Below are 144,179 nucleotides of genomic sequence, written 5' to 3'. Positions count from 1 at the left end.
ACAGCTGTTCTGGTTTATGGCGACCTCTGTCCCCTTCCCAGGGCGTAATCCCGCCCTAGCGGGCGCTTGCTGATCTCCCTTGGTCTGTCTGAGGGACACATGGTTGAGGTACGGGGCGGGTGGTGGGTAGTGGGCACGGGTTTCGGTAGTCTGGCTTGTTCTTTCTTGGGGTGGGTGGGTTTGCTATTGTTTGGGGGGTCCCCTTCCCTTTATTCACCATTCCCTGAATACTTGTTGCTGTTCCCCTAGATTCTGGGTTTCTACGCAGTTCTTCACAGGTGGCTATTTTGATCCTGCCAATCTGGCGCGTCCTGCTCCCCTGGGGTCTGATATTGTTGGTGCGGTGGGGTGTGCATCCTGCTTATGAGTTGCGGTCATCCAATAGTAGATGCTACGATCGATTGCTTCTGTACACCTGTTCAACACCTGCAGTTTCGCCGCCAGGCCCTTAGGCTGTTGGTCTTTATGGCTGTGTAACTTACCCGCACCCGGGGATTGGAGAATGGTTTTTTTCTTTGTTGCCGCCGGCCCCCGGGTTGTAGGCGATGTCGGCTGTGTATGTAACTTGGAAGTGCAATAAAGTATAAATTTAATAATAAAAAAAAAACGAGCACAATCAGGGAACAGAGGCAAGAACAACAAGCACAATTAGGGGGGCAGAGGCAAGAAAAACTAGCACAATCCGGGAACAGAGGCAAGAAAAACTAGCACAATCAGGGAACAAAGGCAAGTAAAACGAGCACAATCAGGGGTGCAGAGGCAAGAAGAACGAGCACAATCAGGGAACAGAGGAAAGAAAAACAAGCACTATCAGGGGGACAGAGGCAAGAAAAAACTAGCACAATCAGAAAACAGGCAAGAAAAACAAGCACAATCAGGGAACAGAGGCAAGAACAACAAGCACAATCATGGGGCAGAGGCAAGAAAAACGAGCACAATCAGGGAACAGAGGCAAGAAAAACGAGCACAATCAGGGAACAGAGGCAAGATAAACGAGCACAATCAGGGAGGCAGAGGCAAGAAAAGGGAGCACAATCAGGGAACAGAGGCAATAAAAGGGAGCACAATCAGGGAACAGAGGCAAGAAAAACGAGCACAATCAGGGAACAGAGGCAAGAAAAACTAGCACAATCAGGGGGCTGAGGCAGGAAAAACGAGCACAATCAGGGAACAGAGGCAAGATAAACGAGCACAATCAGGGAGGCAGAGGCAAGAAAAATGAGCACAATCAGGGAACAGAGGCAAGAAAAACGAGCACAATCAGGGGGCAGAGGCAAGAAAAACGAGCACAATCAGGGAACAGAGGCAAGAAAAATGAGCACAATCAGGGAGGCAGAGGCAAGAAAAACGAGCACAATCAGGGGAGCAGAGGCAAGAAAAACGAGCACAATCAGGGAACAGAGGCAAGAAAATCAAGCAGAATCAGAGAGCAGAGGCAAGAAAAAAATTAGCACAATCGGGGGCAGAGGCAGGAAAAACAATCAGGGAACAGAGGTAAGAAAAACGAGCACAATCAGTGGGGCAGAAGTAAGAAAAACAAGCACAATCAGGGGGCAGAGGCAAGAAAAACGAGCACAATCAGGGAACAGAGGCAAGAAAAACGAGCACAATCAGGGACCAGAGGCAAGAAAATCAAGCAGAATCAGAGAGCAGAGGCAAGAAAAAAATTAGCACAATCGGGGGCAGAGGTAGGAAAAACAATCAGGGAACAGATGCAAGAAAAAACAAGCACAATCAGGGAACAGAGGTAAGAAAAACGAGCACAATCAGTGGGGCAGAAGTAAGAAAAACAAGCACAATCAGGGGGCAGAGGCAAAAAAACGAGGACAATCAGGGAACAGAGGCAAGAAAAGGGAGCACAATCGGGGAACAGAGGCAAGAAAAATGAGCACAACTAGGGGGCAGAGGCACGAAAAAAGATCACAATCAGGGAGCAGAGGCATGAAAAAACTAGCACAATCAGGGAACAGAGGCAAGAAAAACAAGCACAATCATGGGGGCAGAGGCAAGAAAAACTAGCACAGTCAGGGAACAGAGGCAAGAAAAATGAGCACAATCAGGGGTGCAGAGGCAAGAAGAACGAGCACAATCAGGGAACAGAGGAAAGAAAAACAAGCACTATCAGGGGGACAGAGGCAAGAAAAAACTAGCACATTCAGAAAACAGGCAAGAAAAACAAGCACAATCAGGGAACAGAGGCAAGAACAACAAGCACAATTAGGGGGGCAGAGGCAAGAAAAACTAGCACAATCAGGGAACAGAGGCAAGAAAAACGAGCACAATCAGGAAACAGAGGCAAGAAAAACGAGCACAATCAGGGGGCTGAGGCAGGAAAAACGAGCACAATCAGGGAACAGAGGCAAGAAAAACGAGCACAATCAGGGAACAGAGGCAAGATAAACGAGCACAATCAGGGAGGCAGAGGCAAGAAAAACGAGCACAATCAGGGGCCTGAGGCAGGAAAAACGAGCACAATCAGGGAACAGAGGCAAGATAAACGAGCACAATCAGGGAGGCAGAGGCAAGAAAAACGAGCACAATCAGGGGCCTGAGGCAGGAAAAACGAGCACAATCAGGGAGGCAGAGGCAAGAAAAACGAGCACAATCAGGGAACAGAGGCAAGATAAACGAGCACAATCAGGGAGGCAGAGGCAAGAAAAACGAGCACAATCAGGGAGGCAGAGGCAAGAAAAACGAGCACAATCAGGGAACAGAGGCAAGAAAAATGAGCACAATCAGGGAACAGAGGCAAGATAAACGAGCACAATCAGGGAGGCAGAGGCAAGAAAAACGAGCACAATCAGGGGGCTGAGGCAGGAAAAACGAGCACAATCAGGGAGGCAGAGGCAAGAAAAACGAGCACAATCAGGGAACAGAGGCAAGATAAACGAGCACAATCAGGGAGGCAGAGGCAAGAAAAACGAGCACAATCAGGGGGCTGAGGTAGGAAAAACGAGCACAATCAGGGAGGCAGAGGCAAGAAAAATGAGCACAATCAGGGGGCAGAGGCAAGAAAAACGAGCACAATCAGGGAACAGAGGCAAGATAAACGAGCACAATCAGGGAGGCAGAGGCAAGAAAAACGAGCACAATCAGGGAGGCAGAGGCAAGAAAAACGAGCACAATCAGGGGGCAGAAGGCACGGTCAGGACACACAGGCGGAGCTGTGTCGTGGGGGAGCGACCTACCAGCAAGGCAGAAGCAAGGCAGAAGCACAACGGTTCATTGGCTTGATGGGGTTTTGGAGGAAGCAAAACCCTCATCTAGGATTAATACTGAAGCCATTATATCTCAACAAATTCACCTCCGACCCCAGGACGCTCCCGACTCAGGCCCCCACACAGGAATCTTGTAATGCGCTAAGTACTTTTTTTATTCAGAAAATTGTTTTGATTAAGGACACTATCCCGGTCACCCCCCCTGGCGCTGGATCTGTCTTTCCCCCTCACAATGCCCTTTCTTTCACATAGTTCCCTCCTTTAGATCCCGTATCCTTGGCTACACTGGCCATCCGCATTAAGTCTGGATCTCCAGACGACTGTTGTCCCCCTTCCATACTTCGGGACATCTGCCATTCTTTACCCGACTGCATCCTTCCCTTGCTAAACTCCTCTCTCTCCTCCGGTCAGTGCCCAGCTCCTTCAAGGAGGCCGTTTTGGTGCCTCTATTGAAGAAGCCTGGAGCTGATCCCGCCGTCCCGGCGAACTATCGTCCCATCTCCCTCTTTGCCTTCTTCTCTAAAATCTTGGAAGCCCACGTCACCGCCTGTCTCTCACAGTTCATCGAGAGCTCCAACTTTCTCGATGCCAACCAGGCCGGCTTTAGACCCGGCCACTCTACGGAGACTGTGATCCTGACCGTGTTGGATGCCTTGAGAGACGGCGCTGACAAGGGTACCCCCCAGGCCTTGGTATTATTAGATCTGTCAGCCGCTTTCGACACGGTGGACTACAACATCCTCCTCCACCGTGTCGAGCAGGCTGGCATCCAGGGCCTGGCGCTGGCATGGGTCAAATCCTTCCTGACTGGGAGGTCTCAGACCCTCAGCCTGGGCACTTTCAGGGCTCCTAGGGAGCGCTCACTCTGCGGGGTCCCCCAGGGCTCCTCCTTATCCCCTCTTCTCTTTAACCTCTATCTTCGACCTCTTCTTTCTTCTCTGAGGCAGTGGGACGTCACCGTCTTCAACTACGCAGACGACCTGCAACTCATCCTTCCTCTAACTCCCCTTCTGCTATCCCCAATTTCCAGGCAGCTATGTCCCACATCCTCCAGTGGATGTGTCAAAACCAACTTAAACTGAACCCCGGAAAGACGGAGCTCCTTCTCCCTGGCAGGAGCTCTACCCACTGGGGTCCGCACTTCTGGCCGGCAGAACTTGGCCCCCCTCCCACCCCCGTGGCCACGGTGAAAAGTCTCGGGGTCACTATCAACTCCGGCCTATCTCTTGGGCCCCAGGTGGGGACGGTGGTCTCCTCCTGCATGTACCAGTTGCGTAGGATCAGGAAGGTGGCATATCTCCTTACTCCTGAAGCCCTTCTGCAAGTCATCATGGCCCTCGTCCTCTCCCGCTTGGATTTTTCGAACTCTATCTACCACGGTCTGCCTAAAACATCTCTCTCCAGACTGCAATTTGTTCAAAACCAAGCGGCGAGATTGGCCTTCGGGATCCCGAAATGGCAATCTGCCAAACCCCTCCTCTCCAAACTGCACTGGCTCCCTGTCATTTCGAGGGCAGCCTTTAAGATCGTCTGCCTCACCTTTAAATCTCTATCTGGCTCCTGTCCCGTCTTTCTGAAATCCCTCATCAGGCCCTACTGTCCATCACGCAATCTGAGATCTTCTCACCTTCACCTTCTGGTCGTCCCCCCTATCAAACTCTGCAGATCTGGAGGCCGGAGATTTGCATACCTGGCACCTAAACTCTGGAACTCCTTTCCTCTCTCTGTTAAAACCTCTAATCCTCTTATTCTTTTCCGTAAATCCTTAAAAACATGGCTCTTCCCTCAATCCAGCTAAGTTCCTCTGTCCCCTCTGCATCCGACCAGTGCCAGGAAACCCACGGTGACAGTGCACTTTACAAGCACCCTTTAACATAACATAACATAACATATCAAGTGATTAGGAAGAAACATGTTTTTCAATGGGGCCTGAACAACAAGAGGCCTTTGAAGGGGCAAATTATGCATTACAGATTTATTGTTCACTGGGTCCAATCACAGAAGGAGACCCATTTGAACTAGAGGTGATAATACAGGATGATGCAGTGATGTGGAGCCTATGGCAAAGACAGGGAAGAAAGAAAGTGCCACAAGGATTCTGGTCAAAGAAATTAACACCATCAATGAGCGAGTATACCCCATTAGAGAAAGAATTAGCAGGAGCATACTGGGCGCTGGTGGAAACAGAGCACATACCTGGTGACCGGCCAGCTACCCTAAGAACGCGAGCCCTCTGCTAGGCTGGATCAAGGAAGGAGGGGTTGGGGCCAAAGTAGGCAGAGCACAGGAGTCTACAATTGTAAAGTGGAAATGGTATCTGCAGCAGAGAGCAAACCTGGGCCAGCAGGAGGGTCATGCTGGGATCAGTGGACTTACAGGCAATAGCCCCCCCCCTATCAGAAGTTATTGAAATGGAATCTTCGCCGTTCAAAACAGCCCCACCCTTTGAACAGCTTACTGAAGAAGACATCAAAATGCATGGTTTACAGATGGAACTGCTCGATATCATCAAGGCAAAAGACAACGGCAGGCAGTTGCATTCCAGCCTGCCACAGAAACGCTGTTGTTGCGGGGAGGAGATAATGGATCAAGCCAGCTTGCGGAACTGCCGGGGGTAGCAGCAGTAACTGAACAAGCCCCCATTGGAGAGAAAACATTTGTGTACACTGACAGTTGGGCCACTTATCAAGGACTAATAAGTTGGGCTCCAACTTGGCACAAAGACGGATGGAAGATTAAGGGCACTCCTATCTGGGGTGGTGAGCAGCTTTGGGAAGAGATGTGGAATAAAGGGCAGAAGTGTCAGATATATGTGGGCCACGTGGATGCTCATTGTTCATCAGACACCTCCCTTGCATCTCTATTACAAATACTGCAGATCAAATGGCCAAAACACGAACTGTGGTCATCAATGAAGAAGCAGAAGTGGCCTTGGCAAACTGAGTGCCTGTAGCGATCACCCACCTGAGAACAATTAAACAGGCTATTCACCTCAACAGATATAAGCCAGCTCCCGGGCTTAGATTAAGAAAAGGCCCGAGGGACTACAGTTCCAAGCAGGCAGTGGGGCGAGGTCGAGGGAGGCAGAGGGCAGGCCATTTATAAGTACCTCCTCCGCCTGAGACAGGTGCTTGACAATTGTTTTGGATTGTGAGTCAAGATGGCGGATGGTGATCCCCGCGGGATTCCAGCGTGAAGCCTTTTCAGCGTCATTCCAGAATCAGCTAAGGACTGTTTTTCATCCCATTTGCAATGCTTGCTCTTTGGATTTCCCCGAAGAGAGTTATTGGCGGTACAGGTAACTACGGGAAGAAGCCAGTGCGCTTCCTTCCTGTGTCGTTCATTCCTTGTTTTCTGTATACCAGAGCCGTTTTTCTCGCAAAGGAAACGCCGGAGCATTTTCCTTGCTACCGCGGCTCATGTTTCATTCATTTCTACCTTACCCTGCTCATACAGAGGACACACCGGAGCGTGTTTTTCGCAGCTCCTCAACATTTGGCTGTACTTGTTTGTTTGTGCTTTTGCCTGCCCCTGACTTCCTAATTATTAAAGAGTTCTGTAACTGGAACTCCTACACGGTCAAGTATGTTGCTTCCGCAAGTTAAATGTGCACTCTAAGACGATAACAGAAGAAACAACCTCACCATTATCTGTGACAAATATTTCGAATCGTTTGGCGGTTCCGTGACGGGAGAGAGGGCTGATCCTCGGTTGTTAGCAAGATCAGATAGCCCTAAGGTGGGACTAAATCATTATCCACAGCAGGTCCTCCACTTTCCACCAGCGGCCTCTCCACTGGTATTGGTTTTGGCAAACGTACCAATCTTGAGGGAGAACCAGCCTGAATCGACAGTTCAATTAATGGATAAATGTGTACATTGGCTTTCGTGGCACCTAACTGACTTGGGGGTGGGGGCGGTGGTGGTCCGTTATCCAATCAAATTATTATGTCAAGGAGAGTGGGATGGTTGGGCACGTCCACTAAGTCTATTTCGGGTGAGTGTGTGGTGATAAATGTTAGCAATGCGTATGTGGTTAGAACACTTTTAAGCCAGCTACATAAAATGCCCCCAAAGGGCACTCAGGTTATGCCCTGCCATTGGAGCATTTCTATAATCATAGAGGCCTTCTTGGAAATGAATAGAGGGGCCAGGTAAGGAGAGGCCCCTTATGGAAGTATAGAGAGGGAACCACTGGTACTCCAGGGTTGAGCTTTGATAACAGACATGCCGCCCTAACACACCTGGAAGCATGTGACTGACTACCCCCAGGCAGCCCTGACCCTGACAAGGGAGTGGATATCCCAGGTCAAAAAGGAAGATCATCCTGAAGTCATTCTGTAGTCATTGGATAACTTCAGCCGGGCTATTCCTGCAATTATCTGGGGAAATCATCCCAAGCCATCCTGAAGTATGCCTACAGGGATACATATTTAAATGAGATGACTCTATAGAGTCATCACAACAACTACTCCAGGATGGTTTCCTGATTACCTCAATTAACCCCCTTCAGCGCGGCGCAAATTTTCGCGCTGTGCTGAAGGTTCTAATGAGCCTATCGGCTCATGACGGAACGGTTCCGTCATGAGCACAGCTCAACCGACGCTCATGACTGAACCGTTGCGTCATGAGCATGGAAGGGGTTAAAAACGTGTGATGATTTTGTACTACTTAACAAATACTACGTGACAATTTCAGTTTGAATTACTCCAGGATGCCTTCAAGAACACGTCACGGTTATTGTGGATTACTCAAGTGTGATTTTATGACAACTTCAGAATGAGTGTGTATTAATTTTAGATAACGTGGACTACTTCGGGATGAATGGAATTTACAATGAATATACATAAGGGGAGTGGCGGAAGCCCCCTATGATCCATTCCATAATCAATTCATAACAACTAAGAGGACCCAGTGGAATCATTTAGAAGTAACCCCCATTCGTAACAACCACGAGGATCCACTGAGCGGGCGCGCTTGGTTACTACAAATGAGGATTACTTCTGAATGATTCTATGAAATGCTCTGCGTACTTGTGGATCATTCCTCAATGTTTAACCCCTTGTATGCTGGTGACGAACCCCAGCCGTCACGCTCCACGGTGCTCGTGTGCTGATGACGGCTGGGGTTCGTCACGGCCCCGCCCTGTTCGTTTGTTTACCGCACAGCGGCGGAAACGGGCCAGCAGCGAAGGGGTTAAATAGTGGGGTATTGTTGGGTAATTTCTTGTCGACCGTGACGCAAGCACATTCTCCAAATGCCATTTTTCTCAACCAGTATTGCTCAGGTACAATTTAAAAACACAAATGGGAAATTAATATATGGGAGAAACACGGCGTCCCTGTAAAAAATAAAATGGTTCGGATTTAAAACATTTTCCTTCTTTACACAAGGTTGCGAAGATATAAAATGAATTTGTGAAGAAAGTAAGTATGTCAGTTTGCATTGAGTAGCAGCCTTGCAACTTTTGACATTTCCCCATTGTGTTTTGTCTTCATTTGAGGTAAAGTGCATTACCCTAAGTTTTGATAGGTTGACCTGTAGCAATACACAGAACAAAGAACTGGTTTACATAAAATGTATCTGAAATTACTTGCATCTGTAAGCTTTTATTTACCCAAAGCACGTCCTTGGCCTCAAAGAGGAATTGGACCCTGTACAAGATAACATTGAAAAGTAGGCAAAAAGAATTGTATAAATTCAACAAAACAAGCAACTCTGTTGTGTTCCCAGATTTCGAGTAGTTTGTCCTCTTTTGCAATTGCAGATAATTATGGAAAGAGCCCCCTTATTGTTTGGTTGTTGAGAGGTAGGCAGCTTGCACGGAGATTCCATAGCATTCTAAAAAGATAACAAAAACAAAGATAAGTACCCTTGCTTCAACAAAGGTACGTTGGGTTTTCTTTTAGAGCGGCTGCCTTCGTAAATCACTGGATCCCCCTTCAGCATTAAGGCTGCCTTAGGAGATGTTTTCAACTTAGCTTATGGTGCTTGTGTCAAAGGTGCACATGTGAAATCAGGCCGCTTATCAGATTGAAGGTGAAGAAAGAAAATTTCCCTTTCTGGACTGTAAGAGTGAAGGGGCAAGTTTGATTCAGATGAGCAATTCAAAAGTTTCAGACTGTTGTTAGAAAAAAGACGAGGGAATCTGAGGTTTCAATCTCTGACTGCAAACATTGACCCCATAGTTTGACAGCAGTGTCTCTGAACACTGCCCATCTAACATATAGGATAATTATAGATGTTGGGGACGCTTTCTTTGTACCTGCTGGGTCACTGCCTGACCGAATCTCCGCTGCTTGTTCCTGACTTGCAACTCCTAGGCGGACCCGCTGCGCGGGTCCCGCGTCACTGCTTGTCTCTGCCAGGGACCAACTGAAGACTGCAGGGACCGCCGTGGGGTAATGAAAGCACTTGCAGGGCTGCGAGCGGTGTACTGAGGGACTCCATTTACCAGGAGTCCCTGCTACCTGAGCCTTAACACCTGGACCGCTCTCCCTGAGTGCTCCGTCCCCACCTGCGGTATAAATCTCTGAGCGCCACAAGCTTTCCTGGGACGTTTTCTTTGTATCTGCTGGGTCACTGCCTGACCGAATCTCCGCTGCTTGTTCCTGACTTGCAACTCCTAGCCGGACCCCCTGCGCGGGTCCCGCGTCGCTGCATGTCTCTGCCAGGGACCAATTGAAGACTGCAGGGACCGCCGTGGGGTAATGAAAGCACTTGCAGGGCTGCGAGCGGTGTACTGAGGGACTCCATTTCCCAGGAGTCCCTGCTACCTGAGCCTTAGTACCTGGCCCGCTCTCCCTGAGTGCTCCGCCCCCACCTGCGGTATAAATCTCTGAGCGCCACAAGCTTTCCTGGGACGCTTTCTTTGTACCTGCTGGGTCACTGCCTGACCGAATCTCCGCTGCTTGTTCCTGACTTGCAACTCCTAGCCGGACCCGCTGCGCGGGTCCCACGTCGCTGCTTGTCTCTGCCAGGGACCAATTGAAGACTGCAGGGACCGCCGTGGGGTAATGAAAGCACTTGCAGGGCTGCGAGCGGTGTACTGAGGGACTCCATTTCCCAGGAGTCCCTGCTACCTGAGCCTCAACACCTGGCCCGCTCCTAAGCCCGGGCAAAGGGCGGGCCCTCTGTGGCCCTCCGAGGCCGGGCCGGGCTTTTCCCCTTTGTTGTTTGTCCGCACATGTTAGTTCTGTAAGGACTGCCTCACCCTGGTGCCATTTTGTAATTCTGTGTATTTACTTATTCTACTGTTTTTTTACCACTTCAGTGTTTGCTATCGGGTCTCTACCACCCCTTATTGTCTGTACCTCTTTGTCTTATCCCGCTCCGTATCGCAGGATGTCCTCACCCATCCCTAAATCATCTGTAGAGGGTGGTGCTAAACGGGGGACGCTGGATAGTTTTGTAATCAGGGCGGCCTCTACGGTCGATAGGGACCTAGCCCTAGCTGAGTGATGCGCTAACAGGTGCCGCTCGATTGAGCACATTAAGAGCAAAAGGTCTTCGTTGGGCCCTATTCTTCCAGGTATGCCTCTGTTAATCGACAGCGCAGAAGTCCCAAAGAGTCCTGAGCCACCGCTTGAGTCTAGTATCCCCCTACTACTTCAGGACAGGGCTACCCCCCCAGAATCTTGGGTTTCTTCTAATCCTGTCATAAATCTTTCCGCCTCGATGAACAGCATCTTAGACGAGGTGGAACTTATGACAGACACTCTGCTAGAAACGATTGAGCCACCTTCCAAGCCCAATTTACAGGCTGCAGCTGCGGTAGTACACCGTTGTTACGGTCCTCCGCCCAAGAAAAGGAGAAGGAAGGGGCATGGTACAAGTAGAAATAAAGTCATGTCCTCCCCTAGTACTAAGAAGACTGACCATCTACCTTTAGGTTTAACCCCTCTGCCTGCTACTTCCTCCCATTCTACAGATGAGCAGGGTCCAGATTTATTGGAGTGTATCAAAAAAATGATTAGATCATTTACATTGCCTTTGGTGGAGAGACTTAAGAAGATAACTGCTCAGCTGGGAGATCTAGAGAAGGCCCTTATGGCGTTTCATATGAGCAACAAGGGCCCAGATGGAGCACCCCCCGTCCCTACTTCCACTTCTACTGTTTCCCTGGTCCCTGCACCTCGGATCCAGGATAAATCAACCAAACAACCTAAAAGTGCCATGTTACAGGCTACTGCTGTCCTAAGGCATGACACGAATAGGCAGGTTAAGGACGCCACGGGATGTGTGACGCCCATTGGCCCATTACTTAAACCTACTGCTGCAGATGACACTGTCAGACCCCATATTCCCAAAAACCGAAGAGTCAATTTGCCCCCTGAAGCAGCCCCTTTTGTGGTAATCCTTACCGGTGTCCCAGTTTTGGAGCCGGGTAAGAGGGAAGACCAAGTTCAGCTTAAAAACAAGGTCATTCATTGGCTAAAACAGAATCGGCCTCTACCTCTTTACCTTAACGGAGAAATACTAATGGTACGGCGACTTGCCTGGCTGGAGCCTACCCCAAAAAGAATTTTGGGGGATATTGTCATAATTAGTTTTAAAGATAAAAGGGCGGTTAGCCACATCCTAAATTGGTCCTCCCCCAAAAGCAGTAGCTTGATTACACCACGAGAACTGCCTTACTTCTATCCCAGAAGCATGTTAAGTCCTTTGGCTCATTCTGGGCAGCGGGCATTCAATGCGGAAAGCTTGCTTAGGCCTCCAATGCACCCGCAGACCAACTGTATGAGGAGACAACGTAATCACCGCGCGGGTCAACACCATGTTTTCAGATCTCCTTTTGCACCGCAGCTAGCTAATTTTGTACATCCAGTTTATCCGGCACATGCTGATGCTTGGACCCAGTATTTTAACGACCCTCGTGCTCCACCTGATCCCTGGTCATCTAACCGGTTCCAAATCCCCCTCCATAATCATTACGAAAGCTTACGAGACCTAGAGGGTGTGGACTGACTGAGTTGCAATTTCTTTGCATCAGTCCGTCCGAGAGATTGTATACCCCCAGTACTCAATGACAGTAGTCCAGCTTCCGACCCTAGGCTGCGCCATGTTGCTGGCTCAGTTATCGTTCCTGGGACGCACCTTGACTCTGGTCCCGTTTCTATCTGTAGCCCAGACCCTGTCATTTCCGAAGTTCCTGAAGACAGCACCGCAGTAATTCTGTGCAGCTTAGGCCCTGGTCTTACTGAAGTCCCTGAAGCTAGTCCTGCTAGGCAGATTTGTGATCTCCCTGGTGGATTCAGTAATAAGGTACCAGCTGCTAAACATAGCTCACAAGGGAAGATTGAGTTTCTATTCTGGAACATTTCAGGGATTAGGGATAGGGCTTCGGATCTTTCTTGGGTAGAGTTTGTTAGTCCCTTTGGATTCCTGTGCCTCCAAGAAACCTGGACTACTGAGCCTGTTCACCTAAATGGGTACAGACCCTTTCATGCTGCAGCTCTACACTCCAAACGTGGGAGGAACATTGGGGGTCTTTGTATATTTATTTCGAACTTGCTGGACATCGAGAACATTAAGGTAGTTAAATTGGTAACCTGCCACCAAATTCTACTTATTCGGATGGGCTCCAAGGTTGACATCATCTTGATCAATATTTATAACAATTTGCACAAACGTCTAGTCCCAGATCTGGTCTTTTCCCTGATTAAAGACGTACAAGGGATTGTAACCTCGAAATGGAGGGATTGTATTATTGTTTGTGGGGGGGATTTCAATCATAATCTGTGTGAACAAGAGCGGGGGGTTGTGGTTTTACTGGGGCAGGTGCAGAAGTTACAACCCCACACTTTTCCCAATTGGATGGGGTTGAATCCATGAATGATTTGCTGGCATCTTTTAATTTAGATTTTATTAACAGGTTGTGTTCCCCTTGTGTAGAATTCAGTGCAACTTTTGTAGGTAGAGGGCTCAGCACCACTATAGATTTTATTGTTGCTTCTGAAAGTCACGCCACATGGTATGCAGATTACTCCACTCACCCTGTTGGATTTAGTGATCATCTTCCCCTTTCCTTTACTTTAAATTTACCACAGGTCAAGCATAGCTCATTGATTGAACGATTGTCATGGTTAAAAGTCTGTGAAATGCCTAGACAAAATGGCTATGTTATTAAATGGAGCCAGATCGATCCGGAGGTCATGCATGCTAAGATAGTCAGCGGATCCCTTGCCCCAATCGAAAGGTGCCTATATGTAGAAACCTCTCATGAGGACACCTTGGCAGCCTTCGAGGCTATCACACGGACCATCCGAGATAGTCTGTCTCGACCTGGTAGAGGGCATACTTCTAGGTCGACGATCAATTCCTGGTTTGACGCTCCCTGTTCTAGGGCGCACTCCCACCTCATGGCTGCACTACATAAAAAGAATAGGGACCCGGCAGAGGTGGCTATTTGTAGGAAAGTTTATCGCCTATCCCGTAAGAACTGTAAGAATAACATCAAAAAGGAGGCTTGGAACGATCTATTTATTGCTGCACAATCCAAGGACAGTGCCCAATTCTGGCGTGCAGTGAACGCACCTTTTTTTAACACACCAAATAACGCTAGGGTAGAGGTTGCTATTAGTGAAAATTACTGGATCGACTTCTTTTCAGAAGTCTATAACCCGGAGGGGACTCTAAAGTTAGCTGATATGGAGGACATAGATAAGGAGGAATACCGGACCTTTCAACAAGTTAACCTGGGCATCTCAATTGGCGAAATGTCCGTTGCCATTAAGCAGAGTAGGGGAGGCAAAGCTACAGGAATAGACGGGGTTCCTATTGATATATTTAAATACTCAGTCGACCTATGGTCCCCCATACTGAAGAGAGTCCTGGACGCAAGTTGTGAGCTGGGGTTTCCCAGGACCTGGTCTGATTCTATCATCATTCTCATTTTCAAGAAGGGTGATAGGGAGAGTCCCTCTTGTTATCGCCCTATCTCCCTTCTTGACTCCTTCATGAAGATCGCGGGAAGGGCTGTCCTGAATCGGTTATTATCTTGGGTGGAAGAAGCAGGAGTTCTATCCCCGGTTCAGTACGGCTTTCGAGAAGGGATGGGCACTGTGGAACAGGTCCTGAATTTTACACTCCTTCAAGTGAAATATGTTCAGGCCAAGGCGGGAAAACTCTATGCAGCATTTGTTGACTTGAGTGCCGCATTCGACTGCGTTAAGCTTGACTGTGGAAGGTGCTGGAAGATCTTAAGGTAGAAGAGGCCATTATTTCTTTTTTAAGGCAAATTTATGCGGGGGCAAGGGCAAGGGTGAGATTCGGAACTAGTGGAGAATGCACGAAGCCCTTCCATGTGAAGCGTGAAGTGAGGCAAGGGTACGTCATTGCTGTGTGAATAATAACTGCGTCAGCCCCGTGCCTGAGGTGCATCATCAGAGCTGTGTGAATAATAACTGCGTCAGCCCCGTGCCTGAGGTGCATCATCAGAGCTGTGTGAATAATAACTGCGTCAGCCCCGTGCCTGAGGTGCATCATCAGAGCTGTGTGAATAATAACTGCGTCAGCCCCGTGCCTGAGGTGCATCATCAGAGCTGTGTGAATAATAACTGCGTCAGCCCCGTGCCTGAGGTGCATCATCAGAGCTGTGTGAATAATAACTGCGTCAGCCCCGTGCCTGAGGTGCATCATCAGAGCTGTATGAATATTAACCGCTGTGAGCCCCGTGCCTGAGGTGCATCATCAAAGCTGTGTGAATAATAACTGCGTCAGCCCCATGCCTGAGGTGCATCATCAGAGCTGTGTGAATAATAACTGCGTCAGCCCCGTGCCTGAGATGCATCTTCAGAGCTGTGTGAATAATAACTGCGTCAGCCCCGTGCTTATGGTGCATCATCAGAGCTGTGTGAATAATAACAGCCGTGAGCCCGTGCCTGAGGTGCATCATCAGAGCTGTGTGAATAATAACTGCGTCAGCCCGTGCCGCTTCATCAGAGCTGTGTCAATAACAGCTGTGAGCCCGTGCCTGAGGTGCATCATCAGAGCTGTGTGAATAATAATAGCTGTAAGCCCGTGCCTGAGGTGCCTCCTCACAGCTGTGTGAATAATAACAGCCGTGAGCCTGTGCCTGAGGTGCATCATCACAGCTGTGTGAATAATAACTGCGTCAGCCCAGTGCCTGAGGTGCATCATCAGAGCTGTGTGAATAATAACTGCGTCAGCCCCGTGCCTGAGGTGCATTGTTAGACCTGTCAGCCCTAGGGTGGTCTTTCCCTGTGATTTTTTGCCCTTGCCTCATTTTTCCCACCTTCTTTTTATTGGCCCATAGGTCTTCGGGCACCTTTTTCATAGCTAATCTGTGTAAGGGTGCAGGTGTTCTCTACTTCAAACATGGCTGCCACTGGCCCCTGCTACTGCAGCGTGGTCTTTTAGTGTAGCACCCTAGCTGCCAGGAGCCGGCTGGATCCCCATACAATGTTGCAATACCAGCCACCCAGCCCCTGTCCATAGGTAGAGTGGGGAAGCTCCTGGAACCTTCCAGAAGAAAGGCGGAGTTAGGTTTTCCCGTCTTATAGAGTGGTCACCTAACCTGGGCATATATAAGCAAGGGAGGGAACTTTTTCTAGTCAGTTGGGGCATCACTGACCTTTTTTACCCACGCAGGAGTTTTAGGTGGGAGGGCCTAGTGAGGAACCTATACTACTAGGAGTGACATGATTTAGGTGCTGCCTCTTAAGCTGGGTGAGGTGTCCTAAGCTAGCCCCCTGATCTGACCCACTGGTAGGGAACCCCAGGGTCCGTCTGCAGTGACTGAGGAAAAACTCTTCAAGCCTTCAGCTCAACCCCCCCCCTCTCAGCAACTTCAAGAAACAAACACCCAAGGGCGCAGAACCATCCAAGCGCCAAGAAGATTGCTTGCCTTTGACCAGAGACTGCTGGGGGATCGACCAGGTACTGGACTGTGCTGCCCTGCGCACTCCCTGCCTTCATCTGGGCCCATCTGGCCCTACCTGTCTCCCCCCCCTGACTGAACTGCCTGCAGTCCCTGCTGAACTGTGTTCATAGCCTACGTTCCCTCTAGGGCGCGCGCGCGCGCGCGCACATGCCCTGATATCCCCGCGCACTGCCTCGCGTGGAGCGCGCACATAGGACGTCGCGGGAGAGAGTCGCGCCGCTCGCTTCTTTATAGCGCCGCTCGCTTCTTTATAGCGCGACTCTCTCCCGCGACGTCCTGTGTGCGCGCTGAGGATTGCAGGTAAGGAGGCGGGGTGGGACTTGTAGCCTTAAGATTACTATACTAACAAAAATATAAACAGACATATCAGTGCTGTTCTCTAACCTGTCAACCCACACATTCCCCAATCTCCCCGTACAGGGACGGCTTCAGCCGGTGTGTACTTTGGAGTTTGGCCAGCTGTGCTCGCCGACCTTGGTTTCACAGAGCAGAGCAGCAGTGCGGATAACTTTTATTTATGCGACCGATGCTTCACAATGCGCTGCAGATTTATTCAACATAGCATTTAGCATTTTTAAACACTCGCCTTTTCAATTAATTTCTCAGCTGAGTGCTTTTCAATTTAGGCTATTTTTCCAGACGCGCGCAATCTTTTAATTGAGGGCGAGGTTCCCCACAATCACAGTAAAGGTGCTGGTAATCATTTTATTAATGTAAAGTGGCAGTCCGATTATTTTTATACTAGACCCTCTATAAAGTCGGAAGTGGAGGGAACGGCCAGCTCGCGTACTTGATGTGGAGTGAGACCCGCACTGTGACATGTTCAGTGCAGTGTTTACGAGCAAAAGCCAGAGTCATCATACGCAATAGTTATCAGCACTATGAAAGCATATCCACCGTTTCTATGTTCCAAAAGTACACCCTTGGTGTCTTCTTCATGGAAATATTTCAGAAGAGACTAATTGCATTGTGCTGGCTCGTGATGCATCCATTCCATTTAAACAAAAGCAGTAGCAGCAATACAGGCGCTGAGGATTACAGGTAAGGAGGGGGGGGGCTGGTGGGGTTGTGGCAATGTGTGAGCGCGGGGCAGACTGTGGCTTTTGTTTTAGTATTGTTGTTAATCGGAGCCCCTTCACAGCCTCTGATTAACATCCATACTTAAAAGGCCACAGTCTGCCCTGCGCTTTACTAACAAAAGCGTAGACAGTTTCCAAACACAGCGCGTACTTTAGCACACGCTGTGTTTGGAAAGTGGCTACTCTTTTGTTAGTAAAGCGCAGGGCAGACTGTGGCCTTTTAAGTATGGATGTTAATCAGAGGCTGTGAAGGGGCTCCGATTAACAACAATACTAAAACAAAAGCCACAGCAGCTGGGGAAACGAGCAGAACATCAGGCAAGTGGGCGGAAAGGCACAAAAAAACGAGTGGGACAGAGAGCATAAAGGCACAACAAAAACGAGTGGGACAGAGACAGAGGGCATAAATGCACAAACATTAGTTGGACAGAGAGAGGGCATAAAGGCTCAAAAAACAAGTGGGACAGAGGGCATAAAGGCTCAAAAAACGAGTGGGACAGAGGGCATAAAGGCACAAACAACGAGTGGGACAGAGGGCAGACGGGCACAAAAAAAGAGTTGAACAGAAGGCAAAAGGGGCACAAAAACGAGTGGCACAGAGGGCAGACGGGCACAAAAAACTAATGGCACAGAGGCAACATACAGAAATATAGGGGCAGCTAAGAACAAAAGGCAGAATGGGCAGAGAGGCACAGGGGCAGCGAGGGGAACTGAAGGGAAAACTCGGCAGAGACACGGGCAGCGAGGAGTACAGAAGGAAAGACCGGGCAGAGAGAGCACGGGGACAGCGAGCGGAACAGAGGGAAGAAAAAGGGGCACGGTCCACGTACAGGCAGCGGGGAAGACGGACAACAGCAGTCAGAGACACAATGAAAATACAGGCAATACAATAAATTTGCAAACTGCCCTTAAGACCCTTATTGTTGCACTGTACGTGTGAAAATGCACCATCTTTTCACTTTTTAAAGTATACGTTTTGAGTGCCATTTGGCGCCGCAAACACGCGCGGTTTAGTTCCTGGCGCACATAGCCATGATTGCAGCGCACAGAGACCCTCCACTGCCGCACACAGAGGAAAAAAATTAGAGGGAACATTGTTCATAGCGCTATATTCTGTTCCCCTGTCCAGCGCTGCAGGTGAGACTGCCTTCCCTGCTGCCAGCATTGACTGCTGACTGACTTGCCAAGCGCTGTGTCAAAGTTCACTGAAATCGACCCCTCGCCCTGCCGGTGTCCAGCGCTGTGAAGCCCCCTGAGCGCTTCCCTGCATTGGCGCCAAGCGCTGAACCTTGTTGCCTTGAGGCGCCTGAGGAGACCTTGTCACCGCAGCTTCGGCGCCACCCATGCGACGCCTCTGAGGCGCTACCGGCCGTCCTGTGGCCGACTGCCCCTGCGCTGCTTCCAGCGCAGACATTGACCCACCCTCGGCGGCCCCCGGTGCCAGGAGAGGGCCGCTGCATCAAGTCTGTCAGGCCGCACTGGGCCTGAGGCCTGCCTGGGCCCCTGTCACGTGAGCGGGAGCGCCGCCGCATTATCGGCCGCGCCCCCGCCCAAGCCGTGCAGCCAATGGCTGCCCTGAACCAGCCCTTCTCGCAAGGCCGGCACCCGGAGCGGGCCGCGACTCATCGCGGAGGGGGTCCGGAGCTGAAGACACCCTTCCGCCTGGCCCCGCAGTGTGTTTCCTCGCCCCTCGAGCCGGTGCGCTGTGGCAGCGTCTTGCACCGCGCCAGGCCGCGGGAAGTCACTCAACCGGCGGAAGCTTCTCCCGCCGACTCTAGCCGACGCATGGTTCCTGGAGGGCTGAAGGAAGCAGTTAACCCCCCCCCGGGGAGGAGGGCGGAAGGCCGGGTAAGGCCCGAGGTCGCCCCTCCCCTGGGGGAGAACCGAGAGTGGGCCCCGTAGGCCCCTAATGTGCCTCGAGTGACTGGGAGGCCTGGAGTGGGTGTCGAGGTGTGTCGGGCCCGGAGAAGTAGGCTATTCAGAAATTAACTGTTTTCGGCCCACTGGATGATAAGAGCGTCTAGGCCATTGACTAGTGACTGTCGTGGGCTGCCTGTACTGCTCATGCCTGTTTATATGTCATCAAGCCTGCTGAGAAGAGGGCTAGCTACTTCCCTGTACTGAATTTCTGGCTGGGGAGCGTTTCTACAGTTCCTGATGGGGTCAAACTGTGATACTTTTTGATTCATTCTAATGGTATTCTGATGATCTGATTCTGGGTCGCAAAACGATCAGTATTCACAAGGAGAAATGCTTGTAGTTGTTCCTACAGGTTCATCTAGGATCTATGAAATTACCTGTTTGCCTGCTGAGTAGCATACCGCGACAGGCTGTGTTCTTTGAAGTTATCTGTTGCACTGAAAGTACTGGATGAAATGTTTTTATCCCTTTCTATGAAGAGCAATTTGAAAGGCGTCCATGAGAGGTTTAATGTGGTACTTTACTGCAATGCTATGGTCGCTTCTTGTAGGATCCTCCAGGTTTTGCCTGCACAAGAGTATGATGCGACAGGCTGTGTTATTTAATGTTTCACTGCTCAGATGAGCTGGTTATTACTTTAATGACAAGTCTTACTGAAACTGCCTAATGAAATGCTTAAATAAATACTAATGATTTGCTAAATGCATTACTTGCTTGATCCAAAGTCTATATAAAAGATCTTGATTCTTTCAAATACAACTACTGGTGTGGTCTCCATTATTGCGCCCACTTCGTGTCTCAGTGGATGAGTATGTTAAGTAGCTGCTTTACACGCAAGCCTCTGGCTGCCTTCCTGCTCGAGCCATGCTACCCCTCGGAGAGCTGGCGGTCCCAGTTCTTACACATGTTTTTTAAGCTTTGGGATGATTAAGTGTTTTGCCCAGAAGCACAGGTTGTTGAGCCACCCCAGGACTGCATCCTGGTAAGGGCCGGCTTTAGTACTGGTGGCGCCCAGTGCGAAAATGTTTGTTGGCACCCCCCTCAATGACCACCTCACCATGGATTCCCTCACTATCACCATTTTACAATGCCCCTAAGTCTCCATAACCAGTCACGTAGATTCATTTAGTTTTATAGTGCCACTCATACCAGTTAAGGTGTCAGCACTTTACATCACACATAAGGTGGCCGGAAACAATCATAAGTGTGTAAATCACTGTAAAGGAAATGTTGCATAGGACACAGGCCTACAAGGTGTAGGAGTCACATGTCATCCATACCGGTAGGCAGTAAAGTTTAAGAGGCCTTGGTCTGAAAAAGCACAAATTCAGAATTTCGAATGTAACACCATTGTTAGGGGTTTTCTTTAATATTAATAATTATTTTCTAGCCGAATTAATCATTTTTGAAATATTAGGATAAGGAAAGTCTGGGCAAAAACACGTAGTTGTATTATGTTTTTCCGCAGGTTGCGTGCAGCTCTTTGAGGACAGTGAATAGCTCACTACTCTATATTAGGATTTTAACTTTTAAACTGTAAGTAACATAATGATCTCTCTGCCAAAGGGATAACCCATTGACCTATTTATAGTGTGTGCACTTTGTGATCTGAATGGGACATGTTCTTTGCAGCAGGCATGTTAACCTTCTGTGCTATGATGTGTCAAAACTTCCCGGCCTGTCTCCAGGAAGAATATTAATCACCGGAGATATCTGACATTTTATTTTTATTGATGCTTGAAAATTGATGGGACTAGGAACGTGGCATCTGGTGTCTTTAAAACAATAAACATGGCACCCCCACCCCAAGCCAGCGCCGGGTGCGGTGGCACCGATCGCACCGCTCTAGAGCCAGCCCTGATCCTGGTTACCCTGCAGTTCTAACGCCGGAAGCTTTGGCCGTAACGCCACATCCATCTTTCCACAATCACAATGAAAATACCGTCCCTGCAGCAGACAAAAAATAAACTTGTGTAATAAATGAAACCAGCCTAAAGCAAGAAAACTTTCATTTTAGCATTCGTTTTTATTTTGCCAGTGCATTTTACAACACATCAGCTTTTTAACATCAGAGCTCTTTAAAGAACCCGCTTCAAGTACACTGAGCTACAAGAATTACATTTTCGGGACGAACAATACTTTATACCAGTGCATTTCAGAAAGCCGAGCTGGCCTTTGCTTTAAAACAAACCAATTAACAGCTTTTCTTTATTACGGACATTTCACTTACTGATACGAATATCCAAACTGTGAGAGAAAAATACCCCGCTACCTGCTACCATCACTAGTCACTCCTAGATTTAAAATCTGGATCTGGAGGTAAAACCTTTGAAGTGTGTGCCACCCGTCGCTGGAACAAACTTCCGCTTCACCTCCGCATGACTCAGTCGGAACTCGAATTCCGCAGATCCCTTAAAACCTTTCTTTTCTGCTAGGAGGTTCTCGCTTTGGACAACTGCTGTCTGCTCAATTGCGCCGGGACACCCGGTTGGGGTAGCTGCGTGCTTTATAAAATACACAAATACATTTTTAAAAATCCAATCACTGGCTGCTGAAGAATTCGATCCCTGTGGCCAGGAAAGTTTTGAAAGCGATAAAACAAACATGCATGGGGGGAATCGCCATAGTCTGCTTCTTCAAAGGCCACAACGAGTTCCATCGTCTCTTGGAAAAGGCACAGTAAAGTGATGTTGTTTCTGGCCACACCGGATCTACGTGTAGCTTAAAATATGTTAAGATTCTATAGTTTACTACAGAGCGTACTCTGCGCGTAATTTAAGTTCCTTTCATAAACCCCAGAATTACAATTGTGCAGAAGTCTGTTATAAGCAGGAGGAAATCCCTGTTTAACCCCTTTCATACTAGTGACGGAACCATTCCGTCACGAGCCATGGTGGCGCTGTGCTTGTGACGGAATGGTTCCGTCACGGCCCGGCCGCCGCACCTGTGCTGCAGTGATTTCGCGCCTGCGCGGCGCGTTCTATTGCATTGCAAATGCTTGTTTTTCTCGCTCCTTACTGGCCTTCAACACCTTCTCCGGGATAGCAAGCACTAAGTAAATATATTTACAATTAGAAGCGCGCATTTCACAGCTCGTCACATGGCTTCCAGTGATTCAATCACTGAAAGCCAGTACTGGCTCCCAATCCTTCTTTAAAACTGTAAATTGTCCTTTGCATTTTCAGATTAACTCAGCATATTTTTCCATCACTTTCAGGCAAGGGTACTGGAAGGAAACCTTGTTTAGCTGTCTGATCAGCTCCGGTTTCACAGCACAAGTGAACACTTCTTGAATGGCATTACAGCTTTAAGTACTTTCATTTCATAAACTGTCCGGGTCGGTTTATTTTTTTTTAAAAGAGTTCAAGAAGTGAGGCCCGGGAATGCGCGACCCCCTTATCAGGGCTCCACGGCCCCCCTGGGGGCCGCGCCCCACAGATTGAAGACCTCTGTGGCATATATCAACTGATCGTGACAGCTGTACCTGTTGTAAATTAGCATAAATGGGTTAGCGTTAGCAGAAGCCATTTCGCATTTAGAAGTTATCTTACCCGTTTTTTAGAAGCCATTTTAGTTTCTGGAGGCCATCTTGACTACCATGTGCTGCCATGTGCTCACTATCTATATTGTCCTACCTTCCTTTTAGCTGCGCCTGAAGTTTAACATATTAAAACGCTGTCACGTAAAACGTTTTACAAGCATTATTCATTGCGTTCGGTGACACATTGTAACATTGCTCTTGGGCTCGTACTGCAGTACTAGTATGCCGTTTAACTACGCTTTCTCATCATTTCTAAGCCGCTCATTTGCTTGCATGCATTATTGCCGATTGTGATGGATTTATGAAACGCAGCTCACTATACATTAAACTTGCAGAACGTTTTAAGCGGTAGCAGTGTGTAGCATGATTGCACTTTGAAACGAAAATTAACACAACTAAACGTTCAGTGAGTGGCAATGTTAAGTATTGTGAAAAACAAAGTATAATGGAAGTTAAAGCAAGTTTTATGTTGTTCAATTAATTTACAGATTTCCCTGATGAAGATGCTATAATGCATCGAAATGCATTGGATATAATTAATTTGGGAACCAAACATATGATGTTGAAAGAAACATTAGATATGTGAACTTCTTTTGATTAATGTGAATAACGATGAAGGAATAAATTCACATATTCATAATTACTACGAAGCCTTGTTTGTATTAAATATAGCTGGAGATACAGCAATCGTCCTGTGCCCGGGGTGAGAGGACTATGCCCTAATAGTCCTGCGACCATTGAATTACATAGGAATGTGTTCACTACGTTCTGAAACTGTTAGCTCCTCCCACTTGGTTCCACATGTCCTTATTAGGTATTCCTTGTGTGCTCACAAGAACACAAGACTGCCCCCTTTTGTGTATGCTTACTGTGTAAGTCTGAAATGTATATAAGGCATCAGCCTTCTGACTTCCTCAGACTGCCTCATTCATTTGCCATGGCCTTTGGACGACGCAGCCTCACTTCATGTAATAAACTGTCCTTTGATATTTCAGAGTTCTGTGCCAGCCTCTTATTGCTTTTAAAGGACTCCAAGGTTTTTGAATTCCACAATTGGCGACGCACGAAGGGACTCATCAGAGAGGTGACAATCTGGAGGAGTGATCAACTTGCCAGGAGGCAGAAAACTGCTGAGCAGCATGGGACTGGGTTCTGCAAGAAGGTAGCTGTGCACGGCGCGCCTCTGGTGATTCCTTGTGTCTGCAGCTCGTGTGTGTTTTCTGCCTCTCCTGATCTTTGGTCCCCCCAGGGATGTCACCCTCCTGACTGAGAACACTTTTGGCGTGAGTATTAAAATGTAACATAAAAAGATAGACTGTTAGATAAGACCTGGCAGTTAGAACTTGGACAGCTTATGTTTGGTAAAAGTAATTTTGCGGCGCCTGTTCTAAGTTTTAAATGCCTTTGTAACGCTTACTGTGGCATATTTTGAATTTGAGATAGACTTGTCTACTTTGAACTACGTTTGATCTTCGAAGAATATGATATGAATATGATTTGATGTGATTTGATTTGATATGTATGTGTTGCAACTCATATAGGCAGGTAATGCGAGGATATTTCCTCCTCCTTTGATAGTAGTGTATACTCTGCACTATTTTTTGGCATGCCTGTTGTCCTTGGTTAAGCTCACATGTTAAAATGTGTTGCTTTTTGTGAACGGTACCATAATGTGATGTGAAGTAAATGAGCCGGCTTCCCTTAGAAGGGATACCTAAATAGGTTTAGGTGTGAAAACATATTTCTTCCTTGGTGATATTGTATCATCAGGGAACTAAAATATGGCCATAATACATGTGAGGATCCTTTTGTTCTGCGCACTTTTATAAATGGGGGAATGCAGAGCGATTTTTGGTGCTCTGCCAGTCAGAAAACTTGTGAATTGAAACATCATTGCCAAACATTCCTTGTAAATATGACGTACAACTAGCATTTACAAATTGGTTTGGTTTACGATTTGTTTGTGGCTTGTTTTTTGTTTCAGTCCTATGTATTGGTCTGTGGGTTCAATGTGTGTTTAAATGTGGGGTTTCTGTTCTTGTTAGTGTAATTTCTGCTTGTGAATAGCGTTGGCGCGAATTTATGAAAAAACATGCTTTAAGCGCTGTATTGTGTGTCCTGCATGTTTGAAAATGTTTCTGTTTCTGTGTGAAATGAGCTCAATGTGTGATTGTGGATTTCTTGATGTTTTTCAGTCTGTTAAGAAAAATGTTGGATTAATTGATATTAGGTGAAAATTAAATAAGAATGCAGTAATTTGCCATGTTACCTGCAAAAATCGCTATATGTTGCTTTTTAAATTATAGACTAAACAAAGGCACATATGTGCAAACTGTTGAAATGCTTAAATTAGATAAAGTTAAAATTTACATTCACTAGGAACATGAAAAGGCCTCAAAAATTAAATTGTGTGTTCTGTAGGGAAAAACGAATTTGTAGCCCTCCTTTGCTTACATGCTTTTTCATACATGTAAAATGTTAAAGTTTCAGCTAACAGTGAATTTTTGCTACGTTTAAATGTATTTCGTGTCACACACTTTTCTAAAAAAAATGTCTGTTTCCTGAAAGCTCCAGGGTCACCTTCGTGCCGGCCATTTCCTGCCTTCCTGCCTTGAGAACGGCAGATGGTGTTTTTTTTTACAGGCCATAAAACATTGGAATGTTGATTCAGCCAGAGATTAGAAGGTAGTTTAACACGGGCTGAATTTAGCGACTCAGAATAAGTGTTTTAAAGGGTTACAAAAGTAAGTTGCATTATTTTGTATTACAGGAAGGCATTTCAATTGGGGTTTTTGATCATTTCCTAAAACGAGTAAAACAAGTAAAAAGAAGTAGGGGTATATTTCTGGGTTTGTGGCTCAAATGTTCTCTTTTAAATTCTGGCGCGAAAATATGTCTTGTTCTAACTTAGGCTTTTTGCGCATAGGCTCATACATGATTACATCTACACTGTTAGGCAAAAGATGCAGTTTGGTTTTTAAATGCGGTTTTAGTAATTCAGAATGGGTTTGAAAAAAATAAACAATAAATAAATTATTAAACATGAAAAAATTATTTGAAAAAAAATATGTGTTTTTCAAAATCGTTTTTAGATATTTAGAAAGCTTAATACTCATACTATGACCTCCTAAAATTAAAACTTGATTAAATTAATGTGTGACTGACTAATTAGGATATTTGCATGTTAGGGTTTTACTTGACGCAGGCGTAAAGGCTCATTTTTCTAAGGCATTACATGCCTATGCCTCATGTTTGCTCCTTGCAACATGTAAAGCACATTCTAAGGATGATTAATATGTAATGCAAGTGTAGGATTTTCAATTTTAAGTGCCCCAAACTCAAAAGTCGAAAATAGGTTAAACTGGACCTTTTAAAAAGCATTCTAGTCATTTACCATAGCCTTGCAGTGTTTCTGGCTTTCAGAGAATGCATGTTTGTATCTATTACAAAACGTGTGGGTTGTTATTATTTGAGGTTGTTCTTCATAGCTCAGTGAGCTACTGTGCCCGGTGTAGAGGTTTATGTTTAATATCAGGATTGATAATTAAAATTTCGGCAGGGCCTACTCTGTCTTTTATCTTTGTGGAGCTGATAACTGAGTGTAATTGTATAGGCTAGTAGCAAACATTTAAGATAATGCTGGTATGCTATGTTGTTATGTTCTGCAAATTGTTCACAGTAAATGTTTTACTAAATGCATTTTATTCCTGAAAGAAGTCATTTATATAACATGTGTTTTTCAACAGGGTTGATCTTGTAGCTTAGAATGAGTGGGGAATGGTTTCTGGTCTTGTAAGTTGAAGGGAGGAAATAGGATATAGGGCCCACACGGTAGGCCTGGCAGAATTTGACCTTAAGGTCAGTGAGAAGGGGGTTTAGGAGTAAGTAAGTGAACAGATGGAGCAAGGACTGCTTGGTGAAAAAGCTTCTCTGATTAGCAGAATTTCAAGCTTGCACATTAGATGGGTTACATGAAGGTTTTTGTTTTTGAGTAGTGCATTCTTGACCAGCCCTAAAGAAAGAAAAAAAAGCAGGCCCTCAGGGGCTTTGTAGAGGGGGGGACCATGTGGGGCTCGCAGGCTCCCAGGGCTGTGAAGGGGCGCAGGCTCCCAGGGCCATGAGGGGCCGCAGGCTCTCAGGGCCTTGAGGGCAGGGGGTCTGAAGGGGCCACATGGAAAGGCTGGTGCAAGGAATGCAGTGTGTCTGTGAAAAAGTTTTACAGTCACTATGAAAGCGGGTTAGCATGTTTTACAATGAGGATGGTTGGTTAACAGTTGAGATTTACTCTGTTATGCGCTATGTTAAGTAGTATGTTGCAAAGAGATGGGTTTTATTATGACTTCTTTGAAATGAAATGTTTGTGTGTTTTTTTCATGATTTTGCATTTTTCCCTTATGAATGGTTCTTGCTCATCCTATGGGTCACAAACGGCACTGTAAGTTGTATTTGCCAGTTTTGATAACCAGCAACTGGTGATAACCTGGCAAAAAGCGGGGTGTGAGTAAAATGAAAGCGTAATTTAATTTTGATGTAATTTTTGATTTTGACAAATTAAGCTGGCCTGGATTCTGGGTTTTGGGTTGCATGAATGCATGCGTTTCTGCTTGATTACAAGTACCATTGTGCTTTGTTTATGCTTTTTGTGCTTACTATATATGCATGTATATTTGATGATAGTGTAATGACATGTTTTGTTTTATTAGCTGCTTTTTGATATTATTACAAATTTGCCTGTGTTGTGAAGAGACATGTATGACGGTATGTGTCGCTCTACACCACGTGGTTAATATCTGCGTTTATACTAAATTTCACAGATATGATATTTGCATACTGTGATCACAAAAATACATTCGCCTCACGAGTGGATGTTAAAATTTGACCATAATAGTATTGAAGTAAAATAAAAGAGATATACAGGAAGCCACAATACAGATACTGCCCTTCTCCCTTAAGGAACAGGCAGGCCTAGATTTATATACATATCCTTGATTGGACCTAAGGATGCAATTATAGATTTGTGGCTCTTGTTAAAAGGTGACCTAACTTTTTCATTTTTTCTACATTTTTCATTTTTTCCCTTGAAGGAGGCGCTTCTCCCCAGATGTTGCATTGTGTCCAGACTGCAGAGATGTAATAGGAACAACAACATTATGCATAATTCCCCTTAGTATGACCTGACCAGACTGTTTCTTTCTCTTTAGACTTTTTCTTTAGGCCTATATTTTTGATGCTTTCCAGTCTGACTGTCAGCTTAGTGATAGACTGGTTAACTGATTTTTTTCAATATAATAAGGAAAGTTTCTCATCTCAACAGGAGACACTGTATGTTCATTCTTGAATGTGAAAAAAATGTAATGCCCATTCTAATTAGGTTCTCAGTTCTTTTAGCTGCTGTTTTAATGTTTGATGGACCACATGTGTTCTAATAATGGAAACATTAGGAGTTTGTACTCTTGTTTTTTCTCTGTTTTCGCATTTTTGATAAATTAGCCATTGTATGAATGCCCCTGATCATCTGTTATGTAAATTCGTTTTTGAAATGTTTTAGGTGAGGGATTTAGGAACACTCAGATTTTCTCATTTAGGAAAATGTTTACCCATTAGATGATGCCCCTATATGTAAGGACTTCCACTCAGATAAAATGTTTATGTAATTGCCTACCCCTAGATGATAGAAGACATGCTCTCATATGGAAACACAATTGAAGAGGCTAGAGTCATTGTTTTGCCTTCTATGAGAATGATAGTGTATTTTAGATTATGATAGTCTCATGGTGTATGACCCCTCTCTTGAACATTGTAGGGTAACTGATTGCAATCCCCTTGTTAAATATTGAATTGTTTTTTGTACAACAATTGAAGGAAACTAACGATTGTGTCATATCTTCTACATTGATAGGTTCTGCAGGATTCTCCAGAGTCAAAGGGAGAGTGACACCTGCAGAACGAATGACAAAGATGAATTCGAATTCCTATCCTTGACAGCCATAGATAAAAGCAGGAAGTTTTGGTCTATAGTCCCAGCACCCAGTAAGGAATCTGCACGCCATCAATGGTATACCCTAGTTCTTTGTTCACACTACTGCCCAGCGTTCCACGACAGAAGAAAAGGAGTCCCTTTGGTTTTGCAACAGAATTTGAATTGGAAAAAAAAGAGCGCAAAAAGGTACCTGTTATGTACTGGCAACCTCTGACAGTATACAGCCCCTTGAGCCCTTGGCCTAAGTTTTGGCCTGAAGCCCTTGAGTCCTTTGGTCTGTGTCTTGGCCTGAGCCTTGGTCTAAGTTGGCCACACCGTTCCCTTTTTCACCTTTGCTCCAACGAAAAAGAAATGAAATGGAGAATTCGAGATTGGCGAGAGGCACTATCTTATGGTGCCCATGAACGAGCAGCTTGAGCGTCCTCTGACACCGAACAAGGAGTGTTGGAGTTTGAAAGTGCTGCTGATTTGCTAAAGGAGTTTCCTTGACAATGCTTGGATCTGCACGAGATGCTTTGTGCCCTTGATCACGAAGAGCACGTCATTTGTAGTGTCTGCCGTAGTGTCTGCCGCAGATGAGAGACACTGGTGCACTGCCCTTATGACATGGAGACTTTTGACTGAACTATGAGTGTTTGCCAAAAGGGGCACTCCAACGGATGCTGAGATACATTTCTATGGAAGGCCTGAAATGATGAGGCCCTTGCAGCGATGGATGAAGAGATTCGATGAGCAATAATAGTCCGCCAGAGGGACTTGGAATTGGACTCTGGGCATAAGTTGTGGTTATAAAAGTGATTCCTTAAGGGTTAAAAATACTGGGTGTTGTGGAATTAATTTTTATTGTCTTGCCTGCAATATTCTAGAGTAGTGTTCTGTGAGTTCTGTGCCAGCCTCTTATTGCTTTTAAAGGACTCCAAGGTTTTTGAATTCCACATACCCACCGCTTGATTGTGTCCCTCCTCCGCGTCCGGGCTCAGCCTCTTCAGCTGCTGTTACACAGCAGTAAAGCTTCCCTTAGAACTCAAAGGGCTTCAGCCCCCCCGCCCCCAGTCGTGTGTGGCAGTCCGGGGATAAAACCTCTTCCTGAGCACACACGCAGCCCCACCCGAGCACTTCACAGGTCTTTAAAAGACCATTTGCATGTTAATGAGGCCTTGCTGTTGTTTCACCCCTTCTTAGAGCCCCTGCAGCTCCACTCTGCATGTTGCTTAAAGATCAGCAGCGCTGCCACCGCAATTTACCACAACTCATAACGGCGCACCGGGGTGCCGCGGCGCACAGTTTGGGAACCATGGCTTTAGGCAGTAATAAAGTCTTGTTATTAAAACAATCCCAACCACTGTGTTACATTTTAAATTTTGGCTTTTTAATATTTTCCAGACCAAGTACTCTCAACATATGATGCCTACCAGTATAGATGGTGTGTGATGTACACCTTGTACCATCATATAGATGAATCTGTCATTTTTACAGTAAATGCATATCTCGTACATAAAATAGTTGGGATAAATCAAAAACCTGCTTACAAATTATCTGTTTTCCTAAGCACTTGTGAACTGCTAATCTGAGTGCCCTTGTTTCCTTCAATTGCATTGGCATCTAGGTTTTAGGCTCCAGATAGCCCGTAACCTAGATGAGACTTCAACAAAAAGGGCTGATGGCCCCTTAAGTGAGCCCTTTGTGTTGTGTTTACTCTGATGTGCGTAATTAATATTAGATGTTGAACATTTTAAGATTTACTTTTTTGTTCTTTCAATTATAATGAATAAGAATGATTTATAAGTAAGAAAAAGCATTAGAAATACTAATCTGCGACTTATTTAACACATGTTATCTTATGTATGTCAGTTGCTGATCATTGGATATTACTTGAAGTCATTGTGCAATAATCAGCAAATACTCCAGAAAACAACCAACCTGTCACACTTTAAAACAGGGGTACTCATAGTAAGGCGCGTGGGCCGCTGGCAGCCCGGCAAGCCTTCCCTGGCGGCCCGCGGACCTTGCAGACATCGTACCTGAGTTTTTTTTTTAAAGAGTGTCTGCAACCAGAGCGCGACGCAGAGTTTCTGCTGCTCTGTGGGGGCCGGGAAATTCCCGCCATTGTCAGAGTGGGGCTGCAGGGGCGCTGAGAGGTGGACAAAGCCTCATTAACATGCCAATGGTCTTTTAAAGACCTGTGAAGTGCTCGGGTGTGGCTGTGTGTGTGCGCCTGCGCCTGGAAGTTGTCACAGCCCGGGCACACACAGGCAGGGTGAGGTGACAGAGGGAGGGAGGGAGAGAAAGGGAGGCAGACAGAGGGAAGGAGAGCGAGAGGGAGGGAAAGGGAGGAAGAAGGATTTACACTCTTGTGGGATTCATTGACTCTGAATAATGTGCGTTTTATGTAAAGCGCTCTGTGACCCTACATTAGAATGGGCATCGCAATAATAAAAATTCATTGCGAGAGGGTGGCTATAAAGAAATGAGGGGAGGCACTGAAGGGGAATAGTGACGGCATCCTTAGAGAAGGCGGGAAGGGGGGCAACAAAGGCTCTCGCACTGGGAGGCCACTAACGCTAAAGCAGACTCTGCCCAATGCTATTTCAGCATTTTCAGTTATGTGGTGCCACCGTCCCACCTGGGACAGAGTAAGGCCCGTGACCAATGTTTGACCTCTCTGTGTCCCTGGGGGAATCTGCGGTGTGATGGATGGCTGTCTGTGGGGACAGCTCGACCTTTGGGGTTGGAGTAATTACAATTCCTCTTCAATTCTTGGAGAGAGCTGTTCGCAGAGATGATGCTCTGAACCTTACTCCTCAAAAATTAGAGCACTTATTGAAACATCTGTTGGAGCGAGAGAGTACTGTTGTTGCCCTTGGGTATTTTTGCTTTATACTCAACCACCAGTTTGTTAACTAGTGCTTGCCTAATCTGATGCTTAAGGATGTTTTAGTATTTAAGTTCAGCTTACAAACAAAGTAACCTTTTTGACTAGCGTTAAGCCACGTCTATAACCCACAAAATTGAGGTTTAGGTTCGCAAATAGATTTTCTCTCATACACATTGAAGTACCTCAGCCTGCCAGCCGTAACGCAACCCCACTCACCATTGGCTGGAGTTGTGCACCCTCTGTGCACTGGTTGATGTGGCCCCACTGCAGTACCCTACAAAGAAGTGAGTGTATTCCTGCAAAAGGTCAGTGGTTCTACTTGGGGCTCTTTTTGTGACAGGGCCCACTTTCCGATGCCATCAGGCAGCATTTTCATGAGCACATTTAATGTTGAATAAGCCGCATTTCAGAACCTGCACTTTATTTATGCTGAGCAGATTTCAGGGGGGGTGGAATGTATGAGCACGCTCATTTTGCCCACCATTGGTATAACATTAAAAGGGCGTTGATAATATAGGAGACCCTGGAATCCCTTTATTAAAGCGTGCCTCTGATTTCCGTACTGTAGGCGACTTGTGACGTCTCTAGTCACCTGTGAAAAAGAACTGGCATAGCTGATCAACTGTAATGCCTTCTTACAGCTGAGCTCTGACATCATCACGCCTGCTGCCAGAGCCAGCGGCAAAAGATGCAATTTAAACATGCAAAAACGAAACCTCGCATTTTCTGAATGTACAATGATCAGCAGAATGGAGACATTTATGGCAACATATATATATTTTTTGCATGCATGCAATAGGAAATTATAGAAAAATATATAATCTCTGTTTCTGTCCATGCATATTTCTTCTGCATTCTGCGCTAGAACATTTTTTAAAAATCTGACATGTATTAAACTTATTCCAATATCTTTTTGCAAAAAAGTCTAACTGCCCTTTGGTGTGTTTAATTTTGTAGTACAGGTCCGACTTTATTCATCAGGTCAGCAAACATACTATCGATTTCATATGAAAGTGCAACAACCCAAAGACTTTAAGCAGTGTGTGGGATGGGTGATGGAGTGACCATGTATTATAAGAAATAAAGTACCCTGTGATTTGCATTAAAAGGATATTGCAAGGCACCCAGAGTACCAAGACCATATGAAGGAACTTGGCCTTTGGCTTTGTTCCTCTATAGCAGGGGTACTCATAGTACAGCCTGCAGGCCGCTGGTGGCCCGGCAAGCCTTCCTTGGCTGCCCGCGGACCTTGCAGACATTGTACCAAAGTTTTTTGTTTTTTTTGTTTTAAAGAGTGTCTGCAACCAGAGCGCGATTTAGAGACTCTGCTGCTCTGTGGGGGTCGGGCGATTCCCGCCATAGTCAGAGTGGGGCTGCAGGGGCGCTGAGAGGTGAACAAGGCCTCATTAACATGCCAATGGTCTTTTAAAGACCTGTGAAGTGCTCGGGTGCAGCTGTGTGTGTGTGCTCCTGCGCCTGGAAGCTGTCACAGCCTGAGCACGCACAGGCAGGGTGAGGTGACAGAGGGAGGGAGACAGAGGGTGGGAGGGAAAGGGAGGGTGAGGGAGGGAAAGGGATGGTGAGGGAGGGAGAGCGAAGGAAGGAGAGAAAGGGAGGCAGACAGAGGGAGGGAGAGAGACAGAGGGAGGGAGAGGGAGGGAGACAGAGGGAGAGAAAGGGAGGGAGAGGGAGGGAGGGAAAGGGAGGCAGAAGGAGGGAGGGAGACAAAGGGAGGGAAAGCGAGGGAGGGAGAGGGAGGGAGAGCGAGAAGGGGAGAGGGAAAGGCAGGGAGAGGGAGGGAGAGCAAGAGTGGGAGGGAAATAGAGGGAGAGCGTGGGAGGGAAAGGGAGGGAGGGAGAGCAAGGGAGGGAGGGAAAGCGAGGGAGGGAGGGAGAGCGAGAAGGAGAGAGGGAAAGGCAGGGAGAGGGAGGGAGAGCAAGGGTGGGAGGGAAAGGGAGACCGAGGGAGGGAAAGTGAGGGAGACAGAGGGAGACAGAGGGACGAGGGGGAGACAGAGAAAGAGGGAGGGAGTGGGAGGTAAAGGGAGGGAGAGGGGGGGAGGAAGAGAGAGGGAGACAGAGAGAGGGAGACCTCAGAGTGAGGGAGAGGGAAGGAGAGAGAGGGAGACCTCAGAGAGAGGGAGACCTTCGAGTGAGGGGGAGGGAAGGAGAGAGAGGGAGACCTCAGCGTGAGGGAGACTTTAAAGTGAGGGCGACAGAGGGAGACCTCAAAGTGAGGGAGAGGGAAGGAGAGAGAGGGAGACAGAGTGAGGGAGAGGGAAATAGAGTGAGGGAGAGGGAAACAGAGTGAGGGAGAGGGAAACAGAGTGAGGGATGGAGACAGAGAGAGAGAGAGTGAGACAGTCAGAGTGAGTGAGACAGAGGAAGAGAGGGAGTGTGACAGTCAGAGTGAGTGAGACAGAGGGAGAGATGGAGAGAGGGAGTGAGAGGAAGTGAGAGAGTCAGAGTGAGTGAGACAGAGGGAGACAGAGAGACAGAGGGAGCGAAGGAGAGAGAGGGAGTTAGAAGGAGAGAGAGGGAGGGAGAGGGAGAAAGAGAGGGAGGGAGGGAGACAGAGAGAGAGAGATATGTGTGTATGCCGGGCCAGGTGGCTCAGTGGACGAAAGCGTCCGCTGCAGGGACCTGTGATCAACCTCATGGTTGCTGTTTTTTTTGTTGCTCTAGCCTTGCCCCTTCCCCACTGACCCCGCCCCCACCGGTGCGGCCCTTGGACACAAACCACACTGTAAATTTGGCCCGAGAGAAAGTTTGTGAGTACCCATGCTTTAAAACAAAACAAACAAAAATGGCAAACATGCACTTAAAATAAACAGTAAATCATCCTCAAACATTTACCAACACTCTTCTTTCTGAATGCAAAGGATCCTTGTGAAGTAATCATCTACCAGTTTTGAAATCATCAAGAAAAAAGTAATCTTGTGAAGTCATCAGACACTCATTTTCAAGTCATCCTGAAATCATTGGGCACAAGTTTCTAAGCTTTGCTGATGACTTCAGGAGCTTGATGTCTGATGATGTGAAAATGTCTTCTAATGTCGTTGGATGATCATCCAAGTACTCTGGGATAGCTTCTAAGGTCATCCTGTTTGACATGGGAATTATCGGCCAGCCTAGCCTACAAGGAGTTTTGAAACCTCCAATACTTGGAATGAGGCACGCAGATACTCGATTAGTTTAGCGTCCTGGAATGTGGCTGGCACTGCATTCAAGGTAGGAAACAAACATTGGCATCAACTCTGGCAGACACAGGATATTACACGTCTTCAGGAAACTTGGGCCAAGGAGCCTGCCTTTGACACTGGCTATCGCTGCTTTCAGACAGCGGCGGCGCCATCAGTGTCAGGCAGAGCAAAGGAGGGACTCTCAACCCCAATCCCTAATACCCTTTTAATGTATTTATTTTAAAAGTGTTATATAGCGCTAGCTTGGTTTGCTTCTGTTCTAAAGTAGCAGGAGATCATCACACACTTAATAAGAGGAGTAGTACTAGGCTGCTATGAAGGTTTTGTTTTTAATACATGAGCTGAGCACTTATTGTTGAGTGGAAAGGGGCAGAGCCCCGACGCCCTTGGAGACAAACCGACACTGAGTGCTGTGGCGCGAGGCGCCTCGTGCTGCACTGCGGGAGGCAGTGTCTGTCCCCAACGCATGCGCAGTTGTTAACCCAAGGCCCTTCTCAACTCGTGCTCCGGGAGGCTGTGTCTGTCCTCAGCGCATGCGCAGTTGGTAACCAGGGTCCTTCTTAACGCGTGCTCTGGGAGGTACTATCTGCTCCCAGCGCATGCGCAGTTGTTAACCCATCGAGCCCCGCTTTTAGTTCAATACTGAGGCTTTCTTGTGTGTGATGGTCCAGCTTGTCCCCCTCTCGGTTGGACTCTGTAGGCCGCGCTCTCCCTGCCGATGCTCAGTGACACAATCTAACAGTTTCATCTGGTTTGTCATAGGCAGACATCCTGCGCATGCGCACTTGTGACACCCCGTGTGTCCTGCGCATGCGCAGCTGCAGACCACCATCGCGGCTCTCGTCGCGTTTGTTGTCCCGGCGGCGCCTTCAGAGCGCTTTGTTGTCGTGGGGGGCCTCAACAGAGTTGAGGTAAGAAACGGCCTCGAGGCAGAGGCCGAAGAGCAGTATAGTATGGTAACTGCGAGGGGCGGGGCCTATGCGTGGGGGCGGGGCCTTTGGATGTGAGGGCGGGGCCTGTGGGTGGGGGCGGGGCCTGTGAATGAGGGGTCTGTGGGTGGGTGTCAGTGAATGTGAGGGCGTGGCCTGTGGGTGGGGGCGGGGTCTGTGTGGGTGGGTGGGGGATCTATGGGTGGGGGTCAGTGAATGTGAGGGCGGGGCCTGTTGGTGGGGGCGGGGTCAAAACAGCAAACCCGCCCAGCCTGGAGGCGTTGCCTTCTACAGGGAGCGGCGTCTGTCTGTCTCTGAGTTTGATTTCCTGCGTGCACCGCCGCCTGTGCCTGTGCGGCCAGAGTTTGGAGCTCGCCCCCTCCATACCTCCGCACCGCCACCTCTCTCCGCATCTTCCGAAAGGACCTTAAAACTCTTCCAAAGACGCGGCGACCAATAACTCCGACTATTTCGTGTTCCTCACTGGAGACTAGTTTGTTCTTGCGCTTCAACTGTGGAATGTGTTTTTTTGGAACCCGAATCGCGCCAACTTTAGTTTGCAGGGTGTCATTTTTAGCGGATTTATACTATGTGAATATGTTACCATAATATCTAATCATATATACTTCTCTCAGCACTCTGTTATCTCTGGGTAAAGTATGCGCTATAAAAAAATGCCTAAATAAATCCAGTGCACTGCGACCAGGCTCTTGGAGGCTCGTCGTGGCCTTGGGGCTCCCAGTCACACGTCCTCAAATCTGTAGACTAAAGACTATTGCAGCTTGCAACTCAGAACTGTTCAATTCCTCAGGCTCCGGCGGGCTGCTTTTGGAGGCTTCAGGCAAACTCTGAATGCCTCCATAGTCTCCGAATCGCAAGTTGCACATTCTTACCTTTCTCCTGGGCCACTGCAACCACCGACTTTACCCATTGCTGACCGCATCTATAAATTGTGTTTTTGACACAAGTTTCGCCTACGCAGCGCGCAAGAGGGACCTCTTGGAATCGCTCAGGACTTTTGTTTAAAACCGTGCATGTTTTGCACTGTTCTCTAGTGGCACTCATGCACGTTTGGCGATTCCCTTACAGTAGCAAGCAGCAGTGCCATCTGTTTTCAATGATCTTGCTCACGCTTTCGAAACAGATGGCGCCACTGCTCGCTCCCTCAAGGGAAACACTGTGCGTGTCTGGTCCCTGTTTGAAACCTTATCTGTGTGCTTTGTCCCACATGGCGGTCCTATTTATCTCTTTTGCTTTTGGCTTTAGTTGTGCGTGTTCTTAATTGATAACCGCAGCACATTCGGCTGCTGGCAGTTCGCTTGGCAGGATGGTCAAATCTGCTTGTCTTGCCTCGTTGCTTGAATGGTTTGCATATGGTTGGGTCGTTTTTACATGTTCATGTGCTTGAGCTAAACTAGTTTTCTGCTGATTAAAAAAAACAAAGAAAAAACGGTTCTTCCGGGTGGCAGGTAACTCATATTCTGGTATTCCGGAGAGGGTCTGGATCTTTGCGATATCATGACATCACCACAGCCTGATATTCCTGGTAAATTATTTTATCTCCTATCTAGGTTCCATTCCACACTTCCCTCTCTAGCTTGATGTGGTTCTGGTGCCTTTAGTTCCCTCCCCCCTTTCTTGTTTCCCAGTTATAGCCTTCAAAGAAAGGGAACCCGTGTTAAAAGAGCACCTCTTAACCCTAGAAAAACAAATAACCTCAAATGTATTGGTAGTGGTGTTCCCTGAAAGGGAGTAACCGCAGCTTCACTGTGTAGTACAAAGAAAATTGTCCTGGAACTGCAATTTAATGTGATAAATATAATCTAATCAGAGTGCTACGAAGACCACTGTCATTCACTACCTGGGGTGACTGATGCCAATCTAAAGGATTGTCATACACGAACATACAAACAAAGGGGTCAAGTGAGCACAATCCTATATGCAGTGTAAAACAAGTGACTTATTAATCACAATAGTTGCATATCATAAAAATGACAAAAGTACATATCATAACATCAATAAATCTTCTTGGACAGGATATTGAAGCAAAAGTCATTATCTGTTTGTTACTTCATTTATTCAAGAAGCATCATGGAAAACAGCCAAAACATCAACAGAAACAGCCAACATGTGTTTCGTCGGTACAAAAGTCCTTACCACGACTTTCTCAAAGCTAAATGGATGAATAAAACACAGTGACGAGCAAGGCCTGGATTGATAGTCAAAACTAGACGTGTCTTGTCTCAAACCTGTACTAAATGCAGTTAGTGATGAGCGCCTGACTGTATTGAAGATAATAATGACAATGTGCGGTGAAATATCTTAAAAGAAGTCGGTTGAAATCCATCCGATGGAAAAGAGCTGGGTTGTCATTGTAGAATGGTTTGAGACAAGACACGTCTAATTTTGACTATCAATCCAGGCCTCCCTCGTCACTGTGTTTTATTCAGGTCTACTGGGGGTGTAGAATGAGATTCTTTTATGTGTGTAAAGTGCTCCCATACCATACAGGGCTTTGAAGGCCAGAACCAGAGCTTTGAAGAGTATTCTGCAGGGGATTGGCAGCCAGTACAGTGCCTTCAGATGATGAGAGATCCGTCTCTTAAGCCCAAGGCTAAGGACTGCCCTTGCTGCCGAGTTCTGCACAACTTGCAATCTGTTGAGCAGAAACTCCGGGAGACCCAAATAAAGGTTGTTGGCATAATCAAGCCTAGAAGTAATAAGAGCCAGTACAACTGTCTTCCGATTAAAAATAGGTAACAGGAACAGAAACCTGCGAAGCATCTTCAGGAGACCAAAACAGGTGCCTACGACTGACTGTACTTGTGACTTCATGGATAAGTTCTCATCCAACTTTATCGCTAAGTTCTTTACCGTCTTAACTGGTGTTTGAGGAGGGGACATATCAGGGGGCCACCATTGTTTCCAGGCGTCCAGGGGAGGGTGCTGAAGAAGATGATCTCAGACTTCTCTGAATTGCATTTGAGATGGTTCAATTGGAACAAGCGAAAACGTCTCTCAGGCATTTATTAATTTTCTCCCTATTGAATGCCTCATCCTTTTTGCACGTGAACAGCAGCTGGGTGTCGGCGTATGATATAATTACAGCCTCACCTGCTTCCAACAGTGGCCAGAGGGGCCATATATAGATTAAAGAGCACAGGGCTCAAAATGGATCCCTGAGGCACTCCCACATTAAGAGGGGGTAGACCCGCTGAGAAAGGGAGTAACCACACCTCTTGCTGTCTGGCCTCCAAAAAGGAGGACACCCACTTCAACACCGTGCCCCCATACCCGCACTCCTGCAATCTCCGAAGTAGGTAATCAAGCCGCTGAAAGATCAAGTAAGACCAGTACCGCCTTGCCACCTTTATCAAGTGTCTCCTTAACAGAGTCCGAAATCTCCAGCAGTGCTGTCTCCGTACTAAGATTGGCTAGAGTGGAAGAGGTTAAGTTTCCGTAAAATTGTAGATTAATGAGTGGACATGTTTCTCAATGGTTTTGGCAAAAAAGGGCAACAGAGAAATAGGTCTGCAATTGGTGAGCATGGTAAGATCAGCCGTTAGTTTTTTTAATAAAAGAATGATTTTAGCACACTTCCAGACGGCTGAGACCTTACCACACAAAAGTGACGTATTCATCACCCTGTTGACTGTAGGATTCAGAATCTCAGCCATCTCTGCTAAAACTTTAGCCGGACAAGGATCGACCGGTGATCCTGATTCCAGGCCCTTCATGATTGTCAAGGAAGCCTCGAGGGACAGAGGGGGAAAGGAGAGAAGGGAAGCCTTGTCCATGTCATACTGAGGGGTAATCCGAAGGGAAGCCGTAGGATCGGTCACCTCATGGGCGTCAAAAGAGGATTGAATGGTTATTATCTTGGAGTAGAAAAAGTTAGCTAATGTATTAGTCCAATCCAAGGAAGGGGGGAAACCCTCATCATGGCCTTTGGGGAGGAAAAACATTAAACTATTTTAAAGATTTCTTTAGCCTTGTTTCCTTCGGACTCGATCTTGGATGCAAAAAAGCTCTTTTTGGCTGACTGTATCTCTTTATGATAAAGTCTGATGGCCTCTTTATAGCTCTTTTTATCCTTCGAGGAGGCAGTCGAAGCAGCTACAAATGGAGGCTGCAAAGATTGAGAGAGAGAGAATTGACTAACTCACCTATGGCTTAACTGGAAGATCCTATTATAATTTGATAGTGTAGAGGTAAGGGCCGAGGAGCACATTGGGTGTCAGTGAGTACTGGAAAGTGGATAGGATCACTCATCAGTGAGGCAGTAAAGCCCGAGTCTCAGAAAATGCAGACAACTGCCAATGATCACATGTTGTGAGTTTGAGTTTGACAGTGCCCTGTCCATAGTTGCGTGAGGTGTTCATGGGGACATAAAGCCCTCACTTGTAAGGCAGGCAACAAACTGAGTACTTAATAACACCATGTATTTCTTGCTAATTTTCCTCCTATTATGTTGCCACTTCATTTGATGTTTTAGAGAAAGTATTGCGTGATCAGTAAAGAAAGCTGGCAGTTTGACAGCCCCTTTTGAAAGAAACACACACACAATATGTTTATATTTCTCTGTAAAGTAAGTCATATTATTAAAAATGTAATAGGGCCATTTCTACAGCTAATATTCCATATATGTATATATATATATATATATATATTTCACTAAAGGTTTCCCTGGTTTCCCCGATGTGGCCTCTGACCTTTTCTTTGTGGAGAGGAATTTTGTTCATGGACACTTTATACGCTTGCCAGCGGCGTGAAAGAGGCCCCGCTCTTCCAAACGGCAGGAGTTTGTTGGCACTAGCTGTTTCAGCTTCCTGTTGCGTTGCAGAGGAATCGGATTTTCTCCTGCCCACCTCCGCTATGGACGATGCTATGGATGTTGCCAGAAATTGACCTTGACTTCATGAGGAGCCAGGTGCACTGTCATTGTGACCCGCGTCTTGCTGAATCCATCTGTCGGGGGTTGGAGCGTAAAGGGGACCCAAGGGAACCTGTGGACAGTATTTTGTTTTAATCATCAGCCCTGAAGCAATGCGCCTTTTCCCTGCAGCCTTCCCCTTACAACCTGTCACTAGGAATATTGTTTTCTGGGACATGTAGTTGTTGTGTTACCGCAGTGGCAGTGCGGTCACGTGACTTGGGGGCGGTATTCTCCCTCCTACGAGGGCCATGCAGGACACATAAAAGGCGAGGTCTGAGGTTAATCCAACTAGACAGCGGCGTCAGAAGAAGGCTTAAAGGCGAAATGCGTCATGCCATTGCTGTATCCGAATAAAGGTTTCCCTGGTTTAACCGATGTGGCCGTGTTCATGTGTGTATATATATATATATACATATATCTCCATTCCACCAGAGCGTAAAGAAGCCTGCTATAAATTATGTATTGCTGTTTTTGTCTCTCTTTTTAGGGCTCGTCCTTTCCTATTCCGCAGGAATAGGAAAAGAGCCCTAATGCATCCAAACCATTTCTAAAGGCCAAGGGCTCTCCCCAGAGGATTATGGGAAGTGCACGCCTCGTGCACGAGCCTGCCTGAGCCTTCTGCCTATCAGCCTGCTAGTTCTCCTCCCCTAATTATTCACTTCACTCACTCTGGCTCTTCAAAGGCTCTGCTCCCCGCACCCCGCCTGCACTTCACGGCCGCTTGCCTTCTGTCCCTTAATCTCCCCATGACTCCCCCCTCACCTCTCCCACTCCACTGCTTCAGGCCCCCACCATTTGTTGTACGATCACTCCTGCTCTTTACGTTAGTGCTTGTCTTTCATTCTTTCACCAATTCCGCTCGCCCTCTTTTGCTCAGATCCCCATTCACAGCTTTATTTTCAATCTGTTGGTTCCTTTATTTTACGTCCCTTATTGTGTCCTTTTCGTCTGTTTCTATCCTCATCCGTCACAAGCTAAGAGCTAATGTTTTCTTTCGTTTACTCCCAAAACATTGCAACTTTATAGCCACCATTCTAATGACGAGTCCCTCCTCCAAAGTACTCTCTGTGCATATCATTTTGGTGATGCAAACAGAGTGCCCCCGACGTAAGTGCTGGATTCCATGCCACCCAAGATGCATAGCTCTGGTCCTAGGCTTTAAAAAATAACCTAAAGCATCCTGGTTGCTATGGTCTTGATTACCAAAAAAAAAAATCTAGCTCAATCGTCTGAATACCATACCGTGTTTTGAAAACATTGTCTCCATTGTCAATTTATTTACATGAAACTTTTCCCATCTTCCTCCAATCCCCTGTAATCTCTGCCCCTATGGAACTCGTCCTATAAATCCCATTCAAATAACAGCCTACGAACCTCAGCACCCCTGAGTATCTTGACAATAACCATCCCTCGAATGTCGGTCCCAATCCCATGACGAACCTACACTGTATTTCTGCACTTTCACCGGACAGTTGTTTCCGGAATGGAAGGAGAAGACGCTAGTTGTATCTCTTGCACAAACGCATGAAACAAGTTGGCACTAGTCGGTCGCTTTGTGAATTTTGGGAATGTTTGCTCAAAGCCGAAAGGGTCGGCCACACAGGCCTCCCTGCTGGCGGGAGCTTGCCGCGAGACGGGCGCACCTCTGCGGCGCTCTGTCTGGTTCCTCCGCTCTCCTTTGAGTGTTAAAAGGTGGCAGTGACACCTTACTGTGTATCCTGGTAAACCTGTAAAAAACAAAAGCCCTTTGTGTTTGCTGATATTTACATGCTCTGTTTTATTTTTTGTGGCTCGCCCTCCCTTCTACCCTTTGCTTTTGCATAATTGCTTTTGCCTGGAGGCCCAGCTTCGGTATGCGGCCTTTGTGTTGACACACACTGACGCAGGGGAGCTGCTGATGGCCCGACAGGAGGAGTTTTGCAATTTGACTTTAAACAAACAGCCAGCAAGGTGGGTTACACGGGTAATGAGTGTTGCGTCTTTTTCCTGTTTGGCATCAAAATGTTTGGAAAGCAGGACCTCTGGACACTTTCGTTTCGCAGAACTGGACCCCCATGAGCGAAATAATTGATACCCTGCAAATGATGGAAACATTATTTGTGTTGAGTGGGGTGGCATTTTGTTGGCTTCCGTATTGCACACCACGTTGCTACCACTGGTGGTCCTGAAGCATTGTGCAGGAATGGTGCACAAGGTTTCTACAGTACAGGTTTAAAGTGCGTCCTTTGTGGGAAGCCTTGGATGTAGCTCCTGATCTGAGGGGGCTCACCAACCATTGTGGCTGCAGCTGACTGGGCTTAATTTGTGCTGGTGGCTGGCACTCCTTTCTGGGGATCGGAATGTGTCATGATCAGACTTTGACAGGGAGTAGGAGAGGGAAACGTAGACAATGATGACAAAAGGAGGCAGCGGGGATGAGAAAAATCAGAAAGAGCTGCCTCTCTGATCTTTGTTCTATGTTTTTAACTCCCTGTGCTTCTTTCTCGTGTTTTATTATATGCCACATGGTATTGCATCGATGTGCCTGTAACTTTCCACCGCACTCTGTCCTGTTACCTATACTCTTGCTTTTACTTCGCCCTCCCTTCGCCCGGAAACCCGACCCTCCTTCCTGTCTTCCACAACATTGTGCTCACAACCCCTGACCCCCCCGCCCCCGAGCACTCCTTCACCTCAATTGAGCCTCCTGCAGTCCGGGAAATAATCCACTTCAAAGGCCTCCCCCTGTACCCATCCCCCTTGCGCCTCCTCCCCTGCCATGCGACCCCGTCAGGTGGCACCCATACTCCCCATGGGACTTTAAACACTGTGCCAGGTGCCTTTATGCCACCCCGTTGCCTCACCCCACACCACTCCGAATTCCTCTTTTTCAAAACTGTGGGTCATTAATACTCTGCCCAGGATCACTGGATGTTGTTAAGCCACGCCAAGATCTAAACATTATTCCCCCGCTGCAACGACGGCATCCAACCACCAAATGCATTAGTACCAAGCCGATGCTCCTGCAGCAGCCCCCACCACTTCACCGCTACCCGCCGGCACCTACCCTCTAGAACCAACATAGCATACCCAACCACGCTCCAAACACTTCAAAAAGCGCCACAACACCCATACTCCATCCCCAGGAAGCGCACCTCCCCACACATATCTCCTGCAATCCTGTCTCCCTCCATGCCCACCACGAATCACACACCATCTGAATACCAGTGCACCACATTACCCTTTCTGCCTATGACTAAATCAGTTATTTGAAGCTCCAATTTTTGGCCTCGGTGCCAGGACTGCTGTTTTAAAAAATCGCAACCAGGATAAACTCATTTAATCCTAAACTCTCACCCCCATCCTCCGTTTTTCTATCTGTTTACCAGTGCTTATTGCCAGTAATGTTTTTGGGGTGTATATCCACTGCATGCACATGTTAGTCTCTCCATTGGCTCACTTTTGTTTGCATATGGTTGAGCTTTTTATACATTTTTATGGAGGCAATGCCATCGAGCTGGCTAATGCACCGCAGCGCCCCCTCATATAACAAGCATTTGCAATGCTATACTCATCCAGTGGCGTCGTTTTGTTTTCACTTTTCTTGCCATAACTCACAACAGTCAGTATTTTGTTCCCTTTGTCGTGCACTCTATTCTGCCACCTATCCTTATATTTTATGTATTAAATATTTTATTGAGCATAAGCAGAGAAATGCACCTCAGAGACATCTGTAGGGGCCGGCACCCCACCAGGGAGGCCTAGGTCAGCGACCCCGCTGATACTCCACACAGGGCCAGCGGGTACATCATCTTATTAACACAGCAAGCCGCCTACAACCCAATGGGCCGGCCGCGTCTTAAGAGGTGCTACAACGGTGCAAGCTGATCAGTGCTAGTGCATTTTAAGGAAAAAAGAACCTCGAGAAACAAAGAACTGTAAACAACCCCACCACCCTTCCCACCCCAGCCCTCCCCTCTCCTTGTCCATGTCCAGAATTCAGCTATTGGTTGTGGTCTACTACTAACAGTCAGTTGACGCTGCGCGCGCAGGGCCTGTGCGCTTACGGGTGTGAGTCTTGGGGTCCGGGAGAGGTGTTTCTGCCAAACGTAGCAGACGCAGGTAGCGTGGGCAGCTCACCTCCCGAAACTCCCCGGTAAGCAAGGTGAGGAATGGCCGCCAGAGTTCCGCAAAGTCCGCCCCCCTCCCTGCTGCCGCCAGCGATAGTTTCTCCATTCCCAGGATCGCCCAGAGTCGATGAAGCCACCCCAGTTGCTGCGGAGCCTGGATCGCCCTCCAGTGGGCCACAATGTTTTGGACCGCAGCCCCAAGTGCAAGTGCGATCAAGCGTCCGCGCCAGGATTTCAGAGGGTACATGAGTGCGTTTGGGAGGCCTAGTATAATGTATGCTGGGAAGCGCGGCAGTTGTGTTTCCAGATGAGTGTCTATAAGGTCCAGGATAGGGTCCCAATAGGGGCGCAGCGCCTCACAGCTCCACAGCAGGTTCTCCAATGTCCCTAGTTCCCCACACCCCCTCCAGCATCTGTCACTGATTCGGGCGTCCCAGTGATGTAGTCTCTCAGGTGTGTGGTACCAGTATGTGGCCACCTTAGTCAATGTCTCGGTAAGGCCGGTGTGGTGCGCCGAGTGTCTGGCTCTATGGTACACCCCCTCCCATTCTTTCCTAGTGAGCTGCCTCCCTAGGTCTCTCTCCCACCGGACTTGGCCCGCGTTGTATGTGTGTGCCTGAGTGAGGAGCAGCTGCTGATAAAGGTCCGATATCAATTTCTTATCCGAGGAGCGCGTCAGCAGCCACCGTTCGTAGGGCGTGAGGGGCCGTTGGGCTCCGGGCTGGATCGAGGGGTGGAGCACCCAGTGGCGCACCTGCAAGTATTGCAAGCGTTCCGTTTCGGCCACGCCGTAATCCGCCTTGACCTGCTGGAACGGGAGGATCCCCTTGACGTCGAACATGTGTCCCGCCGCTCTACAGGGCGTCGTCCGCCACGTCGTGAAGGCACCGGCCTCCAAGCCCGGCGAGAAGTCTGGATTCTCAAAGATGGGAGTCATAGGTGAGGGGAAGGTGGTCAGCCCCTTGGCCACAGCTACTCTGTCCCACACTCGCAGGGCGGTGCTGGTGATTTCAGAAGTGTACAGGTTAGGGGGACGGTGTCGGCGTGGTAGGAAGGGCACGCCCTGACGGGTACGGCCGGCCACCGCCTGGTCCAGGAAGAGCCAGTGCTTACCGGACTCCAACTGGAACCACTCCACGAAGGTGCGCAGCTGTGCTGCCTGGAAGTACAGGGTAAGGTCTGGCACGCCGACCCCCCCGTACGCTGGGGGTAGAGTGGCGAGAGTGTGCTTAAACCTGGGTCGTCGGCCGTTCCAAATGAACCGTGACAGTTCCGATTGGGTTTGTTGAAGCCAACCCACCGGGGGGTTCAGGGGGAGCGTCTGAAACAGGTACAGGATCTGCGGTAGCAGCGTCATTTTGACTGCGGCAATCCTGCCTAACCATGACAGCGTAAGTGGTTTCCAATGCCGGAGCTGCTCCCGGAGTTTGCGTGTGAGGGTCTCGTAATTAACTCGCGCAGTGCCCCCGACAGTAGGAGCCAGGCGAACGCCTAGGTACGGGACGGTTGCGTCCGACCATTGTATTTGGAATTCCGATTTAATCTCGGCCACCACGTCCGGGCTGAGGGAAATGTTCAGGGCCTCAGATTTGGCTACGTTAATTTTGAAGCCCGAGGCCAGGGCGAAGGTGTGGAGCTCCACAAAGAGAGCACGCAGGGATCGCATCGGGTCAGTAAGGGACAGCAAGACGTCGTCGGCGTACAGGCTGATCTTATGCGTGTCGGCCCCAAATTTGATGCCCGAAATGAGAGCATGTTGCCGTACTCTCTGAGCCATCGGCTCCATATACAACGCAAATAGAAGCGGCGACAGAGGGCAGCCTTGGCGCGTGCCTCTGCCAATGTCGAACCTCGGGGAGGTATGACCATTTACCCTTACCGCGGCGTTGGGCCGGCGGTAGCAGTTGAAGATGCGATGGCGGAGTTTCTCCCCAAAGCCAAAGTGACGTAGGGCCTGGTCAAGGTATGGCCAATGCACTCTGTCGAAGGCTTTCTCTGCATCGATGGTGAGCAGCATGCAGCCGGGTTTAGTGCGCGACCCGGCCTCAATGAGGTGCAGCACCCGCTTGGTGTTGTCGCTGGTCTGCCGTTGGGGGATAAAGCCCGCTTGGTCGGGGTCTATCAGCTGCTGCATATATGGTGCGATGCGGCTCGCTAGTATGCCAGTGTAGAGCTTCAAGTCTACGTTCAGTAGCGAGATGGGCCTGTAGGAACCGCAGGCTGTCGGATCACGGCCCGGTTTGGGAATGACAGAGATAGACGCCTCTAGCAGGTCCGGGTGTATGGCGCCAGGTGTGTCAAATGTGTTAAACAGGTCGCGCAAGAGGGGGGCAAGCTGCTGGCAAAAGGTCTTGTAGAATGCCGCCGTAAAGCCGTCTGGTCCCGGGGATTTCCCAACCTTGAGGCGGGCAATGGCCGAACTGACCTCTTCCAGGCCTATGGGCCGCTCCAGAAAGTCCGCCTGGGCCTGGGTGAGGGTGGGGAGCTCCGCGCCCTGCAAATAGGCCGGGCCGGCATTGGGGTCTAGGTAATCCGCGTCGTAGAGCGCCGCATAGAAAGTGCCAAAGGCCGCCGCAATCGCCGCGTTCTCCGTAATCAGGTCGCCATTGGCCGACAGGAGGGAGCGCACTTGTTGCCTCTGGGTTTGCGCCCGTAGCCTACTCGCCAGCAGTCTCCCGCAACGGTCGCCACCAGTATAGTAGACGTGTTTGAGGCGCATAGCGGCGTATTCCGCCACGTCTTGATCCAAGGCCGCCAGCATTTTTCGTTCGGCGCACAATTGCCGCCATGCCCTGGCCGCCCCCGTGCGCTGGTGCATCTGTTCCAGTTCCGCCACACGTTGGGTGAGCTCGGCTCGTTTCAGCTCCCTCTCTTTGTTGTTGGCCGTGGCGATGGAGATGATTTCCCCGCGCAGGACCGCTTTGAGGGCCGCCCACTGGGTGGCCTTCGTGGTGTCATCATTGGCATTGTGCTCCAGAAAACGGCTAATCGCCGCTGTGAGCCGGGTCTGGGTGTCAGGTAGCTGCAAGAGACCGTCTCGCAGCCTCCAGTGTCGTTGTGGCGCCGGCATGGCTCCCACACGAAGCGTCGCCACCACCGGGGAGTGGTCCGATAGCGCGGCCGGCAGTATCTCCACGCCCTCAACCTGTAACGCCAATTGCGAGGAGCCCAGAAAATAGTCCAGCCTCGCGTACGTCTTGTGTGCAGCCGAGAAATACGTATAGGCAGTGGTTTGGGGGTGTGTGTGTCGCCATAAGTCGGTGAGGCCCAAGTCCGCTAAGTGTGCATGACCCGCCGCCGTGAGCGCCCCTACCTGTCCGGAACGTTGGCCCGAGCGGTCCGCCGTATTATGAAATACGATGTTGAGGTCCCCCCCCAGCAGCAAGTGAGTGTGTGTAGTGGATGTCGCGGTCTCTAGCGCTGTATGCAGGAACCTTTCCTGTCCCTCGTTTGGGCCTTAGACAGAGCCCACTAGCAGGGTGTGGCCCGCGATTTGGAAGCTATAGAGGAGAAGCCGCCCTTTAATTTCGGCCTCTTTCTGGAGGACCTTCCCCTCAAAGGATCTAGCCACTAGGATCGCCACCCCTGCAGACTTCTTCAGGGAAGAGGAGAAGAACTGCCATGGAAAAGCGCGGGATTTGAGTCTATGCTGGTCGCTGCGCACAAGGTGTGTTTCCTGGAGAAGGCAGATGTCAGCCTTGGAGCGCTCGAGATAGGATAGGATTGCCCTGCGTTTGTTCGGACTGTTGAGACCCCGCACATTAAGCGTGAGCACTATGAGGTGTCGTGTCATAACAGGGATCGTACGAATGAAGCCAAGCCCGCCTGGAGGCCGTGTCTGTGGGCCAGTGGGTCGTGGAAGACACCGTGGCAGGAGCCACGTCAGAGCCCCCCGTGGCGTCCGAACCCCCTGGACAAGGAGAGCCCCCCCGCCCCTCCCCCTTCCCCCCCCAAAACCCCCCAACCCCAACAACCCCCCTCTGACCCTGCTCAACTGGAGCAACTGTCCCGCCCGGATCCCCCCTTCCCTCAGTGCAAACTCTCCCCGTTCAACACCCCATACCCGGATCCCCCCCCAACCCTCCTCCCGAACTGACAAAGAAATGTGGTCCATCATTGTCCCAGGTCCAGGCTCGTGGCCACTGGACCCGTGGTAAGGTAAGTCTGTAGAATGGGAGCAGTGGCGACGTCGCAAGCAGGTAAGCCCACTCGTATTGCTCCACTGCAGGTGAAAAGTCGATGTCATCGTCAGGGAAGGCCAAGGAGCGCGCTGCACGTGCCCCCGCCGCCGGACTAGTTGAGCCCGAACCGACCATGTCTTGTGACACTAGTGCGTCGCTCTCCCAGCAGTCAGCCATTGTTCGCAGGCGCCAGGCCCTGTGCCACCGTCTCCACCGCCGCCCTCTGCCCCTCCTCTATCTCCGTGTCCGCGGGGCGTCGCGGCCTGCGTCTGCGCCGCTGCTGCTGCCAGCGGCCTGGGCCAGCTTCGTTGGCCGGTTTGTCCCCCGGCGACCCTTCGTCGGCTCTCGGTTCATCCATGCCCAGCACTCTGCAGGCCTCCCGAAGGGTGCGCGGCTGATGGAGGAGATTGCCAAGCCGAAACACCAGGCGGAAGGGGTGTTCCCAGCTGTAGGAAATGTTGCGCTGCCTCAGCTCCGCCGTCACCGGCCGAAATGTGCGCCTTTTCTCTAGGGTAAGTGCGGCCAGGTCCTGGTATAATGCCGGGGAATGCTCGCCAAAGGTGATCTTCTCTAAGTGGCGCGCCTTGTTCAGGATTTCTTCCTTCGTCCTGAAGTCCTGCACGCACACAAGGATGTCCGGCGGGTGCGTCGCGTTGGCCCTCGGCGGGCCCGTCCGGTGGGCCCTGTCCAGCCGCACGGGGGCGTCCGCCTGACGGCCCAAGATGTGGTTGAAGAGACCCTGTGTAAACCTGAAGAGGTCCTCTGTGTCCGGGGACAATTTCACTCCTCGGATCCTAATGTTGTGCCGCCGGGAGCGGTTCTCCAAATCCTCGGCGTGTGTCTGGAGGTCCACCTGCTGGTCGTGGATGCGGGCCAGCTCCTGTCGTAGGGCCTCTATTTCGGCGTCCCGCGTGTCACTCTTCGTTTCCAGGTCTGCCACTCTCTCCCCAATGGCATCTGTGTCGCGGCGGACCTCCTTGATCTCGTCCTGGAGCTCTTTCTTTAGGGCATGGATGTCTTCCCTCAGGCCAGTGAACAGGGACTCCAGAAAGGACCGCGTGACCGGCGCCTCGGGGTCCGCTCCCCCAGGGGACGATGTGGCCACCACTTTCTTGTCCGTGACGTCCCGGGGGTTGGAGCTCGCGGGGCCATTCCGCTACCCCATGGCGGGGGGGGTGAAGAGATCTTTAATGGTACGGTCCTTTCTGGGCCTCCCGCCGGACATATCGCTCCAAAGCCCCCGGCCGTGTCCACCTGCACCCACTCCCGCTGGCCGCAGAGCGAGCCCTAGGCCTTCTGGGCGCCACTCCGGGCCCGGGGCGACCAGTGCTGCGGAAGTGGCACCTCCGCGTTCCCCCCGATCTTCTGCCCTCCTGGGCGAGCAAGGTAGCGTCGCAAGGCGCGGTGGGGGCCCCGGGGTGGCCGCAGGAACTCCGGGCCCAACGGCGAGGCGGGAAACGCTGGGCGGGAAGCCGCCTAAGATGGCGCCCGCGGTACCCCGCGCTGCCCCACCCAGAGGGCGAGAGCGCAGCAGGTCGCCAGGGGCCGCGACTGGGAGCGGGTGGCCGCCGGTGCAAGTGTCTCCAGAGTCCGCGCCACCGCGTCAGGCAGGGCAAGAGGTCCGGTGCGGTTCTACCACGTGTGGGGGCCCAGCGGAGCCCCTCCGTGCCCCCGGGGGCGACAGGCTACCACTTCCCCCGCCGAGGGTCGAGGCCCGCAGGTGAAGGCCAGGAGTGGGGCAGTGTTGCAGGGATAGGTCCTGCTGCAGGTCGCGGCCCCCGGCCAGGCCGGTCAGGAAGCAAGAGCTCCGCGGAGGGGGGGGGGGGGGGGGGGGGACCCGGTGCTACTGTCTCACCCCCCCCGGGACCTCCGTTCTGCTGGGTCGGGTCTGCCTCGGGTCGGGGTCACGCGCCCGTCCCCGGCACCTCACCTCTCTGTGCCTCACAGGCCCTCCAGGCGCCGCTGTCAGGTCCGGCGACGGGGACTGGCGGCAGTTCGGGTACAGGCCGTTCCGTCTCCCGGCGGGTGGTGGGCAGGTCCGCAGAAGCTTCCACGGTCAGCCGTGAGGAGCCTCGCGCGGCGCCGCGCGGGCCGGACCTGCCACCGCTGCTTCCGCTGGTCTCGATCGACCCCAGGCGGCTCCGTGGCTCCGTGGCTCCGCCCACCTCGGCCTCACTCTCGTCCTCGCCCTGGGCTCGAGGAGCGCGCCAGGCCTCAAGCGCCGTCGCCCCCGCGGCCAATCTCGGCGGGGATCAGGCTGCAGCTGGACACAGAACCGGCCCAAAGGTCGCCGCCGCAGCGTCACCGGTGTCAGGCGTTCCCTCAGGGCTATTCTCGGTCGGGCAGGTGCTGAAATTATGCTCAAGTTGGCGACCGGCGGCGGGAGCTCGGCAAGGCACGTCTGCTCACGCCGCCATCTTGGCCACGCCCCCCTATCCTTATATTTTAGCCTCCCCTGCCTCTTACTATACCCTGTACTCTATCCTGCCACCTATCCTATTGTTATTCCCTGCTCTGCCTTTTTACTCTGCCACGCACTCTCTCCTGCCACTTACACATATGCGCACACTTTACCTTTGCTTCCGCCACACTCTCCGTGCCAATACCTCTGCCCCTCACTCTCCATTAACACTTATTCTCATGCTGCACACTGCTGCATTACTCATACTGCTGCAATCTGCACACTGCTGCACGCCTCACACTGCTGCCCGCCTCACACTGCTGCCCGCCTCACACTGCTGCCCGCCTCACACTGCTGCCCGCCGCAAACACTGCTGCACGCCACACACTGCTGCACGCCACACACTGCTGCACGCCACACACTGCTGCCCGCCTCACACTGCTGCCCGCCTCACACTGCTGCCCTCCTCACACTGCTGCCCGCCGCAAACACTGCTGCACACCACACACTGCTGCACACCACACACTGCTGCACGCCACACACTGCTGCCCGCCGCAAACACTGCTGCACGCCACACACTGCTGCACGCCACATACTGCTGCACGCCACATACTGCTGCACGCCACACACTGCTGCACGCCACACACTGCTGCACGCCACACACTGCTGCCGGCCTCACACTGCTGCCGGCCTCACACTGCAGCATTACTCACACTGCTGCACGCCTCACACTGCTGCATGCCTCACACTGCTGCATTACTCATACTGCTGCATGCTGCACACTACACACTGCTGCACGCCTCACACTCCACACCACCGCTCAACTCCACACCACCGCTCAACTCCACATCACCGCTCAACTCCACATCACCGCTCAAACTCCACATCACCGCTCAACTCCACATCACCACTCCACTCCACATCACCGCTCAACTCCACATCACTGCTCAATCCACATCACCGCTCCTTCCATCCATCCCCCCACTCCATCCATCCATCCCCCCAATCCATCCATCCATCCCCCCAATCCATCCATCCATCCCCCCACTCCATCCATCCATCCCCGCACCCCATCCATCCATCCCCGCACCCAATCCATCCATCCCCGCACTCCATCCATCCATCCATCCATTCCCCCGACTCCATCCATCCCCCCTGCCCCACACTCCATCCCTCCCCGCCCCACACTGCAAATTAGTACACAGAGACAGACACTACAGGGCTGGCTGCTTTTCTAGAAAGCCACTTTTGGGTAGTTTGGGTGACAAGGGTTTGGATGTTGATGAATGTTTGTGGCAGCGTTGTTAGACTCTGTCCATGATGCTGCTTGTGCTGACCCAGGAGTGGTGCAAGTTAACGAGGACTTCACAGATGGTCTCCCCTGGGACTGGTGCTTAAGTGCTGAGGTGTTTGAGTGTGCTTGAGTGGCAGCAGAGCTAACTGTGGCTCGGGGTATGGTTATGAGACCTGATTCTTTTGTTCTGTTTGGTAAGCCAAGACCGTACTTGTTGAATATTCACCCAGTGTGAGTGGTGAGATCCGCATTGCAGGTCTGCCTGAAGTTATGATGCTGCTGACAGTAGCGTGTCTGCTAAAAGCGATGGCGTGACTGATGGAACTATAAAGCCAAATAAAAGAAAGTATTCTTCCAACACCACAGTCTTCATGACTGAGACCAGTAACACTGAAGACTCTGAGACTCACAGCAGTAATTTCTCCTTTCAGAGTGTCATTGCTGCAGATGGAGTGAAGCCAAGAAGTAAGCACATTACTAAGTTACCAACAAAGTTTAATATTTTTCAATTGCATTAACTGTTTCTCTTTTTCAGCATTTGGAAATGCGTTTTCTAGTTTTGTTGCTTTTTGTTTAGTTCTTACTTGTAGGCTGTTACCTGTGGTTTAAAGGGAACAATGTTGTAGTGTGTGACCTTAATGCTGCAGTTTTCATTTCATTACCATCATTTGCTTACCCTGGAGAATCTCCAGGGTGGAGGAGGTTTGCTGTTCCAGAGTTCTTTCTTCAGCTTCTGGGAAGTTGTCACTCTGTGGCGATCTGTGGTCCTGTTTCTCTGCTTTTCTTGTAATAGCTCTTATCAGAGCTTCATCCATCCGCCAACGATAATAAGATGCCAGGCATCACCCAGCACACAACACAGACTATGATGACCTACGTCTATCTACTTGGCGCAGTTAAAGCGCGGATAAAGTTCTCCGTACCCATCTGGCTGTGAATGTAACCTATGGGCTCAAGATGAAATGAAGAGCTTACCTCCTTCCTGAGTAGCTCAAGACTGCTGTGTGCAGACATCGGGTCTGCACACAGCAGTCTTGAGCCACTCGGGAAGGAGGTAAGCTCTCAAGCTGTCAGCACCCTGGAGTATGTATGTATAAATCAGATTATGTTGGAAGTAACCTGCAACATGGTGGCAGTCCGCACCCTGCCATCGAGTAGGATTTCCTGGGTGTGAAGGGCGGCTGATTCTGATTGGGTGCTTGATAGTTTTCCAGAAACTCATGTTCTTGTTTGTTCATGCTTATCAGTATTTAATGAAACACCCCCAGGCGTTTTATCTCTTCAGTTGACACAAGCTGAAATAAAAGTTTCTTTGTCGTTGCAAAAAAATATGAACGGCTGACGAGCCTCTGTCTGTCAAAGAATGGAAGGGCTGGGGAACTGTCATTCATCTCACTGCTAAGCAGAGCCATGTCATGCTTCATCCTGCGTCAGGCCTCTGATTTTGACCAACATCGCTTAGAACACTGGGACTTTAGAGACCATCCTTTTAATGAGAAAAACAAAACTACATGTCCCATAAGCAATAGTGGTGAAAGGTGTCACGCATGACCTGGGGCAACATCCGATTCAGCACATCCAGTTCCATTTTTTAAGTATTTCACACAATATTGAATTTATAACCTTTGTTTTTTATGGTCATGAGTCACCAGAATACTAAAAACGTGTCTTTTATTTTGAAGGTCAATTAAGTAATGGTCACCAGCTTGGAAGCTCTGTTAATTCTTCAGTATTTGTCATTGATCTCCATATGTGACTGGTTTGGGTCTGCCCCTGCATCGTTCCCGATAACTCGCACAGGTAAGGAGCTTGTAGCAGCAACATGATAACCCCATACTCGTCTGTAAGAAGTGCGCTCCGAGGCAGGTATCCGATCATTTTTGTGAAACAAGCAAGCCCCAATATCTGCTATGTACATTTGTTAAAATAAAACAATCAAATTACAGTATACTGTTCCGGAGGTTCAGTCCCAGAGTCATTATCTGTAACTGAACTAGTTACAGAACAGACACCCTAGGAAGCATGTGCTTTTAAGACAAGTTGCGTTCACTCACCTGAAGGTGACATGCTTCATCATTGGGCTATACTCCTCACCAGGCCGGCGCTACAATGCCTGGCGGGCACCACCAGAGGGCACTTTGTCGGAGATCTTTTAATAAGTACGCCGGATAAGCATAATAGGACAGAGGATGTTGTGTCATAAGATGTGAGATTGTTGAAGTCTGAATATAAGATCAACTATTGACCAGTTGCCGCAATATAGTTAATGTGATCTTCCTGGTCCATGTTGAGATTAAAAACAGTGGCAGAGAAATTGAGGAACTAATGGCCCCTATCACTGTGTGAAAGTGTCGATCACCTATGGACCTGCTGGTAAGCTGGGGTCTATACTTCAGGTCAACTTTTTTCATGCCTTGTGTAGTCATGGAGCAATCTGTTGGCATTTCATCAGGACCAAATATGGGAAAACTGGTAAATGTGACCTAATCTTCTCCACAGCGTGAGGAGCTTTGTAACTCAAAGCCCTGCACGTGCATAGGTGATAAGGTGCCTATTACCATCTTACTACCACAGGTGAGCACTCGCTAACAGAGTGCACTAGACACAGTAACCCTCCTAAAATTCAGGGCATATTGACTTGTCCAATAACGAGAACGCCGCAACAGAGGGCAACTGGTTTGAAAAGCACCTGCTTCCTAGGGTGCCTGCGTTCAGTTAGAGATAATGTCTATGGGACTGAACCAACAGAACAGTATACTGTGAGTTGATTTATATGAATAATATGTATTCTGGACTGTCATTTTCCTCAGCATCTCTTGTGCTATGTAAAATAAAACACAACACACCGGGAGGCCAACACATCTATCATACATTTAATGCAAAAATAGCAAAAGGCCAAGCAAACTAACACGTGACCATTGTCTTTGCAATGGACGAGAGCATCCACCCTAAAGCAAGTTGGAGTATATAATGCTAATGCTACACAATGTATTTTTATGCACTTTTCTCCTAATACAAGTCAATGAAACATGAACACGTGATAGAAACAGTTACTGAAACGACACTAATGAGTAGGAGGCAGGATCTTCTCTCGAGAGGAATGTGAGGAGTCCGTGAGGTGCAGATAAAAGATACACAGACAAGCTGCAGGATTCACTGTTTCTGAAAATAACACTTCTGTTTGTCAATGCTCAATTTACTACAAGATGCAGGAAAGTGTGCAGATGGACATCACTAAATACAATGGTTCTGGGCCCTAATAGAATCATATAACTTTGCAGGTTATCATTCTAGCCAACTTGAGTCAATAGTAGGACTAGTGATCATACTAACCAGCTTCAGTCAGTATTGGCCCCCTGAGACTTATTATCCTGCTAAGTAACTCCAGTCAGTAGTGACCCCTGTACCTTAAATCCTGCTAATATTCACAACCAGAGGTTAACTCTACTGCCAACCAGTTCCAGTCAATATTGACATGTATTGTTACCCTGCTGGTAATGAATACCAGAGGCCAGCGTTGTTGCTAGCCAGCTCCAGTCACCAGTGCCCGTCACATATTATCCTCAATAGGATCAATGCCCAAGGCCTGTGCAGCTGCTAACCTTCCCTAGTCAGTAGTGACCTCCCAGACCTGTTATTCTGCATATAATCAGCAAGGCTTCGGCCCTAATAAAACTCACCCCCACATCCTTACCGTATAATAGCAATGTAATTAATTTACTTACATTATACGGTAGGTACCGCACACACGATCCCAAAAACAAAGAAAATCAAAATTTGCCTAACTGTTCAGCACTCCACCTTGTCAAAAATGACCAAATCACACCAAGCACTATAGCCTGCCACATCACATGGCACACTCAGCCACAACATGACAAGATATCACAGAAGGGATTTGGGGCCATTAATCCTCTTTTCGAGGCTTGTGTGCTGTAGATGCACATGCTTTACATACTCCTGCCATCTTGTGTTGGGTCAGGATGTTTGAAAGTTGTTTTTCTTTGAAGAAGTCTTTCCAATCACGAGGTAAGGTGACTTCACCTTTCAGTGATCGTGCGCATGGGCATCGACTCCATTGTAAGATTGTTTTTTACCCCAAACAGGTTTGAATGTGTATTGCTGCGCCCCGAAACGCTCTTTGGGTTCCCTGCAGTGCACTCTACCCTCAACAGTATTGTTTCAGTACCCGTTTCCCTGTTCTTCGTGTTTCAAATAGATCGACAAACTCCATTTTCGATAGAAAACCTTGTGGGCAACCGTCGGGCCTTGCTGCGTAGGGCCAGCGATCTGCATATGGAACGGACTCCATTCCATTTCTGTCCTGGGTGCCACGCCAAGTACCCTCGCACCTACCTACATCAAGTTAGTAACTTGTGCCTCTCTCCAGCGTACAAGGAGGAAGACTGTGACGCTTGTAAGTCGTTTCGGTCCAAGAGGACTCTACCCGATCATCAAGCTTGATGACGAGAGAGGCAGCATCAAAGCATTCAACACACTCTGGATATCTTCGGGGAAGAATCTGACCAAGACGAGATAGAAGCGTCCGCCGTAGAAGAAGAGGCCCATCTCCATGCCAGAGCGCAATCGTTGTGGCATGCTGGGGCAGCCATGTGATTGCAATTCAACGTCATGCCAGTTCCATAGGTGACTGACCAAATGTACAGGTTATCTTGCGCCCCTCTGGCATCTAAAGAGGCCTAATAAACAGCATTTGGGTGTCAGCTCAATACTTAGTTGTGTGGCATGCATCATTTCTTCGACAGCTGGTTGCCAGAAGGAGTGTATTTCATCGCAGGACCATCGTTAATGTAAGAAATCAGACCCCACAGTGTTGCTGCGCAAGCATATATCTAGAAACCATGCGTATTAGTTCATAGGCCTGTCGCCAGTCTTGACCTTCCATTGGAATGGCGGGCCCCTGTGTAGTGTCTACTGTATCTGATCGCAGGGTTCTGTAAAGATGCATAATTAGGTGTCTTCACGCTCCATACGTTAGCAGTATCTCAAGGGTTTGAGTATGCGGCGGAGTGTAACTTCCAGGTCTGGCCTTTGCCCTCCCCGCTTGGCTTCGGTGACGGCCGCCTTAGTTTACAGCCGTCGCCCACGGAGGACCTGCTTTCTCCACTGCGGGGCCCTACGGAGGCGGGTGCGGCCTTCGCTCATGCAGTGTCAACGGCTCTGGGCTTTCTGCGCATGGGTGACCCAGTTGCTCATTTCCCAGCAGACCATCTTTTGGAGGTTCTCCACCAGCGCTCTGGTGAAAGGGAGCTATTGCTATCCTTTGAGGGTTCGCTCCTTTCTTCCCTGATGGAGACCTGAGGGCGTCCCAGCCACAGGTGATCCGGTGCTCCGACACCTCCTGCACCGGCACCTTCCAGCGTCACGTGTCCTGGCGTGTCTTTCCCTCCACCCCTCTGCCCTCTGCCTCCAGTCCACTTTTGCGGACTGCTCTTCCCTCCTTGCCGCCACTGTTGTCTCCGCCATCTCGGGAGGCCCGCTGACTAGACACTTGGGGACACAACATGTTCGTCTCGACCAGCGATGCTTTGCGGGCCCTTAACACCTTATGTGTGTTGGCTAGGGCCACCTCTTCTTTGTGGGACTCGGCTGAGTCCATGGGATCCGCCGCTTCACAGGAGACTGTTTAGGTCGACTTACGGCATCATGCGTTGGATGGCCGGGAGCTAGCAGCGTTTATTCTCCGCTCCGCTCTGGAAATCTCGGGAGGTGCTGGGCCATGCCTTGGCTACCTCAGTCGCCCTCCGTCGGTAAGCTTGGCTTCGGGACAGTGTGTTCCCTGAAAATGTTCGGGAGCGGCTGGTTGATCTTCCATTTGGTGGTACTCTGTTATTCCATGCGCCGGCAGACTCCGCCATCCAGAGGTTCTTGGCAGGGCTCCATCCTCCTTCTCCTTTTCCTCCTTCTCCTTCTCCTTCTCCTTCTCCTTCTCCCCCTCAGTGACTGCTGAGTTGATCTGGTCTTGGACCTACTTTTTTTTTTCAGAACAGATTTTTATTTTGGTGTTGACAAATTGCATAACAAACACAGCACCCCGGAAATCGGAGGAGCTGTGAGCATCATAATGGCAATCACAGTAAAGCAATACGGTCAACAGTTCAAGAAAAAGAAATGCAACCAAATCCCCCCCTTCCTCCACCCTCCCACATCCCCAGCCCAGAACCCCCCCACCCCTAGCACAGCGTTGAAACAACATTCAAGTACAGAGACAAGAAGAAGCGTATTGTGTGTGTGCCTTACGGCCCGGGCCCAGCATCCAAGAGTTCCTCCACAGGCCGATCAGGTGGCGGTGGCTCCAGCCACAGTCCACGATAATCCGCCCATCGCTTCCAGATTTTATAATGTTTCCTGGGGCAGCCCCTAGCTGCGAAGATCGGGCGTTCCAGGCCCATGTAGAAGTCCAATTCCCTTTTCCACACTCCCACAAGAGGGGCCCTAGGATCCTTCCAGGCACGGGCAATGTCTCTCTTGGCCACAATAAGGCCCAGCAATAGCAGATGCCTTTTATAAATGTTTCCCCCTACCTGTTCCATAACATGAAGAAGACCCAGTGGAGGTGAGCGGGGGAGCTCCCAACCCGGAACCTCAGACAGGCAGTCTCACACATCAGACCAAAACCTCTGCAGCCCAGCACATGCCCATACAGTATGGAGAAAGGTGCCTACTTCTCTGCCACATCTCAAGCAATCTGGGGATCCAATCAGGCCCGCCCTCCACAACCTTTCCCTCGTGTAGTAAGCCCTGTGAAGGTACTTGAACTGAATGAACCGTAGACGTACCGCGATGGCAGCTCCTCTCGGGGCCTCAAGTGCTTCCCTCCAGTCCTCCTCCTCAAGTGGACCAACATCCCTTTCCCATTTATCTCGTAGTCCATCTAGGGAGGTCGAGCAATGCGTCACCAGTGTTTGATATATAGTGGATATTTTTTTACTGTCCAGCTTCCCCATGAATACCTTGGCCTCCAGTGGGCTGAATTTCGGCAAGGAGTCCGAACCCCTCAGGGTGGGTGTGATGGCGTGTCTAAGTTGTAGGTACTTAAAAAACTGGGTCTGGGGCATATCATATTCCTCACGTAGTTCCTGGAACGACTTTAGGGCAGTGCCCCTGACGACGTGTTCCAGGGCCGATATTCCAATTGCATCCCAGTCCCTAAACCCCGGGAGGGATGCCAATGAGGGTAAGAGCCCATTTCGCCAAAGAGGAGTCTCCCTTGTGAGTTTGTTCCACCACCCCATACGGCGAAGGGCGCCACGCCATACACGATATACCGTCTGTGTGACCACTGGGAGGCTTCGTCGCCTAGGCGCTGAGTAGAGTATGGTATGTAACGTGTCTGGGTCCATCAGATGCCTTTCCAGGGCATAGGCTGGATCGCTTCGGTCCCCATACCACCACTCATTTAAGATCAGAAGATGGGAGGCCTGGTAATAGGACTAGATATCCGACGTCGCCAGGCCGCCACAGTATGTGGAGAGGAAACATGTGCGCAGCGCCACTCTCGCCACTACCCCGGACCAAAGAAACTGACTAAGCGTCGAGTTGACCTGTCTGAACCACTGCGGGGAAACGGGATATGGGTGGTTTTGTAGCTGGTACAACAGGCGCGGGAGGGCCACCATCTTGAAAATGGCTGAGCGGCCATATACGTTAAGAGGCATGCGGGACCAGGTGGACATTTCCGAGCGTACACGTTCCCACACTGGCACAACATTACGCGACCAGGAGACACCGCCCAGATCAGTCAGAAACACACCCAGATATCGAAGGCCACCCATCGCTACCTGTAGTGTCTTCGCCCAGGGTCCTAGGCCACCACGCTCCCCCAACACCCACAGCACAGATTTCCGTTGGTTCAGATGGAGGCCCGATACCTCACCAAATATCCGCATTATGTCTAGGACTCGCTGCCCGACCTGTTCAGGTCCGTAAGGAAGAATAGAACATCGTCCGCATAAAGTGCAATTCTATCAGAGGGACCCGCCTGCCACTCGACACCCCGCATCTGAGCGTCAATTCTCACCCATGCTGCCAACGGCTCCATGGCCAGGGCAAATAAGTAGGGCGACAGGGGGCAGCCCTGTCTGGTGCCACGTCCTATAGGGAAGGGGGTAGATACCGCTCCAGCCACCCTCACAGACGCAGTCAAGTCAGTATACAGTAAGTATAGGTATGATAGAAAGCGGGGCCCGAGGTTTAGACGAGACAGAAGTGCGCGAAGATAGACCCAGCTCACCGAATCAAAGGCTTTATCTATGTCGGCCAGTCAGAGTGCCGCAGGAATACCTGCCGCACGGGCCGCCTCCACCACTACCTGGGCGCGCCTGATATTGTGCCGCGTTGCTCTATGTGGCATAAAGCCAGCTTGATCAGGGTGTACAAGGTCGGTTATGTACGGGAGAAGACGATTGGCCAGCGCCTTCGCTAACATTTTGGACTCAGTGTTTAAAAGCGATATAGGTCTATAGGATTCAGGCAGGTCAGGAGGCCTACCGGGCTTGCAAAATACCACTATCTCCGCATGCCGCCAGTCCCTCTGGAGCTGGCCGCCTCCAGAGCCCTACCGTAATGTGTACCGAGTTGAAGATGGAACTTCTTAAAAAATTCACTGGGAAACCCGTTCGGTCCAGGGGCCTTGCCCGTATTCAATTCCCCGAGGGCTGTTCCCAGCTCCTCAGCCGACAACGGGAGGTCGAGACTATCACGCGCCTCGTCCGAAACCGCTCGCGGCGGAAGGTCAGCAAGAAATTTATCTACGTCCTCCGCTCGGAGAAGTTCCCGGGGAGCATATTGGGCCGCGTAATACTGTGCGAACCTGGCCGCCAGAGCCGCCGGGGCTGTCACGGGTGTACCCTCCTCGTCCCGTAGGCACGGCAGAGACTGAGGGTGAAACGTGCTCTGGCAGAGTCTATACAGCATAGAGCTGGATTTATCGCCCCATTGGTAGATCCTACTTTGAGTCGCCAGCCACAACTGCCTGGCTTCAGCCAGCTGTAGGGAGGCGTATGATTGCTGCAATAGCAGTAGTTGACCAACATCCTCCTCACTCCCATCTTCATGGCAGCGTGCCTCCTGGGCACGGACCCGGTCAGCCGCCTGAGCTAAATCCTCCCCGCGTGCCCTACGGGCAGCAGCACACCACGCAATATCCACCCCTCGGAGTGTAGGTTTCAGGGCTTCCCAGAGAGTCATGGCATATATGTCAGGGTTATCATTTTCGTTCCAGTAGCGCGCAATCGCTTCCCTCATGTGCAGTTGATAGGGTTCCTTCTGCAGATGCCACGTGGAGAGACGCCACCTAAACGGCTGTCTCCGCCTATCCAGGAGTAGGTCCATTGCAACCGGGGAGTGGTCCGACAGACCTTGGGGCAAGATAGATGTGGAGCCCACCCTCCCAACCCAAGCATGAGGAACAAACAGGTAATCGATCCTAGAAAAGGACTTATGTACTGCCGAGACATATGTGTATTCACGACTTTGAGCGTGCTGGTGGCGCCACACGTCCACCCACCCCATTCCCCTCACCATGCCGTTGAGTTTAGTGGGTGTGTCCGAGAGCTGCTCGCCTCTGAGCCTGTGTCTATCCGTCCGCACATCCATCACATCGTTCCAGTCACCACCAACCACAGACATGATATCAGGCATCCCGGCCCACACACCGAACAGCCTTTCGATAAGGGCTCCTTGCAGCGGAGGCGGGGCATAAACGCTCCCAAAGAGTACTGATTCAGAGCCGATCTTACCCTGAATGAATGCATATCTTCCCTGTGTATCGAGCCATTGAGTTTCATGAATGTAGGACACCCTACGGTGTACCAAAACAGCTACACCCGAGACCCCCTCTCAAAACCAGCATGATACACCTGCTGAAAGCCATATCGCTGCAGGCTAAGGGCCTTAGTGCCCATGAGGTGAGTTTCTTGCAGCAACAAGACATCCGCCCCAACTTTCTTCCCCTGTTTGAGGATCGCCCCTCTTTTAATCCTGTCCAGCATCCCCCTCACATTCCAGCTCACAACATGTAATGAAGCCCTTTGCAGGCCATATTCAGGGGTAGTAACCGCCATCTAAGGACCGGAAAATAAACAGTTGGAGCATCCAAAGCCACACACACACATCCCGCCTCAGTAGAACAAGAAAGAACACTGTGCAAGTCAACCCCTCCCGCCAACCAACCCTCCTCAACCGCCAGCCCTCAACAAACCCCCCAACCCCCACCCCCTCCCAAGCCTCACCCACAACTACCCCACTGCCCCCCACCCCATACCTCAAAAACGTTGAAGTACCTATCGCGGTATAGGTCAATTCCTGCCCCCAACGGGAGGCCGGAGATCTACTATCCCAATGGATCCCCATGAACTCCCAACTTCAGTCCCTCGCAACCCCCCCTTAACAAACACCTCTAATATGAGGGTTGACCGCCTTAATCTCCATCTCCCCCCAACCAACCCGCATCCCGCGACCATAAAAGCCACTCGTATTTACCAGTACTAATGTTAACATAACCGTAGATCATCGCCATTCAGGCCTGCAATCACCGCAGCGCAGCCTGTACCACAGTCAATCAGTCAAATAGGCGCCCCTCGCCACTGCATTCCTCACGGATCCACTATCGGAGAGTCTGGGGGCCTAGACTCCTCTACAGCTCCTGTCTTGGCCGGCGAGCGTTTCTTGGAGCGTGAACGCCAGTTACTTCTGCTGCCTGAGCGCCGGGGCGTCCGCGGGGGCGCCGCCGAAGATGACGAGTCCGAGTCTCTAGCAGGCGGTGTGTGAGGTCTGACACGCACAGTCTCATCCGTCCAGGCAAAGACTTCTTCAGGGGAATTAAAAAAGAGAGTACGGGATTGAAAGACCACTCGTAGCCGAGCCGGATAAAGCAGAGCATATTCGATCTTGAGGCCCCGCAGGCGGGCCTTAGCGGCCACGAAGGACTGTCTTTGCTGCTGCACCAACCGCGTGTAGTCAGGAAAGATCATGATCCACTGATTGTTCCACAGGAGGGGCTCTTTCAGCTGGGCCTGCTTCAGGATCGTGTCCCGATCATGATAGTTGAGAAGCTTGGCTATCACCGGCCGTGGACGTTCACCAACTGGTGGCTTCTGAGCGAGTGCCCTATGAGCCCGCTCAATAATGAAGCAGCGGGAAAGGGACTCCGACGGGATCCAGCCCTCCAGCCACTCTGTAAGGAAGGCCTCCATGTTTCCCTTTTCACAGTCTTCCGGAAAGCGGACAAAGCGCAGGTTGTTGCGTCGAGCTCGTCCTTCGGCATCCTCGGCTCGCAGAGCTAGGCCCTTTTGTATGCCCTCCATGTTGGCCACTCTTTTCTTCAAGGCCGCCATTTCACCTTTCACACCAGTGATCCGGGTTTCTGCTTCCGTGATCCGGGCCACTGCGTTGCGCAGATCCTGCCGCAGCAGGGTCACATCGGCGCCAACAGCTCCAATCTTAGCGTCCAACGTGTCCCGGGACTGGGTGATCGCTGCCAGCAGAGTAGCGTTGTCTGGTCCAGTGGTCGACTGTCCACCCGAAGCTCCGGAGTTTCCACTCTGCCCCGTGAATTTATCAATTGTCCCTTGCTTCGAGGACCCACCACCGCTCCCGCCTCGGGTCATGGTGGACGACAGAGAGGTCAGCCCTTTGGTCGCACCTGCAGCCTCTCCACGGATCTCACCAACAGGCAGCAGGGGGTCTGGGCCACGGCCGCTGCGCACGGTTTCAAAAACTGTCTGTGGCGCCTTATTGCCTTCCGCACCAGGGCTCTCCAAATCCAGAGAAATGTAGAAAGGGCGCAGGCCACTGCTGGTTCGTCAAGTCTTCCTAGGCCGTCGCCGCCCAGCCCCGCGCCTTGCAAAGTGTCCACCTCAGGGGCCCAATGCGCTGCTAGATGAGGCCAGTACGCCGATCTGTTGCTCCCCGCCTGCTGCAACTGCCAGTATAGTAGACCTCGCAGGGCGGACGCCAAGGATCTGCACCCACCTCAAGACCAGCGCACACACCCTCTGACAGTGGGGGCCGGTGCGGTCCGATCTGACCGCCGAATCTCTGCAGGTTCCCAGCCACTCAGCAGCTCCTCGGGGCCACTGCCTTGCACCCCAGTTCACCCCCACCTCAGGGGCCTCCTCACTGGGCGTAGGGCTTCTGTCTGGGTCAGTGCTCCAACCCCCGGGCGGCCTGCCAATGTCCCGTCGGCGATCGCCGTCTATCAATATGCGGGCCCCCAGGCGCCGTACCTCCACCAACACAGGGTATCCGTAGAACGCAGCCTTCAGTCGCCACCCCTCAGGAGGGCCGGGCCCCGACTCCGCTCTGTTCCGCAGTCCGCCGTCCAACGGCGCTCACCCCGGGCTCCCTCAAAATCGAGGTCCCTGCATCACCTCGAGGGACAGGCCGCTCCGCCTCCTGGGCTGAATGCGCCCACGCCAAGTCACCGGAGCGGCTGAAATTTACGCAACAGCCACCGGACTCCCTCCACCACTCTGCCCTGTCGCGGGATGGGTGTCAGCAGGGGGGGAAGGCAGGATAATCGGTCAGTAGATGAAACGGCGGGACGGAGCTATTCTAGGCAACGTCCGCCATGTTCGCCGCCTTGGCCACGCCCCCGTCTTGGACCTACTTTTGGGCAGGTTGCCCTGGCTGTGAGGTGTGTTTTATGGTCACTCATATCCTCCTTGCTGAGACTGTGGCTTTGTTGACTGCTGGACTGCCCTGTGTTGACTGTGTGTGTTTTTGCTTGAGTTATCTGCACAGAATTGGCCCTGAGATTAGGCCTTCTGTTTTTCTCTTGGGCTGCTTGACAAGCCTTCTGCTGGTTTTTCTTTTCCCCTCGTTTTTTCCTCTGCTGCGGAAGTTTCTTCCAAAGAGGGTTCCCATGCCTTGGGACTTAACGTACCCTATGTGGGGTAGTAGTAGCTGTTATGTAGCTTGCACTCTACTAGGGAGTTATGGTTGCCTTGGAGCCTCTGCTCTCCATGGCGTTTATGTATCTTGCTGATGCTTCTTTAGGTCGTGCCGCTCGCAGCCGTCTTGTGGTCATACAGTGTCCTGATTCAAAGAGGAGAACGTACTTTCCAGAGCCAGCGAGGATTTCTCCTGGGCATATCCCATCGGGGAGTGACTGTCGCTGCTACTTACTGCCCAGCGGGTGCGGGACTGCGAGTCCCAGCAGGCGGAGCGTCGAATCCACCAGGCGCACCTGCGACTCTTCCCGCCCCCCTCCCCCTCTGCAGCAGATAACGGCTCGCGGCCCCTGCTCCGCGGGAGCCGCTCGCAGCCGTCTTGTGGTCATACAGTGTCCTGATTCAAAGAGGAGAACGTACTTTCCAGAGCCAGCGAGGATTTCTCCTGGGCATATTCCATCGGGGAGTGACTGTCGCTGCTACTTACTCCCCAGCGGGTGCGGGACCGCGAGTCCCAGCAGGCGGTGCGCCGAATCCACCAGGCGCACCTGCGACTCTTCCCGCCCCCTTCCCCCATAGCATATAGGAGTGCCTATAGCCGCGTACGCGGGACGGAGCACGGGGCAAAGCCCCGGCCAAGGGCGAGCCCGTTTGTGCCCGTTCGTGACCGGTCTAGACCGGGCCGGGCCCCCCCTCTTACTACTAACTGTTATGGTCCTCCCTCTAAATTGTATGTAATTTTGTATTACTTCTTCTAATCTCCCTTGGATATTCTGTCATTCTAAATCCATGCTCCCAGCGTTTTCTGCTTAGTATAATCGTACTCTTCTTACTATGTCGAGTAGAAGCAAAACCGCTGCTGGGGACGGACAACTTATAGGCCCCTTAGATAGTTTCTTAATTAGGGCTAACTCACTAATAGATCAATGTATCTCTATCATGGAACGTCGAGTGTCCCATGATTTAGCCTTAGCGAAAAGATCCTCTATGGGTCACATAGCTGATGTAAGAACACCTGAACAGCTCAGGAATGCTGAACGGACCGAACCGCAAGGTCAAAGACATAGCCTACCAAATATGGTAGATCTATCGGCCTCACAGCTCTCTGACTCACAACTAAGTCTGAACCTTGAAAAGTCCCCAGAACTAGTGATTCAAACCACTACAGAAAATTTAAGGCAGTTGAGAGGGAGGAGGGAGGGGGCGGTAAGGAAAAAAAGCACCAGGATCAAAAACCCCTAAAACTAACAAAACTAAAAATATCTGTAACAAGCCAGGGGAGAAACGATCGGGCACCCCCACAAGAGGAAATCAGCATAGTCACACAGCAATTGTACATCAAGCACCACACGATAACCAGGTTCCCATTAGCCTAGAATCTTTGACAGCTCCATTACAAACTAGCGATTTAGTTGAAAATAATGATAATCAACTATCAACAAAACTTGGGGACCTATTCAAATCGTTCCTTACACCAATAGAAGCTAGACTGTCGCTAATAGAAAAGCAACTATCAGAATTGACAATCCTGGTGAAAGTCAAGCCAAATTCAGGGGCACAAAAGGTCGTGGGAAACAAACAGACCCCAATCATTTCTACTGGTCAACCAATCAAAAAACCTGCAGTTCTAGGACCCATAGCTAAACCAGTTCAATCTACATTAGGAAAAAGTAATACACAACAGAAACCATCAAATCCAACCACAACCCCAAACATTATTCCAAATATCACCTTAGAACACAATAAATCGGCCCCAAAAGCACCAGCTACACATTCTAATAGGGTGGGACAGAGGACCGTTTGATGGCAGACTCCCTGTAAACATGCCACCTGAGGCCAGTCCCTTCGTAGTAGTAATGACCGGTGTACCGGAACTGGCAGACCACAATTTAGAGCCTACCTGGTCTCTAAAAAATAAGACCCAACATTGGCTTAACACGAACCATCCACTCCCACCAACCAGGTCAAGTAAAATCCTGATGGTACGAAGGGCCCCCTGGGTAGGGCATGGAAAGAAAACAATACAGGGAGATTGTGTCCTTATCACTTTTGAAGACCCCAGAGTAGTTGACTATATCTGTTCATGGGATCACGCCTGTCCTTCTTTTATCCCCCAAGATACCGTAATGGTCCTCATTACGAAAAATCTTGGTATACAGTAGGCCCTCGGCACCGGGGTGGAGATTGGGAAGAGTGGGGAGGACATCACCAGATGGATTACCACAGAGAACCATCAAGTTGGGAGGGCTGGAGCGGCATCCCAACAACAAATAGATATAGCTGTCTTGAGATGGTTGATTGACCATCACTGGTCGCTGACCCCTCTAGGCCCCAGCTAGTGCAGTCTGAGCCAAAACCTCATATAGTTGATGTGGCCAACAACGATCCTCAAGTTCTAAGTGTTGTTTTTTGGAACATTGCTGGTCTTCGCACCATGATTGAAGACGATAGTGTCCTGAACTTCCTGGGGAGGGAAACAATTATTTGCCTCCAGGAGACATGGGCTGTGTCGGAACTTCATCTCTTGGGTTTCAGGACGTACTTTTCTCCAGCCTTGGCAGGAACTATGGGCAGGCCTAAGGGAGGACTAACTATCTATATAGCAAACACCATCCAGAATGTTAGAGTAACTAAGGTAGAACTTGACACAAACTTCCAGCTTCTCTTTCTCTCTCTTTCCAGCAATGAGACTGTTATACTTGTTAATTTCTACAACAACTTAGAGGAAGGACAATTCCTGAGGGTGGTATCGAATCTCTATGAGAAATGTTCCCGTCTTAGACAGTCTAACGGAGGAAAAGGTACTGTGCACTTCCTATGGGGGGGGGGGACTTCAATCTACATCCCTGTCCACATGATGGAACCAACTGCCGCGGGATAGTAAATGAACAGGACATCCCCCTTACCCACTTCACCCATAACAATAAGTCAGGCACAGTCATGAAAGAGGTATTATTAGATCTAGACCTCCAAATAAGAAATAAAGAAACAATCTAATCTCTGATACCAATCAGCTACAGCCAACATATCTGGGGAGGGGTCACCAATCAACAGTTGATTATATTCTTTTATCAGAAGGTCTATTAAATAGAGCAAAGCATTTTGAGGTCTTACCAAATATACTAAGTGACCATTCGGCCCTTAGGATAGAACTTTCTCTAATTCACCGACAATCCCTCACCCTAACCATAGCAAAAGCATTGCACCAGAATAAATTACATATAGCACAGACAAATGGGTATACCATAAAATGGGGGAAGATAAATCCTGGACAAATTACAGAAGATCTTATAAAAGCAGCCTACCCCATATAATAAAATGTCTTGACTTAACTGTAACAGAGGAGGAAGTGTTAAGCAATTTCTCCTTAATATTAGACATCATAAAGGGGCTCATGAAGGCAAAGTCAAAATTGGAAAAATCAACCAAGAAAGGTTGGTTTAACCATAGCTGTACAGTGACAGATTCCAAATTAAAAGTGGCATTGAATAATGATATCAGAGATCCACAGTTAATTGCAAAACTTAGAAAAGAGTATACTTCTGCACGAAAGCAAAGAAAGGCCGAGCTGAAACAGGACCTGTGGGACGAACTCCACAAAAGTGCCCTAGAAAAAAACAGCGAGGCCTTCTGGAGGGTAGTCAAATCTCCATTTCTGGCTGACGACGATCTTCCAAAGATCGAAGTGGCCATTGAAGAAGAAGTCTGGGTGCCCCATTTCTCAAAAATATTTCAGAAATCGGAATTTTCAGCAGGGGCAGAGATTGTCTACCCAGCGGTTGTCTACCCGATTCCCTTAGAATTCAACATCTCTGAGGTCCTTCTGGCCCTAAAACTAAGCAAAATGGTAAAGCACCCGGTCCCGACGGGGTCCCGGTGGATATTTTTTTACACAACCATGATCTCTGGGCTCCCATACTCACCAGGGTTTACATGGCAGCCACAAAGAAAGGGTTGCTGGATTCTTGGACCAAGTCCATCATGGTCCCAATATTCAAGAAGGGAGACCGCCAGGAGGTCTCATGTAATCGCCCTATCTCATTGCTGGACTTGCTGGGAAAAGTAGCTGGTAGGGTTGTCCTTGAGCGACTCAAGCTGTGGGCTGAAGAAGGGGGTATTTTGTCGGAACTACGATTTGGCTTCAGGGAAGGCTTCGGCACAATCGAACAGGCCTTAAACCTATCCATGATCCTAGGTAAATATACACACGCAAAACAGGACAAGCTCTACATGGTCTATGTGGACCTGGCCGCAGCTTTTGATTGTGTGTCCCATTCAAAGCTGTGGTCTGTTCTAAGACAAATGGGAGTGGATCCCCCCCTTCTAGATTTTTTGAGGGAACTATACTCTAAAGCTTGCGCGAGAGTCCGCTTTGGTGTGAAGGGTGAGTTGTCTAAATCTTTTGGTGTGGAGCGTGGAGTAAGGCAAGGATGTGTTCTGGCCCCCTTTCTTTTTCCTTGTATACAAACAGCTTGGAAACGGAGCTACTGAGGGGGGGCCAGGATCTTCCGCAAGTAAAACGCCTTATTCCTGCGTGGCTCAATGCAGACGACGCCGTCATACTGGCGCGTACCCCACGTGAATTACAGACGGCCTTGTCAAGGTATGCAGACTACATGGGCAGTCTTGACCTACACATAAACATCAAGAAGACCTTTGTAATGGTAGCAGGCACAGGAAGAAAACCTCCCAAAGATATTTTCCTCAACAAGCAAAAACTTTAAGTGACGGCCAATTAAATAAAAATTTGAACTGGAAACCAGTGGTGGAGGCCAGAAAACATCTTTTCAAGAGAGCCATAGCTGCCCTGATAAGCTTCTCACAAAAATTAGGCAAAAGGTCCCCTCTGGAATTACTAAAAATATATCAAGCCAAATGCCAAGCAATAGCATTATATGGAGCCGGCGTTTGGGGACACGCAGATGTTAGTGCTCTACAGGTGGCAGAAAACGTATTCTTAAGATTCCTCCTTGCAGCACCCAGAGGAGTCTCCACATATGCATGCCACATGGAATTGGGGATACCACACATAGAGGATTTGGAAAAAATTCAACCTTTGCTTCTCTGGCGACGTTTATGGACCTCTGAAAAAACATGCTAACAAAGGCAATTGTGGCAGATACAATGGCCCTAGACTATTCGGCGAAAATTAAGTGGCTCCTCTATATTAGAAATTTCCTCACTGATATAGGCTTAGAGATTTTCTATAACACACCTGTAAAGATCAAAGAGCTATCCAAGAAGGATCTGAAACTAACGGCCCTGAGCCATCTAGAAGGACTAAGGCTTGCAAATGAGTCAAGTAAAGCCTCCGTCCTCCATTCAACCATGGTTCAGACCACTGTCATGATTCAGCCTTACCTAACTCTTGATATCAGTATCTTTGATCGCTTTCTGTTAACCAGATTTAGACTAAATCTCTTCCATCGCTTAGTAGCCTTTCCAACGAGGAACACCTGGGAGCCAACCCTCAGACTTGTGATGATACATCACCACAGACTACCATACACACTGTGTTGTTTTGCAAATTTTATCAGGTCCACCGCAAAATTTGGCTGCTAACACTGTTAAAGGTGTGGGGTTTCAGACAGTGCCGTCCAGCTATGTTGCGTCTCCAATTGTTAGAGTCTGAATGTATCTGCTATCATGTGGTTAACTTCCTGAAATGTATTTTTAGGCACAGGAAAAACCTCTGAGGGAGAATGTTGAAATTCCAGAATAACATTTTTAAAGTCCAGAGATTCTCTCTTTTTTTTTTTTTTTTTTTTTAAAAACCTTTATTTATCGAATGCACAATACACAGCGTCTGCCTACAACCCAATCAGGCCGGCCGCTATGACATACATTAAAAGAAGTAAATAAAAGACATATGCAATAGAGGAGGCCAGTTAGCGTCCATTATGGTGTAGTGCACAATACAGTAAGCGACAGGATGTCAAAGGTTTAATTTTATAGTTTTGTCGAAGTAGAAAAGGAACAAAAACAAACACATGGCATAGTATTGGTAAGGCTCACAGGAGGGGGGAGGGGGGAAAGGGAAGGCGTAGATATAAACAGGAGCAAGACTAACATGGGAGGGGGTTCATGGAGGGGATATAGAATGTAAGTAGTGAAAAGGAACGCCGTTCATGGGGAGGAGGGAGTAGTCTCGTCATAATCAAGTGGGGGGGCACAAATATCGCCTCGGTATGCATTCCATTGTGCCCAGACCCTGTTCCACTTTCTAGGACGACCCCGCGCCTCATACACCGTCTTCTCTCGAAACATGCACCAGTCCATGTTATCTTTCCAGGCACTGAGCCTCGGTGGTCTATTGGAGCCCCAGAGCTGAGCTATGTCCCTCTTGGCAACCATGTTGCCGAGAGTGACCCAAAAGGTCTGGGCAGCAGTACAATCGGTAGGCTCCCACACATTGAGCAGACAGCGTCGTGCCTCGGGAAGGAGGGGAACTCCTGTAACTCGCCCCATCACATCATGCACCCTTGTCCAGTAAGTTTAAAGAACCGGGCATTCCCACAAGACATGAAGAAAAGTACCATCCATACCACATCCACAGTCCATCCGCCGCAAGCCCCATTCGCACCAGGCGTACACCAGTCACATACACACGGTGGAGGATATTTAGTTGGACAAAACGAAGCCGAGCCGGAATAGCCACCTCTGTAGGAGAGGAAACAGCCATCTGCCAGTCCTCGTCGTCTAGTTCGAGCCCATCCACCGCCCAGGAGGCACAAAGCCTCTCCAGCAGGTCAGCCCTGTTGTTAATAAGCTTCTTATAAATTAGAGAGATCGTGCTATCGGGGACGTGGCCATCAAGAATACGGTCTTCCAGTGGGGATGACTGGGGAATATCAGTCCCAGGGGGAAAAACGGAAGACAAGGCATGTCGCACCTGAATATATTGAAAATACTCCTTATCGTCCAGCTGAAATTCCACCTTCAGGGCCTCGAAGGACTTTACAGCGCCCCTGGCCCAGAGATCCTCCACCCTACTAATCCCAATCATATCCCACCTATCAAACCCTTTCGTCCGCCACAGGTTGCCCAGCCTCTCAGAATCATACAGTGGGGTCATACGTGTCAATTTACCGCCCCAGCCCGTAGCCACAGTCGCATCCTTCCAGGCACGCACCGCACACTTCGTTGGACCAGTCAGGAGACGGAGTGGTGTCTTCGAGTACAAAGCTCTATTGAAGTTGCCGCCGGGCAGTAGGAATTTATCCAGGGCAAAGGCAGGAGCAGGTTCCGAAGAGTATGTTACATGATTAATTGCACTTAAATGCGAGGCCCAGTAGTATCGTTTGATATCTGGTAAAGCGATACCGCCATCATACCAGGGGAGTGTAAGTTTAGATAACGCGATACGGGCACGTCCGTCCCAAATCAATTACCGCTGTAGACTTTCGATTTCACGGAAATAGCGGGCAGGGATTGGATCGAAAATTTTTTGTAAGGCATAAAGAAACCTGAGGAGCGACATCATTTTAAAAAGTGCCGCTCGCCCTAGCGGGGATAAAGGCAGTTCACGCCACCGCCTCACATCTTGCTTGAGGCGACGGAGGGGGGCATAGAGATTCCGATCGTATCGCACCGCGGGAACCATGGAGACATAGATCTCCAAATATTTGAAGCCATCCTCCGCCACCTGGATTGGAAACCTACGGGGCAGCGGTAGTAACACCCCCGCTATGACATAAACACAGGACTTGGTCCAATTGATAACCAGTCCGGAGTTCTTACCAAAAGAAGTTAAAACGTCGAAGAGCACGTTCAAGGATTTCTGGGGGGAGGTGAAATGAAGAAGGATGTCGTCGGCGTAGAGCAAGACGCGATCTTCCAAATCCGGCTCCCACCGGATCCCCTTGATCGAGGGTTCCCACCGGAGCCATGCCGCTAGGGGCTCGAGCGCCAGTGCAAACAGAAGTGGGGAAAGCGGACACCCCTGACGGGTGCCGCGTCCCAATGGAAATGGGTCTGAGCTTCTGCCATTTACTACAACTTGAGCCAACGGTTGCTCGTACAGGAGCCTCACCCACGCAATGAAATTGGGGCCGAAGCCAAATTTAGAAAGGGCCGCCCATAGATAAGGCCATTCAATGGTATCAAAGGCCATGGTAGCGTCCAAGGAGGCCACCACCGCTGGCTCAGCGAGAGTCGCAGCTCTCGCGAGAACGCCGTGGAGCCTACGAAGATTAAGGGCCGTGTTGCGATGGGGTATGAAGCCGGATTGATCCGGATGTATCAAGTCACAGATCACAGTCAACAACCGATTGGCCAGGACCGTGGCGAGGATTTTGGGTTTCGCGTTCAGTACTGAAATGGGGCGGTGGGAGGTGCAGCGGTCACGAGGCTTGCCGTCCTTATGAATGACCACTATGGTGGCCAGGCGCTGTTCAGACGGAAGGACTCCAGCCTCAAATGCGTCCAGGAACATGGTCCGCAAGTGAGCGGCCATTTTGTCTGGACGGAGTTTATAAAGCTCGATAGGCAAACCATTAGGCCCCATCGCCTTACCCGAACGCAAGGATCTGATGGCGAGGGCGATCTCGTCCACCGTAAGAGGAGCTTCAAAAGCCAGGCCATCCTCCTCCGAAACACAGGGAAGAGCAATATCGCGCAACAGTAAACGGGAGTCGGCCTCATCACGATCACTCACCGGGGTATAAACCTTCCGGAAATGGTCCACGAAACAGTCAAGAATTTCACCGGGGTCAGACACACATTCACCAGACTCACGGGTAATAATGGGTACCACACGATTCATTCTTTCAGCCTTATCCAGCCAAGCAAGGAGTTTGCTAGCCTTGTCACCCACATCATACAAACGGCCCATCTGATTCGCACGCATCACCTTAGCAGCATCAGTCACACATGCTCTATAATCCGCCTGCTTCAGTTCCAGAGTGTGTAGAAGCGCGGGCGTGTAATCCCCACCCAACGCACTTTCAAGTGTGGCTATTTCGGCCTCAAGGGCCAGCACGGCCTCCCTCCTAATCGTTCTTTCAGCTGCAAAAAGAGACAGTGCGGATCCCCGTATGACAGTTTTAAAGGCCTCCCAAAGAGTCGTAGGGGAAGTCACCGAACCAACATTCTCATCGAAGTAGCAATCGATGGCCTTTACCAAATCTGAGCGAAGCCGGGGGTTCCGAAAGTGCCAGGGCGGGACAGGGGGAACTCTGCTACCAGCAAGACCACCCACAGAAACCTCAAGCAGCAAAGGGGAACGATCTGAAATACCCCGGGGGAGATGCCGGACTTCCCGCACCAAGGATAGGTTAGAGGTCAGCATGAAAAAGTAGTCTATCCTCGAGAGGCTGCCATGTGCACCAGAGTGGAAGGTGTATTGCGTCTGCGTGGGGTGTAGCGAACGCCAGACGTCCACCAGACCAAAAGTTTCAGCCATGTCAGTTAGCCACATCTGGGACAGCGGCAGAACTATAGGAGGCAGTCGATCACAATCACCAGACATCACAGAATTAAAATCCCCACGCATAATCAATAGGCCACCAGGGAGACCAAGAAGAGTCCTGCCGAGGTCAGCATATGTAGTTGCCTGTAGCCCCGGGGGAACATATACAGCCACTATCACAATTAGCTTCCCCTCCCATCTCCCCGAGACGGCAGCATAGCGTCCCCGATCATCAAGGGTGACATCGTCAATCTCAAGGGCCAAGGAGGATTTAATCATTATACCAACTCCTCGGGAGCCGGTCGTAAAACCAACATGAGCGACCAGCCGGTAGCCACGACGGTCAAGAGCTTTACAGGCACTACCAATCAAGTGGGTTTCTTGAAGTAACACAACATCAGGGGCATGACGCCTTATAAATTGCAACACAATGCCACGTTTAATTCTGTCTCCCAAACCATTGATGTTCCAAGAAATAACCTTCATCTCACCCCCCCCCCCCACCACAAGAAGAGCGACCCAACCCAACCCCCTCCCGGAACCTCGAAGCAAGGATGCACGCAATCAGTAGTGTACCATGTGAAAAGAAAAACAAGAAACACAAAACACAACCTAGTCTCCACCAACCACCCCCCAACCATGAACCCGTTACAACGCCCCCGACCCTGCACCCCTGCTGACTAGAAAGCCACCCCAAACTGCAGTGTGCCTGTCGCCCCATCTGATCTACACAAAGAAACCCCTGAGGAGGAAGGGAGTAACTACCCCAACCCGCCCCACCCCGGGCATAAACATAGAGCGTATGAAAAAAGTTACTCTGTAAAGTTTACGATCCAAAACCGGACCTCTGGGGCCCGTATTCAGTCCTGTGCCGTCGCACCGCCGTCCGTGCCTCCGGGGCCTCCGCTCTCGGTGTCGTCCTTTGGCAAAGAGTCCAACCAGTCACTGGCACTATCTGGTAGATCGAAGAAGTAAGCGCGTTCCCTGTATTCGATACGCAGGCGAGCGGGAAATAACATAGCATATTTTAGTCCCAAATCCCTCAAGCGACGCTTCACTCCAAGGAATCCATAACGTTGCCGTTGCACTTGAGGCGTGAAGTCAGGATAGATCGAGACAGAGTTATTATCGAACTTCAGTGGGCCATGCCTGCGGGCGGCCTGAAGAATGGCGTCCCTGTCCCGGAAATGGAACAGCCTAGCGATGATAGGCCTCGGGGGTCCCCCCGGCTTTACCTGTCCACCCGGGAAGCGATAAGCACGCTCGACCGCAAAAAACTTGCTAAGGCCTGCGGGAGCGAGTTTAGAGACAATTAGCTCCTCAACCAGTAGATCGATCGAGGCAACACCATTGTCCTCCGGCACTCCGACTAGGCGAATGTTGTTTCGCCGGGCCCTATTGTCGTAGTCTTAGTCTTCCATGCGTGTGGCCAACAGGTCATGTGATGAACGCAAATTCCCGATTTCTGACTGTGCTTCTGCCATGTCCGTTACCAGACTGGATGCCTTCAGGTCCAGCGCCTTGACTCTGTCGTTGGTCTTGGCCAGGTCGGCTCGAATAAGAGTAACATCCACCGCCACTGTGTCAATCTTCGACACGATGGCCTCATACTGCTGACTCATATCGGCCTTGAGCCCCGCAATGGCGGCCAGTAGGTCCTGAAGTGACACTTCCGAGGAGGTCGCCATGTCAGTCTTTGGGTCTTCCAAGCCTCGGCCGGCAGCACTGGGGTAACCTCTCGGTTGCGTATAGCGGTCGATCACGTTGGACTGGACCGACCCCCCACGAGTAGTAGCCTTTCTGCTCTTCTCCATCTCGGGTTTTGTCGCCATGTTGAAGTCGGCGCCCCACAGGGACAACCCGGGTGCGACAGGATATCGGCGATTCTCGACCTCAAAAGTCTGGTTTTTGCAAGAAATTGTCACAGGCCACTGAGCCGGCACTGCGAAAGAGCGTGTTGCCAGTGGGAACAGCTAAGCAGGATCGAAGAGCAGGTCACAGGGAGTCAGGAGACGGGGGGACCAGAAACCGAAAGTGAAAGTGGCACTTCACCGGTGCAGCAGATGCCAGGCAGCCGTTGTTGCATTACAGCTCGGCCATCCAAGGCAGCAGAGTCCCCAGTCCCGTCCGGGGCTAGGCCAGGAAGTTAGAGACGATGTAAAAACGGTCCCCGAAGTCCGATCTCGGCCCAAAAAAGTTCAGCAGCATCAGCAAGAGTAACACTTCAAAAGCCCGTCGAAGTGACCAGGATAACTGAAGGATAAGTCAAGAAGAGCGGTGCGGGTCTCGGGAGCTCTCTGCTCACGCGGCCATCTTGGATGCCTGCGTAGCTCCCCCCCCCGAGATTCTCTTTTAATAATTTTTTATGGGACCATAATTTTTACTGTGTAACCGACTAACTATTTTGTATTGATGTGGATAATGCTGCTTTTATGGATTTCTATTTTGAAATACTGAATAAAGAAATATAATAATTAGGTCGTGTGCGTGGACCCCTCGTAGTAGTGTGTCCGGGCATTTCCTTGCCTTCATGCTCCTGTCCTGGAGGCTGGGTTGGTTCTGTGTCTCTCCTTTTGTCAGGCGTAGCCTGCCTGGTCTTCCTGGGGCCCGGGCTGTTCTTCCTGCTTCTGGTGGCTCATTACTGACGGCGCCGCTCTGTCTGATCTGTTGCCTTCCGTCTGTGGTGGGCTCGCCTTCTTTTTTCTCGTTTCCTTGGGCCCTCTAGGCTTTTCTTCTTCCTCTTCCTTGCCTGGCATTGGATGGAAGCTCTGTTGCCTTGTAGGGGCGTGGGGTGCTTCGGCCTCCCTGGCCTTGCCCTTGGTTCCTCTGTTGAGAGTGAACGGTCTTTCTTCTTCTTTTTTTCTTCTTCCCACACCCCTCTTGGGTTCAGTGGTGTTCTGCTTTTGGGGGGCTGGGAGGACGGGGCTCTTTACCCTGTCTATTGGATTAGTCCCCTGTGGGACACTCTGTCATGTCCAGGCTGGTGGGGTCCTTCCTGTGGGTATGGCTAGGGTATCTATTCTACGTTAAGGAATCTGTGGCTAGTAGTCTCTATCTTATCTTATCTTAACCAGTATTTATACAGCGCACGTTCACCCGGGGGTTTCATGGCGCTCACCAATAGGTCTAGAAACTAAACCCAGGGAAGAGAAATGGAGTACTAGGCCAACGTCTGAACAAACAGCTAAGTTTTAAGCTGCCGTCTGAACTGAAGGAGAGTGGTAGAGGAGCTAATCTCCAAAGTGAGGGAGTTCCACAGTTTAGTGGCAAGCGTGGACAGCCTGCGACATCCCTTCCGTTGGAATTTAAAACGGGTGTATCAGATGTACGAGTTACTTACCTTTGGTAACGATGTATCTGGTATAGACGATTCTAGCCGCAGATTCCTTCACGGTCCGCCCTTCCTCCCCATTTCTGCGAGGACCCTTTGGCTTACCCTTCTGCACTTGCCTCCCGGTGGATGGCTATGATGAGTGAGTCCATACTTTCGCTCTCTCGCCAAGACCTTGTCTTGCTTTGTTCCTTCCTTGGCAATGTAGTGACTGTGTCTATAGGTACTCCTGTGTCCCTCTGCTCTGGTTGCTCCAGGATTGAGGCTGGCGTTCTTTCGTCCCTCTTGTTCCTGAAGGTCCTGGCCCCTCTGCTACCCTCTGGGTTTGGGTAATTTGGCCGTGCCCTGCCTCCCTTGGGGTTGTCGCACTCCGAGCTGGGGTTGCCTTTGACGTCTGTCGTTCCCTGTTTGTCTTGGAGCTTGCTCCCCTTCATGGGTCTTGGTCGGGGTTGGAGTCCTGCTGCATGTTGTCATGACATTTTGGATATGTTCCTTGTCCTAAGAGGGGCACTGTTTTCATACTGGCAGGGTGGCTGCCCAGGGCTGTGCTCTGTTCTTTCTTCTTACCCTGCTTTTGGGTACTGCAGTGTTGGCACTGGTCCTTATGGTGTTCTTCGTCACCATTCCCTCTTTTCTATTTTTCTGCTGTTTCACACACTGTTCCAATGCTCCCACAGTTTCTCTGCTGGCTCCGCATTGTGGTGCGGAAAAGTTCTCCGAACAAAACTGACGTAGTCGCACCTGTGGTGGGACTTACGTGACCTCGCTGACGTCACGTACGCGGCCGACGCCTGGTCGGAGTCGCATGATGCTGTCCCCCCAGCGCACAGGGATGCTGTGGCAAAAAGTTTTCCAGATACATCGTTACCGAAGGCAAGTAACTCATACAACAGGTACATTATAGAAAGACTGATGGACATAATGAAGCGGACCTAGAGATATATGCATAACAGAAAATATAGAGGTCTTGAATTAGAGTTTGGTGAGCAGGGTACTCCTTTACAAGCGTGTTGGAGTATCCTGTCCAACAAACAAATGGTCTGCCTGACCTAGTGCAAGTCAGGTGGATTGGCATGTGTCCAGCCTTACTTGGGTGCCGTTGGTGTAAATACATCGGACGGCTATTCCTTTTTAGATCAAGCAGTCTGATGTATTTTTCTCTTATTCAGGACCACCAGGGAAAAGCTGACAGTCGTGATGAGAATCTTTTTTTAAATGACCCCCACTTCCTGGGAAAAAATTAATCAGGGAGAATGTTCCTAGGGTGTGAGGGTGATTAGGTATTGGTTTTTAAAAACAAACTACGGCTTTGGAAGCTTGTTTTTGAAAAACACAAAAGTTGGTGAATGGCCGCCTGAAACATGGCAGCCGCTCACCAACCCTGCAGTGCCTTCAGAGGAGCCACCATGGCTGCTGCTCCTCTGAAGGAACAGAGAGCGCAACAGGGCCAGCAGAGATTTCTAACAAGTCAGGTGACGCTTTGGACTTTAAATCAAACCCATAGTCTTGATAATTGACAAATAGAGGAGTGGAGAAAAGAGAGAGTTAATTAGAATGCTGCCGATATGTGATTTCTTGTATGTGAGTAAGTAAATGACAAGACGCTGCTGTGTTCCTTACCTTAACGCAGCCTTTTTTTAAAAACCTGCTAAATAGGTTGCTGGGTTTATCTCTGCAATGTCAGCTGAGCAAGTTACTGGTTATGTTAAATTATGTCATACCGGATTGCTGTCTAGAAAACATACAAGGACCAAACGCTTCAGCTTGACAAAGCAAGGGAGTTTCAGTCCTGCCTCTATGTTACTCCATTTCTGGGGCCACAGGATAGGCAGCGGCTACTGGGTTGAGGACACTTTCCTTTGATGTCATGTGACGTGTCCTAGTAAGGCTGCGCAAACTGACCAAGTAAACCCTTTTTTGTACTTGACTCTCAAGTTAGCGAGGGCGAGCAGTCACAATATTCTCAGCTTTGTAATGTCGACCAGCTTGAACTCAGAGCTCAACAATAGATCAACAGACTCGATTTAATAAATGTCCAGCACACTGCTTATCTTGCCAAGATACAGATACTTTTAAAAACTATTTTTATTGAACTAGTGCTCAATCGATAGTGTTGACAACGAAAATACAGTGCACATTAGTGAGAGTGATTAGACCAAAAACACAAAGTCTGCAAATATGGATTGAGTAACATAGCTTGGCTTGTGCTGACACTCCCTGACCAAATCCTACTACATAAACCTAGGTCGCAAGGATGGCACATATTTAACTTTCACTACTTCATGGCCCGGTAGCTCTACCATCCCTCCTATATCTTTCCCATTTACAAGGGCAGCCCCTGCTGAGATACACCCTGTGTCCACCCGTTGACACCAATCGAGATCTGCTTCCCAATCCTCCACCCTGGGGGGGGAGTGAGGAGGGGGGGTTGGCTGTCTTCCCCAACCCTGTGCAATATTATGCTTGCCAACCGCTGAAACCAGGGCCAGTCCTATTCTGCGAAAACTATACCATGTCACCTCACTGGTGATATTCAGGAGGTGCCATTTGGCCCCCATGGGGATCGCTAGTCCCATGACCTGGGACATTATTCTCATTATTTCTCTACCCAGTAGCATTGAATTACCGGACAACTCCACACCACATTAAAAAAAGCCCCCACCACATTCCCTTACGCAGAGAGGTGGCTGCCCACCCTATTCGGTGCAACAAAGTTCTGTAGTAGGGGATCTCTGTATATAGTCATAATCTAGTGAATAGTCCCGCCCATGTGCGTGGAGCCCGGAGCAATAAAAAATAATCTCTTTAAGTGCCGAAAAAATGCAGAACTGCACAGACACTTAAGAGAGAGTTTACAGACATATAATGCAGCCTATAAACAGGCTACACTGTCCAGTACTTCAACTAGAAATTACACCACAAATCCACAAACAGCAAAGCCTGTCCAGATTTCCTTTGCCTTAGCAGCAAAAACCCTCTGTAATGATAGAGAGGAAGACATGGACAGACAAGCCCCATTGACTGCCATTATGTGGCTCAAAACAGGATACTGTGCCTTTAGGAGAACTTTCCAGAACTTCACTGTATCCCAGAATGCACTGCAGGTCCCTTTTACTTTCAGTTCTTTTTTCCGGCTCCTGCAAGCAGGACCCTGGAGCATTGAGCTCTCCCTTTTTAAGGGGTTGTTGGTGATTTTTCACTAGTTTTCTCATAGTTAAGTACTTTGTTGTACTTTAGTGCCTTTCTCCTTGGTTCTGGCACTCTGTTTTTTGTCGAATATGCCTGCATTATTCGATAAATGCCCGGAGTGCTCCAGGAAGAAGGCCAAATCGGATCCCCATGAGGTGTGTATCCTCTGCCTTCCTTCTTTACATGTCCCAGAGGAGTGCGTGATCTGTCAAGGCTTCTCTGGCAGGACCCTGAAGGACAGGAAGAAGATCAGACTTCAGGGCCAGATTGAAGGCACAAGGTGGGTCTGGAGGGGCTTCTTCTGCCCATGCTGAGGCCTCTGGGGGGCTCCCCAGGGGCAGGAAGGCCAGCAAACGTCACCATTCTCCACCACGGCGTCGAGAGGAATGACTACGGTCTGTTCCCCATCGTCGGAGTCGAAACAACGTTGACGCACGGCGTCGAGGGATGTTACAAGACCATCGAAGTCCCCGGTGACTGTGTCATCTTCGTCGATGTCGGCGTCGAGCGATCGACGCAAACGGGCTAGGCATCGGCGCTCGCCGTCGAGGCGACACCGCTGTTCGCCGTCTGCGAAGAGGAGACGTTCGTCGTCGAGGAGGTCCTCGTCATCAAGGTCGCGTCGAGGCGCAGGTCGCCGTCGAGGCATGGAAGATCGCCGTCGAGGCACAGAAGGTCGCCGTCGAGGCATTGAAGGTCGCCGTCGAGGCGCCGAGGATCGGCGTCGAAGCGCAGAAGGTCGCCGTCGAGGCGCAGAAGGTCGCTGTCGAGGCGAAGGCGTTCATTGCCGAAGAAGAGACATTCGACGTCAAGGGGCCGGCGCTCGCCGTCTGGTCGCCGTTCTTCGTCGAAGAGAGGGGAAAGGAGGCCTGACGCCGTGAGAAGTTCGCCAACGTCCCAGGCTGGTAGAGAAGGAGGTTCGCCAGGCTCGGTGTATTCCGAGGTGTATACCCCGTCGGGGAAGGTGACTCCCCCTCCTCATTACCGAGGGGTCCCCATCCGAGGAAGCCTACTCCTCCTCCGTTGCCACCACCGCAACCTGGGCCAGGGTTGCCAGTGAAGCCACCTCCGGTTCCACGAGGTCGACTTCGTTGCCTATTCTTCCGACGCGTGCCAAGGGTACGCCTAAACCGAAGGCCCCGTCCAAGCCCAAGTCACCCGCTGCGGTGGATCCGGTTGATCGTCCTCGGCCGAGGAGGTCACTTTCACGCTCCGGACGGAGAGGAAGATCAAGGAGTCGTCATAGATCCTCCACCAGATCAAGGCGTCGCCATAGGAGGCGGGGGTCTAGGTCCCGCACGGACTCTTCCAGGACCCATTCCTACTCGCCGACCTTATCGGACTCCCCTGAGACCAGAGTTTCTCCAGTGGATGACATTGCCACTTTCCAGGAGGTCCTCCTGAGGGGGGCTGCGAAGTTGGGTATCGCTGTGACGGCTCCTACACCTTCAACGTCAGTGATATTCGAGACGCTTCACAAGAAGCATTTGTGTTGCCCTCTTCTACCACTGGTGCCTGGATTGAAGGAACCTGCAGAGGAGCTGTTCCTCACACCAGCGGTGGTGAAGGCCGCTCCCTCCCGACTTCTAAAGAAGTACAGGGCCCTGAATTCGGACCCTGCCTTTCTTAGAGTAGATCCGGTACCGGATTCGGTGATAGTGACGGCGGCCAGGAACTTACACTCTACCTCCCCGTCATCCACCGTGCCGCCAGATAAAGAAAGTTGATGGATCGACTCGACTGGAAGCCGCTTCCACAGCCATGAAGGCGTCCAGCGATACAGCTCTGCTGGGAAGTTATGACCGGGCGCTGTGGGACTCCCTGCAACAGTTCGTGGAACTGCTACCAACAAGAGGGAGGACTTCCAAGAGATTCTCAAGGAAGGGATGCTGGTGTCCAATCAGGTCATCAGAGCGGCTGCGGATGCCTCCTTGTTGGCTGCCCATGGTTACTGCCATGGAATCAATCAGCGGCGACATGCCTGGCTCCGGCTCACGTCACTAAAGCCGGAGGCCCAGCAGCGGGTGGCCAACCTGCCCTTTTCCGGGGATACCTTATTCGGAAAACACGCAGATGATGAGATGGCCCGCATGAAGGCGGAAGCGGAGACCCTTACGGCTGTGGGCTTGGAGAAGCCCAAAGAGAAGAAGTCCTACCGGCCGTTCCAAAGACGTTACGGCGCTCAAGGAAGGGGACGGGGGCAGTCTTCGGGACAGCAGCAGCAACAACAGCAGCAGTTCCGGAGACCCTTCCAGAAACGACAGAAGGTAGAGGGGGACAGCAGTCCTCTACAGCGAACAAGGGCCCGGCCGGGTCTCGACCCTGAGCGGTTACTTCCCCTTCATCCGTTACCCGCTCCCGTGGGGGGGAAGTGTTCAATTTTTTCTGGCAGAGTGGAGAAAAATTACTCAGGACAAGTGGGTGCTGAATATTGTTTGCAATGGATACAGTCTTCGGTTCATCAGCCCTCCTCCAGCGATCCCTCCGGTCAGCTCGCAGTATCAACTGCGCGAGCTCCAGGCGGAGGCCGATATCCTGTTAAGGAAAAGGGCGATAGAAGACGTACCTCTGTCTCAAAGAGGAAGAGGCCTGTACTCTCGGTTCTTCCTGGTTCGCAAGAAGGACAAGAACGAGTTCAGGCCCATTCTGGACTATCGGCAGGCAAACAAGTGGATTCACAGAGAAAAGTTTTGCATGCTGTTTTTGCATCAGATTTATCCTCAGTTGCAACAGGGAGACTGGCTTTGTGCAATAGACCTACATGATGCTTACTTCCATGTGCCCATCACGTGCAAACACAGGAAGTTTCTGCGATTTCAAGTCAGCACCAATCATTATCAGTACACAGTGCTGCCATTCGGGCTGAAATCTGCGCCCAGAACATTCTCGAAGTGCATAGCAGTGGTAGCGGCACACCTCAGGACAAGGTGTTTGTCTACCCGTACCTGGACGATTGGTTGATCAAGGCCTCCTCCTTCTCGGAAGCTCAAGCACACTTCCAGAAGACATGCATTCTCTTGATCAAGTTGGGGTTGCACATCAACATGTCCAAGTCTGTCCCGATCCCGGTCCAGTGCATTCAGTACTTGGGAGCCACCATCAATACGCGGTCAGCAAGCGTGTCTCCTTCGGAGGAGCGACGGCGATCGATCCTTCTGAAGGCTCAGGCTCTTATGACCGCTCTATCAACAACAGTGAGGACGGTGTCTTCTCTACTGGGGTCGATGGCCTCTTGTATCTTCCTCACCCCTCATGCACGACTACACATGAGACCTCTGCAGGAGTGCTTGGAGGACCAATGGGACCAGAGGAAAGGATCTTGGGACGACAAGATACGACTGTCTCTGCTGCTCTTCAGTCTCTGAAGTGGTGGTGTTCAGCGGAGAATCTCCTCAGAGGGGTTCCCTTCCACAAGGACATTCCTACTCAGACTATCGTGACGGATGCCTCTCTCCTAGGCTGGGGAGCGCATTCGGGAGACTTACAGATACAAGGAACGTGGTCCCCGATGGAGGCCACATATCACATCAATTTCCTGGAACTCAGAGCTGTTCACTTGGCACTGAAGGCCTTTCACCCGTCCTTCCAGACCAACTCTCTGCTTGTACAGACGGACAATACAACCACGATGTATTACCTCAACAAGCAGGGGGGCTCGAGATCGCGCACCCTGTCTCGGTAGGCGCAGACGATCTGGCACTGGCTTCTGGCCAGAGGATTGACGATAACGGCTACCCATCTACCAGGTTGTAGGAAGGTGGATACCTGACTGTGGTTACCCCCAACTTTTTGCCTGGTGTTTTGCTGGTTTTTCGACTTAGTTGACCTGGGACCCTGCTATTCAGGGCCCCAGGCCTACTGCTATCACTGTAAAATGGATTCCATGTACCTTAGGTACATATCTAATTGGTACTGGGCCACCTTATCAGTCCCTGTACCCAGGGCATAGGTGTACCCAGGGCCTACCAGGGGCTGCAGCATGTATTATGCCACCCCTGGCTGGCCATCTAAATCTGACACAACTGGCTGCACGACAGCTGGGGCAAGGTGGTGTAATCACCCTTTGCTTTAGATATAGTATTCCTATATCTAACCCTAAAATGGACACATGTATTCCTATCAGTCACTCCTATGGCAGGCCTTAACAATCCTGAAGGCAGAGTGCGTGGAATTATGTGAGATGGTGCTCTGGCATGAGCTGAGCCCGTCTGCTGCTTGCGGAACCAAGTCCTAATAGCTGTTACAGGATAACGCGTACCATGTACTCTTAAGTGCATTATAATCCTCGCGGTTATTTGCCAACTTTAGTATCGCTTTATCAAAACATGTCGAGTAAGGTGTCATACGAATTGGAATACTAACCCCTCGCCAATTCTGGCGACAGGGTTAGGATTCCACCCTTCTAGAGGGACACGACATGTATGTAACTGTGAACCCCGGTTAAAGATAACTCGAGACTCAGCATCACAAAATGGATGCTGCCACCACAGACACAAGTCTGACCTCCTGCTGCTGGGAGTCCTTCCAGCGAGGAGAGCTTGGACAAAGGGTTTCCTGTCAGGGGCGGTGCTAGCACCATCCCAGACAGGGTTTTGTGTATCCCAGGTAGGCAGGCCTGAGAGGAAGGTGACTGCAAGTGGCACCCCGGTGCTCACTATGCATCTGCCGGTTTGAACCAGTTCCAGGGGCACACCAGCCCCTGAGCTGGGGAAAGTCCGGACAAGGGAGAGGGGTGTAACCACCCCCCTCCTGGTCCCACCCATGGGCAGGACCTAGTCGCGTGCCAGCCCCTTTCTTTAGTATAAAGGTAGGAGCGGGCCCCCTTCCCAAATTAGATAATTCTGAATCTTGATGACTTTCCACGAAAGAACTCCCCTTATGGCTAAGGAGTAGCCACCCTGCACCAGCGGGCACCATCTAAGCGAATGCGGTTTGCTGCACATCCATCCTCCGGATCAAGACTGCCCAGCTCGACGAGACCCAGATTCCCTGGCACCTCTGACCTCTACCTACATCATCAGCCCAGCTGAGATTCGTGGGAGTGACGAGACCTGAAAGGACCGGCCATCTTCAAGACTGCACGACGCTTATCCAGCACGACCGCCGAGGGATCCTCGAGTGAGTGCTTTGGGGTTTGAGAAGCCCTAACCCGGAGCAGCTCCAGCACCGAAGTCCAGCACCCCAGCATCCACGAGATCTGCGTGGGGCCCTTCTGCTCTTTGCTGCTCACCGCGTTGTCCGGCTACTTGCCTGCTTGCTTGTGGCCCTCCTGACGACGAACCACGACACTTCCATCGCTGGTCTGGTTGCTCCAGACTGGCCCTTGCTCCCCTCCAACAGAGGAGCAACCCGGACCCTCCTGGTCCACTCCAGACACCATCTTGAGTCCACCGCGTGGGCTTGACTTTGCCAAGGTTTGTTGCCCCAATCCTGGGTCCAGCATCGCCGACTGCAGACACTTTCGTGGGACAGCTCGCACCTCCATCCTGGTCGCCGACAACGCCTCCTGGTCCGAGAGACTGCAGAGCCCAGCGTCGCCCACTCACCTGGTCGAGGTGACTTCATCCGGTGCCAGTGGAGAAGTGTGGCTCAGGGGTTAGAAGCGGCAGACCCGGAAGCTGAGATCGGTCCTGGACCAGGGTTCAATTCCCCGCCTCGGCGGGTCTTGGGCTCAAAAATTCCACGGACTCGATAATTCTGGTTCCGGTGCCTACTCGACTCATGGGTTCACACTCTGCGACTCTGGGCAATAGCTTGCTTAATCTCCACTACGGCCCCTCGCGGCGGGATGCCTGGCTTTCACCTTGTGGATACCCTGCTGGGGTTATCTCACAGGGGAATACCAGGACGGGTTCCCAAGGCAAGCGCCTTGATGCCTTCGGGTGATACATGCGCTATATAAATCGCAATACATTTACATTTACATTTACATCCTGGTGCCCACCTAATCACTGGCTAGTGATTAAGAACTGTGTCCCCTCTGCTTTCAGATCGTCTCCATCTTCGATCCAGGCTTGGATCACTCCGGACATCATCACTGGTCGCCTGCCAGCAACTTCTTCTTTCAGGCTCCATAGACTGTAACGAGGAGGGGCTAGGTAACCTGAGCATTTCGGTGCTCCAACATAGGTTCACTATCTAAGTGTCCAGATCCTTTTTTGTTTTCAGCCTAACTAGTCGGATTCGTCCGATAACTGTAACTTTACAAAATCTAGCATCCATAGACTTTGACCCGCATCCCGCATGAGAGTGCACACTCTGCACCCGATCTCCCTAGGCCTCCTGCTCCTAACCTATAGGTTCAGTAGTGTAGTCCTAGCGATCCTAAAGCCTCTGGATCTTGTTATTTACCTGCTAGTATTTCGCATTCCACTTTTAGTGTATATGGTTTTTCGTGCCCCTCGGGCATTTGCGTAAATTGTGCAACTTAAAGTATTTTCATAAGAGTTTTGTTATGTGCTTAGCTCCCTGACTCATAAAGAGATCAGGGTAGACTTGTTATAAATAAATATACTTTTATTTTCATAACAACTTGTGTGGTGTCCTTTCACTTGGTGTTCAAGGGGTATATGTGATGGTATAACAGCTGGCTTAACACGCCCTCTAAAGTTTAGCCTAAAGACTGCTCTTGTCCATGCTACTAGGATAGCTGGTGTATAAGGTTGACTTACAACCAATCATCAATAAGGGTCGTTTGGAATGATACACAGTGATCACTAGAATAGTGAGCAGTACATATCAGGCCAACTTCTCACACAGGTGTGCAGAATGTTCAGGCAGACGCACTGAGCAGACTGATTCAGGAAAACCACGAATGGGTCATAAACAACGAAGTACTAGGAGAAGTCTTCGAAAGGTGGGGGACTCCAGACGTTGATGGAACAAGCCCTGATCTGTTGACTGGGTAGGAGTGTTCTGCTTAATTCAGATACTCTGTCCATCACCACCCCCTTTTCTGAATCGTTTTGTCCACCATAAGCGTGTAAGGGTATGCTCAGACATGAGTCCCTTGCTCACTGCACCATCAGGATTCAAGCAAGCCAGGCCGAAGACTGCTGTAATGCCAGAAACCAGTCCCCGGAAGCTTGTTTCCTTTCCAGTATAAGAATTGGCTTGGTAGTTTGGTCTGCCCTGTTCCCATGATGCACTGGGCCAGGGACAGACTAATTTGCATGTAGCCAGGTTCTGAGCTGGGATGGTGCAGTGAGCTAAAAAACGGTGATGGATCAAGCCCTGATCTGTTGACTGGGTAGGAGTGTTCTGCTTAATTCAGATACTCTGTCCATCACCACCCCCTTTTCTGAATCGTTTTGTCCACCATAAGCGTGGAAGGGTATGCTCAGACATGAGTCCCTTGCTCACTGCACCATCAGGATTCAAGCAAGCCAGGCCGAAGACGGCTGTAATGCCAGAAACCGGTCCCCGGAAGCTTGTTTCCTTTCCAGTTAAAGAATTGGCTTGGTAGTTTGGTCTGCCCTGTTCCCATGATGCACTGGGCCAGGGACAGACTAATTTGCATGTAGCCAGGTTCTGAGCTGGGATTGTGCAGTGAGCTAAAAAGCGGTGATGGATCAAGCCCTGATCTGTTGACTGGGTAGGAGTGTTCTGCTTAATTCAGATACCCTGTCCATCACCACCCCCTTTTCTGAATCGTTTTGTCCACCATAAGCATGGAAGGGTATGCTCAGACATGAGTCCCTTGCTCACTGCACCATCAGGATTCAAGCAAGCCGGGCCGAAGACGGCTGTAATGCCAGAAACCGGTCCCCGGAAGCTTGTTTCCTTTCCAGTAAAAAAATTGGCTTGGTAGTTTGGTCTGCCCTGTTCCCATGATGCACTGGGCCAGGGACAGACTAATTTGCATGTAGCCAGGTTCTGAGCTGGGATGGTGCATTGAGCTAAAAAACGGTGATGGATCAAGCCCTGATCTTTGGACTGGGTAAGAGTGGTCTGCTTAATTCAGACACTCTGTTCATCACCACCCCCTTTTCTGAATCATCTCTAACCATGCAAGAAACTCATTGGCTTTATCACCGACATTATAGAGACAATGCTGGGTAGTCAGCGCATGAATGCACGCTATTTTCCATTTGTGCTCTTAATGCGTGCTGCTTCAGTTGATGGTGTAATGGGAGAGAAACTGATTCCCCACTTGCCAAGCGTGCCTCCAGGAAAGCATTTTCCCTGTCCTGAGCCTCGCACTTCAATTTACGTTCCTTCGGCATTCCCCCAATCAAGGCTTGTGTCTGGCCTCGAATCACTGCCTTGAATTCATCCTATAGCACTCAAGCTGATTCAACAGGCCGCCCGCTCTCTTTAAAATAGAAGTCTGCTCCATCTCTCATACGGGCTTTGAACGTCTTGTCTTATAAATATCACAGATCAACCCTGGGGGGTTGCACGAAGTCCACAACCGGACCATCGAGTTGCACCTCCACCAGCGGATGGTCTGAGATTCCCCCTGCTATGTGTGTAGCAGCACTAAAATCAACTTTATGGACAGTCTGGGTGAAAAGATAGTGCAGGCATGCCAGACTACCATGTGCTGCAGACAGGTGCATCCTGTTCTGATACCCCCTTCCTCTCTAGGGGCATTTAGGAGTATCATGAATATAGTATAGGTGCGGTTCTGTCACTCTAGTCACCCCAATGCGTGTATGCTCTGTTGTAGGCGTCTTACCCTTTCACAGGATGAGTCAGTCTTGTCTGGGTCTCTTTCCTGTTTCCCGGCACTTGAATGGCACGCCCGAACACTCGAGAGAGCAGTGACCCACCAGCAGGCTTTTGTGGAGCGCTTTTGTCCTGGTGGTAGTGCTGAATTCAGTAGGGCACTCACTCTGTCTTTTCTTTGCAGTTGCCTGAAGATCAGCAGTCCCAAGGTAGCAGTCACACCTGGCCTGTCGGTAAGTGCAGCTCCTCTGGAGGCCCGACCGTCAGCAATTGAGCCCACACTGTGGCCAGCTGGCCCACAGGCGTAAGCTCAGACAAGGTGTTCGACACTTGAGTAGTTGTAGTCCCTCATGGGCCTCTGACACAGAGTGATCAGGAATTCAGCCACTAAAAGCCCAATTCAGGCTTTCCAGAAAGCCAGTAGATTCAGACCCTGTTGTGTTAGGAATTTGGCAAATGCAAACTTGAACGGGCCAGTTGGCAGCACGCAATCGTCCAACTGGGCCTCAACAATCACGTTGTCGTAGAGTATTATCTTCTGCCCTGAACTGTTGGGAGAGTCTTGGGGTGGAGGTGGGGGGTATCCCTTAGACTAGCGGTTTACTCTGTCGCACTCTCACATTGCATTTATCCTATGCACACCAACACCCTAAACACGCACTTTATGTTAGCGCAAAGTTTGGGCACATATATAGAAATAGAGCATTACATGGGTGTGTCAATAGGACGCCACTCCACTGACCATGATGCAAAGATCACATCAGGCTATTGATCCTTACAACAGGGTGCATTGCCACAACCGCTCTAGCTGTTAAACCCATGACAGTCCTCTGCCTTAAATAAGGGAACACTTGGTGTGACCCTCCAGGTCACAGGACCGGTCCAAGACCTCTCATAGTCCCTTGTTAGAAGTTGCGCAGTACTGGGGTGGCAGAACAATCTCATGTAATTGTTGTTTTTTTACTTTGTGGTGGATTTACCCCAGTAACGTCCAGTTACAAGTTTTACGCCATGGACTGGGCAGTTGCCACGAGGAACAGATTCTTCTGCCTGTCAAACCACATGCCATTCACTATTTCATTGTGTTTTTCTGCTTTTATTTACCACTTGTTTTAAGCAGGTGGTAGATATATGCATGTGGTTGGTTGGGAGAGATAGGTGAAGCAGGGGAGGGAAGGGGAAAGCATTTTCTAACAGAGGGAGTAAGGTAAATTTTATTTGAATGATTAACAAAAATCTTACGATTACTGCATTATTAAAGGAAACACACCAATTTAAAATACAGACCAATAATTTTTAAATTTCAAAAAATCCAAATTAGTTTTCCTAATTAACATAAACACAATTTATAGACATTACATCAGACCGTCCTCTTTCCAGGACTTAATATAAATTGTGTCAATTAATATTTCTGTAATTTATGTGTGATGTCATAAAAATAGTCCTAAATGTTGTCCCTAATTATCTTAGGCTTTCAGATTTCCTGTGGGCAACTCACAAGTATCCAACTTCTTTCTAACATGTATTAAAAATTTAGTAAAATTGGCGTTTCATTTTTAAAAAAAACTACCATGGCATGTCTGCAGGTACAAACACCTCTGCCAATGAAGCAGTTTTTCAAATATCTTTTTCTTTCCGCCATCATTACTGCACATATACAACAAAATGCAAAATACTTTCATCCCACAGGTTGCATAGTCGGCTTAGATGGTCTCAACCAGGGCACTACATGTTTTAAGCCAGGTAAGTTGCCGGATCGTGCTTTCATAAAGGTGTTTCTGGTTTGTAGAGACCATGGTATTTCTAAATATGGTTGAACCTTAAGACTTGTATATTCCTGGACCAACATCCATGCGTGGGATCTCTTAATAAACAGTTCTTTGTCTTTTAAAAGTGACATCTTTTTTTTTTTAAATTTTCAAATACCTTTATTAAGGAATATCAACATGGCAGACACAATACACATTGCAGAACCGCTGCGCGCGGTAGCAAGATAAATTACAATACAGACATTGAGTTGCAATTGGGTTACGTTTACAGCAATTCAGTAAAACCAGGAATGTTAAAGTCACAGAAACACAGTCCAGGGCTACAGCCTCCCAAGGGGAATCACCCATAGAAGCACAATAACAGATGAAAGTCTAAAGCAGCAGGGGCGCTGATGGGAAATAGGGGAGGTGGGAGCATTCACTAACCCACACCGGCGGCCGCCGCGGACCCAGGGCCGGCTGGGAGCGCGGGAGAGGTAGTGCCGCTGGGGTGGAAGCGGGAAAAGGAGATTGACGACCAGGGGGGCCCAAATGTCGAAAGGGCGGGACCTGGCAGGCATTGAATCCCAAAACTCAGAGAGGAGTCTGGCATCGAGAGGCATCCTCCAACCAACTCTCGACCCTAGGAGCAGGCTGCCGACCCCAACACATGGCCACCCTACGTCTGGTGAGGACCAAAAGCATCGAAATCAGGAGGCGGGAAGCATCAGGGCAAAACGTAACAAAGCCAAGAAGGCACAGGGGAGGGTCTGGGCGCACTGCAGCACCGGTGATGTCAGAGACGGTGGAGCACACCGCCTGCCAGAACATAGAGACCTTGGGGCAGAGCCAAGCTAAATGGGCAAAGTCTGCGGCGGGAGCAGCGCAACGCATAAAAGTATCTCCAGGGGTGAGCCAGAACCGGTGGAGTAGCACTGGGGTGCTGTACAGTCTGTGCAAGTACTTGAAGTGGATCAGGCAGAGCCGGTAATTTGGGGACAACTTTTTGGTTTGATTACAGCAATACAACCAGTCGCCTCCGAAATGTCAATTCCAAGGTCTGTGCTCCACGCCCCCGTGCGCTATCCGATGAGATGGGGGCAGACCCCAAGGACAAAGCGTACAATTTGGTGACTAACTTGTGTGGCGACGTGGAAGTATGAATGAAGTCCAGAGCCGGGAGAGTGGGCGGGGGTTGAGAGAATGTGGAGTGCAGTTTCCTGCAAATGGCACGTAACTGATAAAATAGTAGCGTGTCCTGCAACCCCAGAGACTCTGGAAGAGAGTAAAAGGAATTCCCCGGGTAAAGATCCGCCACCGTTCTCAGGCCCAAACACGTGCGCTGGAAGACTGGATTGAGGGGAAATCTGGGTGGTTTACAATTGGCATGGCGTTGGCAGAGAAGAGCCGGCGCAGGCAAGACCATGCCCAGCGCAGCGTCTCAACGTTGTCAACCTCCGCCCGGGGACGTACCGCAGGCGCGAACAGAGCAGTGGACAAGGGCCAGGAAGAGGCCACATCGGTCTCGACTGCGAGGTGAGGCTGATATGTGGTGGGTTGAGTCCAGAAATACAAGAAGCTGGCTTGAGCACATAAGATCAAGTAGTGCAGCCACGGCCGGCAAGTTAGGGTTAATTTGATGCAGGACAGAGAAAATGGTGCGAAGATTATGTGAGGTTGCCTTGCCAGGTATGAAGCCAGATTGATCAGGGAGATTTGGCAAAGATTTTATTATCTATGTTTATTAGGGAAAGAGGATGGTAGGAGTCACGACGGTCGGCAGGCTTGTCAGGTTTAAGGAGCATATTTATCAATGCTTTGCGCAGGGACTGCGGGAATAGCCCGGTGTCGAAAGACTCATTATACATGGCCGCCAGATGCGGTTTCAGGATGTCGGCAAACGATTTGTAGAACGAGGCAGGAAGGCCATCCAGGCCAGGGGCATTGTCAGTAGGTAAGCTGGTGATGGCTGCCAATATTTCTTCCCTGGAGAATGGCTCATCAAGAAATGTTCTATGGTAGTCTTCCAGCCAGACGAGGGTAAAGGACTCAAAATATTGGCCGAACTCCTCCCGTGGCAAAAGAGTGCCGACACAATAGAGGTGAGAGTAAAAGTCGAGAAAACGGGATTTCATATCTTCCGGAGAGGTGGTCCTGTCCAGGCTCCATCACTGAGAGCAGGTATATAGGAGGCAGCGCGCAGTGGACTTAGGAGGATAGCAAGGGTACGCCCCGGGCGGTCCCCCTCCCCAAAGCGGTACGCTCGACTCTCTCTACCACGGAAGGAGAGTTCACGGCCGACTTCATCCGAGAATTTGGTATGCTTTTGGCAAAGCAGCCCCAGCGTCTCAGGGCTGGGGAACGCTCCCTGGGCGGAATCAAGCCACGAGTATTTCACTTACATATAAGGCTCGGGAGCAATTTCGCTTTTATTACTTTTATTAATGGGGTATAAGTTGGGCCTCCCAAGGAGCTATAAAGTAGGCGAAAAGCCCCTTGTAGACTTTTGACTCTTATCTTCATCACCATTTTATGGTATGAAAAAGATCCTTTCTCGTAAAACAGTATCCCAAGATATTTATAACATTGAACTTTTTCTAGCTCTCGCTTTTGGTGGTACCATTTGTATTGACTGCCCTTCCGATTCTTGGTACTGACTTCCATTACTTTTGTTTTTGTTTCGTTTATTGTCATATTTTTCTCGATTGAATACATTAATGTTTTGTTTATTAATCGCTGCAGTACTATCCTTGTTTGGCTTAGCAGGACAACGTCATCAGTGCATAATAAGTTTGATATTTGTTTCTCAGCCAGCTTTGGAGAGTCTGCTAACTCATTGTTCATTGCAAGGGTAAAGTCTGATAAAAATAGATTAAATAAATATGGAGCTAAAACACACCCTTGCTTTAGGCCTTGAGTTTTTTAAATTTTCCGCGAAAGCTTTGAGCCATTCTCTAGCCGGACTCTTGTCCAAGTATCGGTATATAACAATTGTATTGCATTTAAAAGGCTGGAGCTAATGCCATAACGATCCAGTTTCCCCCATAAAATCTGCCTATTTACGCAGTCAAAAGCAGCTTTAAAATCAACGAAACATAAATATAATGGCTGTTTTTTTGTTTTATATTTTTCCATTATAATTCCCAGTGTTAACACATTTGTTGTTGTACCTTGAGCGTGTACAAAACCAGATTGGTTTGGTGGAATTAAATGGTTTTCATTAGCCCGATCAATTAACTCCTTAAGTAGAACCGATGCAAATAATTTAGCTTCGATATCTTGGAGTGTAATTAATCTGTAATTGGATGGGAGGGGCCCGTCCTGACTTTTATATATAGGAGAAATAATAGATCCCTATCATGCCTCAGGGACTCTTCTTGATTGGAGAGCCTGATTAAATACTGGTGTTCGATAGCTCGGCCAATATGATGCTTTCTCCTTATACAACACAGCGGGAATCCCACGTGGGCCGAGGGCACCATTGGATCTCTGATTCTTTATTAATTTACATACTTGGTTTTCTGTTATCTTTCTTTTCTCCTCCTATTCTATTTATAGCCCAATCAGTAGAATTCACAGCTAAGTTAGGAGTAGGATTCAAATGCACATCTATGAACGATACCCATTCAGATTCAGTTACTGTTGATGAAGTAGATTTCCTACTAGATCTACTCAGTTGTTTAATAGAATCCAGAAGCCTCTTGACTTACTCCTTTTGCAAACATATAGAGCTTTTGCCCACAAATATTGCTTTTCTTGCATTTTGTCCTTCCAGACCATTTTCCTTACTCCTGTATTTATCTTTTGAAGTTTTATTCTGCAAATTAAATTAACAGGGAACTTTTTTACCAATCTCAGGATTCAGTTACGTTCTTTTTTTAATTGATGGCTTTCAAACGAAATTTTCACCAATGAACATGCTGGTTTTTTCCTCCACTGACCTTTATTAGTATATTATTGAGATTGTGGTAATTAATTGCTTTGTGAAGAGAGACCATTTTTCGACAGCATTCGAATAATCTCCTTCAAAGTAAAAATCCACAATTGCCTGCACAATGTTTGTAATAGAATCTTTGGTGTTATCTGACCAATAAAGTTTCTTATAATTTACTGTCGTTATTTCTCCCGGAAGTGTCGTATAGTTTTCAAATCTTAGGCCATTAAGGTTTAACTCAATTATTTGTTGATCGTGGTCGCTTATTCCCTCTATCTGATAAGACAACATTTTATGAAATAGATTCAACAATGCTATGGTATAATCTATTCTAGACCTATGATCCCCTGCTTGAAAAGTCAATGCTGGTGGCGAATCTTTAGGAAATCGCCCATTTAGCACTCTTAGACCTATGGTTTCTAATTATTTTACAAAAGTCTTGCCGATTTTTTCATTCTTTCGTTCCCTCATACCCATTGTTGATGAAAAACTGGGAATTTACCATAAGTAATTTTGCCGTTGTATTTCAACATCTCTAGCATAAGACCATAGCATATTAATGTTATAATCACCGGTAATAACAATCTCAGGTTGGGTGCTGCTGTCCAGCTGCTGCAATATCATAATTATCAAATTGATCGCCATTGTTCTTTGTAATTATATACGTTGATTACTACAAGAGATTTGATTATATTTTGTTCCTTGTATCGTATTTTGACAATTAGATAATCCTTTTGACTTGGGACGTCCATTTCACTTTCCATTTTCAGCTCAGTTGAAATAAAAATAGACAAACCCCCACAAGGTCTGCTATAGTTACTTGTTCTCTTAGCTAATGAGTAATAACCCTATACCCTTCCAATCTAAAAAGAACTAAAGCCCAAGTCTCTTGCGAACAAATGATTTGAAAACCGCACAAAGTAGCTAATTGGTTATTCTGAATCTTTGCTTGAACCCCATTTATTTTCCACAAACATAATCTGACCCTTTCATTCATAATTGTTGGCCCCCTTAAAGAAACTTCAGATTGCAGATGTCAATCCTGCCTGACATTATGGAGGGCTGCTGTTAGCCAACCTAATTTGACAGTGTCAAATAATAGGTCTCCTATTTATTCCTCTAATGATTTTAAAAGATGCCTGTTGGTCATACCTATGTTTTTTTTTAAATATTGAGTATTTCTTATTATTCTCGGTTCTCATTTGGTTATGATTTTGTAATTTTGTTGAAACAAAATGGCTAGGATAGGAAGGTTGCAGGGGAGTTGTTATTTTTATTCCCCAGTCCTGAGAGAGATTATATTCTTGCATAATAAGGCTGGCGGCAGTAGAAGATGTTCAAATTACTAATGTCGATTCGCAATTATTATTCTTGATGTGTGGAATTCAATTGATTCTATGTCAGTACATTTAATTTTCTTTAATGAGGGTACTGCATTACACAATTTTAATATGTGCCCACGAGTCAAGATATCATTATTTCCCCTAGATTAATATTCCGGCGTAGAAATTACCTGCACCACTTCCTCTTTTTGATCTGGGTTATTTTATTTAATTTGTTGCGGCTATTTTCACCTTTAGCATGCTCAATTAACCTTCCATTATGATTATTAACAGTTTGAGACCATGATTGTCAATGTTTATGTAACTGCTTCGTTTCGGTTCCCAGATCTTGTGGTAATTTAATATCCTTCCAGATAACAAATCTTTGTTCGTTTCATCCCCTCTGATACTCTCACTCTTTGCTCTATTTGTCTCTGTTGAAGCTCACTGTGAAAATAAAGGATAAATGACAACACTGAAATAAACAATTCGCTCTCAGCACACAAGTTTGCAAAGTTTATTGGGAACCCAATCAAAATACAATCAGAATGCAAATATACGTGCAGCACGGAGACCTCAGCAAAGCTTACTGAGTGCCCAATTGGTATGACAGTACAGAGACATTTTATAGGTACAAGCCTCAGAGGGTGGGTCATAACAAAATACGTAACACAGATCAGACTATGTCCTGCTGGACCAATCAGTGAGGGCCAACCCTGGTGTATCTAAGGACCCAAAAACACGCCTATGGTCTGGTGTTGCTGCCTACGTGTCATCAGCAAAGGCAGACTTGTTTTTTTTTCCATAAAGGTGAAATATGTGTTTCTCGTATACGTGGTCATGGCACGGACGTGACCGGTCAGGTCATGCTGACACTGATGGGAAATGGGAAATGTGAAGTTTTGCAAAGGCTAGCTGGAAGCTGGCATGCTTGTTCTCGGAAAGCCTTGCATTGCTTTGCATGTTGCAGCTGACTGACACACAAAATGGAATCGTGCAACCATTTTGTGAATTCTTGCCGTTGTTAATTCTGAAGTAGCACTTAGGTAGCTCAAAGAAAACTATAGAACTGGAACCAAATGTATTTGGTATCATAGAAATATCCGCTTCATCATTTCCAATTGTGATGGCTTATTCTCCACCTGTTTATTACAGTTCTCAACTTGCACCATTTCTAAGGACTGAATTTTCCCATTCTCTATCATTTTTATACTATAAGCTTGCTTGTTTAGGCATTTATTTTTCGTAACTGCTTGTACCTCCGATAGATCTTTATTAAATAGAGGGTAAAAGGGTTTTGTTGGAGACATTTGTTTACCCTCACCTTCACAATATGATATTTGGTCATGGTTGTTTCCAGAGTTCAATCTCACTATATCTGATGCATTTGTATTTTTTATACTTTTAGAAGCTTTATTTCTTGCTTTCTGTTGTCTTTTCCTCTGTCTTTTTGATAGTTAAACTTCCGGAGCTGCGTCTGTCATTGTTGATTGTGTCTAGCATAGGTTTATCACTTCTTGATCTTTTGTTTTATCATCTATTTTTTCTTTAACAACACAGTATTGTCTTTACATTTTATTGTATCTTTAGAGGGGCAGTCGGTCTTGATGGGTTGAATTTCCACATTAGGAAAATTCCCTTTTACATCGTCAATTATTGTTTTGTTTGTTAATTAGTAGGGCACAACTACACTCTGCATACGTAGATATTGGTTGAGATGGTGCCCTTACTATTAGATTCTTTTGTGTTGGTATCTTCTGCTCAGTTCCGGCAACAGAGGATGCCGTAGCGCTCAAGAGATCTATTTGGACCTCTTTTTTGTTGGACTTGTATGTTAAAGCTTCCAGAGTTAATTGCGAGGTTTTGAAGAATAAATCCCAAATTGCTCCTGCGTTTTCACTTCCTGGTACCTGAGTCCCTGGCTATGGTGTTGCCCATTTATGAATGATAGGTCCTTATACTCCTCTTTTTGTGGTCCTTGAAAATTATGTCCCTCGTCACAAGAATTAATGAATTGTGGACTACTATTCAAAACGTCTTTTTGATACGGAGTACTCCAACGCTGCAGAGTTTCTGGGTTGCTGTTGTATTCGTCCTTATTAATTTGAGATCCGTTATTTTGATTACATTTCGGCTGGTCCTGTTTTTGAACTAAATTAATTTTAGACAGAGTAAGATCCGATTTCAGTGGGGTATTGGCTTCCCTTATGATTTTCACCCCACCATTTAGTTCATTTGGAGCTTCTTGCTTTCGTTGATTTATTTGGCCCCAAATTAGATGGTTCCCCTATCCCTTTAGCTTTTCTGATTTTTACTTTCACTTCTACTGGCATTGGCTGCCTAGTTGGTAGTAATTGCTGAGTATCTCCCATTGTTAAATTTGTGAATTTTGGGTCCTCTTGTTGTGAACGACCAGTAAGTGTAAGAATAAACATCTCTAGGTCCGATATTTGACCCCAATGGTTGACTTGGACATTCGTTCGACTTCAGCTTCAGACTCAGGGTGGCCTGGTTCACTTACTTGTTGCTTAGGGGATATAATATTTGTTCTACATTTGTTAGTTAGCAATGTTAGCATAGCACCAGTTGGATCTTTCATAAAATCAAACTTTGACAGCGACTTTCCCAGTTTCCCAAATGTATGGACCTTAGATGATTTAAAGGACTATATGTCACCTGCCTGTTTTATTTTAAACGTATCTAGTATTAGTGTTTGCTGTATTTTTCTTTTCCTTTTAATGGGGGGGAAAGGTGGCCGCTCCTTTCCTGACCTCATAATACACCCTCTAAGGTGAAGAAGTCTTGCTTCTTTCAGAGAATCAAACGGGCCAGTGACAAGACTAAGGGGTGCTTTGATAGGACAAAAACACCACCAAATACCTCCAGGGGAAAACACCCCCAAAGCACACCTCGGTACGGAATCCGACGGTACTGCTGGTTACTTAAATAATTACTTAATTAATTAACCGATTGATTAATATCCGAGCTCTGGGTCGGGTCGTAGTCTAGGCATACAGAATAATTCAGGGGTCGAGGGGTGCTTTAAGAGGGTCAAAGTCTATTGTCACTTTTCCCTTTGCATAATTTCTTTGATTTTGTATTACAGACTTATTACAGACTCCAATGGCTCAGCGACTCACGGACCGATCAACCTTAGCTACCCGCCACACGCCACACACCTCTTGCCACTTGTTACTCACCACTCACTGTTCATTGCTTGTTCGTTGCTATTCATAGCTGACAAGAGTACAAGGAGAATGCTGGCAATCGTTCAGGAGCAAGAGCGGGATCCAGAGCCAGTCCCACTACAGGCGGCAGATGTAGGCACTTCCCTCCACTCCCTTCCCTCCACTCTGCTCAATGCTTAGTAAATACGTAAAATCAGGCGGCAGGCCAAGGCTCCTCTGTGCTCCTCTGTTCTCCTCTGTGCCTCTGTGCCCTGCTGCAGCCGCTTCACCAGCAGCACCGCAGGCCAAGGCTCCTTTGACCCCTGCAGCGACCGCAGCACGAGCAGCACTAGCAGCGCCTTAGCTCAGCGGTGCCGGCAGCGCCAGTTCCTGCCCCCACAGCAGATCTGTAGAAGCGCCCGTATAACATGGAGCGGGAACTGGTACAAAACAAACCTGGGCAGTCGTTCCAGGCTCTGCTGCGCTTGCTCGTCAACTCCTGCTGGTCCCCTCAGCTCTACTCTGTACGCTCTGCATTCAACGCCGAATCACAGGCCGACAACGACTGTGAACACCAACAGAGAGAAGAATTGTGTGTTTCCCCCAGTTAGTAAAAAAATTGCATAAGTCTTGGCTGCTTCTGCTGCACCCAGAGTGTTATGCGTCTTTGCAGTCTAATTTTTCTGTCTGGAAAAAAATGGTGTCCTGGTTTTCTGCACCCAGTAAGACCAGGTGCAGAAAAACCTAACAAATCAGGTGGAATAAAATGAACACATGAAAGTACGCCTTAATTTCATTGCCCTTGATTCATACTCCGGACCATAGTTGAGGGATAGGTCTAGGCATAGTCCTCGCAGCACACAATAGATTTGTTTGAGGCAGAGGCCAAAACTCAAGTCAGGATACCAGATACAAGTAGGTGGAAACTCAGGGCAGGGGAAAATACCTGTTGACCGTGGACGAATAATTCCCGTCCCAGAAATCTACATTACAAATTCATTAATAGTATATATTTGTTTAATATCTGTTTGGTGCCAGTCCATATGACTTTCCTATCTGCCTTTGGGATTCTATGTTGCAACTCCAGAGGGGACATGTGTCCTTAGTGAGCTTAATAAAATGTTGAAAATTCTACAAATCCTCACTCCTAAATCTAAGTACTCTCATGCTACCATTCTACACTCTGCTCTGTCTGAAAAACAGCTCAACATTTTCAAAAATCTGCATTGATTTGGTTTGTAAATTATATTTTTGGAAATGTACATGTATTAACTATTTAATTTTAATACTATAGGTGATTGAAATTACGGACGAAGAAAGCAAGATTTAGCACTAAGCAACTGAATGTCAGCGCCATAAGGATTATTTTGTAAAACTGAAGGACATCCAGCATTCTCCGTTTAAACAATTTCCAAAAATCTAGGTGTGGCGAGGAAAGTACTATACCTGTAAGTGAAGTTTCTAATTTTACATTTCATTAACCCAGAGCAAAGCCATATCTGTGCACACAGCATCAGAAATAATGTAGAAAGACCACTTCAGCATCCTCATCTGAAATATTATCAGAAAGACAAATTGCCTCAGCATGACAGAATAAAGTTAATCTAAAGCATCATGTAATTCCAGAGAGGAAGTTCACACTGCATAAAAGAAAGTTATAACAAAAGGTATCTTCTGCATACCATCAAAGAAAAGACGCTGAAAGAAGACTCCGAAGCTGACACGCTAACAAGCAAAAGATTGGAAAATCACCTCTGTTCATCAACCATTTTTAACCAGTTACGCAGGTTTGAGACTATCTGCCTCTGGATAGAACACCACGACCCACTCTGCTCACTCTTGGGAAAACCTTAAAAATTCACCACTTTATTGTTTTTATGACCATCTCAAATTGTTTCCTTTTTATTGTGTACTGTTCTGTACTGTAATTCTATGTAATCGCCTCAACATTATCTGCTGTAAAACTGTTAAATATAAAAATGGATTAGATGAGCACCGTTGTGCTATAGGTAATGTAAATAAATTCTCGTCTTCAGAACCACAAACTTTACCCTTACACCAAACATAGAAAGGGTAAAAGGAACTGATGTTCTGCGACTGGTGATCCACAATAGTACTGTGCATGTTCTAACACCCTCAGTTACTGCCTTTACGTCAGTGCAAAAAGGTACTTATCAGTTTAATCATTAAATATCAGACCAACACCTTATTACTGCATTGCTAAGAACCTATACAAATAGATTGGAGAAAAACTTCAGTCACAAAATAATGTGTTGCCGGAGAGACTATTACCTAAAGACTTTTATCTGCTAGAACAATTTCAACAGGTGTTATAGGCCTGCTTGCAGACATATTTTTCTCAATTCAAGTGTTAAGAAGATTACACACAATTTCTTTTAGAGATAAATGCTGAACATTATCTAAACAAGCCCGACTCTAAAAACAGGTTCACTCTTACCGTGGCATATAAGCAAGAGAAAACTAAATGTGGAGAAATTAACTCTAGAAATACACCTTATAAAAACACAGACTGTGAGAGCAAATTCAGTGTTCAAACCCGCCTCAATCGAGGCAAAATAACCGAAGTTGGGGAAAAAAGTTACTTGTGCCAAAAAAGATACAGCCATAAATCTTATCTCACAGAATTTGACAGAATGCACACTGGGGAAAACAACTTTCAGTGCAATGTATGCCAAAAAAGTTTCAAGCGTAAATCTTATCTCACTGAGCATATGAGAATCCACACTGGGGGAAACCACTCTCCTTGCAAAGTATGCCAAAAAAGTTTCAGGCGTAAATCTTATCTCACTGAGCATATGAGAATCCACACTGGGGAAAAACCGTATCAGTGCTCTGTATGCCAGAAAAGGTTTAGTATCAAACCGAGTCTATATCGACATGCATTAACCCACTCTGCGGAAAAACCTTACCAGTGCTCTGAATGCCAAAAAAGTTTCAACCGTAAATCTTATTTCACTGAACATATGAGAATCCACTCTGGGGAAAACTCTTATCAGTGCTCTGAATGCCAGGAAAGGTTTTGTAGCAAACAAAGTCTTTCTCGACATGCAATAACCCACTCTGGCGAAAAACCTTACCAGTGCTCTGAATGCCAGAAATCTTTCATTCACAAATACAATCTCACTCAGCATAGAAGAACCCACACTGGGGATAAACCTTACCAGTGCTCTGAATGCCAGAAATGTTTCATTCAAAAATCCAGTCTCACTCAGCATAGAAGAGCCCACACTGGGGATAAATCTTTTCAGTGCTCTGAATGCCAGAAATATTTCAGTTGCAAAGGCAAACTCACTGAACATACAAGAATCCACACTGGGGAAAAACCTTATCAGTGCTCTGAATGCCAGGAAAGGTTTTGTAACAAACGAAGTCTTTGTCGACATGCAATAACCCATTCTGTGGAACAACCTTATCAGTGCTCTGAATGCCAAAAATGTTTCAGAGACAAACAAAGTCTTTCACGACATGCAATAACCCACACTGGGGAAAAACCTTATCAGTGCACTGAATGCCACAAATGTTTCAGTGAAAAAATCTGTCTCACTCGGCATACAAGCACCCACACTGGGGAAAAACCATATCAGTGCTCTGAATGCCAGAAATGTTTCCGTGAAAAAATCAGTCTCACTAAGCATATAAAAACCCACACTGGGGAAAAACCTTATCAGTGCTCTGAATGCCAGAAATGTTTCCGTGAAAAAATCCATCTCACGCAGCATATAAAAACCCACACTGGGGAAAACCCTTATCGGTGCTCTGAATGCCAGAAATGTTTCAGTGACAAAAGAAGTCTTTCTCGACATACAATAACCCACACTGGGGAAAAACCTTATCAGTGCTCTGAATGCCAGAAATGTTTCAGTGAAAAAAGGAGTCTCATGCTGCATATAAGAACCCACACTGGGGAAAAACCTTATCAGTGCTCCGAATGTCAGAGATGTTTCATTGACAAAATGAGACTCACTAAACATACAAGAACCCACACTTGGTTTAAACTTTATCAGTGCACTGAATGCGACAAATGTTTCCGTGAAAAAGGGAATCTCACGCTGCATATAAGAACCCACACTGGGGAAAAACCTTATCAGTGCTCTGAATGCCTCAAATGTTTCAGTCAAAAAAACAGTCTCACTCATCATATAAGAACCCACACTGGAGAAAAACCTTATCAGTGCTCTGAATGCCAGATATGTTTCATTCAAAAAACAAGTCTCACTCAGCACATAAGAACCCACACTGGGGAAAAACCTCATCAGTGCTCTGAATGCCACAAATGTTTCAGTCAAAAAAAGTATCTCATTCATCATATAAGAACCCACACTGGCGAAAAACTTCATCAGTGCTCTGAATGCCAGAAATGTTTCAGTGAAAAAAGCAGTCTCACTAAGCATATAAGAATCCACACTGGGGAAAAACCTTATCAGTGCTCCGAATGCCAAAAATGTTTCAGCTATAAATATCATCTCACTGAACATGTGAGAATCCACACTGTAGAAAAAAATTTATCAGTGCTCTAAATGTCAGAAAAGATTCAGAGGGAGAGATAGTTACAAGCGCCATAAGAAAACACACCAACAAAATAATTCATTTCTCCGAATGCCAGAAAAGCATCAATTTTAAACTCAATCTCACTCTACCTGAGCAGACACACATAGAGGAAAAACATTACCAACGCTGTGAATGCCCGAAATTCCTATTTGATTGGCACAGCCTCACTAACCATAAGCGACTCCAAACTGATGAAAACCTTATGAGTGCTCTGAATGCCTACATGAAAATCAAGCGGGGTTTATCCCTACCAGAAATACTGCCACCAATGTGCGGAGGCTGGTGAGGGTCTTAGGGGAATCGGGCATAGATTCTCCTATGGCTGCAATCTTATCTGTAGATATAGAAAAGGCCTTTGATAGCCTAGAATGGCATTATTTGTACAAAACAATAGGACACTTTGGACTGGGCGAGCAGTTTGTGAGGTGGACGACGGTGCTGTATACTTCAGTGGTCGCTAGAGTGAAAGTGGGGCAGATGATGTCTCCCCGCTATGTGGTGTCCCGTGGAACACGACAAGGGTGCCCGCTCTCCCCATTGCTGTTTGCCCTAGCAATAGAACCGTTGGCAGCACAAGCTCGGCTGGGACAGTGGTATGAGGGCCTGGCTTTTAGAGGAGAACAACAATACATATCATTATACGCAGATGAATTGCTGTTATTTTTGGCGGATACAGATGGTGCATTGGCGTGGGCAGAGCGATTGTTATCGGATTTTGAAACGGTCTCAGGGCTAAAGGTCAATTGGACCAAAACTTGCTTGTTCCCAGTGCAACCGGGGAGCATGGCGCCTAGGATGCCACAGACTGTGAGGTGAGAACCTTCTTGCTTAGCATACCTTGGAGTACATATTTATGATAGATCCAGCGAACTGTTAGAAGGGAATATAGGGAGATGCATACGCGCCCTTAAGGGGAGCATGGCCTTTTGGAGTACCCTTCCACTCTCTGCGATGGGTAGGATAGCTTTATTGAAGATGGTGGCGCTCCCTAGACTGCTCTACTATTTTAGGACGCTGCCTATATGGGTGCCGTGCTCAGTGTTCACCAACCTGAAATCTATGATTGTGGGATTTATCTGGGGATCGGGGAGGCTCAGAGTGGCGCTTAAGAAATTAATGAGACCTAAGGTGGAGGGTGGTTTGGCGTTTCCTCATCAGGAGTTGTATTATATAGCAGCCCAATTGCAGGTTCTTACACAGGCGGTAGCCAAGTCAAGTCAAGTCAAGTTAGAATTTATATAGTGCACTACATACCCAGAGGGTCTCAAGGCGCTTGAGGAAAGGGGGGGAGGTTTACTTATCGAATATCCAGGTTTTAAGCTGTTTTCTGAAGGCTAGGTGGTTTTGAGTAAGGCGGAGGTGGATGGGAAGGGAGTTCCAGGTTTTGGCCGCTAAGTAGGAGAAGGATCTTCCCCCCATGGTGGCTTTGCGGGTGCGCGGAACAGCGGCGAAGGCTTGGTTGGACGAACGCAGCTGGCGGGTGGGGGTGTAAAAGGAAAGGCGCGTGTTGAGACAATCAGGTCCAAGTTCGTATAGGGCTTTTTGTGCGTGGGTGAGGAGACGGAACGTTATTCTCTTGTTGACGGGGAGCCAGTGAAGGTCTTTCAGGTGAACGGAAATGTGGTCTGTGCGGGGGATGGCTAGTATAAGTCTGGCTGAAGCATTCTGGATGCGTAGGAGTTTTTTCTGCAGTTTTGCGGTGGTACCGGCGTAAAGGGTGTTTCCGTAGTCCAGACGGCTTGTGACCAGTGCGTGGGTGACAGTTTTTCTTGTTTCAGTGGGGATCCAACAAAATGTTTTTTTGAGCATGCGTAGGATGTTGAAGCAAAATGATGAGACAGCGTTGACTTGTCTGGTCATCGAGAGTGAGGAGTCCAGGATAATGCCCAGGTTCCCTGCGTGGTCCGTCGGTGTGGGGGCTTTTCCTAGGGCCGTTGGCCACCAAGAGTCGTCCCAGGCGGAAGGGGATGAACCTAAGATGAGGACTTCCGTTTTGTCCGAGTTCAGTTTCAGACGGCTGTGCTTCATCCACTCGGCTACTTCTTTCATCCCTTCATGTAGGTTGGTTTTGGCGGTGGTTGGGTCTTTGGTGAGTGAGAGGATCAGTTGAGTGTCATCAGCGTAGGAGATGATGTTGAGGTTGTGTTGACGTGCGATGGTTGCGAGGGGGCTCATGTAGACGTTGAAGAGTGTGGGGCTGAGTGATGATCCTTGCGGGACGCCGCAGATGACTTCGGTGACCTCTGACTTAAAAGGGGGGAGGCGGACTCTCTGAGTTCTACCAGCGAGGAACGAGATGATCCAGTCCAATGCTTTTCCTTGAATTCCGATGTTTCTGAGGCATTGTATCAGGGTGCTATGGCAGACTGTGTCGAAGGCTGCGGAGAGGTCAAGGAGGATGAGGGCGACTGTGTCTCCGTTGTCCAGTAGTGTTCGAATGTCGTCTGTTGCTGCGATAAGGGCGGTCTCGGTGCTGTGTTTGGCTTGGAAGCCAGACTGTGAGGAGTCGAGTGATTTGTTGGTTTCGAGGAAGGCGGCGAGCTGATTGTTGATGGCTTTCTCAATGACTTTGGCAGGGTATGGAAGGAGCGAGATGGGACGGTAGTTTTTGAGTTCGGTGGGATCAGCTGTGGGTTTCTTCAGAAGGGCGCTGAGTTCGGCGTGTTTCCAGCTTTCTGGAAATGTGGCGGAGTTGAGGGAGCAGTTGATGACGTCTCGGAGATGGGGTGCGATAATGGAGTCTGCTTTGTTGAGGATGTGATGGGGGCATGGGTCTGTAGTGGATCCTGAGTGGATGGAGTTCATCAGGCGAATGGTGTCTTCTGTGGTGATAGGGTTCCAGTCGAAAAGGTTATTTGGAGGAGGCACAGGTTCAGAAGTGAGTGGGGTGGACTGGTTTACGGGTTCGTTGTCAAAGCTGTTATGAATGTCGGCGATTTTGTCATGGAAGAAAGAGGCAAGGGAGTCGCAGAGGACTTGAGAAGGGGTGATGTCAGAGCTGGCGGAGGGGTTGGTGAATTCTTTGATGATGTTGAAAAGTTCCTTGCTGTTGTGGGCGTTGTTGTCTAGTCGGTCTTTGAGTGCTGATTTCTTGGCTGTCCGGATTAGTTGGTGGTGTTTGCGGGTCGCGTTTTTGAAGGCGGCTTGGGTGATAGTGTTTGGGTCTTTTTTCCACGTTTTCTCAAGGGAACGACAGAGCTTCTTGGATTTCTTAAGGTCATCGTTGAACCAGGGGGCGTTCTTGCTTCCTTGTTTGATTTGATGTTTTTTCAAGGGTGCTAGTTTGTCGGCGGTTTGGGTTAACCATTGCGTGAGGTTGATGGCGGCTTGGTTAGGGTTCGTTGAATAGGCAGGGGGTTTTTGAAGAAGCGATGTGGAGATCTGGTCGATGGTGATTTCGTTCCAATTTCTTCGCAGAGTTGGTTGAGGGTGTTTGTGGATTGTGGTCTTATTGTAAATGAAGTGGATGCAACTGTGGTCCGTCCAGTGGAGGGGTGTGGTGTGAGTGAAGGAGATATGCTTGCTGGAAGAGAAGATAGGGTCGAGTGTGTGTCCTGCATAGTGTGTGGGGGTGTTAACGAGTTGTTTGAGTCCGAGATTGGCGAGATTGTCCAAAAGGGTGGTGGTGTTACTGTTGTTGCTCTTTTCCAGATGGAAATTGAGGTCTCCCAGTAGAATGTATTCTTTCGAGGGGAGGGCGTGAGGGGTGATGAAGTCAGTGATGTCTTCGCTAAATTTTGCACGGGGTCCTGGTGGCCTGTAGAGAAGGGTGCCTCTGAGTGTAGTCTTGGGGTCGGTGTGGATCTGGAAGTGAAGGTGTTCAGCGATAGCGAGATTGTCTTCTGAGCTGGTTGAGACGCAGATGGTGTTCTTGTGGACAATGGCGATGCCTCCTCCTGTTTGAATGGTGCAGTCCTTACGGATGATCTTGTAGCTGTCCGGGATGGCTATGGTGATGTCTGGAGCTGAAGAGGCATTCATCCAGGTTTCTGTTAGGAAGGCGTTGTCCGGTGAAATGGTGTCGAGTAGATTCCAAAGGTCGATGGCGTGTTTGTGAACCGAGCAGGTGTTGAGAAGGATGCATTGAAGGTGGGTGGTGTTGGATCTCTGTTTGGTGTTTGTTGGTTTGGCGTGGGTCTTGATGCAGGTGAATTTGCAGGAGTGGCAGCTGAAGGGTCCATGGGTGTGTCCTGGTGCTGCTTGGGCGCAGTTAGGGAGTCGGCTGGGGTTAAGTGCTAATAGGGTGGAGGCGTCATATGTAATGCGGGAGGGATGGGTGAAGCGGGGACCAGGGGGTATGGCGCTGGGCGCGGTCTTGGGGCGGACGGGCCTAGACGGGCTTACCTTTGGCGCACCTTCGGCGCGGCCGCAGCGCGTTGGGACATCAGTCATAAATGGATAGAGGAGGGGGCGGAGCGAGGGAGGGGCCGCAGGGAGGTGTGCTCGGGGTGGAGGGGCGGGCTGGCAGGCACAACAACAAACAAAATGGCCGGAAGTTCTATACACCAACACGACGAGATCGGCAATCAGGGAATTAAATCATAAATGTGGGCAGAGGCACAGCTAATCTTACAAGCGGGCAGAGCCAACAATTGTCAAAAGCGCAGCAGGCAATTTACTTTTAACTCGCGCAACAGGAATAAAATGAATAAAAGTCACTCGTGTGATGTGGGCAAGAGTAATGGTAATTAGCGTTACAAAAATGCAGAGCACAAATGCTGATGGGTGCAATTTCAATGCTAGCGCTACGATACCCAGTGTTCAGGGAGCCTGGGGGAGCGACCGATGCTGCACGAGTCAGGCTGGTCACAGCGGAGGCTCAGGCGGGTCAGCTCTCTACAGTCCGTGGGAGGGAGGGGCCGCAGGGAGGTGTGATCGGGGTGGAGGGGCGGGCTGGCAGGCACAACAACAAACAAAATGGCCGGAGGTTCTATACACCAACACGACGAGATCGGCAATCAGGGAATTAAATCATAAATGTGGGCAGAGGCACAGCTAATCTTACAAGCGGGCAGAGCCAACAATTGTCAAAAGCGCAGCAGGCAATTTACTTTTAACTCGCGCAACAGGAATAAAATGAATAAAAATGAATAAAATTCAGAGGCCCCGAAAATTCGAGAGGTGGCGAAATCCCAAGACATATTCTGTCTTTTATAGTGCTGCAACAAAGACTGGACCTTAGGGATCTCACTTTAGAAGAAAAGACTCTGCGGCTGTGTTGGAACAGGAGCCAGCGAAGAGCGGGTGTACAACGCCCTTACGCGACCGAGATTCCACTAGGGATGCTGACAGCATTTCCTCATGGAGGAGATTGGTCGTCATTGTGGGAATGGGAGCAGGCAGGGGTCCACATGCTGGGGGACTTGTACGGCGATGGAGTGCTGATATCTTATCAAATGCTGCAGGAGAGGTTTGATCTCCCTAGGGGGTATTTTTTGCTTTATACGGCCCTGGTGCGAGCCATCCAAAAGCATTGGAAGGGGGACTACAAGAACCGGAAATAACGCAAGAGTGTCAGTATGTGGTGATGGCAGTGGGTACATTCAAAGCCGTTACATGCCTATATTCACAAATGTTGAATGAGGTTTTGGCCCCGTTGGATACGCTTAGTATGAAATGGGAGGTATGCATAGCGAAGCCCGTACCGGAAACCACATGGGGACACATTCTACGGAGGGCATGGAAGGGCACCAGAAATGCACGCTTCCAACTCGTGCATTTCTTTATAATACATTGGGCGTATTTGCCTCCGAGTAAGATCATGGAATATTATAACGTTGGGGATATGATATGTCCTTGGTGTAGTATGGTGGGAGCAGATTTAGATCCTATGTTGTGGGGTGCCCGAAGTTGGGGAACTGTTGGGGGTAAGTGGTGGACACATTAAACCTAGTTACGGAGCGCCCGCTGACATTTGATAGGGCCACATGCATATTATACTAGTTACCACACAACTCCAGGACGAAAAGTTTATAGATATGGGCCTAGTACTGGCGAAAAGGGAAATTACGATGCGCTGGAAGGCGAAGGAAGATCCCAGCAGTAAAAGGTGGAGTGCTGAGTTGATTAAGTGGTCTAGTGGGGAGGGGGCCATCCCTTTTCAACAAGCGTGACGCCTGGGGGCGCTAGAGGGCGCACTGCGAGATGGCTGACTTCTGAGTCGGCTCCGCCGGACGGGCGCATCTCATCGGATCCCCTGGCCCCAGAACTGCCCCGATCCTAACGCAAATCGGCGAAATGGATGGCTGACGGACTCGCCTACACGCTGTGACGGTCTCAGCCGGGACTAAAGTCGCACGCCAGAGAAAACGGCATAACCACTCGCGGAGCGGACCGGCTCCCCAAAATGGCGGACAGCGACCGGGATGTCCGCGAATGAAACCCGGCGGTACCGCCGCTGGTCGGCCACGGGACAAACCTCCCCCTGGCACGATAGCAGTGGGCTGCTGGAAACGGCGACTTCCAGGTACGAGGTGCCTATAGAACATGCAGAAATCCCGGCGGACGATGTGCGTTCCACGACGGCCAAAATGGCGGCGGCGGTGAAACGCAAACTCGAGGACCCTGCGCCAGGCGATACCAGCTCTCAGTATCCTGCACTGATGGGACGAAAGGCGCGGATACACATCTCTGCGTAGCTAATGCGGCGCATTGGCAGGGAAAGCGACTGGAGGTAAACGGAGCGGAGCGCGCAGGCTGGAAGCTACTAACCACCGCTGACTGCCGCCCTGGGCAGACATACTAGACCCGCGAGTGCAAGCGCAACTGCCTCACGCGGTCAGGGAAGAACGCGGCGAGCACCCTATATCGTCCACATCACCGCAGGACACTACTCCATGGCGCACCGGGCTGACCTGCACCGCAACTGAGCAACGAGCATGGCCTGATGAGTGGGGCTTTGGCGCGAAGGGCGACTGGAGCACTGCTACGACGTACACGGACAACGGCCAAGCCGGCAACCCCAACGGGCTCACCAGTCTCCGGCTCGGCTGACCCCCAGGGCACAATGGGTAAGCCGGACAAGCAACAGTCGAAGTTGCCTTTCGAAGCAAGGAAGCAAGCGACGAAAACGGGCGCTGCCCACGATGCTGACGGAGACCAGGCACTAGAGGAAGGAACTGGCATGGAAGCAGTATTGAGGGCTATCCAGCAGAGCCTGCACGACATGAACGGCAAGATGGACAGTGTTGTGGCGCGGGTAGACTCTCTAACTAACAAGCTGGAGAAGCACGAGGAGAGGCTGACGGAGGCGGAGCGCAGGATCTCCTCGATGGAGGATCACTCCAGAGACACCGATAAAACGCACAGCGCTCTTGAGAGAACCCTGGAAACCTTGAAGGCAAAGGTGGAGGACCAGGAAGCAAGGTCCCGCCGCAACAACGTGCGCATTTCGGGCCTGCCGGAATCGACCAACACGGGCAAGATGGAGACGTACGTGGAGGGCCTGCTGAAGGATATCTTTGGGGCTGGCAGCTTCTCTGAAGTCTTCCTGATCGAACGTGCCCATCGCTCCTTGGCCCCCACTCCGAAACCAGGGGCTCCGCCTCGCATAATTATCGCCAGAGTACTCAACTACAGAGACAGGGACACTATACTTCGGCTGGCGAGGGAGAAGGGCGCCATTACGCATCAGGGCAACTCGCTGGAGTTCTACCCAGACCACACAATGGCGGTGCAACAGGCCAGGAAGGAGTTTGCCACTGTAAAGAAGAAACTTCGAGAGCTGGATATTGGATACGCGATGCTGTACCCTGCAAAGCTTAAAATTCTGACAGATGGCAAGCCGGTGGTCCTCACGACGGTGCAAGCAGCACAGGAATATATAAAGACCCTCACCAAACGTCGGAAACATCAAGAGAACGCGGGCAGAACGAGCGACAACGACTGAAGACAAGATGGCGCGCCGAGCGTCTTTGGATTAGACAGCTTCAGCACTACTGGCGACACACGGCAGACACTGCGAGTTGGGTGAAACTTAATGTGATACGCCGCGAGTCTGGGACTCCCACTGCTGTCGGACTATGAACAGGAGCTGTACAGGGCGACAACGCAGTGAGTACTATGTGGTGACTTTAACCTAGTACCTAGACAGGAACATTGGGGCCTTTGCTGGCTAATGACACGTGGCCTGAACGATGAGCTATATATGGACATACTGTGGTGCCCAGAGACACTGACAATGGGGGGACAGGCATCACCCACGAGCTTTACTATACTTTGGAGGGATGAGAAGAGTGATGGTGGTCACTAAGTGCCTGCGGGGGATCGGGGACGGGATGGGGGGGATAGGGGGTAATCATTGCCGATTTAGCTAGTATGCGAATTGCGCCCGTCCACATCCACTATGTGGATGGAGATGTGTGCTTCGGGCGGCACCCCCAGGAGGGTGTTCCCCACGAAAAGTTTAATCACAGTTTTGAAGTTCGGGGGGGAATGGCTTTGGCAAAGTTTGGGTGCTGAAGTGGGTGGGGGGGGGATGGGGAAGCGGATTGTATTAACTATGTTTGCTCTGTGTCTGAGAAGCATTGCGACCTCTTTTACTGCCTTCACTGCATTTGTCAGGTATGCGCTGTTTCATAGATGGCCGCACAGACAGCGCGACGCACACGATCACTGTAACGCATGCTAATGGCGCGCCTTGATACGCTCAACTTCGTCACATGGAATGTAAGGGGGCTGGGGAACCCAAAAAAGAAGAGGCAAATGTTTGCATACTTTGACAGGCTTAGGGTCGATGTGGCCTTCCTACAAGAAACTCACATGGCACCCACTTCCGCACGCGGGCTGGGCAACAAATGGGCAGAATCCACCACTGGCTCCTACTACTCATCATACTCACGCGGCGTCAGCATTCTGATAAAAAAAGGGACTCACTTCAAAATCACTGACACACACACTGACCCAGGAGGGCGTTTTGTAATAGTGGTGGGCGAGACGAGACATCATAAATTGGCACTTGTGAATGTGTATGGCCCGAACATAGATGATGCAGGTTTTTTTGAAAGGCTGTGGCATATTGTGGCTGGTGTTCAAGCGGACAATGTTATCTGGGGAGGGGATTTCAACGTCACGTTACAGGATGGGCTCGACAGGGCAGCACACACAGTGGAACAACACACCAAGGCGAGGAGAATGCTACTTGACGTAATGTCTGACTTGCATGTAAGTGACTTGTGGAGGATACTACACCCGGGGGAGCAGGTGGCCACACACGTGAATGCTGCGAACAAGAGCTGGTCCAGACTGGACTTCTGGCTAGCCACACAGGACGTTCTCACCTGGGTGGAACAGATAACGCATCTCCCGAGAACACTGTCAGATCACAGTCCTGTGCTCCTGCGGTTACGAATCCCACACTATGTCCCACCGCCCTACACCTGGCGCTTCAACGCACAGGCCCTGCGCGACCCGCTGTATGCGGATACAGTCCAAAAAGCGATCACCGACTACTTCGACCTAAACGCCCCCACCACAGAGGACCCGTGCCTTCTATGGGAAGCGTTTAAAGCGACAATACGGGGCGTGTGCATTAACACATCTGCAGGTATATTGAAAGACATCCGTCGCCAGCTTAGCAGGAGGGAGGAGATGCTTAGGGACCTGGAACAGCGCTACACAAACACTGGGGACACAGCACTGCTCAGTGACATACAATCCATACTGCTAGAGTATAACACGTTTGCGGATGACGAACTCAAATATATTTTCAAGAGAACAACGGCCAGACGCTATGGGGAGGGAGGTAGACCGGGCAGGGCCTTGGCGGAGAAGATTTGTTCGGGCAGGGCGACACAACATGTAGCGACCATACGCACTAAACAGGGCACACGCGCACACGACATGCCAACCATTATGGGTGAATTCAGGGAAACCTATGGGGCTCTATATGAGGCAAGAGCACAGGTGCCACGGGAGGAGATACTAGAATACATGGCGGATGTTGAGATTGCCTGGTTGGCGGACGGACACAGGGAATATCTAGCTAGGCCCCTTACGACACAGGAGGTCATTGACACCATCAAAAGACTCCCTAATGGCAAAGCGCCAGGCCCGGACGGCTTCGTCATAGAATTCTATAAAATGTATGCTAGCACGCTGGCACCTCATCTAGTAAATTTGTACGAGGCCGCCCATGAAGCCCAAACCCTACCACCGTCCATGCGAGAGGCGCTGATCATTGCCATTCTGAAACCTGGTAAAGACGAAGAACAGTGCGACTCATACCGCCCTCTTTCATTGATAAACGTTGACACCAAGATCCTAGCCAGCATCCTGGCGGACCGACTAAAGCCGTTAATGCCGATGTTAATAAGACCGGACCAGGCGGGTTTCATCCCGGACCGGTCCACTGCACATAACACTCGCACCCTTTTTGCTCTGGCGCACTACCTGGCACCGGATATCAAAGCGGTAGCTGTCTTACTGGACGCGGCTAAGGCATTCGATACGATTGCCTGGCCGTTCCTACATGCAGTCCTACTCCGGATGGGGTTCCCCCCCTTATTTATTGGCTGGATCACGATGCTGTACTCGGGCCTGACGGCCCGCATACGGGTAAACAAACATCTATCATCACCGATTATCATTGGGCGCGGCACCAGGCAAGGCTGCCCCCTGTCGCCTATGCTGTTTGCCCTTATACTGGAACCGCTGGCGTGCAAAATAAGACAGCATCACCACTACTCCGCTATTCAGCTACCCACACGACCCATACACATTGCCCTGTACGCGGACGACATGGTCTTATACGTTAAAAACCCGGAGTCCAACCTTAACCCCCTACTGCGGGAATACATTAAATTCGGCCAATACTCGGGGCTCCACATTAATTGGAGCAAGTCTCTCGTACTCCCCCTGACGGATGGCACCCAGCCCACGCAGCTAGATTATCCAATGGAATGGCAGGAGGACCCGACAAAGTACCTAGGAGTCTGGTTCCATAGGGACCCAGAGCTTGTCATCCGCACCAACTATGGGAGGGCTGTGTCTGCTTTGGAAGACAAGGTCAAGAGATGGATCAGTCTACCGCTCTCTTTGGTGGACAGGCTTGCCATTGTGAAGATGGTGCTCCTGCCAAAATTCTTATATCTTTTCAATAATATACCTATTAAGCCCCCGGCGGAGGTGTTCCGTAACATTAAATCCCTCATCCTTTCCCTCGTCTGGGCGGGTAAACAGGCTAGATTAGACCTGCAGACCTTGACGCTCCCATACGCCAAAGGTGGATTCAAAGTACCGGACATCTACCTGTACTATCAGTGTGCACAGGCGCAATATGCGCATTACTGGTTTCACGAAATTCCCTTTCTGACACACGTGGCAGTGGAACATGGAGATGCTGACCCTATCCCACTAACGAGCATTCTTACACACAAACGCCCCAGGCTACACGACCATGATATAAACCCTGTGAATACCACGATAGATGCATGGAGGACACTTAGCAGGATGGCGCACTGCACACCACTCTATGCACCGACACTCCCATTGGCTCACCACCCGGCACTGTCTGTCACGCAAGAACAGGTGGGGATGGATCTTCTTAAGCGCGCAGGTATAGACACCCTCGGGGATCTGTACAAAGATGGGCAGTTTGTACAGTTGAACCAACTCACATACATCCGGAACCCGACTCTGTTGTTTAGCTTCAACTATTATAGGCTACAGAGGGCGGTGAAGGAACACTTTGTGTCTTTTCCAGCAGAACCGCAAGAGCTCGCACCACTGACACTTGTAATCAACACTCCCTCTGCTGCACACTTGGTATCTCGACTGTACCGCTGCGCACAATCTAGCAATGGTGGCTCCTCAACAAGAGCCAGGGAGAAATGGCAAACAGCACTGGGGGAAGATCTCACGGAAGCGGACTGGGAGGCCTCCTGCATGCTCACAGGGATGCTGACGCCCAACGGGAATCTTAGATTGATACATTATAAGTACTTGCACCAGATGTACCACACCCCCTCTCGTCTACACAGGTATGGTCTGAGAGACGACTCTAGTTGCACAAGGTGCGGGCAGGACCATGCGGACTTCATCCACTTGGCATGGCACTGCACTGCGATAGCACGTTACTGGGACCAGGTGATACGGACACTCAACACTATGCTGGGGGCCCAATTGCCATGCACTGCTAAAGTCTGTCTCCTGGGATTGGTGCCACAATTGAGGGCAAAACGGCGTAAGCTTTGTGTTATTGCGTTACTGGTGGCGAAGAGGCGAATATCCCTGCATTGGAATAGTAAGCGAAAGCCAACAGTGAAGCACTGGCTGGAAGATCTGGCCTACTGTAGAGACACCTTAGTCACGTATGAGGAAGAGTTGCCCATGGGATCCCGCCCCAGAGACTTCTGGGAGCCCTTCCAACAATATCTGACGTCAGTGGCGTCTGTAGGTAATGAGGGCTGAGCGCCTGGCTGCTAAAAACTTATGGCCACTATGAGCTACACTCGATGGGGCAATGAGGGGGGGAGAATGCTGTGACACAGTGCTTGAAGTTGTATAGGGGGTTGTTGTTATGTTGTTTGAGATACCCCCCATGGGTTACGGGGGTTCTATTTTCTGTTTGACAGGGAAAGAAAAAGAAAAAACTGGAAAATGTAAGACTGATCAGGCGAACCTACCATGCGGATGCACTGTCGAAACCATCAACTGCACTGCCACTGAACTCACGCCGCCGGACCTATGGTTGTCGGCTGATGGGCTGTGTACTGATAAACTGTTCATTTACTCCTGTGTACATTGTAAAGCCGGCCTTCTGTGGTTGTAGGCGAGATTGACTGTACTTTTCATGTGACAATGCGAAATAAACGTCTTACACAAAAAAAAAAACAAGCGTGACGCCTGAATAATGAAAAGGTGCTAGATACGGCAAGGGCATGGAAAGAACTGGTTCAGACGCTGGAAAAACAATCGACTGGGGACAACAGGGATTAGTCGGGGTGGCGAGATGGGGTACTAGACCGCCCATTACAATTCCGTGTATCCTGACTGTATGTGAACACAAGCTCTAGATACTGAATTGTTGTGAATAGTTGGAACACACCTGTGGGAGGGAGGGGGACTAAAGGGTTGGGGGGGATCTTTAAGGGTTTGTTTAATAAGATAGAACGGACTATCACTGTCGGTTGTTTGCCATGTAAATTGCTTAAGGTTATGCCGGGATTCATGATTGAAGCATGAAACATAACTTCTGGACATTTTTGGACAGTAACGAGGACATGTACCAGTGGCTGCAGATAACAATTTGATGGGGGGCAGGGAGGTTGGATTACTGTGATGACGATTATCTGTTTGCTGCACTGAAAACTCAATAAAATATGTTTACAAAAAATGAGTGCTCTGAATGCCAGAAAAGCTGCAGAGAAAAGCGCTATCTCACCATGAGAAACTCCACACTGGAGAAAATCCTTATGCCATAAAAGCTTGAATCTGAAAGACAGTGTTATGCCTTATGAGCGATCTCACTCTGGTGAAAAACCTTATGAGTGCTTGAAATGCAAGCAAAGTTTTGGTTACAAATTACTTCTCACTTGACTTGAGCTAACTCACACGGGGGAAAAAAGCCTTGTGTGTTCTGAATGTCAGATAAGGTTTAATCACGAATACAATGTCACTTCACATGAGAGAATTCACACTGGACTAAAGCCAGAAACATGAGGGGAAAGCCAGAAGCGTTATACTCAGAAAGGAGATCTCACTAAACATGAGAAATGCATCCACACCAGGTGAAAAGTAAGGCATATCTTGAGTTGCAGAAAAGCTTCTAACAACCTGACTTTACATGAGAGAGCACATATTGTAGTTGCAATAGGATTAATCAAGAAACTCTTGCAGGATAACTTAGGCTGCCCGCATGCAACCTCCAAAGACATTTCAGGCCTGGAAATATTTTTAATTGCAACAGAATCCACAATTTGAGTATCTGAAAGTTACAAAACTCTCAAGGTCTTTACTTTACACAGAGAAGTGTTAGTACTTTCAAAAATCAACTAATTGCCCCAAAAATCACAATAATAATGTCTTAAATGTTACTGCACATAAAAGGTTTCTACTCACCCTTGTTTCTTAACATATGACTGATATCTATATTTTCATGATAAGATTAAGCATATGCGGAGTTCCTCAATGAGGAACTCCGCGAAGTGACAAAAACACTCCGGCACTGTGCGCAGAGTTCCGCGAGCAGCGGAGTGCGTAAGGGTCATGCCGTTCGTGGTGATTTTGATCTCCTGGTGTTTGTCCCGCCCTGTAAAATTAATCGTGAATGGCACCATGTGCAGCGCAAGAGGGTGCAGCTGCTTTACTCGAGCGGCAGCTTTGTCAATGCGAAGGAAGGTTTCTCAACGCGAGTGGCCGAGACCTGCCGCGACCACTCGCATGAGATATCCGACGACCCGCTTTGAGAAATCGCCCCAGGAGATTGATTTTGCTCACCAACTAGACCATGGCGAGCGCGAGCAAGAAAAAATCTCATCAGGAGGTGGATTTTCCCCGCTCCGGCACATGACGTTGAAGGGTGCGAGCGTAGAAAAAAATCTCGCTTCGCTCCATTGAGCAGAGTTCTTAGGAACTATATGAGCTCCGCAGAGTTCACCACCCAGAATGAGATAATATACGACGGCAGGAAAACATAACAAACCAGTTACTTGCCTTCGATAACGCTCTTTCTGGTGGATACTCTTTTACCTGCAGATTCCTCACCTTGTGAATATTCCCCACACACTAGACCGGGTCCTCCAACTTTAAAGCAGTCCTGCTGCAAGCAGTAATAAGCATCATGCAGCTCAGTGTCGACATCATTCTGCTCCAGATGTGACAAGCGTAGACGCATAGAAGCACTTCCCATGCGCACTGTGAACAACTACAGAGGTCTATGAGTTCATTATCTCACTGGTCTGTATCACATATGCAGGCCCTGGGCAGATATTAATTCACCCTTTTTATCATGATTAGAATTCAGATGAGGCCTTTTCATTTCCAAAAATTCTAATTGTGTTCTCAGCAGCAAGGGTATATATAAATCAGTGAGTGATGACTGCGCAGTGCTCAAGATGAAAGTGATATGATGATAAAATAGTCCGATCCACATTTTCATCACAAAAACAGGGCTGTAAATTGCTTTTGTACAATACAAGTTATGCAAAAGCGATTCTTAGAAGACATAATTTATATGAAATAGTCCCTGTTTAGTCAATGTTTCAACCATTCCAGTTAATTACTCATTACTCATCAGGACGGTGGATCACGTCTCACAACCCAGTAAGGATTCTTTTGTATCTCGGGGCAGCGTACCTGGGAGCCAGTGAATCCTCGGCTCGCTGTCAAACACGTTTGTGTGACATTTCCTGATGAGACCACTGTCATTGACTGCCTTGTCTGTGAGAAGCTGCACCCGCCCTCCTGTGATGGTGGGCAGGAAGACCTTCACCGCCAAGTGAAATGCTCGCAATTCCAACAGCTTGATGTGGAGTTGGGTTTCTGCCGCTGACGAGGATTTCCTAATCTCAGTCTCCCATATGGCCTTCCCATCCCAGACGTGATACATCCGTCGCCACTGTTAAGTCTGGGTGGAATAGGGAGATGGGTCTGCCACTGGCATAATCTAATTCACTGGAGAATATGTTGGATACTGCCTATAATAGGGTGAGTCAGTGACTGGCAGGACACAAAGAGGTTTTGCAGCTGCACCAGTTGTAGAGGCAGGTCACGCAATGGCATGATGTCCTGGACGTTGCCTTTGTGTACCTTGGCCATGAAAGAACTGGGAGACCTGCCGGGTTTGCAGCAGGGTCTGACACTGGCAGTGTTGAAAAACCCTACTGTAGCCAAAAGAGGACAAGATTTGTGATTTGGGTGGCGGAGGCAGACAGACCCAAGGAATCTGTCTGCGGCCTAGTCCACTTTCTTGCTTAAAAGGCGAGAGCTAACGAATAGCTTGTCCATTAACGATGCTTGGGTATCTTTAGAGAAGCATATACACCTAATCCAGGCAAAGCACCGAAGTTCCACACTCATGCCAATCGCCTGACCAAAGAAATTGGCTGTGTCCAAGCCACAACATATTACAAACTTTACTGCAACACATCTATCCTGAATAGCTTGTGTTCACCGGCAGAGTTTAGGCCACTGTTTCCCACAGGGCATGATTATATTTGGGAGCATTGTCACTCAGACCCTCCAGGATATAGCGATGTGCAAAAAAAATCGCCAGTTTTGCAAAAAGCCTGCACTTTTCATAAAAATGCCAGTGATGCTCCCTCGTCCTTGCATTGATCCAGTGCTCGCCAATGGGCCAATAAAAGGAGGAGTCTCAGCAGCAGACAGGTGATGTGTTCTTTGTTTATTTACTCCTCACCGGCCTGCCTGCTGTTTTGCATTCATTGGAAGGGCTTCGGACTCCACCACCTGCCGCCTGACTGGAGGACCTTCCTGGCTGCAGCCTGGACACTTCTGCAGCCAGAAGAGAGAACAGACTAAAAAGAAGATCAGGTAGGTTATACTGGCATGCTGCAGCAGTGTGCATCTGTCTCCTCCACTCCTACAGCTTGCCTGTTCTTCCTTATCCTCGCCCATGGCTGTGGGTGCCCTAGGCAAGGAAATGGAAGGGGGCATGGGCAACCCAGTGTGGTGGCCCCTAAAAGGGGGCAGTATATTACTGCAGGGTTCCACCTCCCTTGGGGGATGTGGTGGGACCTGGGACAAGGCAAGATTTAAATGTAGTGGAACACCGGGCCCAGTGGGCCAATATTTTTCTAAAGGTGGCCATCAAACGCGCCAGTGCCCCTTCCACTGCTTTAAAAAACAACTGGTTGAGCCCTCTGCTCTGGTCTTTCTTTGATAGCTCCCACTCACCCCTTCTCATCCAGTTTTTCCTCACTAGTGTTTTGGTTCAGGGGTCCAGTGTTTTCAGGATACAATGGTGAGTGTAGAGGGTAGTGTTTGGCAATAGGGACAATGGTAGGGTAGGGGTCAGTTTGGGTGGGAGTGGCAGGATAGAGGGCAGTGTTATGGTAGAAGCAGACAGTGTAGCCATGTGGTGTTTTGAGGGTAGGGTGCAGTGTGGAGGAGTAGCTTTAGGGCAAGCAGAAAGGGCCAGTGTTTTGTGGGAATGGATGATGGCAGTGTTTTGGGGAAAGGAGCTATGGTTTTCAAGGCTATTGTGGGGTTGGTGGCAGTGCTGTGGGGTAGGGCGACATGGAAAAGGGATAGGCTACTCTTAACTCCTTTTTTATCTTGTGTAGAGTTTTGGAGAGTAGATTCTGCTGGTTCTAGAGCTCTTGGGCTGTCTGGTAACTTCAATATACTCTTGCTTCTTCAAGGCTCCGGTCGGTTTGGGGTTCAGTACACTTCTGGGAAACTCAGAACCTTGTGGGCTGGAACTCCCACTTGAAAAGGGTGGAGGTAACATCTGTGCCCATTTCCCTTTCAAGTCAAGTCAAGTCAACGATTTATATAGCGCGCTACATACCCAGAGGGTCTCAAGGCGCTTGTAGAAGGGTGGGGAGTTACTTGTCGAATATCCACGTTTTGAGTTGCTTTCTGAATGCTAGGTGGTTCTGAGTAAGGCGAAGGTGAGTGGGAAGTGAGTTCCAAGTTTTAGCTGCTAGGTAGGAGAAGGATCTACCTCCCATGGTGGTTTTGTTGATGCGAGGTACAGTGGCAAGGGCTTGTTTTGGAGGATCGTAGCTGGCGGGAGGGGGTGTAGAAGGATAGTCGTGTGTTGAGGCATTCGGGTCCGATGTCGTAGAGTGCTTTGTGTGCGTGGGTTAGGAGCCGGAAAGTGATTCTCTTATTGATGGGGAGCCAGTGGAGGTTTTTCAGGTGATCAGAGATGTGTTCTTTACGCGGGATGTCTAGTATGAGCCTGGCTGAGGCGTTCTGGATGCGTTGTAGTTTTTTCTGGAGTTTTGCGGTGGTGCCGGCGTAGAGGGTGTTTCCGTAGTCTAGTCGGCTCGTGACCAGAGCGTGGGTGACTGTTTTTCTAGTTTCGGTAGGGATACAGCGAAATGTTTTTTTGAGCATGCGAAGAATGTTGAAGCAAGATGAAGAAACGGCGTTGACTTGTCTGTTCATCGAGAGTGAGGAATCCAGGATGACGCCCAGGTTCCGTGCATGGTCCGTCGGGATGGGTGCTTTTCCAAGGGCCTCTGGCCACCAAGAGTCGTCCCAGGCAGAGGGGGAGGTACCTAAGATGAGGACTTCTGTTTTGTCTGAGTTCAGTTTCAGGCGGCTGTGCTTCATCCATTCGGCAACTTCTTTCATTCCTTCGTGTAGGTTGGTTTTGGCCGTGTTAGGGTCTCTGGTGAGTGATAGGATCAGTTGAGTGTCGTCGGCGTAGGAGATGATGTTGAGGTTATGTTGGCGTGCGATGGCCGCGAGGGGGCTCATGTAAACGTTGAAGAGGGTGGGACTGAGTGAGGACCCTTGAGGTACGCCGCAGATGACTTCAGTGGCCTCTGACTTGAATGGTGGAAGGCGGACTCTCTGGGTTCTTCCGGAGAGGAACGAGGTGATCCGTTCCAGTGCTTTTCCTTGGATTCCGATGTTTTTGAGGCGCTGTAGAAGGGTGCTATGGCAGACTGTGTCGAAGGCTGCGGAGAGGTCGAGGAGGATGAGGGCGACTGTGTCTCCATTGTCCAGTAGAGTTCGAATGTTGTCTGTTGCTGCGATGAGGGCGGTTTCGGTGCTGTGCTTGGCTCGGAAGCCGGACTGTGAGGAGTCGAGGGATTTGTTGGTTTCGAGGAATGCGGCGAGTTGGTTGTTGACAGCTTTCTCGATGACTTTGGCCGGGAATGGAAGGAGTGAGATAGGGCGATAGTTTTTGAGTTCGGTGGGGTCAGCTGTGGGTTTCTTCAGGAGGGCGCTGAGTTCGGCATGTTTCCAGCTTTCCGGGAAGGTTGCGGAGTTGAGGGAGCAGTTGATGACGTTTCGGAGGTGCGGTGCAATAATGGAGTCTGCTTTGTTAAAGATGTGGTGAGGGCAAGGGTCTGTGGGGGATCCTGAGTGGATAGAGTTCATCAGACGGATGGTGTCCTCAGTGGAGATTGGTTTCCAGTAATTGAGGATGTTCAGGGGGGGTGAGGGTCCTGCAGGGGATTGGGTGGGTTGGTCTTCGGGTTGGTTGTCGAAGCTGTTGTGGATGTCTGCAATTTTGTTGTGGAAGAATGAGGCTAGGGAGTCGCAGAGGGCTTGGGAGGGGGTGATGTCGTTGGAGTTGGCTGAGGGGTTGGTAAATTCCTTGACGATGTTGAATAGTTCCTTGCTGTTGTGGGCGTTGTTATCTAGACGGTCCTTGAAGGCTGCTTTCTTGGCATTTCGGATTAGTTGGTGGTGTATGCGGGTGGCGTTTTTGAAGGCGTCCTTGGTGCTGATGGTTGGGTCTTTTTTCCAGGCCTTCTCGAGGGAGCGACAGAGTTTCTTGGATTTCTTAAGATCATCGTTGAACCAGGAGGCCTTCTTGCTGCCTAGTTTGATTTGTCGTTTTTTCAGTGGTGCTAGGATGTCGGCGCTGTTGGATAACCATTGGGTGAGGTTGGTGGCTGCTTGGTCTGGGTTTGAGGAGTGGGCGGGGGGCTTTTGAAGAAGCGATGAGGAGATCTGGTCGATGGTGATTTTGTTCCAGTTTCTTAGCAGAGTGGGTTGGGGGTGGTTGTTTGGTGTGTGCTTGTTGTAGGTGAAGTGAACGCAGCTGAGGTCAGTCCAAAGGAGAGCTGTGGTGTGGCTGAAGGAAACATGCTTGCTGGAGGTGAAGATAGGGTCGAGTGTGTGACCTGCGATGTGGGTGGGGGTAGTGACAAGTTGTTTAAGTCCGAGGTTTGTGAGGTTGTCCAGAAGGGTGGTGGTGTTGCGGTCGTTGTTCTTTTCAAGGTGAAAGTTGAGGTCTCCCAAAAGGATGTAGTCCTCGGAGGGGAGCGCGTGTGGAGTGATGAAGTCTGTGATGTCTTCACTAAATTGTGCGCGGGGTCCTGGTGGCCTGTAAAGGAGGGTGCCTCTGAGTGTGGTCTTGGGGTCGATGTGACTCTGGAAGTGAAGGTGTTCAGAGTTGGCGAGGTTGACGTCTGAGCTGGTTGAGATGCGGATGGAGTTCTTATGGACGATAGCGATGCCTCCTCCTGTGTGGCCGGTACGGTCCTTGCGAATGATCTTATAGCCTTCCGGGATGGCAATGGTGATGTCTGGGGCTGAGGAGGCGTTCATCCATGTTTCTGTTAGGAAGGCGACGTCCGGAGAGATGGTGTCGAGTAGATTCCAGAGGTCAATGGCGTGTCTGTGGACCGAGCGAGTGTTGAGCAGGAAGCATTGTGGGTGGTTGGGATCGGATATCTGATGTGTGTTCGTAGATGAGGAGTTGTTCTTGGTGCTGTCGAACTTGCAGGAGTAGCAGGAAAAGGGTCCATGGGTGTGTCCAGGAGCGGCTTGGACGCAGATGGGGGAGCGGCCAGGGTTAAGGGCTAGGAGGGTGGTGGCATCGTAAGTAATGCGGGAGGGGTGGGCATTACGGGGACCAGGGGCTCTGGCGCTGGGCGCGGTCCAGGCGCGGACGGGCGTAGACGGGCTTACCTTTGGCGCACCTTCGGCGCGGCCGTAGCGCGTGGACGCTGCACGTTGGAGCATCTGGCATTTAATGGATGGTGGAGGGGCAGAGCGTGGGAGGGTCAGCTGGGAGGCGTCAGCGGGGAGGGTGGGCGGGCCAAGGGAACACACAACAAACCAGGCTCCAAAATGGAGAAAGGAAAGTGAAACAGAGCTCGGCTCCTACAAGTGTCTATTCCACTAATTAATAAGGCAGAACACAAAAAATGCACAATGCGGATGGCAACAGCAGCCACAATCAAATGAAATAAAGCTGGGCACAACCGCAGGTAACAGCACGAGGTTCGGCGCTATGCTACAGACAATGCGCCACGTCTCGAGGATAATTGCCGTTAAGCGCGATGTCCCCCAGAGATAAGCAATTAAGCGTGAGGCACGGATGTTGCTTTAACAAACGCGATATATTTTTAACATGCAAAACAGTCTGGCGCGATGTTCCCAAAGCACAACCAATCAAGTGCGAGGTCCACAAGCTGCTTTCACACACGCGCAAAGCTTGGAATGTAATGCAAACAAGCGCTATGACAAAAATGAAGTTAGCAGCACGGTTCGAGTTTGTACAATACCAAGAAGTCAGGCAAATGCGTCCAGAAGCTAGAATTGCAGGCAGATTGTTTGGTCAGGGAGCGTGAGGGGAGCGGCCGCCTCGGATCAGATCCAGGTGGTCACAGTTGTGGGAGGGAGGAGGTGATCGTAGTATTCGTGGGTGGGAGGGTCAGCTGGGAGGCGTCAGCGGGGAGGGTATATCCTAGACAATTATTGCAGGTGTAAAAACGAGCCCCCTTTCACAGGACTGGCCCAATGGAAACTCTTAGTTTTGTAGCACATTTCTGTTTTTATTTTGCATTTTTCAAATTATTTGATTTTGGGGATATTAAGTGTTTACAACAGGGGTCGTTAACCTTTTCTGAAGTGAAAGCCACTTCTGATCAGTGAAAGTCTTGAGCTACTCAAGGCTAATCATCTCGCGCATTGTTACCAGACAGTTTGTGAAGTAGGGCCTTTTAGATTGAAGACCCATCATCTGTCTGCGCCTTCCGCGCCATGGTACTCCTATGATCTCAAGAAATGTAAAAGAAAATGTAGGCACCAATAGCAATGTTGGAGGAAGAGTTACAGCCTACTGTTCAACACAGTTAAATCACTTTCATCCTTTGGTTATAAAAATGAAGCAACTCTCAGCCGAAAGGCTGTGATGAACTAACCAAATTCTTTTTTCCAAAGTACATAAAATATTCCTGAATTTTAAGATAACACCAGATAATCTTTAGGGACAGATGCAGTGGAGTAATGTACGGTGAATAAACTAACTTACCATTTCCTGGTAATGAGTATATTCCTCCCACTTTCTTAAGAGAAAGTCTCTAATCTTATCAACACTATCAAATGTGGAGCCCTGCAGCTTCTTGCCCTCCATCCGGTTTCAGCTACCATTTCTGCTCATCTCACTTTGTTATTACAATGGTGCTCAAGTCTGTCTTTTTTCACAGATGCTTGGAAAAAGGCATCTAGTTTGCCACTTCTAAAGACTCTTTCCCTCGATCCCTCAGATGTAAAGAACTACTGATCCAAATTGGTCTTTCCTCTTCCGGCTAACATTTTAGAAAATGCCATGAATCAGGAGATCACCGCCTTCTTTGAAAATACCGACTGTCTGGATCCTGCTCAACATGGGTTTAGACCCTACTACTGTATAGACTCAACCTTATCGGCAGCAACTGAAGAGATCAGATCCATTGTGGATAGAGGAGATTAATGCGGCCTTGATATTATTGGATCTTTCAGCCACATTAGATACAGTTAACCATTTCTCTTTGGTAAGCCGTTTAGAAAGTATAAGCATCAACGGTACTGCTCTCAAACTGACCAGGTTCTTTTTGTCAAACAGAGGGCAATTGGTATCTTTGGAAGATTTTGCCTCTGCCCCATTTTCACTTCCTTGTGGGATTTCAGGGATCTTCAAAGTCTGACTTTACCTAATGCATACATCACACCATTAATTGAACTAGTTCGATCCTGCTGGTTCTCTGCATTCTTTTATGCCAATGATACCCACATAGTGGTGTTGGTTACTGCAGAACCTGAAAAAGTGGCAAAAGATTTTAGAACAAGTATGACTAGCATATGATATGACTATCATGCAGGTCGGATAACTGCTGTAATCCTACCATTGACCACTTTCTGGAGGCCTCCAGCCCCTTCGGCGGGCATGATAGGAGGAATGCCCTACATTCTTCCATCAATTTCTTATGTAATTAATGATTGCGTTGCTTGGGGTCCGGATGATGTTAATGATAGTTGGTACCATTGCTACGGTTTAGATTGATTACTGTAGGGATTTGTACTCAGAATAGAAAGTGTCCATTGGGGAGGAAGACGTTTCTCCTACTCCACCTCCAAATGGTGAAAATCTATCCAGTCATTTGAGGTCAACCTAAACTATTGGAGTTCAGGAAGGAACTTAAGACTTTTCTTTTCAGCCCATAGTTTAATGTTCACTTCTAACTGCTAGGCAAATGTTTAGGTATTTTTGTATCCCGTACTGTCAGATTTCAAATGACACTAGTGCCAAGATGCCTTTGTGGTAATCGTGCGCTTGGTAAAAAAAATTGCATTTACATTATCAGACTCTGCTAGCTGCAGCCTGATGATAATAATATAAAAGAAACACAGCCTTCCCCTAACTTAAAAAGGAAAATATGACCTTGTTCTTATCTAAAAATTAACTCAAAGATGTGAGATAATCTAGTGATGTCTGGGAGCTACTGGTAGCTCGCGATCAACTGGTTGGAGACACCTGCTTTACATTTTATCAAATTCGGCCAAAAGCCATTCCAAATATTTAATTTTTTGTTGTTTTGGGCGGGGGGGGGGGGAGAATATGTTGTGATTTTGAGCCCATACATTCAAGTTTCATCCTTGTTACATCTTGAGTTCTTATGCGTCCACTGTAGTCCTGTTTAAACTGTATTCCTTTTTTTGGTGTTTTTAAAAACCTTTTCTAAGAACTTGAATTGACGAGGTTTCATTTTTTTCCACTCAGTTGATATGTTTTCACCCTCCTTTGTTGATTTTTTGCAAACAGTGACAGCATGCGCCGTGTACGGCATGTAAGCTTACATGCCGTACGCATGCTGTCACTTTGAGTATTTCGCAGCACTCTGCTTGAGGAATTAAGAGAGATGAACTAATCGGTGGATAATTTGGACCGTAATATTAAATGATTTGCGCATATAAAGCTACAACAACAATCTTCAGAATCCCTGTGTGGGTCGGAATTAACACCACATATACAAATCATATACTCGGACATCATAGCCTTGAGGAAGTCACGGGATCACACCCTGGTGCGACGAAACGCATGTTGGCCTTTGCTGGAAAGATCTGAATAAAGCGTGACAAGGATAATCACAAAGAAATACTGTCTAATGTGTCATCAAATTACTGTATATGCTTATCACTAATAGGGAAACCTTGTTTTATTTGAAACGTGTGCTTGGGAGTAGAAATTGTATTTCGAGAGTTGTTCTCTTGCATCGTGGAGTTAAGTGGTCCTCCACACCTTAGAGCACCGTTAATTTAATTTTGAACCAATTTTGATTTAGTGTAAATCCAACCTTAAGGCGCCGAAATCCCTATACGCACAACCGTGCCATTAGCATTCTATCAATCCTATTGTTAACAGATTTCTGAAGTGCATTACTAATCTCTTTCCTCCTTCTCCTTTCGTAATGCCCCAGTGGGACTTGAATCTTGTACTCACTTATCTTATGCGCATGCTACGGAAGATCTTCCGGTGGATCCCCACCGAGACCAGGAAGGCGGTCACCCAGGCCCTCGTCACCAGCCGACTGGACTACGGCAACGCCCTCTATGCCGAAACCACCGCCAAGCTCCAGAAGAGAAGAATCCAGAACGCCTCAGCCAGACTCATCCTCGACGTCCCCAGACGCAGCCACATCTCCGGACATCTGAGAGACCTGCACTGGCTCCCCGTCAACAAGAGAATCACCTTCCGTCTCCTCACCCACGCACACAAAGCCCTACCCGACCAAGGCCCGAGCTACCTCAACAACCGCCTCAACTTCTACGCTCCCAAACGCCACCGCCGATCGACCAATCACGCCCTCGCTGCTGTCCCCCGCATCCGAAGAGCGACAACAGGAGGTAGGTCCTTCTCCTACCTGGCCACCAAGACCTGGAACACCCTCCCTACCGACCTTCGCCTGACCCAAGACCACCTCTCCTTCAGGAAGAAGCTCAAGACATGGCTGTTCGAGCAGTAGCTGCACCCCCCTTCCCCCCAAGCGCCTTGAGACCCTCTGGGTAAGTAGTGCGCTTTATAAATGCCTTGATTGATTGATTGATTGATTATGTGTGCTCTCTTTGGGCCCCTACATAATTGTCCTCTTCGGCTTCTTTGAAGACTGCTTTTTTGTTTGCCATCACCTCTGCTCGCAGAGTGAGTGAGCTTTAGGCTTATCTTCCAGGTAAAGAAGAACAAGGAAGGGCAACACAATAAAGTGATGGCGCACAAACACAGTGAATATGTAATACACTACACTCAAGCAGACTAGTCAACATGATGTATTGCAAGAGGGAGAAAAAGATGGTTTGTAAGACAAATATAGTACAGACAAATGGGCATCTTGAATTATCTTGTATTCCGAAGTGCTGCAATACAAGTACGCCTACTTCTCGGCTCTACATCATAAAAGCGTAAAGTTCATACTAATGGCACGTCTCGGCACTAAGAAATACATATCAGGCTAAACCCGTTAGTAACCTACTATTTTAACATAGTTTGTACTGTTTTACCTAACAATTATTACTCATGGATTTTATCTAAATGAACTAAGATCTAAAGAGTAATTTCAATGATTTAGTAACGTTTGTAGTACTTCACGGTAAAGTGTTCAAGAAGTACCCCATTCTAAAATGGCCGCTAGATTTGCAGTTTTCGGTCATCAGACGGACGATAACAAACATCAAATTGGTTTCTATCTCAGTTATGGCTCATTGAAGCACAACATTTGTATTCCTAGTTAATATATGTTTATGCACTCAGAAGAGCATTTTCGAAGCGGCCGTCACAGGTTATTAACCTTAACTTTAGCCTCTCCTCAACCTCCTTCCCTCTATCCGCAATCCATTCAGATCGAGCAAGACATAAACCATGGCGCGGGGAGTACTATAAAACTGAAAGCGTTTGTGATTGGCTGTGGTAGAGCAGGCGCTCAGTTTCCATCTATCCGATTTGCTGGCATTGTGCGGCATTAAGTATGCTTTTCTACTGTGTTTGTGACTGGCTCAATATTTCATGAGCAGCTGTGCCATTGATATAAAATTGCGCCTTAGGGTGGCTTTTGAGGAAGGACTGATCAGTAATGGAGGCTTCGGTTAATAATCGCGCTCCTAACTTTGACGGGATTTACTCCCCTGTAGGGGATGGCCTGTGTGCCCTGTGCATGATAGCCCCTCTGCGCTATACCTGCCCCAATGTGACTTACTGTGGCTTGAGCTGTTACAGTGGCGTCGGCATCGTAGTTGTTCCGAGGCTTTCTACCGGGATGAGGTGCTTCGGGGACTACAGGAGGCAGCTAGGAGCGAAGCGTGAAAAAGGGATATCGAAGGTATATTAAAAAGCATGGAATCGAAACCGGTTGTGCACCCGCAGCACAGAGGAGCAGGGACGAGAGAGAGCGGCAGCAAAGCCCCCACCATAGGCCATGGGCGGAGCAATGCCCCCACCTTTGGCCAATTGCGTGCTGTCTTTTTTAAAAACAACAAGTGCCACTATGAATTTGAGCGGGTGTTGGATTCTATTCAACCAATGTAGCGAAGAAGTTGTTTTATAATTTAGATACGGAAACTTACCGCTATACGCGATCACAAATAAGTGGGCGGGAGTTGTCTTTGTCTTGGCTGCCACGTGGAAGAAGAAAGTATGGTTCATGAAATGCTCTTCTGCGGGCAAATAAACAAGACAGGCATAGTTGGATTATCCAACTATGTAGGAACCTGGGTATTAGGAGCTATCTTGATTTTTTTTAGGATCCTAAAAACAGATACTGACCCGGTTCACGTGGTTGCGATATCAAAATGTTTGTTTGCTATGTGGTTTACACAAAGGAATCTGCTAAAATTGGAGCAGACCACAAGTAATTTGTAACACCCTCTTTTTTCTATATCCGGTATCATGATTAATTCTGGAATCCCTAATTTTAGTCTGAGATGGACCGAGGTAAACTAGATTGAGATTTAGTAGTATGTACTTTGGGTTCAGATGTCGACCATGGGACTCTTTAGAATTTTATGAATTCTTATATTTAATTTATATTTTTATGCTATGTTTTAAAATCATGAAATTCCCATAATGATGATTTTATATTTCTAATGAAATGTATAATTTTCTATTGTATGCCTAGATGCCAATGTACATTTGATCTAGTAACTTTAATCTAGTTTGGATTTATAATTGATGCAAATTTAATGTGCTTTTATGGCTATAAATGGCCGCAATAAATTATTTTTGATTTGAAAAAACAACAACAATAAAAGGGGTATGCCCAAATCACCCTCCTGTACCTGGCCATATAACATCAAAGATGTATAGCAAAGAAAAATAGTACGGAGGGACCAATCAATCATTTATTTTCGTTCAAGGTACCATTAATTACCCTGATGTTTTTTAGTATTTTGAAAAGCTACATATACATGAATCTAACAAATACACGTGTCATATGATGACGCAGTCGCGGTGACGTTTCCGCCAATCATTTCTTTCGGCTTCATCAGGACAAGGGTATAAACATATCTAAAATTATAATAAAAAAAGCATAACTATACATTCTATTCTACCGGAAAAAAACTCCCTATCCCATCAGTGCCTATACAGTGCTCAATAAGTCAAGAGACCACGTGAGATCAGAAAGAGCCAAAAAAGTGGAGGGGATCAAGACGGTGCCACACGTGAAGCAAAAATCTACACTCACCCACTCAAATATCCACCCAAGCCTGGGTGTATGGTGCAAGTGCCACCGGGTCGGTGTTAACCCCAACGACACACCGGGGGAGAGAAAAGGTACTTAAACCTAAGTGCAGCCAAAGAATTACCTGGAGTGAAGTATTCACTCTCAAGTTCACAGACAAATTTATACTTCAGGGGTACAGAGATACCCACATCACCCGGATCCTAAAACCACTCTAATCCTAAAGTGATAATGAAAAAGTGGGGACAGGAGTCATTCATTACAAAGCTAAATCCTGTATCTGATTCTACCTCGAGTGTGGTACAACACATGTAAAACCCACACCAATCAGGCATACCTGCGTAATCACGCTATTAATACTGTTCAGAGCCGCCACCAATTTTCTCTCGTTCTGTCGGCAAAGCTGGGGGTCGCGTAACTAAGTCCTCCACCCCGCTTCCTACAGTACAAAATATCCAGAAATTATCTCCCCATTTCTCCCCACCATATCCACTTACTGTATGGTTCAGATAACTATTTTATAACAGTCCACAACATTTACCTGTATATCGGGTCCGTCCCCGTCAGCAAAAGGTCCACAATCTTCCATCACGCTCACAGAATTGAAAACGCCTAAGACGCCACAACACCTGCCATCTTTCAGCCGGAGCGCGATGGCGTCACCCACTTCCTGGAGTAGACATGAACAACAGACTACAGGACTCTCTGGTCCGACAGGCTGTACAGGTACCTCTCGCAGAAAACAGACCCCTAAACTAAACCCAGGTCTCAAAGCATCACGGAGCGCGAAAAAATGTACTCATGTCCAAAACATTCCCTGAAAGCTCCCCACAGTAGGCAGAGGGCCTGCACTCATCTCTACAGCATTCTCTCATAGCAACTCCAACAATCAAGTAAACGATCTCGAGAATCCTTATTTCACCATAAGTCCACCTATGTGACCCAACCCGAGGCAGTTGCCTCCGCATGAAAGTCGGGGACCCAATAATATCCAAACCATATCTGGTCACCCAGATGTTGTACAGCACTGCATGTTCGAATCTGGGCTTCCAATCTCATGTCAGTCAATATGTATACTCTGTATTTTCTGTGGTGATAAGTATTTAAAGGGCAATGCATATTCAGTACATGCTTAAAAATCACATGAAAGCATTATATATTTTAAACAGTACGACAGGGATGAACTATGGGCATTGATCTAGTTGTATTCATCCCTGTATGTAGTTTGATGTATCTGGACTTGAGTTTTGCTAAAGGATATACAGGTGGGTGGGTTGTACAGTTATTCACGCATATGCATATGTAACTGATAGCCCGGTTTGAATCTGGACTTGAGTATAAAATCTGTAGGGACTTGATGGGGGTCTAACCCTTTGTTCTAGGACCATTTCCATAACCAATAACGCTTCATCCTGTAGCGTAGTTCCTATTTTCCCAATAGGCCCTGCGCATTGGAATAACATAAACAGTAGTATCGACGTGGAACTGCGGATATTCCAGGCCTCTACTGACTATGCTAAACTTAATTGGGTTTGTTACCAACTAGCTCAGAGGTCACTGGAAACTTTCTTGACTGCATAGGAAGTGATCAGCTTCCCTGGCACAGACAAGAAGGGATTCAGTTTTCCAACAACCGTGCAACATGACAACTTTGCTCCTCAGATCAACAGTCAATCTCTAGGGTCGTGTGAAACAATAGACAGTTATTTTACTCAGTCAGGTTGGTGCAGTTTACTTTCACAATATGTAGAGAATAGAGAGACGGGCGTTGTCAATAAAAGGTAACATTTATTGAACAGTCTTTCTTCTCGTACAAGAGAAATGAATTGCCACAATTGCAAGACTTGTTATTATAAAAAGTACGTACAGTAAGATAAGTATTGCGAAATAATACTGTAAAAGCATTGATATGGTTTCTTAGCCATACAATGGTTTAAAAGGAATAAAACATATATACATTCATATATACATTAGGCTAAAATACTCAACTGGTGCTTCTATCTACGCCTACCCCAGTGTACCTGACCTAAGCCTAATACTTGGGAGGGGAGTAAGTGAGTAGCTTTAGTTTAAGTTGGTTTTGCCAAGGTTTGCTTCAAGAATTCTCTCTCAAGGGTTTAGTCAACACCATACCTCTAGTATAGAATGATGGAGGTCTGGTATCTCCCTCAGGACTCGATATACCAGTCACCCGCAAGGGTAGACCAGAAACGCTGGAGCTGGATTTCTCTGCAGGAGAAAGATAGCGTCTCTTCTTCAGCGCGTCGAGGAGGAGGAGGGGCAGCGTCCGCGGGCAGCTTGCATCTGCTGGGCTCTTTGCAGGAGACGGCTGTTCAGCTCCTAAGTTCACCACACCATCGTTCGCTAGTTAGCAGCGATAGCAGTAGCGATAGCAGCTATGGTATCATCAGCATGACAGCTTCTTCAGCAGCAGCGAGATAGCTGGCAGCATCAGCTTCACCAACAGCAACGAGGCAGCAGCGTTTGCTTAAGGCAACGTTGGTAATATTTATACCTGAAAGGTGCCTTGTTTGACGTAAGTTTTTGGACATAAGACGTCAATAAAGATGTCACTAGGAAATGATCGTCTATCAGTGCTCATTAGAGTTCTATTACTAATCAAAACACAGCAAGCGGGGATTTCCTGGTTTGCTGAGTTTATATCTTGTTGAAGAACTCAGAGTGCTAATCTAGGAATCTCAGATAGTAACTTCTGCTCTGTCATTGCACTATTTGGTTGCAAAGGAAGTGGCAGAGAAAGCTATTCTGGAATGTGGCTCTGTTCGTGTGAGGCCAGAGATGAGTTTCTGGATATTGCACTTGAACGGTTATGCCAATAGAGGGAATAAATGGATTTATAGCCGAATAGGGGCATAAGGTCACAGTATCGATCAGGATCCTAGATTAGAACGCCACACCCACTCCACGGATTCATGTCCATCAAATAACTAAAACTAGAGCAATAAGATGCATGTGTAACATTGCCCACCCCAAAATACATAAATGCATTTGAAATAGGCGTATATTGTAATACGTGAAATTTAGGTACTGAACGTTTTTGAAGCATAGAAATCATTCAAAAATTATAGCATATGAAATCAATGAACGATTATGCAAAAAGAATTACACATGAAATATCTCTGAAACAGAAGAAGGGCGAGATAATTTCATCACATATAAATGCATTGCAATAAAATGTGCTAGAGGCTGGTGTAAAGTTATTATGTCTCTAGATGTATGTAGAAATAGAAGTTGAAGCTTCTGTTCTCTATGAATAGTTTTTACTTTAAGCAAAGAATTTTTCGTGCCCAAAAAAGGGTGAATATTAAAAGTGTTGAATTCAAAAGAATTATTGCTTGAACGGGGAAAATAGAGTTCCAACGCTTTTAGCAGTTTTTGTTGTTCAAAACTGAAGGCCGAATTCAGAGTTCATGGGAACGCTGTCTGTCGGAAAGCTTCTCCAAAGTTATTGTTTCTGTTCGGGTGAGAACATCATATCAGACAGGCTCTCAAAGAATTGGTCTACAAAATCAGGTGACAGTTCGACCAAATTCGATAGTGCTGTAACTTGGCAAGTGTGAGAATGATTGCTGTCATCATAGTCGGGATCAGCAATGTTCACAGATGGTCGTACCTGGGTGATGCTGCTTTTGTCACTCGCTCCACTGTTACCACCTAGTCGTAGCACAGGAGTCTCAACGAATGCCGTCATCAGGATTGGTAGCCGCTGGGGACAACACAATGCGTGAGCCGTTATCTGACTGAGCAAAGTATCGACGTCCATTGGTACTGCTGTTGGAAGTGAAAGACAGATGTCCAACACGCACTCATCTCCGCATAGCATACATCGTAGTACAGGTAAGATGCAGGATTGCCATATCGGTCTGAATGAAAGGAACCAGGTCATGTTTAGATCTCTCAGCCTGGCCAATCCAAGGACTCTAGTTATTCTGTCCCGGTAGCGGATTGCTAGGATTGTCTCTTCCATTCCCATAGGAGTCATGTCTGAGCTGTGGCTTGCCATAACGAAGCAGGAGGGTCAAAAATAAAATCCCTGCTACAAGTCCCAAAAATAGGGGTATGCCGCCAAAAACAGAGTGGACAAAATTTGGAACGATTCCCAGAATTGCTTGAAATGGTGTTAGCAGTCCCGTAAAAATCGTCTTAAATATGCCTGGGATGCCTGTGGCACTAGACATGTTAAGGAGTTGGCTAAGCATTTCTATGAAATGCACGGGGCAATTTGTTGATAAAAGGTCATGAACCTCCGTAGCTGTCCTTGCAACTAGAAGATCATACGTCTCTTTTGATGACGTTATGGGCACTGTTGTCTGTAAAAGCACAAACTACATTTTGCTTAAAGTATCAATTCGTATAGAATAGAGATTCAGACGAGGCCAGATGGGAGTCGCTATGTCTCCAGGCCCGCTCGGGAACAATGCTTGCATACAGCATTTGACCATGGAAGTTACGCTTACGAGATAACTTTTCCCTGGAACAAGGCCACAACATCTGTGATCCGTTCTTAGAATGTAACTCCCATTCGCGAGTTGCATAAAGAAGGGCTCTATCTGAGTTGCAGGTGTGACAAGCTGGTGGCATGAAAGTTTGTTAGAATTACCTTCACAGGCTCCGTGTAAATTAATACCCTGACACAAAAGTATACCGCTTAGTGAACGTTTACAGTTTTCACCACTAAGAAATACATTTTTGTCGCTGTCACTGTAGCATGAATGTGTGTATGGTAATTTCCATTCTGATTTTATATATCCTTTACCCAATCGTTCATACTGGCCAGTAGGTATGTATTCAAGGCACTTTTTAAATCGGAAAGTTGTTATCGGAATAGTGATAATTCCGTGTCTTATCCATTCAATGACAGGACTCTCTGACATTGTCAATGGTAATCTCTCAAGTTTTTCGATGCTCAGGATTGTATAGTCTGCTCCTTTCTGTGCCAAACTGATTTGTTTATCAGTAAGGTTAAAAATGGAAAACAATGACGTTGTGTTGATTAAACGCCAAGGCACATAGCCTGAACGAAGATTTTGCAGCGTCCAGCCTAATTGTACAATAGAACGTAATTGAGATTGGCCATGCTGTAACATTAGCAAGTCTCTGTCTATTATGTCAAAGGCAGAAGATACAATATTGTCCAACGAATATATTCTGGAGGACAGAGTCATTAACCCATTGTCCACTACAGAAAGTGATTTCTCCAAATTAATATGATCAATTTCTCGTATTTTTTCAGCTGTTTCAATTTGTGTGACTTTCCAAGCCTCGTTGTACGCAGCATAGATGCTGGCCGCTATGAAACGTTTTTGACGCTGTTTGCGTGGTCCAAGAATGAAATCGCGCAAATCTTTTAGTAGAGACAAGTGTTGCTTAATTTCAGCCAGTGTGGATGTTCCTAGCCATTCGAGGCAGAGTTTCCCTACACTGTATGTTGTTACTATCCCTGGATGTTGTCTCTGGGAGTATCTAGGCCTTGTACCTGCCAATCTTTTGTACCCCAAATGGTTTTTGTTTCAATGTTATTTTTCCAATAATCAAAACCAAATGTCATCATTTTTTCATAAAATGCTTCTGAATGTATTAATTTAGAATTTGTCAGCATTGTTTTCATTCCTGTTTTATCTAACAGTTTGTAATAAAACGTTTCTGCATCACTGGTGTTAAACCCTGAGAAGTACTTGAATTTCTCAAAGAATGTTCTAGAACTGCTTTTCGGTGGTGTAGCACAATGTTCCCATTGATTATACTTAAAAACATTTCTAGGCTGTGCAGATTTATGCAAATAATGATCGCCATAATGTGTAAAACAGAATAACTGTTCATAACTAGACGAACCTTGTAAATAATCATGTTCTGTAAATCTAGCTGACATTACTAAATCAGACATCATGTCATTAATATTGTTAAAGTCCCAATCATCAGAGAATGTACTAGTTTTTACAAAGTCACTTAAGGAAACCTTCAGTTGAGGTTACTTCAGGATCTCGACCGGACCATAGATCTCATAGTCAGTTTTCTCCCATACTACCCCGCCAGGTATTGGAATTGCTGTGACATTTACTGTTGACAGTTCTCTTTTCTTGGGATGATCTGTGTGGTTTGAGGACTAGGTTGATGTTCTGACTTGCTGTGTCCATTCAATTGTAATAAACTTTCCTAAAATTAAAACTAAAATTAGGCATAGTAGGAGTATGAGTACCCCTGAAATAATCCAAAGCTCAATCAACGGTGAATCCAGATATAATTTTTTGATTTGTTGAAGGAGTCCTGTTGTATTTTCTTTAGAATACTTTTTTGTTTCTGGCATCACTTCGCGGTCGTTTTGATCTTCAGAGAAGTTGTCGAAGTTGATGAAATAACCAGAGGCAGTTCTGTCAATTGATGGGATTGTTCTTTCAATCTGTCTTTCGGTAGCATTTTCTGATGCCACATTATTGTAGACTGGTGTTTCTTGACGAACTGTTTCAATCTGTGTCTCAAGAGGCACGAGTTCCATGGCATTATTGCATAGTCCTTCTCTGTGCACTGCAGGCTGATCGAATGTGATTAGTCTTTCAGTTTGAACCTCTTGGATTGTTGCAAGTTTGGGTATTCTGTTGTTTCTTGGGAGTCCACTGGGCCTACTGTTGATTATAGGCCACATGGTTGTGGTTTTACCAGGTCGATAGACACGACTCTGTTCTCCTTTTTACCAGCAAGGGGCGGTAGTACTACTGATCTTGTTCCGGTGACTGCCAAGACAGGTACTGCTTTTCTATAAGAAGGCCCAAATTCCTTCTTCACCGCGATTTTTTCTCTGACTAGATCCCCAATCTTTGGAATCCAGACAGGCCTTGCTGGGGCTGTTGCTTGTGGTGCCTCGTCAGTGGTATCTGGCTGTTGCTTTAACTTTATGTTGCTTAAGGATTTTCTTGTTTCATTCAGTTCCTGTAAAACAGCCAAACGATCTTTGATGTCAAAGTCTGTTTTCTTATCTTGTACCACTGATACCTGACTATCTAAGTCCTGAATTGTCATTCTAATTCCGAACAATAGTTCGTATGGGCTGAAACCTTTTAGAGATTTTCTTGGCAAATTGTTAAGACTGGTCTGGACACTTATTAAATGTTTGACCCACCCAACGCCTGAACCTAATACCTTCGCTGTTATAGATCGCTTTATGTCCCCTTTTTTTCTTTCTACCACACTATTCCCTTCGGGGTGCGACGGACAAGAATACCGCAACCCAATTCCCATGCTGGCCATGGCCTCCTTATAAGCTCGAGAGCTGAAAGCAGGACCCTGGTCAGAATGGAACGTGGTAATTGCGTATGTGCCGATAAAGACTCGCAGATCTTTTATAACCGTTCTAGCGTCAGCCGAGCGCTGGAGACAACATTTTTTAAGTGTGTTTAGCCTTAATGATGTACAATGGGACGCGCTTCTCTTTTTTGATAGCGCGGATAGATTGCCTGATGCTTTCTATCATGGCTTCTGACACTACACTGGCCGGTTCTCCACTGCAATCTCTATTGCAGTCTTCACAGTTTTTTGCAAACTCATGAATGCCTTCACTCATTTCCGGCCACCAGTACTCTGATTCTAATTCTCTCAGAGAGTCCCTGATTGTTTGGTGTCTCAGACCCAACCCCATGTGTGCTTCCTGTAATAGGAAGCCCCTCCGGTCCCTGTTTGGAATTATCCTATCCCCCACTCCAGGGATTCGAGCAAAAGGAACGGAGTTTGCATCAATTACGTATGCATAATTGAATGGATAGTTCACGGGTAGTGCTGCACAGTCACCTTTTACGGTCGTTTTTACTGCCAGCATGGTTACCCCGTCTATGTATTTTTCTGCACGATTTTTTGTGGCTACGGAAGCCGGTTTAGTTGGTTCCGCTATGGCTGCTTTCTGGTGCAATGTTTTGACAAAAGAAACCATTAGATATGTCTAATGTCGTTTTATATTTTTTCCTAACTATGTTATTCATTAGGGCTGCACTATGCGAGTTTTGTACTGCAAATGTTTTGCAACATGCATTAAGGTTTGCCTATTAAAGCGCTGATCACTAGCGCTGCCCTGTTCACGCATTTCTCCTGAGGCACAGCCGGGAGCCACGAACTGTCTATGTTTTTAAAACTGCTTGAAACTTGAAACTTGTGCTTTTTAAACTTGATGCTCACCTGCTCTTTGCGCATTTGACTTGATTCCGGACACCCCTGCACAGCGGATTTAGCGCTGGTGCGGGCGAGGTGTTTGTATTTACATTTGCCGCCATTGCCGCACTTTCCGGGACACGCCCACCGGCGCTGGCCACGCCCCTTTTCGCCAAAAACCTATTAAAGCGCTGATCACTAGCGCTGCCCTGTTCACGCATTTCTCCTGAGGCACAGCCGGGAGCCACAAACTGTCTATGTTTTTAAAACTGCTTGAAACTTGAAACTTGTGCTTTTTCAACTTGATGCTCACCTGCTCTTTGCGCATTTGACTTGATTCCGGACACCCCTGCACAGCGGATTTAGCGCTGGTGCGGGCGAGGTGTTTATATTTACATTTGCCGCCATTGCCGCACTTTCCGGGACACGCCCACCGGCGCTGGCCACGCCCCTTTGCCAACCCCTCCCTACCAGTACATAGGATGTGCCCCTACCGGAAGCGCAGCGGACGAGCGCAGCGGGCGCGACGACTGCGCGCCGAAGGCGCGCCTAAGGCAAGCCCGTTTGCGCCCGTCCGCGGCCAGCCGGGGCCTGGGGCCTGCCACTCTGCCCAACTCACATCCTATGGCCCTAGGGACCTGACTGCTCTACACTCACCCTGGCCGCTGGAATCCGCCAGCCATCATAACCTACAACAGCTTGGTGTCTACCAAGCCCGCACTTCTTTCCCCGAGATCAGGACCCTCCCATCCTCCCTCACCCCTGAATACACAATCACCCCCCCCCTTTCTAAACCCCTGCTCGCTCAAGCATCTGCTAATTTGGAACTAGCAATTATGTATCTTGACACCCGGTCACTCGTCAGACATCAATCTGACATCCACCACCTCCTGGATTCAGACCGACCTGACATTCTTCTTCTAACGGAGACTTGGCTGAATGACGACTCCACCCCCGACGTACTGGCAGCCATTCCACCGGGTTATTACATTCTCCAAGCCAACCGGCCGGCTGGCAAACCAGGAGGCGGCGTAGCCGCTATTATCAAATCTCCTCTCAGGTTCAGCTCCCTTTCTCTACTCACCATCCCCCAGGTTGACTGCCTGGCAATCAGATTTGACTCCTCGGTGTCCCCTTTCACCTGTGTTTTGGCATACCGCCCCCCTCATCCCATGCCCAACTTTTCTTCCCTTTTTGGTGATCTACTCTCTCAGCTCACAATCAACAATTCAAAAATCCTGGTCCTAGGTGACTTTAACTACTGGCCATCAGATGCAAACGAAAGCCCTCATTCCTTGGCTTTTACTGACCTGCTAAGTGGGCTTAATGGCTCTCAACATATTCATACAGCCACCCACTCTAAAGGCCACATCCTAGACCAGGTGTGGACCTATAATCTGGAAATCAATTTGCTCACGATATTACCTTGCCACTGGTCTGACCACTTTCTAATCTCTTTTTGTCTTCTGATCCCTCCACCACTCCCCCACAGCTGAGGCTCTAGCCTTCTGGCTCGCAATTGGAATAAAGCAGATCACAATCGCTTCCTCACCTCTTTAACTTCCTCGGCTCCGTCCTGCCTAGGCTCCATAGACTCTCAAGAAGCCGCATTAACTGAATGGTTAGAATCTGCCGGCGACATGGTCGCTCCCCTCAAACTAGTCAGAGCCAAGCGTCCCCATGACGCACATCGGTGGTTCTCAGATAGCCTCAAATCCCTTAAACTGGGACTTCGCCAAGCTGAACGTCATTGGCGTAGAAACTACGATCCTTTAGAGAAACTTCATTTTCTAAAACTTTCTGGAGAATATAAACAGGCTATTTCAGCAGCTAAAACCACCTACTTCTCCTCAAAAATTCTCAACTCTGTGCAAAAATCCAAAGAATTTTTTGCCATTGTGGAAGAGCTTTCACATCCGGATAGGGTGACTATCAAACCCCTTCCGTCCCAGGCCCTCTGCGACTCCCTCAACTGTTTTTTTATAGAAAAAATCAGTAAAATCAAAAACAGTATATCTTCCGGACCGCCGGCGACGGCCCTCTCTGAGGTCACCCCCTCCTTTAACCCCCACTCCCTCACTCAGCTCCCCCCCATACCAGAGGAAGACTTTCTCTCCCTACTTAATAAAGTTTCATCTGGTTCCCCCACAGATTGTTGCCCTCCTACGATTCTCCGGGCCGCCTTCTCGGCTTGCCCCGCCCCTCCGATGGCCCTCCTGAACAACTCTCTACTGCTCGGCCAGGTTCCCAGCAAGTTTAAGAACGCTGAGGTGGTTCCTATATTAAAAAAAACCAACGCTGATCCCGGGGTTCTGGGCAATTTCCGCCCCATTTCCCTGCTCCCTTACTTGATTAAGGTACTTGAGTCTCATGTGACCATCGTCCTCAGTTCCTTCATCGAAGACTCCAACTTCCTTGATTCCCAGCAAGCCGGGTTTAGACCTGCCCACTCGACCGAGGCGGTTATCCTCTCTGTCATGGAGGAACTCCGTAGAGGCGCTGACTCCAACATCAGCCAAGCCTTGGTCCTTCTGGATCTGTCGGCTGCCTTTGACACGGTCGACCACACCATCTTAGTCGACCGTGTCAAAGAAGCGGGCATCGGTGGGACGGCCCTTAATTGGGTCCGTTCCTTTCTGACGAACCGCCACCAATCTGTCCGACTCTCCCAGTTTTCGGCTGACAGGAGGATGCTTACCTGTGGTGTTCCACAGGGTTCGTCCTTGTCACCACTTCTTTTTAACCTGTATCTCACCCCCCTGATCCGTTCCCTCCGGGGTAGGAATGTCTCTGCATTTAATTATGCAGACGACATTCAGCTTGTTTTCAACCTTGACTCCTCTGATGATGCGGCCCAAAATTTCCAATCCACCCTCTGCCATATCAGCAATTGGATGGGCGCCCACCATCTCAAACTTAATCCCGACAAGACGGAGCTTGTTCTTGTCGGAGGCCCATCCAACCCTTGGAACTCCACCTTCTGGCCCCTCTCACTTGGCCCCCCTCCCCATCCTGCTGACAAAGTGAAAAGCCTAGGGGTTTACATCTCCCACGATCTCTCTATGATACATCAGGTCAATGCCACTGTGTCCTCTTGCTTTTTTCAGCTTAGGAAGATCCGGAAAATAGCCCACTTCCTGACCACCGAAGCCCTCACTCTGGCATTGCTGGCCCTAGTCATCTCTCGGATCGACTATGCTAATGCTTTGTATGTAGGAATCCCTCAATATCAGATCAAACGATTGCAGTTGATACAAAACCAGGCAGCCCGCCTAATTTATCATCAACCCAAACATCACCACGTCCACCCTCTGCTCAAAACCCTTCATTGGCTTCCTGTACCAGAACGCTGCAAGTTCAAACTTGGCTGTCTTACTCATAAATCTTTGGCCGGCATCGGCCCTTCCTTCATCTCTTCCCTCCTACATCGCTATGTCCCCTCCAGGCACCTCCGATCCTCTGACGAAGCACTCCTCCAGGCACCCAGATACAGGTGCAAAAAACATGGAGGTCTCAGATTTTCTTTTCTGGCCCCCTCATTTTGGAACTCTCTCCCATTGGAACTTAGACTCTCTCGCTCCCATCTTCAATGTAGGTCTCTCCTTAAAACCCACCTCTTC

The 144,179-nt window shown here is 48.6% G+C and overlaps 1 protein-coding gene across 1 annotated transcript; it reads left to right on the top strand.

Moving 5' to 3' along the window:
* The first annotated feature begins 35,530 nt into the window (after positions 1–35,530).
* LOC147737026 (uncharacterized) lies at positions 35,531–104,911 on the top strand. Its single transcript, XM_086959526.1, has 3 exons — positions 35,531–35,629; positions 54,251–54,368; positions 101,544–104,911. The coding sequence occupies exon 3, from the start codon at positions 102,904–102,906 to the stop codon at positions 104,785–104,787; it is 1,884 nt and encodes a 627-aa protein (XP_086815652.1). The 5' UTR covers positions 35,531–35,629; positions 54,251–54,368; positions 101,544–102,903; the 3' UTR covers positions 104,788–104,911.
* The last annotated feature ends 39,268 nt before the right edge of the window (positions 104,912–144,179 follow it).

Source organism: Lissotriton vulgaris, chromosome 1_1, assembly GCF_964263255.1.
Source record: "Lissotriton vulgaris chromosome 1_1, aLisVul1.2, whole genome shotgun sequence".
NCBI lineage: Eukaryota > Metazoa > Chordata > Amphibia > Caudata > Salamandridae > Lissotriton > Lissotriton vulgaris.
This window is presented reverse-complemented; position numbering and strand designations above follow the sequence as displayed.

Excerpts from the sequence above, each read along its gene's own strand:
- LOC147737026 (XM_086959526.1), top strand. The coding sequence starts at position 102,904 with ATGCACACTGGGGAAAACAACTTTCAGTGCAATGTATGCCAAAAAAGT.